Source organism: Hyaena hyaena, unplaced genomic scaffold (genome assembly GCF_003009895.1).
Source record: "Hyaena hyaena isolate Hyena2069 unplaced genomic scaffold, ASM300989v1 scaffold_44, whole genome shotgun sequence".
NCBI classification, from domain to species: Eukaryota; Metazoa; Chordata; class Mammalia; order Carnivora; family Hyaenidae; genus Hyaena; species Hyaena hyaena.
In genome coordinates, this window is record NW_024080676.1 from 334,515 (window position 1) to 435,583 (window position 101,069).

Below are 101,069 nucleotides of genomic sequence, written 5' to 3' on the forward strand. Positions count from 1 at the left end.
AAACAAAAAGCCAAACCTCTGATTGTTTCTCAGCTTGCACCCACACATTCCCTAAAGCACTTCATTTTAAAACAAAATTTTTGACAAAGCAAAAGCCAAATTCATATTCCCTCTACCCCCGTGCCAGTGACAAGTCACTCTGAATTTTACTTTTCTTTTTGGCCTATTTTCTTTCCCTTCTCCATTAAAAGAGTTTTTGTCACCAGTAACTACTGCATTTCTTAGTTGCCTTTTTCTGTTTCCCTGGCCTCATTTTTTCCTTTCCTCTAGCTGAACAACAGAAATCTTTAAAACTAACCTGAATTTTGAGTAATATAAAGCTGAGATTTTAAGATCAGTATATTAAAAACTGGATATGAATAGGACTTGACTCAATAGATCATTTATTTCCTTATAAATCTAAATACAGATGCATTTAATATTTATTATAAAGTACTTCTAAAGAGAAATGTAAAAATTTTCTCAGGCAACTTTTCTTTTGGAAAGTTGCATGTTCACATTATGGCTATATTGCATTTTGATAAGATAATAAAATTGAACTATTAATAAACTTTTTCTTTTTAAAAAATGTTTATGGGGCGCCTGGGTGGCTTAGTCAGTTACGCGTCCGACTTTCGCTTAGGTCATGATCTCGCAGTTCGTGGGTTCAGGCCCCCCATCGGGCTCTGTGCTGACTGCCAGCTCAGAGCCTGGAGCCTGTTTCAGTCTGTGACTCCCTCTCTCTCTGACCCTCCCCTGCTAACGCTCTCTCTCTCTCTCTCTCTCCTAGAAATAAATAAAACATTAAAAAAATTTTAAAAATATATATTAATTTTTGAGAGAGAGAGAGGCAGAGAGAGAGGGAGACAGGATCTGAAGCGGGCTCTGTGCTGACAGCAGAGAGCCCAATATGGGGCTTGAACTCACGAACTGTGAGATCATGACCTGAGCTTAAGTCAGAAGCTTAACCACCTGAGCCACCCAGGCACCCCTAAACTCTTTTCTACTGGATTCAGTGACAGGAGTTTTAGTACGCAATCTGCAGTGCCAACTTCAACTTTAATCAATTCCAATGTCAAATATCTGATTATCATATGCTCCACTTAATGAGTAACTAGCTGGAGAGTAAGACCTCTCTCACTGCAGCATGATATGTACAAACCAGACCACTGTTTCTTTCTATTTTTAACACAGTTAAAGAGTAACAAATATGTTTTTAAAAGGCTCTGGAAAAATACCACATAAGCTAGGAAAATTGAAAAAATAAATGCTTCTAATTACAGGTTAAGTTACCCCCCTTCTGGGCTTGATTTTTCCTTAGAGTCTTAGATATAATATGAGTATCAAGCTGCAGAAACAATAAATAACTTCTACCAACAATTATTTAAGGCTTAGTTGTCTAGTGTGAAGACCAGGCCAAAAGTTTCAAGCATACCCCCTATTTTTTATCAATCTTTTCCTAAGAATTAATCAAGATTCGAGTCCCAGTTCTACCACTCCATTGCTGCGACATTAGCTTTTCTGGGTTTCAGTTTTCTTCATTGGTAAAATAGAGATAATAATCCCCTTCACAAGACTGTTGTGAGGATTAAATGAGAGAATATATGTGAAACATCCAGTTCAGTGCCTAGAATTTAGTGAATTTCCTTCAAACCCCTCTTCATCTTCAAACTTCCATTCTTACTATTATGAGCCGAAAGAGATGTATGTGCATATCCTTTCCACTCCTGTATAGCAATGAGTTAAATGGGTATCTTTGTTTATCGGTGTTCTTGCATAAGATATTGTTTTGCATGCATGTAATTCTAATTTATATAAATAGTATTATATAGCATATTTCACTATTTCTTATTCTGTTTATTTTTTGGTTTGGGGCTTGGAGGATTTCTTCGTTTCTTATTAGTGTAGTTTGGGAAAGATAGAAAACTTATGAAGTAGTCCTTCACAGTTCCTATTCAAAAGCGAGACTTTCTAGATCAGGTATGCCCCAACTTGCTTGGAACAACTTTATCTGAAGAGATTAGATATACATGCAAAGCAAATACATGATGAAAGGGTGCAGGAGGGTTTTTTTAATCTGTGGAGGTGGGAGGGTGTGGTAGATGCTCCAAGGTTGAGTTAATCATACTCTTCACTTCATAGTCTATTATCATCATATGTCTGTGCAAGGCCTCACCCTTATTTATTTATTCCCTTTAATCCCTATTCTTCATGTCTTTCTCCTTCATCCTCTGATAGGCATCCATGCCAATGAGTTGAATGCATATCTTTTTGTTTATTAAATGTACTTGCGAAATACATTGTATTGTGTAAAGATGATTTTAATTTATTTAAATACTATTACTCTGTATATTTTCATTTCTTTTTAAAATTTTTTTTAATGTGTTTATTTATTTCTAGGAGAGAGAGAGACAGCATGAGCAGGGGAGGGTCAGAGAGAGATGGAGTCACAGCCTGAAACAGGCTCCAGGCTCTGAGCTGGCAGTCAGCACAGAGTCCGATGCGGGGCCTAAACCCACGAACCGCGAGATCATGACCTAAGTGAAAGTCGGACGCTTAACCAACTAAGCCACCCAGGCGCCCCATTTTTTAATTTTTTTATATTTATTTATTATTGAGGCAGAGAGAAACAGAGCATGAGTGGGAGAGGGGCAGAGAGAGAGGGAGACCCAGAATCAGAAGCAGGCTCCAGTGTCTGAGCTGTCCGCACAGAGCCTGATGTGGGGCCCAAACCCACAAACCGTGAATCCATCCACCTATCGCTACAAATAATGCTGAAATGAAGGTTTTTATATGAGTTCCCACATTTACCTGTGTGAAATCTCTTTCACATATATACCCAAGAGCAGAACTGCCTATACTGGCAATATGACTATATACCGTGTACTAGTCTAGTATCCAGGTACAATATCCTTGCCGTAATTCTATCAGGCACTGCTGGGTAACAACTGTCTGACAGTACCTAGGAGCTCCTGTAACCTCACCTCAGCATGACATAGCTTTCTAATTAATGAAAATTGATATCTCATTGTTTTCACTTGCATTTCTCAGGTCCTGATGCATTTCTTCATTTGCTTCTTGGAGTTTCTTGTACTGTATGTAATGCAATTTGTGTTCATATCCTTTGCACACTTTCCTGTTAGAATTATTATCTTTTTATTGTTGATTTGTAGGAGTTCTTTGGACATATTAAATATAATTTTCCTTGTCAATTTTAAATTTTGAAAATATAATACTATGTCACCTGTTAATTTTGTCCTCAATATCCTTGGTGGGACTCCTTAATTTTGATGTCCTACGTTTGTCTTATGATTTGTGCTTTTGGAGTTTTGTTAAGTCTTTCTTTGCCTCTGGGTTACAAAAAATATTCTCTTCAAGTTTTCTTCTATTAGCTTTGTAACTTACCTTTCTCATTTAGGTCTTTTAACCATCTGGAATCCAAATGTGTATATGAGCTTAGGCAAGGATCCAGTTTTATTTTTCTTCATGTACTGAGCTAATTTTCCCAATACCACTGTTAACTAAATCCATTTTTTCACCATTGTCTATAGTGTCACTTTCATTACATATTAAATATTTGCTATACATGGATCTGACTGTGATCTCTCAGTTATGTTCTTTTGGTCTGTTTATTCTTGTGCCAGTACTGCACTGTTTTTATTATTATAGCTTGTGATGTGTCTTTATATCTCAAAGGAAGAGTTTTTCTACTTTTTTTTTTTAATTCTTATCTTAGCTACCTCTGGATCTTTATTCTCCCATATAACTTCAAACATTGATCAAATTCCTCAAAATATCCAACTGGAATTTTCATTGGGATGACATTGAATTTACGTATGAAGTTTTGGATTATTGACATCACTATAATACTAAATTATCCAGTCAAGAAAAACTACGCATGACAACTTTACCTAAAGAAGATTATAGATGTCCATGGAAAGCAAGTAGTCAAAGAAAGGGACCAGAAGTAAAGTCTTTTTTTTAATCCAAGTTTTCTCTAACAGCTGAAAAACCATTTCTCAATTAAAAAAAATCAAAACACTAGAAATGCTTTATAGCACTAGGAGCTCTTTTTTAGTTTCTACCTCCAGAGGGAAGCTAAGAGCTGGCTGGTCTTTGAGAATGAGACCCATCTCAGAAATCCCTTTATAGTTGCAAAGGAGAAGAGTTTTTTTTTTTAAATGTGATTTACAGGCAAAGAGTTATGAGGAAAGATATATAAACATGGGGCCATGGCATGAGACTATGGACACAGCCATGAGCAAACCTGAAGATTCCACAGTAGCTGGTACTTGAATTAGTTAGGGAAATGAGCCTATGGATCATAATAATTTTGTTTCCTTATTTTTTTTTAAGAACAGAAGTGGTAAAGACTTTAAATGTTACATTAAAAAAATATTTGGGGGCACCTGGGTGGCTCAGTCAGTTAAGCATCCAACTTTGACTCAAGTCATGATCTCACGATTCGTGAGTTCAAGGTCAGTGTCGGGCTCTTCACTGAGAGTACAGAGCCTACTTGGGATTCTCTCTCTTCCTCTCTCTTTGGCCATCCCTCACCTGCACGTGCTCTCTCTCTCTATCACAAAATAAATTTAAAAACTTAAAAAAAAATTGGCTGCATCATAGGAAAATGGTGTTTGGAAAGAATTCCACTTACCTATTTTAATAAAGCTACTTGGTTTTTTTAAGCAAAAACTACTACATCAAAAGGCAGCTTTAATGTAAAACTAACAAACCAAAACTTAGTGATTCAGAATAAAAACTTTTAAAAATTAATTTTTGGGGGCGCCTGGGTGGCTTAGTCGATTAAGCGTCCGACTTTAGCTGAGGTCATGATCTCGCGGTTCGTGGGTTCGAGCCCCGCGTCGGGCTCTGTGCTGACTGCCAGCACAGACTGTTTCAGTCTGTGACTCCCTCTCCCTCTGACCCTCCCCTGCTCATGCTGTCTCTCTCTCTCTCCTAGAAATAAATAAAACATTTAAAAAGAATTAATTTTTGAAAAGTAAAAGTTACCACCCAAAAAGTACTAACAGTTTATATTTCTGCCACATACGGTTTGTCCGTAATGAAAAGGGAATTCATTTTTAAAATAAAGATGGAGTAAATGAACTTCTAGACTCATTTCTAAGTAAATAAATAAGATTCTATCAAAATTCATAATCTTATAAAATCAAAGAAATCATGTGGTATTATAAATAACTTTTCCTTGCAAACTGGTGCAGCCGTCATGGAAAACACTGTGGAGTTTCCTCAAAAAGTCAAAAATAGAACTACCCCATGATGGAGCAATTGCACTACTGGCTATTTACCCAAAGAATACAAAAATACTAATTCAAAGGGAAACATGCAGGGATGCCTGGGTGGCTCAGTCAGTTGATTTCACCTCAGGTCATAATCTCACAGTTTGTGGGTTTGAGCTTCAAGTCAGGCTCTGCTCTGACAGCACAGACACCCAGAGCCTACTTGGGATTCTCTCTCCCTCCCTCTCTCTCTGCTCCTCCCCCACTCACACTATCTATCTCTATCTATCTATCTCTCTCCCTCAAAATAAATAAATTAATTAAAACAAAAACAAAGAGATACACAAACCCCAATGTTAGTAAGCAGCATTATTTACAATAGCCAAACTATGCAAACAAACCAAGTATCCATCAACTGATGAATGGATAAAGAAGATGTGGTGTATATATACAATGGAATATTACTAAGCCATAAAAAAGAATGAAATCTGGCCATTCCAATGACATGGTTGGAGGTAGCAAGTATTATGCTTAGCGAAATAATTTAGTCAGAGAAAGGCAAATGCCATATGATTTCACTCATAGGTGGAATTTTAGAAACAAAACAAACAAGCAAAGAGAAAAAAAGAGAGACAAAGCAAGAAACAGACTCTTAATTATAGCAAACAAACTGATGGTTACCAGAAAGGGGATGGGAGGTTGAGCTAAGTAGGTGATGGGGCTCAAGGAGTGTGCTTGCCATGATGAGCATCGGGTGACCTATGGAAGTGTTGCATCACTATATTGTACACCTGAACTAATATTACACTGTTAAGTAACTAGAATTCAAATAAAAACTTAAAAGCATTACACCACAAGTCTACAGTGTGAATACAGAACTAGACTTGGTTCCGAGACATCCCTGAGTATTATTTCATATGAGAACTGCAAAAGGAAATCACAATTAAGTATGATTGGTATCTGAATATAAGAGTTTTGAAAGCCGACAATCCATTTGCTCTTAATTTCCAGAGCACTGTCTGTTATGGAAATTTGTCAAATAGTTCATGCCATTCAAATATCAGGGCTGTTTTCAATTAAAGCACCCAGGTGACTGCAGTAAGCTAAATGTGGATAAAATAATGCTTAAATTGTCTTAAAATGAGGAATTTTTTTTGCTAAAGGCAAAAAAAAAGAGGCTAACATTACAGAGGCATTGTCCAAGTTTCATGTCTTGTAGTAAAAACAGGTATAAGTTTTACTATTGGTAGAAACTTTGTAACAAGAACCATGATCAGTAAAATTGGTGTTTTTCTCTTAGAAAGAAGCATAACAACCTACTGCAAAAATTCTTTATCAAATAAGCCTACTGAATCCTGAATATCCAGAACATGGTTGTGGAAGGTCATTACCATCACATATCTATGCTAGAGGATATTTTTTTTTTTTTACAAATAGTTTATTGTCAAATTAGTTACCACATAACACTCAGTGCTCATTCCCACAAGTGTCCTCCTCCATGCCCATCCCCCCCCCACATCCATCAGTCCTCAGTTTTTGTCAGCATTCAAGAGTCTCTCATGGTTTGCCTCTCTCCCTTTCCCCCACCATTTCCCCCCTTCTTCTCCCGGTTGGTCCTCCGTCAAGTTCCTCCTAATCCTCCTATACGTGCAAACATGATATTTGTCCTTCTCTGCCTGACTTATTTCGCTCAGCATAACACCCTCAAGGTCCATCCATGTTGCTACACATGGCCAGATTTCATTGTTTCTCATTGCCATGTAGTATTCCATCGTATAGATAAACCACATCTTCTTGATCCATTCATCTGTTGATGGACACTTAGGCTCTTTCCATGTTTTGGCTATTGTTGAGAGTGCTGCTATCAACATTGGGGTACATGTGCTCCTATGCATCAGCATTTCTGTATCCCTTGGGTAAATTCCTAGCAGTGCTATTGCTGGGTCATAGGGGAGTTCTATTGTTAGTTTCCTGAGGAACCTCCACACTGTTTTCCAGAGGGGCTGTACCAGTTTACATTCCCACCAACAGTGTAGGAGGGTGCCCGTTTCTCCACATCCTCGCCAGCATCTAGAGTTCTCTGATTTGCTCATTTTAGCCACTCTGACTGGTGTGAGGTGGTATCTCAGTATCATTTTGATTTGTATTTCCCTGATGAGGAGGGATGCTGAGCATCGTTTCATGTGTCTGTTGGTCATCTGGATGTCCTCTTTGGAGAAGTTATGCTAGAGGATATTTCATGCTGTAGTTGCTCAATTCCAGGACACCTGGGTGGCTCTGTCAGTTAAACGTCTGACTTCAGCATAGCTCATGATCTCATGATTTGTGAGCTCGAGCCCCACTTTGGGTGAGCATGAGCCCCATTCAGGTGAGCCCTGCTTCTCTCTTCCTCTCTCTCTCTCTCTGCCCCTCATGGGATTCTCTCTCCCTCTCTTTCTGCCCTTCGTTCACTTATACCCTCTCTTTCTCAAAAAAAAAAAAAATTATAGTTGCTCAAAATCACTGAAATTCTGAATCACCTTAAACATTATATACATTATATAACATGATTGTATACATTATGATTGGATAGATAGATAGATAGATAGATAGATAGATAGATATTAGATAGATATTAGCTAATGGAGAGGCACTTGGTGGCTCCATGGGTTTATCACAGCAAATGCATGCTACACGGAAAGAGGACTGTGGTTAACAATTATTTTGTGAGTCTGTGGTGTGAAATGGAAAATGTATAATGGATTTAGTAGTGACGGAGTAGCAGCTATATATTAGAGCAAGGGATGTGCTTCTATGCAAATAAAAGAGGTGGCAAGCCTAGATGCCAATCCACAGGCTGCCGCAGTCAGTCACAGAGCACAGCCAGCAATGTACTGATGCCTACCAGTCTTCATTCGGCATAAAGGAAATGGTGACAAGTGTGACAATAATCAAGGTGCAGCTAATATTAAGTTTATTTATCTGTTTTGAGAGAGAGAGAGAGCATGAGCAGCGGAGGGACAGAAAGAAAGGGAAAGAGAATCCTAAGCAGACCCTGCACTGTCAGCAGAGCCCAGCACAGGGCTTGAACCCACAAACCATGAATGAAATCATGACCTAAGTCAAAACGGAGAGTTGGATGCATAACCAACTGAGTCACCCAGGCACCCCAAGGTGCAGCTAGTATTTTACGTTTGTGATGAGGGGAAACTTTAAAAAAGTAAAATTGGGACAGCTGAGTAGCTTAGTCAGTTAAACATCTGACTTTGGCTCAGGTCATGGTCTCACCACTTGTGGGTTCGAGCCCTGCGTCGGGCTCTGTGCTGACAGCTCAGAGCCTGGAGCCTGCTTCAGATTCTGTGTCTCCCTCTCTCTCTGTCCCTCCCCAACTCACACTCTGTCTCTCTGTCAAAAATAAATAAATGTTAAAAAAATTTTTTTTAAAGAGTAAAATTGTTTTTTCATGCCAAAGTAGCCAGTTAGTTGATCACACAGTGTTTAAAATAAAGACTGAGTGGGGCGCCTGGGTGGCTTAGTCGGTTAAGCGTCCGACTTTCGCTTGGGTCATGATCTCGCGGTTCGTGGGTTCGAGCCCCGCATCGGGCTGTGTGCTGACTGCCAGCTCAGAGCCTGGAGCCTGTTTCAGTCTGTGACTCCCTCTCTCTCTGACCCTCCCCTGCTAACGCTCTCTCTCTCTCTCTCTCTCCTAGAAATAAATAAAAATAAATAAACTAAATAAAATTTAAAAAATAAATAAAAATTAAAAAATAAAGACTGAGAATAAAATATTATTCTAGATTCTCATCATGCTTGTGAAGACCCTTTTTAAGATTTCAAATGGCTTCCTTAAGCTGCACATCTCAGAAATATACCTAGGATTTTGACTAGCCAGAACCTCTTATTTTAAGGTTAAAAATATCATGATGTTTATAATGCTGAAATTAAAATACTAAGATTTCATAAGAAAAACGAATTGCAGTGAAAATGATTCAATAGTCAAGAATTTCACTCTGCCAGCCCTTGATTCTCTTTGTTCTTCGAAGAAAAAAATCTAAGGTATATTAATGGGCATATTTTTTTTTAGTTTTAGGAGGAATATCTATTCTGTTTTCTTTTCTTTTTTTTTAATGTTTTTTTTTTAAATTTATTTCTAGGAGAGAGAGAGAGAGACAGCGTGAACAGGGGAGGGTCAGAGAGAGAGGGAGTCACAGACTGAAACAGGCTCCAGGCTCTGAGCTGGCAGTCAGCACAGAGCCCGACGCGGGGCTCAAACCCACAAACCGCGAGATCATGACCTAAGCGAAAGTCGGACGCTTAGCCGACTAAGCCACCCAAGCAAATGGGCATATTTTTTAACTGCAACCAGATACTGTAACAGAATATCAAGAAATATTTCTTAGAGCCATACACAACCGAAGAGTGTTATTAGATATTCAAATGTTTGAAACCCTTGAAACATCAGCATCTGACTGAGAACCAAATGTGCTGTTCAGAGAAAAATCTCCCCACATTTTTGGATCTGTATTCAGCCCAAAATCCAAAACTATCTGACAAAGTCTACAAACATTTGTTCCCACTTCTGATAACTTATAATTGTGAGTTAGTATGTTCTAACTTAGAGGAAAATAAAGAGTAAGAAAGCAACTACATAAAACCTGACCTACAGCTCAGGTCATCTGTGACCAAACCTGTCAATAGAGTATTAAATTTAATATGCTTTACCTTTTTAAATGCTAATAGATTTTAAGCCTAAATTGACTATTTGTATATGCTCCAAAAATCCATTAAGTTGTCCACGGACATTAAAAGTTAGAGAGGGACGCCCGGGTGGCTCAGACAGTTAAGTATCCGACTCTCGATTTCAGCTCAGGTCATGATCTCATAGTCATGAGATCAAGCCCCACATCAGGCTCCCAGCCTGCTTAAGATTCTCTATCTCCGTCTTCCCTTCCTCTCCCCCCCAAAAAGAGAAACACAGACTGACAATAAGTTATGATGAGAGAGGGGTTTACTCTGAGCTTCTGAATACCACTCATCCACAGCTAGCATCCAAGGTTCCAGGCAAGAACCAGAAGCAGAGAGTCATTATCTTCCTACTTACAAGTCATGGGAGTAGATATTATTACTATGCCATATTATTTTTATAGATAAGAAAACTGCAATTTAGATAAGTAAAATGAGCAGAGTCATATAGATTAGATACACAAGAGGCAGACCTAACACAGGCCTTCTCACCCCTAATTCAGAGTCTGATTTACCCCATTCTTTCTCAGAATTGGAGACTTTGGGTGCATTTGGCATAGTATAATGCTTTTTGGTTTGGTTTGGTTTCCAAACATTTTTTAATTTTTCTTTTATTTTTTGAGAGAGAGAGAAAGAGAGAGAGAGCATGAGCCGCGGAGGGGCAGAGAGAACGGGAGACAGAGAATCAAAAGCAGGCTCCAGCCTCTGAGCTGTCAGCACAGAGCCTGACACGGGCCTTAAACTCACCAACCAGTGAGATCATGACCTGAGCCGAAATCTGACACTTAACCCACTGAGCCACCAGGTGCCTCTGGTTTTGTTTTTTGTTTTTGTTTTTGTTTTCTTATTCGGTATTCTCCCTCTCTCTCTCTGTGTGTGTGTGTGTGTGTGTTTTAGTATAATTGACACATTGCTCTAGTTATTTAAACCATCAACTTAAAGGAATGCTTATCCTAGACCTCAGAGTTGATGACTACTAGCTAACTGAACTTCCTACATCACAACTAGCTGCAAAGCACTTATTCTCTCTTTTGTACGTTTTAGTGCAAAGCACCAGTCTCTCTCTACTCCACAGTCTGCTTCCTACTTCACTTCCAGACTTGCTCGTAAAACAAGGAAGCAGCTGAAAACTGGATACTTTTTTCTTTTTATGCCTTGAACCAACATTGTGGATTGCAGTTGGGCTGAAGGTTCAATTTTGTCCTATTTACCAGTCTTTAAAAATCAGTAGAACTATTTCCACTAGATGGCGGTCTTTACCAAGAACTGTAAGAGCTATGCCCGCTTGTGGCAATACACAAGTTTTAAAGCCTGCCTTTCACAAAGGGGAGTATCTTACTCATACAAAGCTTTTGTCTGTGATTCCATTTTTTTAGCCGCCACTATGGAAAAAAATAAATAAATGCAAATATAATGTAATTTTTAAAAATAGAAGAGAAATTGTGTTCCGAGTTGAAATTTTTTTTCTCTTTTTGGTAGAAACATATTTGACCTATAACTGTGTCAATTTAAGGTGTCAACATGTTAATTTGTTACGTTCATATGCTGTAATATGGCTGTAATGATAATAAGCACCTCTATCATGTTACATATTTGTCATTTAACTGGGATAGTTACGTTCTATTCTCATAGCGAGTTTGATGATGATAAAAATATATTGCTGTTTCTATTCACTGTACTGTGCATTAGACCTTTGGGCCTTGTTTACCATTCTCTGGTTTGCTGCCTTAAACAACATCTGAAAGTTTTCTTGAAGAAATAAGGACTTTCACCCAGAAGAAAGACTGAAAGACATATTAAGAAATTATCTCTTATAATTGTTCATAGTCTCAGATCAAAGACTACCTGTTAGGCACCTGCATGGCTCAGTCGATTAAGCATTTGACTCTTGATTTCAGATCAGGTCATGATCTCACAGTGGGATTGAGCCCTACATCCAGTTCTGTGCATGGAGCCTGCTTGGAATTCTCTCTCTCTCTCTCTCTCTCTCTCTCTCTCTCAAAATAAATGAATTAAACATTAATTTTTTTTTCTTTTTTTTTTTTTTTTTTTTTAGAAGCGCCTGGGTGGCTCAGTCAGTTGAGCACCTTACTTAGGCTCAAGTCATAATCTCGTGGTTTGTGAGTTCAAGCCACTCATCAGGCTCTATGCTGACAGCTCAGAGCCTGGAGCCTGCTTTGGATCCTGTGTCTCCCTCTCTCTCTCTCTCTGCCCCTCCCCCAACTCATGCTCTGTCTCTCTCTCTCTCTCTCAAAAATAAAAACATTAAAAAATAAATAAAATAAATAAAATAAAAATATTTTAATACTTAAAGTACTTGTTGATTTTAAAAATTGTGCACAACATTTGGGAGAAGCAATTGGCTATTGCTATTTGTAGTTGGTATTTGTTTTACATCTTTTCTTCAGGCAGTAGAAGTATTTTTCAGTTAAAATATAATCTACTGAGTAAAATTTATCATGTGCTACAGTTTCTTCTCTGGTTATCAATGAGATTGTTTCTTCCCTTTAAATGCTTTGTTATGTATTAGTATTTAATGACTTGTTATTTGATTAGTAGAAATAACTGAGCACCTTGTTTGAGGAAAATTGGTTGGTTGATGGTTTTTCAGTAAACGTTTTATTGAAGTATAACGTAACTAAAAAAATTACACAAATTGTAGCATACAGTTCATAAGTTTTCACAAACTGAAATGAACGTAACTGTTTTTGTGCAATTGTAGTTTTTATCATTGTAAATTTTATTTGCTTTTTGTTTCATTATACCCAAGTAATCAGCACCCAGGTCAAGAATTAAAACACTACTGGGGTGTGTTTTAGTCAGTTAAGCATCCGACTTCGGCTCAGGTCATGATCTCACTGCTCGTGAATTCGAGCTCACACCAGGCTCTGTGCTGACAGCTCAGAGCCCAGAACCGACTTTGGATTCTGTGTCTCCCTCTCTCTTTGCCACCCTTCTGCTCATGCTCTGTCTTTCTCTCTCTCTTTCAAAAATAAATAAACATAAAAAATAATTTTTTTAATTAGAAAAAAAAAGAATTAGAACACTACCAGGCATTCAGAAGCCTATCCATGCTCCTTCCTGGTCACTTATCTACAATGGTGACCATTATCCTGACTTCTAATACCATAGATGACTTTTACCTCTTTTTGAAGCTTCTGTGAATCTTCTCACTTCTGTTACTTCCCATTGTGTTTATGACTCATTCATGTTGTTTTCAATGCTGTATATCACAACTTTTTATTCATTCTCTTAATGGGCACTTGTGTGCTTTCCAGTTTGGAACTATCATGAATACTGCTTCTATGAAGCTCATATATATGCCTTGGATCAAAATGTGAATGCATTTATTGGGGTGGGTATAAACCTAGAAGTGGGATTGCTGGGTCATGGGATTTGCATATGTTCAGCTTTGGTAAGTACTACCAGTTTTCTGAAATGGTTGTACCAATCTGCACTCCCATCGGAATGACGTGAGCTCCATTGTTCTACTTCCTCCTCAGCATCTGGTATTGTCAGTCCTTTTATACTGTAGCCTTTCCCTTTTTTTAAGTTTGTTTCTTTATTTTGAGAGAAAGCGAGAGAAAGCACATATGGGAGCAGGGGAGGGACAGAGAAAGAGGGAGAGAGAGAATCCTAAGCAAGCTCCATTCTGTCAGCTCAGAACCCAAAACAGGGCTCGATCCAGTTACTGTAAGATCATGACCATGAGATCATGACCTGAGCCAAGATCAAGAGTCAGACACTTAACCAACTGAACCACCCAGACTCCCCTATATGTAGCCTTTCTGATGATTAAGTAGTGACATCTCACTGTGGGTTTTTTTTTTTAATGTTTTATTTATTTCTAGGAGAGAGAGAGAGACAGCATGAACGGGGAGGGTCAGAGAGAGAGGGAGACACAGAATTGGAAACAGGCTCCAGGCTCTGAGCCGGCTCTCAGCACAGAGCCCGACGCGGGGCTCGAACACACGAACCGTGAGATCATGACCTAAGCGAAAGTCGGACGCTTAACCAACTAAGCCACCCAGGTGTCCCATCTCACTGTGGTTTTAAATGCATTTCCTTGAAGAGTAATGAAATTGCTTATATGCTTACTGATTAAGAATGTTCCAGTCTTTTGGTCATTTTTTAAATCATTTTTTGTGTCATTTTTTTAAATTAATCTATAGGAGTTCTTTATATATCTGATGCTTTTCAAGTCAGTGGTCAGACATAAATGTACTATAATTATCTTTTCCCACTGTGGGGCTTAACTTTTTACTCTCTTAATGGTATTTTTGATGAACAAAATATAATTTACCAATTTTTCCTTTATGTTAGCTCATTCCTTAGGTCCTTTTCTAAAAAAAATTTTTTTAATGTTTATTTATCTTTGAGAGAGAGAGACAGAGACAGAGTGGGGGGTGATGGGCAGAGAGAGGGAGACACAGAATCCAAAGCAGCCTCAGGCTCTGAGCTGTCAGCACAGTGCCAGACATGGGGCTTGAACTCACAAACCATGAGATCATGACCAGAGCTGAAGTCGGACGCCACCAACTGAGCCACCCAGGCATCCCAGTTAGGTCCTCTTTTGAAAACTTTGCTTATTCCAAGCTCATGAATATATCATTACTCTATGCTTTCTTCTTAGAGCTTTATTAGTTAATCATTTATATTTAAATCGAATGCATCTACAATTTTGTGTGTGTGTGTGTATATGTGTGTGTGTGTGTGTGTGTGTGTGTGTGGTATGAGGCAAGGGCAAAAACTCATTTTTTTTATAACACCAACACCATTTATTAAAAAGACCATCCTTGGGGTGCCTGGATGCCTCAGTCGGTGGAATGAGCAACTCGATCTCGTGGTTGTAAGTTCAAGCACCACATTGGGTGTAGAGCTTACTTAAAAATAATAAAGATTCTTTTAAAAAATAAATTAAAAGACTGTCATTTCACCACTGTACTACAGTTTTATCTTTGTCATAAATGAGGTAATTATATAAATGTGAGTTTGTTTCTGGAATTCTGTTCTCTTTCATTGATCTATCTGCCTGTCCTTGGATCCATTGCCTTCACTATTATAACAATATAACAAATCTCGATTAACTGGTAGTCTAAATACCTAGCCTGTCCTTCTTCAAAATTATATTGACCATTCCTGGTCCTTTCCATTTTCAGATAAATTTTAGAATCAATTTATCAATTTCTTTAAAAAATTTTTTTAATGTTTATTTATTTGAGAGAGAGAGACAGAGAAACAGATCCGAGGTAAGCTCCAGGCTCTGAGCTGTCAGCACAGAGCCCGACACAGGGCTCGAACTCCCAAACTGTGAGATCATGACCTGAGCTGAAGTTGGATGCTTAACCAACTGAGCCCCCAGACACCCCCTTATCAATGCCTATGGGGGAATAAAAACAACTGCTAGGACGCTTATTGGAACTGAATTAAATCAATAGGTCAATTAGGGAGAAATTGAAATCTCTGGTAGCTTTATAATGTGTCAATTTAGGTAGGCAGAACCGTATCTCCCAGAATTCCCTTCCCTGATGGCTTTGGTTAGAGTGGGCCATGGGAGACTTTTCTTTTTTTAACGTTTATTCATTTTTGAGAGAGAGAACAGAATGTGAGCGGGGGAGGGGCAGAGAGAGAGGGAGACATGGAATCTGAAGCAGGTTCCATGCTCTGAGCTGTCAACACAGAGTCCGACGTGGGCTTCAACTCACAAGCTCCAAGATCATGACCTGAGCCGAAGTGGAAGCTTAACCAAGAGAGCCACCCAGGGGCCCCTGCTTTTTTCTCCCCCATGAGATTGGAAGAGCAGAAATGATGCAGCAGCCATAATTTTCATGTTTAGAATTCCGGAGCAGGTGCACATTGTTGCTCATCTCTCTTATCTCGTGGCTCACCTTGTTGGCGTGGGAACAGCAGTTGAAGTTGCTGCAACTGCCTGTGACTCCTCTTTCAACTTCTCTGACTTCTATTAATTTGATCATCTTTAATTTCTCTCAATAATGATTTGTAGTTTTTTGATGTGATGGTCTTGCCCACCTTTTATTGTATTAATTGCCAGATATGTGATGTTTTTGATGCAATTGTAGATTTTACCTTTTTAAATTTTATTTGCTATTGTTTGTGACTGGTAGATAAAAATACCAGTTGATTTTTACATTTTGATCATGTTCCTACAACCTTGCTTACATTTAGTTTTAATAGCTCATGAACAGTTTTGGATTTTCTACGTATACAATCATGTCATCTGAGATAAATGTGTTTCCTTCTTCCTTTTCTTGCCCTTTTTGGACTGCCTGGGACCTCACTACAGTACTGAGTAGAAGTGGGATAAAAAGTAACCTTGTCTCATTGCCCATCTCAAGGGGGTGTTTTTAAATAACTCACTCTTAAGTATTATATTTTCCATAGATTTTTTTTGCAGATATTCCTTATTAGATAAAAGAAATTCCTTCTACTCTAAATTTGCTAAGAGTTTTTAGGAAATAGTTGTAGACCACCTAGGTGGCTCAGTTAGTTAAGCATCTGACTTCGGTTCAGGTCATGATCCAGCCTGGCATTAGGCTGTGTGCTGGCAGCTCAGAGCCTGAAATCTGCCTAGGATTCTCTCTCTCTCTCTCTCTCTCTCTCTCTCCCTCTCTCTCTCTCCCTCTCTCTCTCCCTTTTTCTCTCTCCCTCTCTCTCCCCTCCTCCCCTGCCCTCCCTCTGTCTCTCTCTTTCAAAAATAAAAAGAAAGAAGAAGAGAGCGTATGACTGTGCATGAGCAGGGAAGGGCAGAGGGAGAGGGAGAGAGAATCTTAAGCAGGCTCCATGCCCAGCACAGGGCTGGACTTGGGGCCCAAGCCCAGGATTGTAATGTCATGACCTGAGCCAAAATCAAGAGTTGGAGCTTAACCGAGTGAGCCATGCAGGTGCCCCTGCATATCTCTTCTTGTAAGAGATTGGCCTATTTTTTTTTCATTTTTTAATATCCTTTTCAAGCTTTGGTACCAGAGGTTATGCTTAAAATGAATTAGAAGTGTTTCATCTTTTTCTATTCTCTGGAGGAGTTGTATAAAATTAATGTTATTTCTTCCTGAAATATTTGGAAGGATTTACCCATAAGACCATGTGGGACTGAAGACTTCTTAATGAGAAAGTTTTTAATTTGATATGGGACTGACTATACAGTCTGTGTTGTATGTATGTATCATCTTACTGTATTTAATACCTATACGATCTATAGAAATGGCCTCTCTTTATTGCTGGTATTGGAATTTTGTGCTTTATCTTTTTTCCTTGACTTTCTTTGCTAAAGGTCTCTCAAATTTACTAGTCTTTTTGGAAGACCCAGCTTTTGGGCTTGTCATTTTTCTCTACTATGCATTTGTTCTCTATTGAATTAACTTCTGCTCACATCTTTAATTACTTCTTCTTACTTTCATAGATATATCTTGCTGTTGTTTTTCTAAATTTTCAAGGTGAATATTTAAATACTTCATTTCCAGTCTTTCTTCATTTTCAGTCACAGATTTCTGGGGCACCTGAATGGCTCAGTCGGTTCAGCGGCCAACTCTTGGTTTCTGCTCAGGTCATGATCTCACAGTTCGTGGGTTCAAGACCCATGTCCCACATCCAGCTACTGGCTGGTGGCGCAGAGCCTAGTTGGGATTCTCTTTCTATCTTTCTCTCTCTTTTTCTGCCCTTCTCCCAAGCTTGCACTCTCTCGTTCTCTCTCTCAAAATAAGTTAAAAAAAATAATAAAGCTACGAATTCCCCTGTATCTTTTTGGAAGAACACAATTTAAGCCACTACACAGCCTTAAATTAACTATTACTTTTAGTACTTCCCTGACAATGCTAGGACTTTAGAACACTTTAGCTCCATTTAGCATTTCCTGCCTTTTGTGTTATTGTTATTGTACATTAATTCTACATATTTTAAATTGTAGAGAGCATGATTATTATTTTGTACAGTCAAAATCCATTCATATTTACCCATATTTTTAGCTTTTTCATTCCCCTTCATTATCTTTCTGCATTTCCTTTTTCCACCTTGGAGCATTTACTCTTTTCCCACTTTTTAAAAAAAAATTTTTTTAATGTGTATTTTTTGAGAGAGAGAGAGAGAGAGAGCACAATTGGGGAGGGGCAGAGAGACAGGGAGACACAGAATTCAAACCAGGCACCAGGCTCTGAGCTGTCAGCACAAAGCTTGACATGGGGGGTGGGGGGAGGCTGAACTCACTAACTGTGAGATCATGACCTGAGCTGAAGTCAGACACTAAGCCGATGAGCCACCCAGGTGCCCCTATTTTCCCTTTTTCTCTTAGTCTGCTGGATCCTCAATTACATGTATGTCAGACCTGTTCACTATGTCCCATTTGTGTCTGCTGAGATTCTTTTTCTTAATCTATTTTCTCCGTCATCTCTATTTTCATATATATATTCATCAAAGTTATATTTAAAATTTGGCTGATATCTATAATTCTGAATCACCTATGTGATCTTTCTCTTCTTTTTTGGTCACTTCGTACTATTTCTTGGTATGCTTGATACTTTTTTGATTGACAGTCAGATATTGTTTGAAAATTTACAGAAGCTCTGGGTGATGAGAGAATCTCCAAGAAATGTTCTCCATTTACTCTTCTAGGCAGGTAGAGTTAGGGCCCATCACCTTAATCTACTCAGGAATGAGATGACTCAGTATCAGGCTGCAGTTTTCCTAAAGGCTTTTTCTACCTCTTCATCATCCTCACAGGTCATGGGGGGGAGGGGACAGCGGGGGGGCCTCGGGGAACCACCCAGACTGTAGGTTGGGACTCTACACACCTTGAACTGTAATCCTTGATTCTTTAGTAGTCGGGGTTGGCCAAAAACTCCACTCTGCTTTTCAGAAAGCTTCTCCCAGCTTCTTGCCCTCTACACTTTGCAGCTTCAGAATTCATCAAAATGGCTTGGAAAAAACCTAACCAATGGGGCTTGGTTTTCTGCCTGGCCAGCCTTCAGTCTCTGTAGATCCACAGAATTACGAAAAGCTCTGATGGTTTCTCTGCCTTCCAGCTGCAGCCCTTCCCCCAAGACTCTTAGGGGTTTTCAGCCACATTCCTTGAGACTGTAATTGTGAAATTCCCCCATGGAAAAATGTAACAGCAGGATGTTAGTTCAGCCCTCCATGGTTTTCCCCTGATCAGAATTTTGACCTGTCAAGTTCTAAGTTGCCTTATCAGCATCCCTATACCCAACGTTTTTTTAAATTTAACTTCTCTAGTTATTCTTAAAGGATGCATTATTCTGCCATAAGTTACTCTATCATACTAAATAGAAGTAGAAGTTTTAACCACAGAGTTTTAGACCTCCCCCTTCAGTAAAGCTATTGATTATCATTCGGGAAGTTTGACTGCTGAATAAGAGAGTTTATCTTTTTTCTAAATTATTATTTACTGAGAAAGAGAGAGAGAGAGAGAGAAATTGAGCACGTGCATGAGCAGGAGCAGGGGAGGGGCAGAGAGAAGGTGAGAATCCCAAGCAGGGTCCAAGCTGTCAGCACAGAGCCCAATGTGGAGTTCAATCTTATCAACCCTGAGATCATGACCTGAGCAGAGATCAAGAGTCAGACGCTTAATTGACTGAGCCACCTAGGCATCCCAATTTTTTTAAATCAAGCATATGATGGTCTCTAAATCCCAACTGTAATTAGTGTGTCCTATGATAAAATATACATTTAAAATATAGCACTTTTCATTGGACTATTTTGTCCAGAAATGAATGAGAAAAATAAATATGTGAAACAAGAAACAAATATTTCTCATAGTTCTGGATGCAGATTCATGTCCGATGAAAGCCCTATTTTTGGTTTGCAGATGGCCACCTTCTTGCTGGATCTTCACATGGTGGAGAGATCACCTTTCTCGTATTTCTTCTGAGGGCACAAATCCCATTGTGAGGACTCCATCCTCATGGCCTGGTTATGTCCCAAAGGCTCCACATCCAAAAACCTTTACACTGGGGATTAGGGCTTCAACATATGAGTTTTGGTGGAGACCCATTCAGTCCATAGCACCCATGAACTGTTATATGATTAGCTCAATTTTCTGTAGCTACGTGTGGTAGATGATGCATCTGCTACCAAGATCCCTCTCTAGAAATGGAGGGCTTAGTCCCTCAGCTGCTGCAAGTGCTGCAGGAAGACAGCCGTCGGCTCTCAGCTTTCTTTGGGGATTGTTTTGCCTGAAGAACATTGGCCCAAGATCATACCTCCTTCCAAAGGTAGCTCATATCCTGTAACTGATCAGTGCAGGAGGCAGACATATCTGTTCCCCTTGCCCAAACTTGAGACAGTTTTGAAGGGCAATCCCAGATACAGAGTTTGTCATCACGTTGGTTGATTGGGACTGCATCTCAGTTCAACTTTCTCCCTCTACCCAATTCTGTTTCATTTGCCTCCCCAACAAAGACCACTCCCTAATAAATGTCTTGCACACTAATCTCCATCTCAGAGTCAGCTTCCCAAGGAACTCAAATTGTGACACAAACATTAACATAAGTACATGTGTGTTAACCTTTGTTAACATATTTTTCCCTTTTGCTAGCCTCCATTTTTCAAACTTTCAGTAACAAACTTTGGGAAAAAATATAAAAGGTTTTTGTGTGTTTGTTTTGGTTTTTGTTTTTACAAAATATGATGAGGATATATTTCTATTGGTTTAGCAATAACAAAATGTGATGGATATTTTTGTCTTGAACATAAAATAGCTGAAAATACCGTAGACATTGAAAACTCAAAATACCATCCCTATTTATCCAGAGAAATTCAAAGGAATACACAGATGAAAAGTAAATGGGCATATAATCAGTTCCCGTTAGGTAGCAAGTTAAATGCCAAGCCAAAGCTTTCTCACTAAATCATTCTGCGGTGGCTATCTCGTTCCCAAGCTCCTGCAACGTCAGACTTGAGCAGAGGTCACTTAGGAACTCTTTTTAGTTCCCTCACCACTTGTTCATTTGACCAACCTACTGCCCAGTCTACCATGATCTTGTGAACTTCCAATCCTACACACACCTATGTCTGACAAGGATTTCTTACAACCATCAGTGGCTCTCTGTGTTAATTTCCCAGGACTGCTGTAACTAAGTACCACAAACTAGGTGGCTTATAATAACGGAAATTTATTGTCTCATAATCCTGGAAGCAGGAAGTTTGAAGTCAAGGTCTCAGCAGGGCCATGCTTTCTCTGAAACATTCTAGGGAAGAAATTTCCGTGCTTCTTCTAGCTACTGACGATCGCCAGCAATCCTCATATGACTTTGTCCCTGCGTGTCTGTACCTATGTGTCCTCATCTTTCTTGCAAGGGCTCTAGTGATTGTAGTTATGGCCCATCTTAATCCGGTCTGACCTCAACTTAATTACATCAGCAAAGACCCTATTTCCAAATAAGGTCACGTACTGAGGTTCAAATTGCACGTGAGTTTAGAGGCGATACTATTCAACTCAGTGTGTATGGTCTGCCCTCGGGCTCCCCTAAACTCACATCCATCCCATGTGCAAAATACATTTTACCCTATCCCCCAACCCCCCCAAACCTTAACGCATTGCAGCATTAAATCTAAATATCAACAATCAATTTGCTGTTCTATGAAAAAAATAAAAGGTATTGAATACCTGTCTTATACCATACTCCAAAATCAAGCCCAGAAAGATTAAGGACATAAGTGTAAAAGGCGAAAATTTTCACTTTTAGAAGAAAATAAAGGATATGTTTTCCATCCTGAGATAAGCAAAATTTTCTTAAACACACACAAGGACCCAAAGTAGATGAAAATATTCATAATTCAACTATATTAAAATTGAGACATCTTTTCTTACGGAAAGTAAACTAGCAAACTATGAACTGGGAGAAGATAGCTTCAACACTGACAAATGTTTAGTATCCAGAATGTATAAAGAATGCCCACAACTCAATAGTAAAAGGCAAACAACCCAATAGAAAATGGGCTAAAGATATAAATAAGCATTTAATGAAGAGTAAATACAAATAGGCTGTAAACATATGAAAAGATACACAACTTTATTTGCATTTTTAAATCATCTTCATCATTTTTAAATGTATAGTTCATTAGTGTTAAGTATATTCGCATTGTCCTGTCACCATTTATTAAGAACTCCCTCCTTTCAGATGAGAGCTGCAGCACCACTTCAAGCCTTCATATATTCGTGAGTCTATTTCTGGACTATATTTCATTCCATTGATTGATTTAAATATTCCTCCTCCATTACATCATAACACATCCTACAATACTATCTTAGTACAACTTGGTAGTAAACTTTGATATCAGGTAGGCAAATCTCCCACCTAACTCTTCTTTGTTTTTATTTTATTTTATTTTATTTTTGAGATTTGATCTCCCATTTATACATTTTGGAATCCATCTTGAGTTCCTTGAAAACCCCAGTGGGATTTTGATGAGACTTGCTTTGAATTTATACATCAATTTGGGAAGAATTACTATGTTGAGGATATTGAATCTTCCCATCCTTGAACATGGCATATCTCTCCATTTATTTAGGTCTTCTTTAATGAATTTCAGTAAAGTTTTATAGTCTCCTTCATATAGGTCTTGCACATTCTAGTTTTATTGCTATCATAAGTGCCTTTTTTAAAAATATGGCTTATCAAACTACTGTAAAAAAAACATTTTTAAAGCACCTGAAGACATTTTAATATGGGCTGAATATTAGATGACACTAAGGTATTGATGTTAATTTGGTTAGGTTAATATGTTTAAATGGTGTTCATTATGGTAAAAAAAAAAATAAGACCTTTATGTATTAGAAACATTTAAATATTTACTGGTAAAGTGACATGATGTTTTGCTTGTTTAGAAATTAATAAAAATCATTTTAAATAGTTTATTTTACAAATGAGGGAAGAGATGAAAGAAGAATGGCAAAACAGTGACAATTGTTGAAGCTGGGTAATGGATACATGGGAGTGCATTATTCTCCTTATTTTTGTGTATATTTGAAATTGTCCACAACAGACTTTAAAATTATGTTTTCTACTGATTTTCTCTAAGGTATAGAAACATACACCCTCCTTCTGTGGCATTTTAATATAGCAGCCCTGTAAACTAGTACATTTCATATAAATGGAATCATACAGTATTTGTCCTTTTTGTAACCAGCTTATTCCATTTGTCCTCAAGCTTCATCCATGTTACAGCAGAGGACAGGAATTCCTTCTTTTTTTAAAAAAAAACGGAGTAATATTCTATTATACATTTATACCCATTTTGTTTATCCATTCCTCTGTTTGTGAACACACAAGTTGTTTCCACCTCCTGGCTATTGTGAATAAAGCTGCTGTGAACATGGGTGTGCAAATATCTCTTAGTGAGCCTGCTTTCAATTCTTGTCTATATATGCAAGAAGGATTACTGGATCACAGGGGAGTGTGATTTTAAATTTTTTGAGGAAACACCATACTGTTTTCCACGGTAGTTGTACCATTTTATAGTCCCACCAACAGTGCACAAGAATTATAAAATCTCTTGGGGCGCCTGGGTGGCGTAGTCGGTTAAACGTCCGACTTTCTCGTGGGTCATGATCTCGCGGTTCGTGGGTTCGAGCCCCGCGTCGGGCTCTGTGCTGACTGCCAGCTCAGAGCCTGGAGCCTGTTTCAGTCTGTGACTCCCTCTCTCTCTGACACTCCCCTGCTCACGCTGTCTCTCTCTCTCTCTCTCTCCTAGAAATAAATAAAAAATATTAAAAAAAAAAAAAGAATTATAAAATCTCGGGGCGCCTGGGTGGCTTAGTCGGTTAAGCGTCCGACTTTCGCTCAGGTCATGACCTCGCGGTTCGTGGGTTCGAGCCCCGCGTCGGGCTCTGTAGTGACTGCCAGCTCGGAGCCTGGAGCCTGTTTCAGTCTGTGACTCCCTCTCTCTCTGACTCTCCCCTGCTCACGCTGTCTCTCTCTCTCTATCCTAGAAATAAATAAAAATATTTAAAAAAAAAAGAATTATAAAATCTCTCCACGTCTTCACCAGCACTTATTATTTTCTGGGTTTTCGATAGGAGTCATCCTAACTGTGGTTTTGATTTGCATTTTCCTAATGAACATTCGGTTTTTTTAAAATGTAGACTAAGACCTTTTTGAGATACCATATACATCCACTACATTTATTGGAAAAGTTAATCTGACAATACCAAGAATTGATGCGAACAGAGATTTTAAAAAACACATGCTGCTGGTGGGCGTGTAAATTATTAACAATCTCTTTTGAAAAACAATCTGGAATTACCTTGTGAAGTGAATATTCATTTTCCCTAAGACTCAGTAATTCCATTCCTAGGTAGTCGGTTCCTGCAGTGCTTTTTAAACCTTGAGTCCACACTCATTTGTGAGTTCTGTAATCCATTTACTGAAAGTCACAATTAGCACTGGAGAAGTGAATGTTGTTTTATTATTTTGTGAAACTTTTGTTTTATATATGTGAGTTTACTGGTTGAAGACACCAACTGCATTTCTTACGCTGAGTAATGGTGAAAGCGTTTGGAAACCTTTCATTAATTCTTGCACATGCATACCAAGAGAATGTGTAAGAATGTTCATAATAACAAAAATTGGAAGCAAACTTAGTGGCCCATAAAATTGTAAATTTGTGATGTATTCCTACAAGGCAACTCTATAAAGCAATGAAAATGAATGTGTGAGACTTACAAACATATCCTTAAGTGAAAAAAAGACCACAAAGACTGACATTTTAAATTTTTTCTTTAAAAAATTTTTTAAGTTTATTTATTTTGAGAAAGAGAGCATAAGCAGGGGAGGGGCAGAGAGAAGGAGAGAAAGAATCCCAAGCAGGCTCCCAGCCATCAGTGCAGAGCCCCATCAACAGTGAGATGATGACCTGAGCCGAGATCAGTGTCGGCTGATTAAGCAACCCAGGTGCCCCAAGACTGACATTTTTATAAAGCTCCAAAACAAGTAAAACTGAACAATATGTTGTTGAGAGATACAAACAATGTGTTGTTGAGAGATGGGATTAATAAGAACAAATCAGTAAGTAGGGAATAATAAAATTAGGAATACATTTGGCAGATGGATGAAAAGGGGGTAAAAAGATAGATGCAATAGTATTGGTGTCATTGTTCTTAGATGCATTCATGGACATTCATTTTATTAATATGCAACATAATTTAAACTTATACTAAATATATTCTTTATATAGAACTATGTAACTTATACATGTATAAAAATGTTTCTTCCTAAAAATGCATATCTTCTATCTTCTTGCACAGTAGTGAGTCAACATTCCCTAACAGAAATTGAATTTCCTGAAAAACTAGTTAAGAAGTTAAAGACCGCAGGGGGAAAAATGCTTGTTAGCATGCCAAAGGTCAACATGTATCATTTCATGTAAGCCTATCTTACTTTCAGAAGTTCCCAGAGGCCAGGGCACGGAGTAGGGAAAGATAAATAGCTAGATCACTGCCTTTTTTTTTTTTTTAATTTTGAGAGAGACAGAGAGCGAGAGAGAATCCCAAGCAGGCTCTGTGCTATCAGCAAAGAACCCCTAGGCAGAGCTCCATCCTAAGACCGTGGGATCATGAATGACCCCAACCAAACTCAGTGTCAGAGCCTCAACCGATTGAACTCCCAGTCATGTAGCTAGATCACTACTGTGACAATTATCAATGCGCTTTTCTTGCCTCGGTGGCATATATATACATATATATATAATATATTGCAAATCATTAAATTTTGTCAGCCGTGCAAATATCCAGTGTATCCACAACTCCTTCAAATAAGTGCAATATTGATTTACGTATGGGCCCGTTAGTTAGTTCTGAGCTAATAATTATGGAACTGTAATTAACTAGAGCCCTCCCTCTCAATAATTAATTTAAAAAGGAACAAACTTTCATCGCTTTCCTAATTTCCTTTAAATGAACTTGGGGCAGCTCCTCCAAACTTCCCATGAAGTGGAAAGCAACTCATTCGTTTTTGAAAAATGACTTACAATAAGCAACAAAATAGCAGTTGTAGGGAAAGGGAACAGACAGTAAACAGAAAAGAAATTCCCCCGCAGGAGAAAGGGATTGTGGAAACTGAAAACTGGAGACTAAGAATTCAAAAAAAAAAATGCAAGATCGGGGGAAAGCTTTCAAGAGCTCTTTTCAGTGTAATAATATTAGGAAATTCAGCTCAGGAAAACCATGCCTACAAAAAAAAAAAAAAGCAAGAAGAAGAACCATTCGATTTCAGCAAAACCCATCGCAAAGATGGCGGTGGGACGAAGCCCCTTCTCCTCCCGCCGCCAGAAGTTCTCGACTCAGATTTCCCACAAACCCCTCCGCGCCGTCCCGCTCGCAGAAACCTGCCGGGCCGGTCTCGGACCACTGCGCACGCGCGGCAGCAGGTCACGTGCCCTCCCAGGGCTCCGCGGAGCTGGCAGGAGGGGCCTTGCCAGCTTCCGCCGCCGCGTCGCTTCGGGGCTCGAACGGCGGGTTCGCGCTGCCTCCGCCGCCGCGGGGCAGCCGGGGGTCGCCGGGCCGAGCGAGGGGCGCGCGGCAGCGCGGCCATGGGACTGCGCCGACCCCGGTGACAGCAGGGAGCCGAGCGGCCCGGGCCCTGAGCGCGTCTCCTCCGGGGGGCCTCGCCCTCTTGCTCGCAGGGCCGGGGCTCCTGCTGCCGTTGCTGGCGCTGCTGCTGGCGGCGGCGGCGGCCAGGATCATGTCGGGCCGCCGCTGTGCCGGCGGGGGCGCGGCCTGCGCGGGCGCGGCGGCCGAGGCTGTGGAGCCGGCTGCCCGCGAGCTGTTCGAGGCGTGCCGCAACGGGGACGTGGAGCGAGTCAAAAGGCTAGTGACCCCCGAGAAGGTGAACAGCCGCGACACGGCGGGCAGGAAATCCACCCCGCTCCACTTCGCCGCAGGTAACCGGGACCTCCTCGCCTCGCCCCACCTGCGCACCCGGGCTCTCAGGCCTGAAACCAGACACTCCGGTCCTCTGCTCCCGGTTTTTCCCCCGTAGGACTCCGGTGCTAGTCTCGCTCTCATCGATTGGGGACCGAGGCGAGGACTTGGGGCTAGGGGGCGAGCGTGCCCCGCTCCCCGGATTTTTTTTTTTTTTGTTTTGCTTTGTTTTGTATCAACAATACCTGTACCAACTTCCGGTCTTGCTACTCTGGAAGGCTTCCAGGCGCAGGAAAGAGTAGGGGACCTAGTAGACTTTGCGTTCTGAAAGGCCAGTTACTCTCCAAAATCTGTGGTTCTTGCAAGTTCCACTATAACTCTTACAAATCCTTTGGATTAAGGTCTTAAAGGCCTTTGTAAAATGCAAGGGTGTAATTCGGGAGGAGTAGTGTAATTAACCATTGATATATTAGTGTTAGGGGGTTTATCAGGATAGTACCTCATTAGCAAGTTTCTGGAGAGGCTCGAACTGGACATAGTCAAGTTTGGGAAACCTGAGATCTGACTTGGGCTGGGTGCGGGTGGGTAGTGGCTGCTACATACGCACACACGTTGGGGTGGAAAGTGGTAGGATGAGGGGAAAGATGGTACAGGTACTTTTAGCTTGCATCTAAAATCGAAGTTGGGACTAACTAACGTCGCCTCATTCTGATTTTAGATCGTTTGAATCACTTTTCTTTAATATTTACTAAATTGCCTTTATAAGTGCATTAGGTTTAATTGAAGAATTTAAAAGAACCAGAGATGAGACACGCAGTTTATTTCCATAAAGCATTTAAACTTTTCACTTCAAGGAGAGGTCATAACTGTATATCCTCAAGTGAGCCATGCTTGACTGAAAATGGGAGTGGGTTCTCATACTTAGGATAATATTGGTGTTTTTATTTTGGATCACGTGGTTTAAAATAATTTCTTGAAAAAGCCGAAGGGTAAGTTTTAAAGCATTCTCTTGTAGAGTAGGCATGATGAGCGAGGAGTGTAAGGAAAATTTCCTTGTTCACAGACATTGCTTTTACCTGATGTGTTTGCTTTAACTTGTCCCTGTTTTAAAATTGAAATACTACTAGGAGGTATGCTTTCTTTATCAGTTATAACTTTGTTGGGTTCCTTTTGGGGAGTCTTTTTAAGAGGAAGGTTTGGTGGGAGAACTAGAAACTGCCTGTGGGCAGCAGAAAGGAAAAGGAGAAAGCTACTGAAGTCAGATCTCACCTGTTTGCCATTTTGCCTAAAATTTTAGGCTTTTCTCAGCTAATTAGGATTGTCCTGTTTGGCCCTGTAGTCAGCATTTAAACTGATTTGGCAAACTCGTAACCAACTGATAAGTAATCCAAAGAGTAGTGTTACTTAGATTCTGTTCACTTGATCTATGGGATAAAAATAACCAAGCAAGATCTTAGTTGCTACCTTTCAAGAATTTGGTGTATTAGTGAGTTCATATCTGAAAATAGTAATATTTAGAGGTTATGGGATTAGCTTTTCTTATTGATTCTGTTCCTCCCCCACCATCCCACCCTCGGTTCTGTCTCAACATTTCAAAGTACTTTTTTACATTGATTTCTTGTGGCTCAGACTGAAATAAAAAACTTTTTAGGAACTAACCTATCTCACTATTTACTCAAATTATCTGGTGCAAGTTACATGACTAAGAATTTAAGGTACAAAAGGACAAAAATAGAATAAAAATTGTGGTGTACATTAAACCAGGGCGCGAAAAGCCCTGTATTTAAACCCAGGCATGTAAGAAACTTTTTTTCAAAAATTAGCTTTGTAAATTCAGTCTGAGTTATTAATGAGAGAATTTGTTTTATGTTTATTTGTTTTTAATTTGTATTTATTTTGAGAGAGAAAGAGAGCGTAAACAGGGTAGGGACAGAGAGAATCTCAAGCAGGTTCCCTGCTGGATCCCACCAACCGTGAGATTGTGACTTCTGCCAGACATCGAGAGTCAGACACTTAACTGACTGAGCTGCCCAGGCAACCCAGAACCCATTTTAATTTTTAAGTAAATGTATCCAGCTGCACTTACTCTTACATGTGGAAAATACATTTAATAATCTTTTGTAGACAGGAGCTGTCAGTCATGTTGATGGGCATGTACACATGCCTTCGGAAGCTCATTATAGGTATGGGGACTATAACTGCCTGACCAAGTAGTTTCTTGTGTTTGTACATTAGAGAGTAAGGTACAAGGGGAGAAAAAAAGAATTTTTTTTTTAAGTAGGCTTCATCCCCAGCACAGAGCCCAATGAGGGACTTGAACTCACAACTCTGAGATCAAGACCTGAGCTGAGATTATGAGCTGGACTTATGTGTAGTTTAACCAACGGAGCTATCCAGCAGCCCAGGGGAAAAAAATTTTTTTAGCCACGTAAAGGGGGAAGGGGACACATTTTTATCTTTTTTTTCTTCCTTATGTCCAGGGAATAAGAATGAGAGATCTCTGTAGACCAAGGAAATGAATCATGATAGAAGAACAGTTTAGAAAAAAGTTCATATGGCTCAGTCGGTTTAGCGTCCAACTTCAACTCAGGTCATGATCTCACCACTTAGGGGTTTGAGCCCTGTATTGGGCTCTGTGCTGACAGCTTGGGGCCTGGAGCCTGCTTCAGATTCTATATCTCCCTCTCTCTCTGTTCTCCACTACCTGCATTCTGTCTCTCTCACCAAAAAAAAAAAAAAAAAATTTCTTTTTAAAGAAAAATTTTGATGTATCATTTCATCTTAAATATGTAGTTATAAAGAATTTCCAACCACAAAGGAGTTAAGTTTTTCTTTTAATGAAAAATAACATAAATAGGAACTTTTCTTCTATTAGGTGATTTTTTTATTAAACAAGGTTGCATTTCTTCTAGATAAATATGCTTTAAGAAGCCATTTCTTATGAGAAAAATTGTTTCCTCTTCAATCCCCCACCACGCACAAAGGATATGAATGACTTTTTTGTACTACATCAGAAAACTTGTAGAGGCAAGTTGATGTTAGGGAGACTGCAGCTCTGATTTTGCTAAAAGCAATAACATCTGAAATTCTTGACACTGTAATCCCCTAGAAAACAGATTTCAGTACAGGAGATTGGTTCTCTGAATTTATTTCTGAAAAATGAAGAGAGACAAACTTTCAGAAAAAGTCATGTTGTTTGTCATAGCCAAAGAAGTACATAGCATGCTGTAGCATCTTAGAATGGGGTTGGGGGTGGGGATAGCATCCCATGGCTTGGGTCTTTGGGGTGTGCAGAGAGGTATCATTCAGTAGAGAAATATGTAAAATCATTTATTAGGTTTAAATATATATATATTTTTTAATGTTTTATTTATTTCTAGGAGACAGAGAGAGAGACAGTGTGAGCAGGGGAGGGTCAGAGAGAGAGGGAGTCACAGACTGAAACAGGCTCCAGGCTCTGAGCTGGCAGTCAGCACAGAGCCCGACGCGGGGCTCGAACCCACGAACCGCGAGATCATGACCTAAGCGAAAGTCGGACGCTTAACCGACTAAGCCACCCAGGCGCCCCCATTTATTAGGTTTAAAGAATTCAGGAATAGAGATGGTGGAAAGAGATGAGGTACATATTTATATGTTATTGGGGAATGACAAGTGGAAAAGAGCGTGCATTATAGAGCTTTAGCTAAACAAGGTATCACTTTGTGTGCTACTCAGCCATCTGCAGTGGACTAGTCAGACTCAATTTCAGTTCTTATATTCAGTTTTGTGAATTGCATCTTAAAGGGTTGTTTGTTTTATTTTATTATTTTTTGGTTCAGTTTGGTTTTTTTATTCAGAGGACAGTAGTGGAATTAGAGCATCTGGAAATTATTATAAAAGTAACATACGAAAACTAGAGTTACTTTAGGGATGAAAGAAGACTAAGGTTAGACAATGTTACTGTTCTCACGTAATGTAGAAGACAAGTAGAAAAGTGAAATGGATATTGGATATGACTTCTGTGACTTGGGCAATCAAAACCAAGGCCAGTAGGTGAAAGGTTACAAGGAGTCAGACTGACTTTAACAATCTGTTTAACTGTGGAATTGGCTGGAAGTGTCCAAACAGTGGTTGGGTTGGCATCTTTCGGAAATGTAGAAAGGATTCCTGCATAGGGTGGGCAACTGGACCAACAGGTCAGAATCTGAAGAAAGTGGAATGTTTACCCCAATTGAAGGTTTTAACAACTCAGCTACCAAGATAATAGCCTTTGTGATTGCCATTCATATCCTTTCCCAAAATGGTGCTGTTGAAGACCCCCCAAAACATTTTAATAACATTTCCCATTCTTGGCTGTAGGCTAATGTCACAATTATGGGAGATACACCCTTGAACTCACAAACCATGAGATCATGACCTGAGCCAATGTCGGATGCTCAGCTGCCTGAGCCACCCAGGTGCCCCTAGAACTAGAATTATAGATTGTTTCTAGGATTGTTTTTTTTGTTTTTTTTTGTTTTTTTTTTTTTGCCGTGGGAGATGATTAAATCCTACATCAGTAAAAATCTCGAATCTGAAATAAAGACCAGTCTATTTAAGAATTCAGAGGACCCCTGGGTGACTCAGTCGGTTGTGTCCAGCTCTTGATTTGAGCTCCAGTCATGATCTCGCAGCTCATGCGATCAAGCCCCGCATTGAGTTCCTCAATGGCAGTATGGAGACTGCTTGGGATTCTCTCTCTCCCTCTCTCTGCTCCTCTGCTCACCCTGTCTCTCTCCCTCGAAATTACTAAATAAACATTTTTTAAAAAGAAAACAAACAAAACTTAGAATCTTTTTTGACTTACCAGATCTCCCAGTTTATTATCAAGACTTGAGCTATACTTCTTTCTTCAGATCTTGCTGGACTTAGAGATCAACTTCAATAACTAGTTTGGAGTACTTGTTTCAGTACTTGCCCATTCAGATTATCAGGATTTGATCAACCCAATGGCTATGGCATTCTTTTCCAAGTTTCTCCTAGTCTGACCAGAGAAGTAGTAGATCTATCCCAAGTTGAGCTGGGCAGAGCCTTTTTCCTTGTATTCCTCATTCTAAAATATATGTGAAAAATACGTTTTCTGGATCTTAATAAACTAAAGTCAGTAGTAAATGAGAGATTTAAAATGACATCCCTCAGAAAAATTTGGTAAGAGTCCTGGCTATGTAAGTCAAAGCTGAAAGCTGCTTGATTATACATTCCCAACTCCCAGACCACAAGAGCCTTCTCTCTTTCATAGCCTTGTTGACGTTTTCTGTTTCTGAGCTTTTCCTTCTGGCAAAGCCCTACAGGAGACCAGCCTACCTTTAGACTAGCAGGACAGAGGGATATCACTGTCATTTTGTATTGGACCAGTTATATCAATGGCCCATCCCACCTTTGGACCGTAAAAAAAGGAGAAGGGGTAGCCCTTGGTGAATTTGCCTAAGCATCCAAACTGATTTTTCTGTTGTGACTTCCACAATACCGTGGAATGCCATTCCAAAAACTTTGGAAGCCATTCTCTGAAAGCATGTTTTAGTATGGTAGCAAAATAAGGTACTGTTAACAATACAGTAGTATTGACAATACTACTCTGATAATAGTTCTGACAGTACTACTTTGGCAATAGTTCTGGAACTGATGGCACCTAGATAGTAGTGCAGTTTGACAAGAAAGAAATTGAATAGACTTCTTAATAGTCACAAATCATCAACTCCATACTCTCTGTGAGGGTCATTTACTTACCGTTGCAACAAAGTATTAGACAATGCACTAAACATGTTTATTAAGTCCTGTTATATGCCAGATACTGGCTTTGGTCAGTAAACAGAAATGAACAGGATACAATACCTATGATTAAGTGACACAGTTTATTGATCAGCAGATTTACTCTCCAAGTAAGTCTGCAGTGTTTCACTGTCAATACTTTTTAGTGAATTCAAACTCAAGTATAATTTCATTAGTATTTTCTTTCTTTTGTTTGTAATGTTTATTTTAAGAGGGAGGGGGTGGAGAGAGAATCCCAAACACAGGGCTGGAACTCATGAACCATGAGATGGTGACCTGAGCCAACATCAAGAGTTGGACGCTTAACCAGTTGAGCCATCCAGGCACCCCTGATTTCATCAGTATCTCAAATGTAGAGCAGTGTTTGAAGATGAGTGCTGTTCCATAATTATAAAATAGACAGTGTATATAATAGAGAACTGAGTCTTGAGGAATGCTGCCATTTAGAAATTGGGTGAAAGAAGCAAGAAGGCCTTAGGGTAGATAGGACCATCCAAGACTTGAACTCCTCTTCTACCACAGACCTGTTTTGTCTTCAGCCTTCCTCATCTGAATTGGTGCCAGCTCCATACCTCTGTTTCTCAGTTCAGAAACCTTAACATCATCTATGACTTCTCTCTCGTTCACCTTTTTACCCCTGCCTTCACCCCACATCCGATCCATGAAGAAACTATACTTCCTCTGTCTTCAGAGTACTCAGAATCAGCCCTAATTACTCTGACAGTTGCCATCAGATTCTTAGAGTGGTCCTTAAGCCTGTCTTTCTGGCCCTTGTTAATTCTAACCTCATCTCCTACCCTGCTACTGCTTTCTCACTCAGCTCCAGTCACTCTGGCCTTACTGTTAGCAGTAAGGCTAATTGCCTCTTTTTCAAGTCTTTGATCAAATGCCACCATCACAACAATACCTATGGTTATAGCAGCACTATTGATAATAGCCAAATTATGAAAAGAGCCCATCAGCTGACGAATGGATAAAGAAGATGTGGTATATACATATAATGAAATATTACTCGGCGATCAAAAAGAATGAAATCTTGTCATTTGCAACAATGTGGATGAAACTAGCATGTATTATGCTAACCAAAATGAGTCAGAGACAAATACATGATTTCACTCATATGTGGAATTTAAGAAACAAAACAGATGAACATAGGGGAAGGAGAGCAAAAATAAGATAAAAACAGAGAGAGAGAGAGAAATCATAAGAGACTGTTAAATACAGAGAACACACTGAGGGTTGCTGGAGAGGTGTTGGGTGGAGAGATGAGCTAAATGGGTGATGGTCATTAAGCAGGGCAATTGTTGGGGCACCGGGGTCCCCCATTTGGGTAAGCATCTGACTTTGGCTCAGGTCATGATCTCACGGTTCGTGAGTTTGAGCCCCGTGTCAGACTCTATGCTGAAAGCTAGGAGCCTGCTTTGGATTCTGTGTCTCCCTCTCTCTCTGCCCCTCTGCTGTGTGTGCTCTCTCTCTCTCTCTCTCTCTCTCTCTCTCTCTTTCTAAACATTTTTTAAAAAAATTTTCAGTAAAAGGAGGACACTTGTTGGAATGAGCACTTGGTGTTATAGGTAAGTGATGAATCACTAAATTTTATTCCTGAAATCATTATTACACTATATGTTAACTAACTTGGATTTAAATTACAACAACAAAGGGACACCTGTGTGGCTCAGTTGATTAAGCATCCAGTTTCGGCTCAGGTCGTAATCTCACAGTTGAAGAGTTCGAGCCCCCCATCAAGGTCTGTGCTGACTGCCAGGAGCCTACTAGAGTCTGCTTCAGATGCCTTGTCCCCCTCTCTATGCCCCCCCCCCAAAATAAATGTTAAGAAAATTTTTCTAAAAATCCAGACCACTACCACCTGTGGTGACCTTATTCAGCTTTACAACCCACCTCCATACACATGCCCTGGTCACTCCTTATTCTGCTCTTTTTCTTTTTCTTTTTTTTTTTTTTTTTGATGGCAAATAGTGTTTTATTTATTTATTTATTTTTTTTTTTTACAAATAGTTTATTGTCAAATTAGTTTCCACATAACACCCAGTGCTCATCCCCACAAGTGCCCTCCTCCATGCCCATCCCCCCTCCCCCCCACATCCATCAGTCCTCAGTTTTTGTCAGCATTCAAGAGTCTCTCATGGTTTGCCTCTCTCCCTTTCCCCCACCATTTCCCCCCTTCTTCTCCCGGTTGGTCCTCTGTTAAGTTCCTCCTAGTCCTCCTATACGTGCACACATATGATATTTGTCCTTCTCTGCCTGACTTATTTCGCTCAGCATAACACCCTCAAGGTCCATCCATGTTGCTACACATGGCCAGATTTCATTGTTTCTCATTGCCATGTAGTATTCCATCGTATAGATAAACCACATCTTCTTGATCCATTCATCTGTTGATGGACACTTAGGCTCTTTCCATGTTTTAGCTATTGTGGAGAGTGCTGCTATGAACACTGGGGTACATGTGCTCCTATGCCTCAGCATTTCTGTATCCCTTGGGTAAATTCCTAGCAGTGCTATTGCTGGGTCATAGGGGAGTTCTATTGTTAGTTTCCTGAGGAACCTCCACACTGTTTTCCAGAGGGGCTGTACCAGTTTACATTCCCACCAACAGTGTAGGAGGGTGCCCGTTTCTCCACATCCTCACCAGCATTTAGAGTCCTCTGATTTGCTCATTTTAGCCACTCTGACTGGCGTGAGGTGGTATCTCAGTGTGGTTTTGATTTGTATTTCCCTGATGAGGAGCAATGCTGTCTGCTCTTTTTCTAATTACCTTTTTTGTTTTATTTTAATTTTACCTTTTAATGTTTTATTTATTTCTGAGAGAGAGACGTCGTGAGCAGGGGAGGGCCAGAGAGAGAGGGAGGCACAGAATCTGAAGCAGGCTCCAGGCTCTGAGCTGGCTGTCAGCACAGAGCCCGATGAGGGGCTCGAACCCACAAACCGTGAGATCATGACCTGAGCTGAAGTCAAGTGCTTAACCAACTGAGCCATCCAGGTGCCCCTCTAATTACCTTTTAACATAATTATTTTTTTGCATGTATTGCTCATCTGCCTCACCTCCACAGTATAGAAGTTCCTCACAGGCATGGATTTGGTCTCTCATTCACTAGCAAGTCCCAGGCACCAACAAAGTGTCTTCATGTAGTAGATATTCCGTAATCATTTGTTGAATGAATGGATGAGACAGGAGGAAAACCAGTAGTATGTGATGAAATGGAAGTTTTGGAGAGACTGTTTCAGAAAGGAAGGGAGTAATCAGTTGCCAAAAGTTGTTGAGAGGTCCAGTCAAATAAATACGGACATATATCCCTTGGATTTGGCAACATGGAGATTTTAAGTAACCTTGATGAAAGGAGTTGTAAAGAAGAAGCAGAATCCAGATTGGATTTGGAAGAGGAGTGAATGAGAGACAAAATTGGTAGCAGCCTTTAGAGATTTGATTATGAAGTGGAGCAGAAAAATGGAAATTTGAATTTAGGGAGAATATTTTTTGTAAAATGGAAGGTACAGAACGTGTTTATATACGATCAGGAATGATCTAGTAGAGATGGAGAGATTGTTGGGAGTGGGGAGAAAACATGGACTTTGAGAAGGGACTAAAGTATAAGGTGAAAAGGAATTAATTTTTGACAGAAAGTACACTTCATCAAAACAGGTAGAAAACTAGCTTCAAACGCCATTTTGATGGTCACAGCTCCAGCTCATACCAGTTTCCTGAGTTCAAGATCTTCAGAGCTTTCTACTTGGCATTTGTTCCAAAAGCGAAGCATTTCCGAATCCAAATGACCTTATCCCACGAAACCTGTTTTGTTTTCTCAGAGATATGATAATCACCCCCTTCCTTCTACTCTTTCCCCAGATTAAAGGAGTTACCAGGTGCTCTCCTGTCTCTTTACTTATTCCTGGCAATGTCGTGCCCAGTAGAAAAAATTAGAGCCAACTTAACCAGCCATGAGAAAGGAACTACAGGTGTCCCAACTGTTGATGGTTTGACTTCAGATTGCACAGTTTTACAATGGTGCGAAAGTATTATGCGTTCAGTAGAATCCATACATCAAATTTTGAATTTTGATCGTGTGCTGAGCTGGCAGAGGCATTGAGCTGCAGCTCCCAGTCAGCCTACTGTAATCCTGTGATCGCCAGCATAAACAACCCATACACATAAAACCATTCTGTTACTCACTCTCCCTATTAGTATCCGATAAATTATGTGAGACACCCAACACTTTATTATAAAATAGGCTTTGTGTTAGATGATTCTGCCCAACTTTAAGTTAATATGTAAATATCCTAAGCATGTTTAAGGTGGGCTAGGCTAAGCTGTGATTGATGTTCAGTGGGCTAAATGTGTCAAGTGCATTTTGGACATACAGTATTTTCAATTAAATGGGTTTATCAGGATATAACCCCATCATAAGTTGGGAAAGATTTGTAGTTAAATTATTATTCTGCTTTCAACGAATAAAATAAGTACTGATAGGAGTTGATTTCTGGGATATTAGTAGATTTTTTAAAAGGAAAATGCAAAACTGGTTTTTTGTTGTTTTTAAACTCTGGAAGGTACTTGCTTATCCTTCAATAACCACTCTTAATGTAGCAGTATTTTTCATACTGTTTCTAAGAGGAAGCTTAGTAATACAGAGATAATTTCCTTTGGGTCTTTGTAAGGGCTTTTCAAGAAGGAGGACTCAACCTGAATTGTATTATTAAATTGAATTCAGTTAATTTGCAACTCTGTGAGTGCCAATTATTTACCAGGCGTTGGGATATTTTTGCAATGATCATGCCATATATTGGAATTTTGTAAGATTTCGTTAGGAATTGTAAGCCCAAAAAGATACATGCACCCTCTTCTCCTTTCTGTTGTTTGCAGCATAATTTATAATAGTCAAGACCTGAAGCAACCTAAGTGTCAATGGATGAAGGAAATGTGGTATATGTATATTTAATGGAATATTATTCAACCATAAGAATGAAATCTTGCCATTTGTAACATGGGTTGACCTTGAGGGCATTATGCTAAGTAAAAGAAAGAAATTCTGTGTGATCTCTCACTTATGTGTGAAATCTTACCAAAAAAAAACAAAAAACACTCATAGAACAGATTGGTAGTTGTCAAAAGTGGGAGGTGAAGGGGCGGGTGAATCAGTGAAGGTGGTCCAAAGATAAAAGCTTCCAGTTACATAATAAATAAGTACTGGGGATGTAATGTACAGTATGCTGACTATTTAAATCACTGTATATTTGAAAGTTGCTAAGAGAGTAGATCTTAAAAGAAAATTTGTATTTATGTGTGGTGATGGATGTTAACTAGACTTAATGTGGTGTTCATTTGACAATATATAAAAATACTGGATTGCTGTGTTATACACCTAAAACATATTATTTGTCAGTGTTGTATCTCAATTTTTTTAAGGGCCAAAGATTCCATTAAAACCCACCGTAAAACAGTTTTGAAAACACCATTCCATAAGACAAAGTCCAGATGCCACCTTAGCAGAACATAAAAGACTTTTCCTCATCTGGCATCTGCCTAATTGGTATTCTGTATCCTATTCTGAATGATTTGCTCTTTCTTTTTTTTTTTTATTTTTTTTATTTTTTTATTTTTAAGGTTTTTTTTAATTTATTTATTTCTAGGAGAGAGAGAGAGAGACAGCGTGAGCAGGGGAGGGTCAGAGAGAGAGGGAGTCACAGACTGAAACAGGCTCCAGGCTCTGAGCCGGCAGTCAGCACAGAGCCCGACGCGGGGCTCGAACCCACGAACCGCGAGATCATGACCTAAGCGAAAGTCGGACGCTTAACCGACTAAGCCACCCAGGCGCCCCAATGATTTGCTCTTTCATGCAGCCATATCTGTGTACATTTTGTCTCTTCTGCTTGGACTGCAATGCTCTTCCCTTGCTTAGATCCTTCCCCACCCACCTCTCCTCTCCTCCTTTTCTTCATGATCTCTGTATTGTTATATTGGATTGAAATTATTGCCTCTTTTAGTTTCTTCACATCTTAAATTGTGAGCTCTTTGAGAATAGGGAGAATCAGAGATACACAGATACTTATCTTTGTGACATGGAGCCTAGCAATATTGAAACAAAACAAAACAAAGAATCCAGTTAATCTTTCCAGCCATCTAATTCTTACATCAGCTGCAACTAGGCCAGCCTCAGGCATACACCTTAAAAAGATTCTACTGCTGCTTTTTTTTTTTTTAAGTTTACTTATTTATTTTGAGAGAGAGTGCAACCAGGGGAAGGGCAAAGAAATAAGGAGAATCTCAGGCAGAATTCACACTGTCAGCTCAGAGCCCACGCAGGGCTCAAACTCCTGAAACTGTGAGACCATGACCTGAGCAGAAATTAAGAGTCGGACCGACTACTGAGACACCCAGACACCCTACTACTGCTCCTCCCACCCTGGTTTTAGAAAGACTGTATTCAGGGTTGGTGGTTTTAAGAATATTTGGGTAAGGGTCACCTGGGTGGCTGAGTCAGTTGAGTGTCTGACTTCGAAAGCTCAGGTCATGATCTTGTGGTTCGTGAGTTCGAGCCCCATGTTGGGCTTACTGCTAGCAGCCTTTCAGCGTTGAGCCTGCTTTGGATACTCTGTCCCCCCTCCATCTGCCCCTCTCCTACTTGCATTCTCACAAAAACAAATTTTAAAATTTTTTTTAGAAAAAAGAATTTTGGGGTAAATCTTTAGATGAGTGAGAAGGGGCTTCTCTCCGTCTCCCAGGACTCATGTGTAACCTCTCCATCTTCTTTAACATATGCCTGAAATTCTTTTCCTTTTTTTTTTTTTTTAAGCTGTAAAAAGGTTTTAAGTGCTGTTATGTGAGAATGGTGAGATTGAAATTGATTGATACTGAATCTGTAAACCAGTACAAATGAGTTACCAGACTTTTTTGTTTTGTTTGATATGGGGCCAGTTATAGCAGAACTGTGGGACATAGTTTTCTGAAGGAGGTCTCCTACCTAGAAAGAGGTTGCTTGTGTTGTGCAGGTGACAAAGTAGGGGCTCCTTTGAAGACACCTGACGTCATACTTTTGCCTAGGATCACTTCCATTTTCACAAATATAAACTGTAAGCAGGTATTTTGTGTTGCTATCTCATAGTCCCCCAATTTAGTGTAACCATTTTATGAGATAGATATGGGAAAGAGGTTCTAGCCAGAGTTATATACTTTGAATATCTGAAAATATATGCACACTAAATATGCAGAACTCCATATTTGCAATTAGAAATGGTTTTATAGAGTAGGAAACATTTGAACTTCAAGCTTTCAGTCACTTACTTCATAACCTTTCTCTGAAATCAGCAGTACACTTGACCCTTGAACAACATGGGGGTTGGGGTGTTGATCTCTCTGCAGTCAGAAATCCACATATAACTTTGGACTCCCCCAAAACTTAATTACTAACAGCCTACTGTTGCCCACAGAAACCTTATTGATAACATAGTCAAGTAATAATATTTTGCGTGTTATATGTATTATATACTATATGCTTAATAACAAGGAGAAAATACAGTTTACAGTACTGTAAAATATCTGCTTATAAGTGGATCCGTGCAGTTCAAATCCATGTTCAAGGGTCAGCTGTACTACCTAAAGCATTGGAGAGTCCTTCAGCTTTCTCTAAGATTAGTAAGTGATATATTTCAGACCCTATTTTCATTAATTATTCATTAATTCGTTAATTACTTTTTGAATTGTTGAATCCTTTGTTAGTCTTCGTCCAAAGACATTATAGCGTGGCTCATATTTATTGATACTGTTGATGTATTTTCTTTGGCAAACTTAAATGTGGATAATTTGTTTTCTTCTAGGTTTTGGGCGGAAAGATGTAGTTGAATATTTGCTTCAGAATGGTGCAAATGTCCAAGCACGTGATGATGGAGGGCTTATACCTCTTCATAACGCATGTTCTTTTGGTCATGCTGAAGTAGTCAGTCTCCTTTTGCGACATGGCGCAGACCCAAATGCTCGTGATAATTGGAATTATACTCCCCTCCATGAAGCTGCAATTAAAGGAAAGATTGATGTTTGCATTGGTAAGTCTACTTACTTTCCAGAATTTTCTTGAAATAGTAACTCTTCTGAATCTAAATTAAATTCATTTGTTAATATGATCAAATTCTGCCAGGCTTTATTTAAATACTAGAGAATACTTTGATTTAATCTAGCCATCATTGTCTCTTTTTGTATGGTATTGAGCTTAAGTTCTTTAAAGAAGAGAGTACAAAATTCCCGTTCTCTAGAAATTTAGATAAGATACATGAAGAAGGAGGTAAAGTCATGGCAGAAGTGAACAGAGAGTGTTAGAGGAGGATACTGGGTACCATGACTGCGTTGGAGTCAAGCGTCTCCTTCCTAGAGTCTTCCCAGGAGGAAGATTGAAAAGATAGGTAGACTTCTTTGTAAAGAGCTGTAAATTCTGGGTTAAGGAGCTTGATACTGTTATGTAGGTTGTGTGAGTGAAATCATTGAAGACTTTAGAGGAGACAGTCTGGTGAGAGTAGTATATTTGTGAAAGAACGACCTGGGAGGGTACTAGGTTGAATGGATGGCATGGGGGAGACTAGCTTAGAAGCTGTAGAATAACCCCAATGAGGAATGAGGGCATAAAGAAGGGCTGTTGTAGAATAGAAATGGCAGGACAAGTAAAGAAGCATTTGAAGGACAAACGATCAGTTATTGAGAATGCTTTAACAAATAATACAGGATTGGCCTGACACGTTGGTTGATCACTGACAGAAAAGTATTAATTGAAAAGATTGCTTATTTGAGAGTTTTCATTAACCTGCTATTGATTTTTCTGAGCCTTAAAGTCAAGGATTTCAGACTCTGCTTATCTTAGCTCTATTTCCTTTTTTTTTTTTTCTTTTTAACATTTATTTATTTTTAAGAGACAGAGACAGAGCGTGAGCAGGGGAGGGCAGGGAGAGAGGGAGACACAGAATCTGAAGCAGGCTTCAGGCTCTGAGCTAGCTGTCAGCCCAGAGCCTGACACGGGGCTCGAACTCACGAACCGCAAGATCATGACCTGAGCCGAAGTCAGCCACTTAACCAACTGAGCCACCCAGGCATCGCACCTTAACTCTGTTTCCTGATGCAAAATAAGGACAGTTGAAATCCTTGAGACAGCTAGAAAACCAGTTCTTTGCACTAGGAAAAGTCCAGGTGCTCTGTGCTGGATTTAAAAGTTGCACTCTGGGGGCACCTGGATGGCTCAGTCGGTGAAGCATCTGACTTCAGCTCAAGTCATGATCTCATGGTTCATGAGTTTGACCCCATGCTGGGCTCTGTATGCTGACATCTCGCCTGCAGCTTGCTTCAGATTCTGTCTCCTGCTGTCTGCCCACCCCACCCCCCCAACCTGCACTCTGTCTGTCTCAAAAATAAATAAACATTAAAAAAAAAAAAAAAAGGTTTCTCTCCCCTCACTCCAAAACCCCAATCACTATTTATACCAATCCCAGCCTAGCTCACGTTAGGTCATTTATAAAGATACACATCACCTAGTAACCTCTGCCCTGTTCTCCTTTCCTGTGTATCATCTGAAATTGCTGCTGCCCTCTACTTACAGCCCTTTACTAGTTCCTGAGTCACAGACATATAAATAATCAGCTTTAGTAATGTAGCATTTTCCAGATATAGTTATAGATCTGCACTGGCCAGTATGGTAATAAGCACTTGTAATGCAGCTAGTCTGAATGGAGATGTGCTTTTTACATACCAAATTTCAAAAACTATGAAAAAAGGAAATGCAAAAGTCTCAATTTTGTATTGATCACAATATAAATATTGAAATGATGGTATTTTTTAATGTGAGTACCAGAAACTTTTAAATTACATGTGTGTGCACATTGTATTTCTATCAGACAGCACTATTACAGTTAAGAGTGGAATGAATATAACTCTGTCAAAGAGCAGGAGGTAGGCTTACTGTCTGCATGTATTATTTGACTCTCTTTTAAAGAGTATGCTAGAATTTTTTTTTTCCATGTTTGTTTGTTTATTTCGAGAGAGACAAAAGGAAAGAATCCCAAGCAGACTCCACACTGTTGACACAGAGCCCAGTGCAGGGCTGGATCTCACAACTGTGAGATCAAGACCTGAGCCGAAATCAAGCATCAGCTGAACCAACTGAGCCGCTCAGGCACCCCTAGAATATCTTTATATAACAAGTAACAGAGAATATAGCTCAAGTCTGTTCTTTTTGTGTACTCTAGGATGTAACATAGCAGTTTTGATATGGGGCTTGTTAGCCCTACAGAGAGTATTTTTCTTTTCTTTTTTTAAAGAATTTATCTGTGTGATTTTTTTTTTTTTCTTTTTCAATTCCACAGATCCCTAGCTTTGGATACTTCCATTAGCTTCCATAGCTTTGGAACTTCATTTTTGTTATGGTAGGACAGTCTTTCTAACACAGGCAGTGTTCATTTGGAATGAGAAAACAAGCTTTTAAGCAAACTAACCTTTTATTTCTTTACATACTCTGATCATCTTTAGTCACAAAGCAAAAGAAACCTGACATTAAGCTTAGGAGACATTGATTTAATGTGCTTTACACATAAAATAATGCAATATTTTATATATTCTTATCTTTAAAATATGACATTTACCATACTATCAGGATGTGAAAGGTCTTTAAATAACTCTAAGATTTCTGGACCAGAGGTTTTGAGAAAATGATTTACTAAAAGAAGATCGTCATGATTACCATTTTGAAAGGTAGTGTTTCTATGTTGCAGTGCTCTTACAGCATGGAGCTGAGCCAACCATCCGAAATACAGATGGAAGGACAGCGTTGGATTTAGCAGACCCGTCTGCTAAAGCAGTGCTGACTGGTAAGCCTATGTACTCTCTTTGGGTATTCCAGAAAGAATATAAAGAATTGCGCTCTCTAGGTAGTCTGCTTCCTGCGGTTAATGATGTCAACTAGATTTTCAAAATACTGTCAGTTCAATTGTTATTCTTTTCTCTATCTAGACAGTGATATTTGACTCTTGTCTTTAAAAAGTAAAGCTTTTATTTTTTCTTTTTAAATTGGTTTTTAAATTTGTGATTCCTGCCTTTTTTTGGGTCAGAGGTGATAGATAATTGTGTGTTACTATCACGTATTCAGGATGTTTTTTAAATGTCCCTGAATTTTTCCAAGCAAAAATAAACAATTGGGACTACAGCAAAATAAAAGGCTTTTACACAGAGAGGAAAACAATCAACAAAACTAAAAGGCACCGTATGAAACGGGAGCAGATACTTGCAAATGACATATCTGATAAAGGATTAGTATTCAAAATATATATAAAGAACTTACAAAACTCAATACCCGAAAAACAAATAATCCGATTAAAACATGAGCGGAAGACATGAACAGACATTTTTCCAAAGAAGACATACCCATTGACTAACAAATACATGCAAAGATGCTCAACATTACTGATAAGTCAGAGAAATGCAAATCACAGCTACAATGAGCTATCACCTCACACCTTGCAGAATGGCTAAAATCAGCAATACAAGAAAAACAGGCATTGGTGAGGATGTAGAGGAGAAGGAACCCTCATACACCGTTGGTGAGAATGCAAACTGGTGTAGCCACTGTGGAAACCAGTATGGAGGTTCCTCAAAAAGTTAAAAATAGAGCTACCCTACAACACAGCAATCGCACTACTGGTTATTTACCCAAAGAATACAAAAACACTAATTCAAAGGGATAGGTACACCCTGATTTTTATAGCCATATTATTTACAATAGCCAAGATACAGAAGCAACCCAAGTGTCTTATCAGTAGATAAATGGATAAAGAAAATGTGGTGTATAGATGTATACACACACACATTGGAATATTACAGAGCCATAAAACAATGAAATCTTGCCATTTACAACAACATGGATGGAGCTAGAGAGTATAATGCTAAGCAGAGTAAGTCAGGGAAAAACAAATACCATATGATTTCATTCATATGAGAGAACTTAAGAAACAAACAAAAAAATGAGCAAAGGGGGGAAAAAGAGCAAGAAACCAAGAAACAGACTCTTAACTATAGAGAGCAAGCTGATGGTTACCAGAGGGGAGTGTGGTGGGGAGATAGATTAAATAGGTGATGAGGATTAAGGAGTGCACTTGTTGTGATGACACCAGGTGATGAAAGTTTCAATTAAAAAAGGGTAGCTTACGATCATTGAAATCTCAGAAATTTTTATTAACCAATGAATAGGTTTATGAAACATCTCAATTTGAAATCAGATGTCTACTTCCAAGCTGAAGCTGCCTAAAAATGCTCTTTTCCAGGCATTGTAGTTATGATAAAAATTTTTTGTGATGTATATGGTTTTATGATAAGGTTCTATATAGGCTTCTCAGTTTATAAGAAGTAAAATATTTAAAAATCTAAAAAATAAATGTCCTGATTTTTCCAGATAACATATTATTTGCTCTATTATATACTACTTTAAGATATTTTTTAAATGTTTATTTTTGAGAGAGAGAAAGACATAGCATGAGCTGAAGAGGGGCAGAGAGAGAGGATGACACAGAATTCCAGCAGGCTTCAGGCTCCGAGCTGTCAGTACAGAACTTGACACAGGGCTTGAACTCACAAACCATGAGATCATAACCTGAGCCAAAGTTGGACACTTAACTGACTGAGCTACCTAGTCGCCCCTATATACTGTTTTATTAATGTGTCTTAATTTTTTCTCTCTTTTTATGAAACCCTTTCAAAAAGCTCTAAAAGCTTTTCATTCTCTTTCATTCATTCTCTTTTCTAGACAGGATTCTGGGCATACCAATTTCATTACCATGAAGAGTGTCAATTATTGTTCTTTCATAACATATTCTTGTCTTTGGAACTTACTAGGATGTATAAGGCTTAGTCTCTAGATTCATTTAGACTGTCAAGCCTTTTCAAGTGGTAGTATCCACTTCAAATGTTTCTCCTTCATCAGACTGTTTCCTTTTAAACAGCTCTCTGCCATATTATTTTCTGAATTCTTCTCCACTGTATGATCACCATTAGAATCACATCTAATCCAGTAGTCAAGAGCCTAAAGTCTTCTGCTGTGAGCTCTTGTGCTTGGAATTTGTGATATTTCTTCTGGTACTACTGAGAAAATTTAGAAAATTCAGTCCCCCAAAGGGATTCTAGAAAACTGAGCTGCTGTAACTATCAATCCAGTGTTTATTTCCCTCTTCACTATTGCATGCTATTCCCTGTTTTTTTCTTTTTAAAAAACCTTGGGGCTCAAAGAAGCCTTGCACTAGTAATCAGTATATAATTTGCATTGTGGGCAGCAGCTTGAATTTTATTTCAGCAAATCAGTAAACACTGTCCATTATGTTAAATTGGGTTAATTTTATATTTATTTTAAAGTTTTGTTTGTATTCATTTGTAAATATGAAAGCTATAGGCATCAGTAGTTTATATTTGATCCTCTTTTTATTTGCGTATATTTAAGTAGCGTTATAATAAATATAATTTTAGTGTTAAAATCTTCTGGATTCATAAAAATATTAATGATTAATTCAGTTGATAATACCATAGATTATCTTTTGTTATCTCTATAATGTTGACATACTGAATTTTGTTTTGTTTTACCTTTGAGTGAAGTTGTGGGTACGTTTTGTCTGTTGAACAAATAACATAATTGGTCTTAGGAAATTTGAGGAGTAAAAAGAAAAGGAAAAAGCTCACCAATAACCTACCACCTAAGACAAACTTTTGGTATATTTTCTTTTTGGCTTTCCTTTTTAGTGCATATTGTTTAAACTGTACAATATTCTGTTAACCATTTTCCATTTATTGGAAATTTATATCCAAATTTATCTACTTTAAATATAGTTCATGAGGATCTTTATGTGTGAAACTGTTACTACTTTTGTGATTTTTTTTTTTTTTTTAATCTTTTTTCCCCCTATTTCACAGGTGAATATAAGAAAGATGAACTTTTGGAAAGTGCCAGGTATGTACTGGTGTAATGATTATGTATCATGAACAACTTCATCTTCGATTTTTGTTTTTAACAAAAAGCAAACCTTAAAAGAGAATGATTTGTTTTTAATAGTCACATATATGCCTCCACATAGGATCTGATAAAGAATATAAATTGCTAATACGTTTTTTTGTGTGCTAGGAGCGGCAATGAAGAAAAAATGATGGCTCTGCTTACACCATTAAATGTCAACTGCCATGCAAGTGATGGCAGAAAGGTATTTCATTTTGTAACTAAATTTGTGTTCGTCCTCCTGGTAACATGAAAATGCATTTGTCTCACTAAAAATTAAAACATTGGATGAGGGGGCACCTGGATGGCTCAGTCAGTTAAGCTTTCAACTTTGGCCCAGGTCATGATCTCATGGTTTGTGAGATCAAGCCCCGCAGAATAGAGCATCAGGCTCTATTCTGACAGTGCAGAGCCTGCTTGAGATTCTCTCTCCCTCTCTATCTGCCGCCCTCCTGTTCACTTGCACGCTTTCACGCTTTCACTCTGTTTCAAAATAAATAAACTTGAAAAAAAAAAGTTTGATGAGAATGCTAATATTCCTTTTCAGCAATAGTTTAGATTAATTCTTAAATTTAGTAATACTTTATTGATAATAAATATATAGTTGTTTGCTTCTAACTTACAATAATGAACTTACAAACTTTTATGACTTTGATGTGTATGTTGGATTCTATAAAACCAAATTGATAACTTTATGAAGTATAAGGTTTTTTTCTGGATTTCTGGTATTATATTTGGATTTTTCCTTTTTCATACATTTTTTAGCTATTTTAATTTCATTAATTTGTCTGATTAATATTTCAGTCAACTCCATTGCATTTGGCCGCAGGATACAACAGAGTAAAAATTGTTCAACTGTTACTGCAACATGGAGCTGATGTCCATGCTAAAGATAAAGGGTAAGTAAGTATTTGGAAAAAATGAGGTTTTCTTAAATGTTACTGTCCTTGCAGTAATATCTATAATCTTATAAAAGTTATTGTTTGCTAAACAGCAGAAACATTATTGAGCTTTTACAATGTGCATATTGCTCTAAGGACACATGATATTATGGAATCTTAAAGCTCCCACTCACAGGGCTTACACTGCATTTAGGGAGCATGGAAAGATACTTAACAATATAAGATCCTCTACTAAGTGTGAGGTGATAATAGAGATAGTACTCTAGGAGTTCCCAGGAGAGAACTCTCAGTGATGCCTGCAGTGGCTGGAAAATCCTTCAGGAGGAGGATACTTGACCTGGATTCAGTTCAAGAGAACAGAGAGCTTAGAAAACATCTTTGTGCAAGAGAATCTGTGAGAGGAGGTGCTGAAACATATTACAGCATCCCTAAGAAACAATGACTAGACCAGAATGGCTGAAACAGTTGATTTACACAGAGGAGAAATGAAGTTTAGGGTTGGAGAAATAGGTAAGAAGCAAGTTTTAGAGGACTTGGTATTCTAGCCTAAAGAATTCAAACTGTGAGCCATGAGTCATTGAAGGATCTTAAGCAAAGGGAAAGATTTTTCTAAAACAAGAGTTTCAGGGGACACATTCTGGCAGGAATGTGTAAAGTAGTTTGGAGAGAAAGAGCCAGAGGTAAAAGAGCAGCCAGAGTAATCATTGTAGGGGTTCAGGCATAATTAGGATCTATAATAATGTTGCAAAGGAATGCAAATGAGGACATAGGTGCAGAAGATACTACAAGGTAATCATGGCTAAGATTTGTTAAATATCTGAATGTGATGAGTGAGAAAGGAATAAAAAGATAACTACATTTCAAATTCTGAAGCTGAATGACTGAGACCCAGTGACACACATGCTAAAATCCAGGAAGGAAATCTTGGACGAAAGCATCGAGTTCACTTTTTTTTTTTTTAAGTGTTTATTTGTTTTTGAGAGAGAGACGGTGAGCATGCATGAACAGGGTGGGGGGCTGGGGGCAGAGAGAGAATCCCAAGCAGGCTCCATGCTGTCAGGACAGAGCCCGACACACAGCTCAAACTCACAAACTGACGTGACCTGAGCCATAACCATGAATCTGGACACTTAACCAACTGAGTCACCCACGCTCCCCTGAGTACACTTTTAGAACTCTTGGTTTTATGGGATGATGATGGGAGCTCAAGTAGAGATAACCAGTAGATAGTTGGGAATAAAATCGGTGCTCAGGAAAGAAATCTTACAATAAAAAATGAGGAAAGTCACGAGCCTTTAAAGGGAGGACAGGTAGAATTAAAGACTAAACCGTGAGTGGCTATTCTTCACCAGAAGCCGTCATGATAGTGTCTGTGGTAATTAATGAGGGAGTGATTCCCAAGAAAGAGCGGCTTAGGGATACAAGTCAGGATTTTAAGGTTCCACTCTACCTTCCTATATAAAAGTTGTATCATGAAGGAATTGGGTTTTAGTTCATTAAGTAACTTACCCTACAGAATCTGACCAAAAAAAAAAAAAAAGTCTCAGAGTATCAAAGAAGAGCCAGTGTTTGAGCTCTGAGTCTGGAAAAGATTGTAGAAGTAAGCCAGGAGGGAGGGAGATCTGTTCTACACCAAGAGGGCAGTGTGTGCAGAGGCATGGCGGGGACTGCAAATGCCTGAGCATACTATCATTGAAGGGGAAGGCTCCAGAGCGTCAGACTCCAGAGCATGCCAGGCTAAGCAGTGGGAACCAGCTTTCAAAAGCAAGGAAGAGCCAGTGAAGGTCATTAAAACGAGGAATAACTACATCAGATTTACCTTTTAGAAAAATCTGGCAACAGTTTGGAGGATAAATTGAAGTGGGGCTATTTCAATAGTACAGGAAAAAATCATAAAGGCAATGATGTAAGCCATGGAAGGGGAAAAAAAGATAGATTTGGAAGAGACTTGGCAGAATTGTTAGAATTTAGTGTTCAAATGGATGTTAGATTCTGTGCATTCTATTTGAAGGTCACAAAAGACACTTGCTATTTAAATCTAAGTGTAAATTTAAGTTAATTAAAATTAAATAAACTAAATCTAGGGAATCTGTAATAACACAGACTTCTTTTCACCCCCCCTCTCATATTGTAGTGATCTGGTGCCCTTACACAATGCCTGTTCTTATGGTCATTATGAAGTAACTGAACTTCTGGTCAAGGTTAGTTCTCTTCTCTTTTTCATAGAATTATAAAATCAACTTGAAATACATTGTATACCTGTTCGCTATGTGTTTTCAGTGCCTGGGGGATATAGAAGGAATATATATAATCCTTACAAGATACAGATGATTTATAGGTCAGCATTTGACCACTTTGAGATTTTTGAGGTATTATATTTATTTTTTCTAAAAAATTTTTTTAATGTTTGGGTTTTTTTGGTTTTTGGGTTTGTTTTTTTTTGAGAGAGAGAGAGAGAGACAGCACGAGCAAGAAAGACAGAGAGGAGAAAGGCCAAGAGAGAGGGAGACAGAGAATCTGAAGCAAGTTCCAGGCTCTAAGCTGTCAGAACAGAGCCTGACATGGGCCTCGAACTCATGAACTGTGAGGTCATGACGTAGGGCAAAGTCAAGAGCCGGAGGCTTAATCAAGTGAGCCACCCTGGCTCTCAATATTTTTTTTAATGAAGTATGTATGTATGTATGTATGTGTTTTATTTAAGTAATTTCAACATTCCACATGGGGCTCGGACTCACAACCCCAAGATGAAGAGTTGCATTGTATTCCACCTCAGCCAGCCAGGCACCCCCAGGTGCTCCTTTTTAATGAAGTTCTTAAACTGAAGTATATTTAGCTAAGGGCAGCTAGGGTGAAGAGAAGTCTAGAAACCATCTGATAAGAAAGATGAGTGAAGGAGCTGAAGGTGTTTAGATTCAAAAAGAAAAACGTAAGAGTTGCTTTCAAATACCACAAAGAATTTTGATTGTGAGAGAGGAGATTCAACTAGAATGACTTCTGTGCTCCGTCTAACTCCATCAGTTGGAAATGACTGAAATTTAAAAAAGACTAACAAGGATGGGGGAGCTCTAGAACTCAAACATGCTGATAGCAGTGCAAAAATAATACAGCCACTTTAGAAGACTACTTGGCAGTTTCTAATAAAAGTAAACCTATATCTGCCATATCATCCAGTAATTCCGTTCCTAGGGACATAGCATGTGTCCATAAAGAGACTTGTACATGAATGTTCCTAACAGTTTATTCATAATAGTCAAAAAACTAGAAATAGTCCAAATGCCCATCAACAGGGTAATGGATAAGTAAATTATGGTATATCTATACGATGGAATGCTACTCAGCAATAAGAACAAGCTATTGATAACAACAGCATGAATGAATCTCAGAAACTTTGTGTGTGAAAGAAGCTAGACACAAAAGTACATGCTGTGTTACTCTATTTTTATGAAGTTCAAGAACAGGTAAATCTAACATGCTAACAGTCAGAATAGGGGCAGGAATTCTCTATAAAAGGAGCATGAGAGAACATTCTGGGGTAATGAAAAGTATCCTAAATCCTGAGTTGGTTGATGGTATCATGGATGTATGTATTTGTCAAAACTTGTCAAACTATTCACTTAAGAACTGTGTTTTACCATATGTAAATTATGCTGCAGAAAAAAAAAAAAACCTTAGAAATGGAAAAGATGCAAGTTAAAGCTTCATTCTTAACTTTTTAACAATAAGAGTTAAATAAGGCCCTTATGCATAGGCCTAGCAACAAGTTACTGGTTTTCAGTGGGGAGAGGGGTTTTTTCTGAAACAATTAGTTTGAAAAATGAACTTTGAGAGTATAATCTATTTAAGCTTGCATGATGTTAAATTACACAGTACTAATAATTCTAAATTCTCTTAAAGATCGAACATTAAATACATGCTTAACCCTCCCCCCAACCCATCAGCACGGTGCCTGTGTAAATGCAATGGACCTGTGGCAGTTCACTCCTCTTCACGAGGCAGCATCAAAGAACAGGGTTGAAGTGTGTTCTCTTCTCCTAAGTTACGGTGCCGATCCAACGTTGCTGAATTGTCATAATAAAAGTGCTATAGACTTGGCTCCCACACCACAATTAAAAGAAAGATTAGCATGTGAGTATAAAATGATGGATGTTCAACCTCGAATAGTAAGATACCAATAAACTAAAAATTTGTTCTTATTTGTTTTTAGAAATTTTTAAATAATAGCCATGATACCCTTAGCCATGAGTATCTGTTCTTGTTCAAACCAGCATATTTCATCATTTGGAGGTTTCTACTCTTAAGATGCTATGAAAAGAAAATACGTTTGTATTTGTTTTTTCAAGTCAAATTCAATGTTTTTTATATGTATTAGTCTAAGTAGATGGTATGGATTTGAAAAGAAAGAATTTGGGTTTTGTTCCTATCTTTGGTGTGAGTTTCTGATTAATCTGCCATGAAGTTAAAGTGTTATTTCTAGGATTGCTGTCTTGTAAACATAGTTCCCAGATCTTACTATCTAATATTCTTTAGTATCTAGGCAGTTCTGTGGTTTCCTGACTATAACTGAAATAGATGTGAGAAACAGCCACCTATTTCAGACCCAGTATTACTATACAGAAGTAGGAAACTTGTGTTACATTTGTATTATTCTGAAACAATAAAGGCTAATGGGTGGTTTCACAAATCTGATGAATAAAAGGAATCTTGAGAAAATACTCTTTCATTTGTTCATCAGTAGGTGGCTCTTGGAAATACTTGACTTTCTGGTTACCAGTTCTCTGATGTGTGAGCAAAATTATCTGCTACTGCCATAATGTTAGTGTAGGGACCATGATCACTCTTTGTTTTCTTTACTGGGAAAAATTCTCTGCTTTCAAAACTTCTTAGGACACTCAGGCCTGGGAATATATTGCAGTACTCCAGATCCCTGCAGACCAAAATAGATCCTGTGTTGGCCGTGGGCTAAATCTGTGTATACATTTGAGGATGAATTGGGTCATAACCGAGGGAAGCTGATATAGCACTGTCTCCCTTTTGGGGGGTTGTATTTGGAGAATATCTTTAGAGCCTCCATCTATTTTGGTAGATAATTTTGAGAATACTTTGAAGAAAAGTACTAAATGTCTTTTACTAGGTAAGTCCCGTCAATTTGATAATTCTCATGCATATTTACATGCTTTTTATTCATCTAGATGAATTTAAAGGCCACTCGTTGCTGCAGGCCGCACGGGAAGCTGATGTTACACGAATCAAAAAACATCTCTCTCTGGAAATGGTGAATTTTAAGCATCCTCAAACACATGAAACAGCATTGGTAATGTTTCTGATTAAAGTTTTTAAGATGCAATAACCAGAAACATGCTAAACTAACTTCTTTTGATGAGACAGAATAACAATGTCCTACTTTTACTAATAGAATTGTTTTAAAAATCTGTTTTTTTTTAATTAGTGCCTGAACATATATAAAGAAAAAAATTCAAACAGTACAGAAAAATAGACAACCTCACCCCTCTAAAAGGCAATACTATTCATCATTTGAGTATCCTTCCAGAAAAAAAAAAAACTATTCATATACTGGCATATATCATATGTAGCCTTTTTATTAACATAATAGTACATGTCATTGTCTTTTTTATTACAAAAATTGTAAATGCTTCTGATGGAGAATTTTGAACCCACTCAGAGTAATGAAACAGAAAATAATTCTGCCATCCATATAAAAACCACTTGATTTTCCTCCCAATATTATGATTTTTTTTTTTTTTTTTTTTTTTCAGAATTAGCCGAAGGCCTATATATATCCCCTCTGTACTGTGTGCATAATGTATCTCTGTGAGTAGAGACTGCTTCCCTTGATAGAGCTAATAACACTTCTGTGGAGCTATAACAAAGTAGATGAGAATTGGGCGGTCTCTGGAAAAGCAGAAAAGAATGGGAGCTAATAGGGATAAAGTGATGGCAGACAGGAAGAGAATGGTGTAATCAGAGACTACTTTAGAAGTAACAGTTTAAAAGGAACAAAGTCAGTCCTGCTGTATGAATTGCAGAATGTGCTTTGGGTGAGGGAAGGGGGCCCTCAGTAAACAGATATGTTTAGGGACAAGTATAACTCAGAGTCTTACTTACCTAATAGTTTGTAGATCATTAATTTTCTTGGTTATTGGTTAATTTTCTTCCTTGTGTCATGATGTAAACTATGTGGAGGTCATGTAGGAACATGTCTATAACACATTTTAAGTCTTTCTGCCACTTGAGTTGTAAAAAATATCCAAGCAAAAACATAGTAAAGCTGCAGACCAATAAGAAATACTAGTGCAAATTATCAAGATGGTGCAGAGAAATCTGGAAAGACTGACAGGAAAATTTTCTGGTCTGAAAAACTAATTCTATATATTATTTACCCTGTAAGGAGTCTACTGTTAAACAACATATTTTTGTTACTAATGTTAACACATAATAGGAGTTAAGTATTGGTGGATAGTTGTGATGCAGGGAGGGACAGTATCTTCCAGGCTTCCAGAGATTACAGGCTCTGCCCCACGATGGGGCTGAAGAAGAGGAGTGCAATTTTTTTTTTTAATTTTTTAAATGTTTATTTTTGAGAGAGAGAAAGAAAGAGGGAGTGTGAGCAGGGGAGGGGCAGAGAGAGGGAGACACACAGTACGAAGCAGGCTCTAGGCTTTGAGCTGTCAGCACAGAGCCCAATGCAGGGCTCAAACCCATGAACCGTGAGATTATGACCTGAGCCAAAATTGGACACTTAATGGACTAAGCCACCCTGGTGCCCCAGGAGTGGTTTTGAAATGGATGTGATCAAGAATTCTTGGGAAAAAACTGTTTCCATTCTGTGTGCTATCCTGATAGATGTCCTGGGGTGACAACTCAAAACATACCAAAAGAGCTGTGTTTACCAATTAGAAGTGGTTTTATTGAGGGTAAAGGTATAGTTTTGGTGACAGCAACTACACAGAATGAATCTGAAGCAAAGTCATGAAGATCAGATAAGCTTTATAATTAATAACAGGTTAAAATAAGAGAACAAGTTTCATACGTACTTTGTATTTAGATGTATAGAACAACTTAGCTTAACAGTTATCCAGCACTTTTATTTCATGAATTCTTAGGCTTCAATTTAACTTAATATCTTTCCATTGATCTTGTCTTTCACACATTCATACACTTACTGAACACCTATAATATATGCATATCATCCCAGATATTAGGGATTCGCTTGGGGACATGACCCTGAGATATACAGTAGGTTTATAACTGGCAAATCCCCACTTCCTATCTCCTTTCCTCTTTGACATATCATAGATCTAGATGCTACAGCCTTTAGTGTAGAGCGTATCATCTTCTCCCATAGATTTTGCCTAACCCAAGTTCCTTACTCTGCTTAAGCAACTAGTTGAGAAAGGAAGTAAATACTAACCTTGGCTATTTGATCTGTGCTGTTACCGAGCAGCATCCACAGCTGATGAGTGTCTTTTATTTCTTCATGTAAAGAAACTCCAACCTTTGAGGTGTTTTATTAATTAAACTTTTAAAAAAATAACATGAACACCATGTTATGTGGGAATAGTTTTAAAAGGAGTATTGGTCACCGTAATATAAATTTTCATCACGGCACTAGTGGCTTTTTCCAAGATGTAAGACAACTATAAAACTTGACCAGAATATTTAGTAACAGATACTCTCTGGTAAATAGGATTTGCAGGCCCTGCCAGAATTTGGTAATTGCTTACATTCTATCCAATAGAAAGGCTTTGAGTAGCAAAGTTAGGTCAAAAATAAAACAAAGAAATCAAATAACTTCTTGGTTGTACTTGAATGGAAACACAAATGTTCTTAAATAAAAATCAGTTTTATATAGTCCTTGATTAATGCTGCAATTTAAATTATCTAGCATTGTGCTGCCGCATCTCCATACCCCAAAAGAAAGCAAATATGTGAACTCTTGCTAAGAAAAGGAGCAAACATCAATGAAAAGACTAAAGAGTAAGTTTACTTTTAGTAATTAAAAATTATTGACATTTTATTTTTTGGGTAATATATTCACTGGCTGACTTTTTCTTTTTTAAGATTCTTGACTCCTCTACACGTGGCATCTGAGAAAGCTCATAATGATGTTGTCGAAGTAGTGGTGAAACATGAAGCAAAGGTATACTTCCTTTTTGGTAATCTTTGGTAATCCGGTGAATCATTATCTGTTTAGCAGATGTAATACCTGTCTTCCTAAACTGTTTACTCTCTCGCAAGTACTACTTTTTTCCTGTTAATCTATACTTAAAAATAGATTAGCAGGTACTTTTCTTTATCTGATTTTTTGCTAGAAGACCTAAGGATTTATTCAAAAGTACATGTCTCCAGTATATCCTTCCCTCTCCATTCTCTTTACCACACCCCACTGGTCAAGTTATCTTTGGGGTCTTTTTTTAACAATACTCTTGAGAATATCCTCAGCTGGAGACACACTGATTCTCACCCATCATCTCCAGTCTTCTCTCACTCGTGTCTTCTGTTCCTTGGTTGCCATGATAACTCTTGTTGTTTACCCCAGCCACAGTCTTTCTTACTCTCTGTTATTTCTGTGACTAAGCTAGAGGATTTGGAACAGAAGGAAGTAAATGATTTAAATAATTTGGCTGAAAACTCCCCCATATTGGGAAGTTAGTGTTCTTTAGTTGACATTTGTATACAAAGCATTTTATTCTTAGAATAATTATGTTTTCATCAGGCTAGAGATCATCATTTATCACCCAGGAACTTTAAAAAATACCAATCAGTAAAAGACACACATGGTATCCCAGATTGGAAGAGATGACAGTCACCTAATTCAACAGTCTTCACAGTTTAGCCACAGAGCCTTGCCTTTTCCAAACAAAATCTTTAGTAGAAGCCCATTACATAACAGAAAGAATGGAGCTGCTCTGAATGAAGGGAAAAGAAAGGGGTAGAGATTCCTTATCCCTTGGGTGATCCCAAGACTCTTCCCTAAATGTGCTTTGCAGAATAGTTTTCTGATCTGTCCTTCCTTGGGATCCCACTCAAGGAACCACTTAGAATTCTTTCTACAATTTCTTGTTTGTGTTTCCTCTCAGTGTCCTTTTCTCTTTGATTTGGGGGAATTCTTGATCATGTATAATCTCAGTCTTTCCTGTTGTAAATTATCAAATAAAATAAAGTTTATTTCTGCTTGACTGCTTGGCATATCTCGTCTGTTCTATAACTTTTCATAGATTGCTTTTTCATACATGTGGTGCATTACTAGAAAAATAACTGAATACATACTAAATTTTGAGTTGTGAAACTCAATGAAACAATCTTGATGAGGGTGACAAACCTGGTTTGTTCAGGAACTGAGGGATTTCCAGAAACAAGACTTTCCGTGCTAAAACCAGAGAAGATCCAGGCAAACCAAGACAAGTTTGTCATCCTGATCTTCACGCAAAGTGGTACCCAAATAAAGTTTTTAAAAGTTTTTAAGTGGATGTACTTCACATTTCAGTGAGTTTTGTTAAGGGAATAAGTAGATTAATTGTCCTGAGCATTTTAAATCAGTTTTCAGTTTCCATAAGCATGGACACTGGCTATTTATAATCTAGCCTGGGATTCATTGAGAAAGTCTTAATATATTCCTGTTTAAATATTCCCTGATTCTATGAATATGAATTGCATTGTCTCAATTCGCACTAGTGGCCATAGGATTGATAACTGAGGAACTTAATTTCTCCCTTATGTTTTAAAGAATTATTTCTCTGGTAGGGAGGAGTGCAGGTAGGGATGAGATGGAATTAGCATTTTACTATGTTGTTTTATTACATACCCATCAATTTCTCCCTCTGTCCATGTGTATATATACATATTACACATTTCAAAGTAATTTGCAGATTGCTATACGCTTCTCCCTAATATTTGCATATAGGCATTATCTAGAGGTCAGTATTTATTTAGAGGTTTTGGGGGGGATATAAAACTTACATACACTGAAATGCACAAATCTTAAATGTATGCTTGCTGAATTTTGACTAATGCATATACCTGTGTAACCAAAACTTACCAAGATATAAAATGTTCTTTCATGGCAGAGGCAGGATCCCATCCAAGCAATCTCCACCCTTAAGGGAACAGCCATTTTGATTATTTCCTATATAGATTAGATTTACCTGTTCTAAGCCTTCATGTCTATGGAATCATATAATATATACTCAGTGTAAGGCTTTCTCCTCAGTATATTTTGGAGATTCATCCATTTACCAATAATTTGTTCCTTTTTATTGCTTGGAATTATTCTGTTGTGTATATGTAATGTATTTGTTTATCTAAACAAATTATATTTGTGTGATTAAAAAGGTAGAAGATTAAGCCAATAGGAATAAATGTTTTAATGCTGACTTAGTCTCTGGCTTTGTTACTGTTGTGTATCTTGGGGTTAGTATCTGCATTTCTGGACCTCAGAGAGCCTTAAAAACATACGGATTAAACTTTTTTAGGCAATGTCTACCTCAGAATGCACTAAATTTACTAATACTTTAATGTCAAACACAACTGTTATTCAACATTTCCTGCTTTTAACCCAAAAAGGTCTTTTCTGATATCAGCCTTCATGAATTGGTGAATTTATGCTCTAGATGTGAGCAAAAACACTTGTTTTGGCCCTGGATAATAGGCTTCATAAGAGAATAATAGAGATTTTTAAAGTAGTAGCAAGTGTTCAATTCATGATTGGATGGTTTTAAGTTTTGCATTGCAGGCTAATTTTAGCTTTCTCTGCATTGTTAAGGTTAATGCTCTGGATAATCTTGGTCAGACTTCTCTGCACAGAGCCGCACATTGTGGTCATCTGCAAACCTGCCGCCTACTCCTGAGCTATGGGTGTGATCCTAACATCATATCCCTTCAGGGCTTTACTGCCTTACAGATGGGGAATGAAAACGTGCAGCAACTTCTTCAAGGTATTAAATGCTTTCATAAAATCAACTTTTTAAAATTAACCTTTAAGGGGCGCCTGGGTGGCTTAGTCGGTTAAGCGTCCGACTTTCACTTAGGTCATGATCTCGCGGTTCGTGGGTGCATCGGGCTCTGTGCTGACTGCCAGCTCGGAGCCTAGAGCCTGTTTCGGTCTGTGACTCCCTCTCTCTGACCCTCCCCTGCTCACGCTGTCTCTCTCTCTCTCTCTCCTGGAAATAAATAAAAACATTAAAAAAAAATTAACCTTTAAATTTTTTCATATATTACATAGGAGTTGGTAGTAAAAAGAAAATGTAGAATATTTAGCAGTTATTTCATAACTTTTTATACTTACTCCTCCAGATGTCATGAAGTCTTAATTATGATTTTGTTCCAGTAGCGTTTTCTGCCCAGTTTCTTCTAAAAGCTGGCTCTTAAGTTATTATCTAGAAAATGTTTAAGAGTGAAGTATAATAGTTGCTATTTCTTTAAAAAAAGGAAAACATAAAAAGATAGGTATCTCTTAGTGGAGCATCCATAATGCTAATACTCTGAAGACTGTCCCTATGTCCTCTTTTTTTACATCCCTCATATAGGAAGCATGTAGAATTTGTACCAGGTAACCAACTATTTGACTTAATAAACCATTTAACTATTGAATACATGCATAGTCATTGCATTTTTAAATACTTAGATCAAATATCTATTTTGCATAGGTTATATGCTTCAGCCTAGAAATCTGGTAAATAGTTAATTGTCAAGTTGGTTTCCATATAACACCCAGTGCTCATCCCCACAAGTGCCCTCCTCCATGCCCGTCTCCCCCCATACCCATCAGTCCTCAGTTCTCAGCATTCAAGAGTCTCTCAGGGTTTGCCTCTCTCCCTCTCCCCTATTCCCCCCTTCTTTTCCCCATGGTCCTCTGTTAAGTTCCTCCTAATCCTCCGATACGTGCAAACATATGATATTTGTCCTTCTCTGCCTGACTTATTTCGCTCAGCATAACACCCTCAAGGTCCATCCATGTTGCTCTCTACATGCTTTAAAAGAGAGGAACACAGGTCTGTAACTTTGAATGTAATGTCTCACTGACGTCCCTGGGTCTGGTCTGTTAGGAACTGAGTGTCAGACAAAAGGGGCTCCAGGGACCTCTGCGTTCCCGACGGCCACGAGTCAGCGCTTCTCTGCTCAAACCTCAGTTAGTCCATATTCACTACACTCTAAGTTAGATGGACATTTTTCATCAGAAAAAGTACACACATTTGCATGAATAAGGATTTTCATGAAAACTTTTAAAAAGGTACCTGTCATTTTTAACATTTCCATAAATAAGCATATATTCAACCAGTNTCCATGTTGCTACACATGGCCAGATTTCATTGTTTCTCATTGCCATGTAGTATTCCATGGTATAGATAAACCACATCTTCTTAATCCATTCATCCATTGATGGACACTTAGGCTCTTTCCATGTTTTAGCTATGGTCCAATAAATTTTAAAGTGACTTTGACATCTCAGAGCTCAGATGAGAAGAAATCTAGCAGATCAAGCCTCCTGTATCTTTAACACTTTTGATGATCCTTATGCCTGTGGTCTAGAAACCGCCTTCTGAGAAAAACACTGAATAGATGAAGGCGGGTTGGTAAAGCCTCCTGGAAACTGCCAGAACTTAACTAACTACAAGATGCTTTCAAGATTCTCTTTAGTTCCCCTTGTACGACACGACAGGTTTGTCTCAGTGTCAGTTTTGGTGTTTTAACACTAATCCTATTCATTTGTGTAGTGATGGACATTTATAGTCTTGCTAATTTTATGCTAAGCGATTTCTTACCTTTACAGCGAGTTTCTTAAATTGTCAAAGTAGAATTCCCAGGTGAAAGGATCACATATAATTGTTAAATCATCTTCTAGAAAGGTTTTTAAGACCATTTTATACTCCTGCCGACAGTATATGACAAGACTTGTTTGTCAGTGCTAGTATTATTCCTAGTCTTTCAGTTGGGTGAATGTGTGTGAACTTTATAAGTAAGGATGCTTTTTTAAATGAAAAGTATAGAAATATTGTCAGTGTAACCTCCCCCTTTTCCATTTTGCCCACTAATGGATAAAAAAGAAAAATCTTGTATCTCATTTTAATTTGCATTTCTGAGACACATGTTGCAGTATTTTTTCCTTTTTTTTTAATTTGCCTTAATAAGTTTAATGTTATGTTATTGCCTGACATTTTTCCAAATTGAATTTGGTCCTGCCTTCGTGTACTACTCTAAGAGCTTTTTTACTCTAGGTATAAAAATACTCACATTGTCTTTCAATATTTTTAAGGTTTAATTTTTTTATCCTGCAGTGTTTAATCCATTGGAATTTATTTTGTTCTAAGATACAAAAGTACATGTTTTCTTCCTTTTCTGTGGTATTTTAAATGAGCTATAAAACAAAATTTCAGACCGGAAAATGACTTTAGTTATCTTCTAGTCCATCTTTTTTCTTTGTAGAACTGAGAAAATCTGAGGCCCTTTGCCCCAGTTCAGATAACTAGTTAAAGACAGAACTATGGTTAGATCTCTGGCCATTGCTCTCCTAATTTAAAGCTTTTCCACTATCCAGTGGCCTTGGTTGTAGAACATGCCATCTTTCATCTATTTTATATTCCATTATATTGTTTAAATCACCGTTTATAGTTGTTATTTACATTTACGTAAGTTTTGTGTATTTATATGCGTGTATATGAAATGTTTCCCAGATTTTTTTGTGTGTCAAAAAAATTTTTAACAATGTCTTACTGGTTTTTCCCTACCACCATGGAGATTTACCTAATCTACCAAACTGCAAAAGAACTTTACTTTGATCTCCCTTAAAGCTTGGTCCTCCCTTCTAAATAAGAGTTAATCACTCTTTCCTTTCTGTTTTTAGAGGGTATCCCATTAGGCAATTCAGAGGCAGACAGACAATTGCTGGAAGCTGCAAAGGCTGGCGACGTAGAGACTGTAAAAGTAAGATATGATCTTACGTTTTTGTTAACTTTGGGTTTTTATTTTCACAGTGTTTAATGAATCTGTACTGTTGTAATGAAGAGCCTAGTTATGTATATGTGCCTTGTTTTAAAAGGTAAATAATGAGGGGTGTCTGGGTGGCTCATTTGGTTAAGCATCCGACTCAAGATTTCAGCTCAGGTCATGCTTTCATGGTTCAGAAAATTGAGCTGACAGCACGGACATTCTCTCTCTCCATCTCTCTCTTTGCTCCTTCCCCACTCACAGTCTCTCTCAAAATAAATAAACAAAAAAAGACAAAACCCTTTAAAAAAAAAAAAAGGGTAAATAATGATCTAGTTCTTTGCAAGTAAGGATCATTGTGCAATGAAAGAAACTTTTTAGTTTCCCATGCATCTCTGTAAATACCTCACAATTACAAATTTATGTAAACTGCATGTTTATGGAACTACATTTTGTTTAAAGCACCTATTCCTTTGTCCCTTTAAAAGAATAAGATAACAAATTATTATCCATTGTGTACATTAGACACATAAAACAGAAATGGGGAAAAGAACTCAACAGTGTGTCGCTGTATTTACATATTTCTTCTGGATTCATTTCTTTTCCCTTTCTACCACTGTGTTGTCACTTTTCAGAGCCTCAGTCTCCTAGTAATCATCAGTTCATCTAGCCAACTTCAGCTCTTACATGGCCCGTCTCCTCTGGTGATCCTCTGTAGAAGAACCCTTCTTCAGATTTTGCTTTACTTTTTACTGTAGAGTCATATGTAATGTCTGAATGCCTGTACCAGATATTTCTGTTACCTACAGAAATTGTATATCCCAGTAAATAACTGAGAGCCTAACATTTTGAAAAGGCAAGACTATTTTTTAGTTCACCTAATATAGATTAATATGTTTTATGAATTAAATCTTCAGTAATGCAATGGGTTTTTGTTTTTTTTTTTCACTGTTGCCCTCAGACTTTTTTAAAACAGTGGTGCTAGTCCTATTTGAGGGAACAGTGACATGTAATAAGTTTTATAAACTAAATTTACTGATGTGTGACAGAAGTAGCTACATGAGACAACTTCACTGTATTTCTTTGGTGTCCTCAATCCTGCACAGACTCACCACACAAAGTCAGTTTCAAATTTCCTGAGACTGAAATGCATTGGTGTCATCTGAACTTGAGCTTTAGGGAAACTTATTACTGTCCTTTTAAATATAAAAGAGATTTCTGAAGTTGATTTAAAAGTCCATGTAATCTTTTCCTACTGCTTTATGTGGGTAAATAGTAGTACAATCATCTTTAAGTAACTTTAGATTTTATTTTCTATATAATTTCATTTTTCAAAGAAAAAACATTATAATGCAGTCTTATTGTTTGATAGTTTTTATATTTACAGTTTCATTTGCTTAAGTAGGAGGTTAAATAAGACACTGAAAGGAGGATTTGGTTTTTATTATTGAATACTGCTGACTTGTGGAAAAACAAGTCACTTGAGGTAGAAGTAGTGAGTTGGTTCTTTTTTTTTTTTTCTTCTTTTTTTTTCCCCCATAGAAAAGTGCTTCAGAAATTAAAGGCAAGGTACTAGGTGGCTAGTCAGTTAAGCATCCAACTCTTGGTTTTGGCTCGGGTTGTGATCTTGCAGTTTGTGAGTTTAAGCCCCACATCAGGCTCTGCAGTGGCAGCACAGAGCCTGGTTGGAATTCTCTCTCCTCCTCTCTGCCCTTCTGCTTGCACTGGCTCTATCTCTTAAAATAAATAAACGTTTAAAAAAAGGTAGGGCTCCTGGGTGGCTCAGTCAGCTAAGCAGTAACTCTTAATTCTGGCTCAGGTCATGATCTCATAGGTTTGTGGTACCAAGACCTGCATCGGGCTCTGTCCTGACAGTATGGGGCCTGCTTGGGATTCTCTGTCTCCCTTTCTCTCTGCCCCTCCCCTGTGCATGTGCTCTTGCTCTCTCAAAATAAATAAACTTTAAAAAAATGAAAGGCATGTAGTTAAAGGACTACTAGCTGATTTGAGTGCAAAGGGCTGGTGCTGGATTAATTTTAAACCCTTGAGGCACCTGGGTGGTTCAGTAAATTAACTGTCCGGCTTTAGCTTAGGTCACGACCTCACAGTTTGTGAATTCAGGTCCCACGTTGGGCTCTGTGCGGATAGCTTGGAGCCTAAAGCCTGCTTCGGATTCTGCATATTCCTCTCTAAACGCCCCCCCGCCCCATGCTCACTCGCTCTCTCTCAAAAATAAACATTAAAAATTTTTAAGTATTCATTCACTTACGTATATTAAAGAACACAAAGCTATATTCAGTATATATAACAGTGAAGACTAGACTTTGTTTTTGTGAAGATAAAAGGAGTCCAGAGGAAGAAAGATAAAGAGAAGAGATGCAGACAGGAATTGGACTTAGGGAACAAAATAATACCATTGGATTAAGGAAAGCCCTTTCTTTCTCATTCTCTGGGAATAAGCATTAGGCCATCTTCACTTACTCTCTGCTTTTAAAATCACTTGATGATACTTTATTTCCACAGCCTTCCTAGTCCTTATTTGTCTATAGACGGGGGACTTGGTGTGAATCACTAGGACAGTGACATCTACATATTATTACCTGTATTACACATTATTATGTGTTCATTTGTGTTTGTTTAGATACATCAGGCTAGATGTTTCTTCCTAAGTATTAGAAAACTTGTCTCAGAGCACACAAAACTAAACCGACGGCGTAAAATGGCTGGTGATAACTATCCCACCTAGCAGCACATGGCACATGTATTAAAAATACTCATTTTTCAAAGCCATGAAAACCTGTCTCAAATGCAACACTGAATCTGTATATCTAACAATCTCTTGTTTGGAAAGTATAAAAAAGGTTTATCAGTCCTCTGATTAAACCCCCTGAAATTAAACCCACGGATAGCTCCCCACTTTGGTTTATTAGGTTTAAGTTATCCCTACTTTTAAGGCAAGATAGTAAAAAGTAAGAGTTTTTACTAATATTGATATTCTTTTGACCTTTTTTGAGCACCACAATTTATTATTTGTTTCTTTTCTCCCCCCAAACATTTGTACTTTGCATACAAACATGAATAAAAGTGTTATTCTTGCAGCTTTTCTCATTTAGGCTTCCTCATGTAAATCAAAGAACACAAAAAACTATTTGACTCTTAATTTTCCCAAGAATCATAAGTGGAGTTCCTTGACTACAAACATCACCTAGAAACTTGTTAGAAACACAAGTTCTCAGGCCTCACCCCAGACACACTGAATTAGAAAATCTAGAGATAGGATCCAGTGCACATGAAAATTTGAGAACCACTGGCATAGAGTGGTACTTCTCAAACTTTAGTGTGCTTACAGATCCTCTAGGGATTTTGTTAAAATGCAGACTCTGACTCCTTAGATGGGGGTCTGAGATTCTGCATTTGTAACAAACCCCAGGTGATGCCAGTGCTCCTGTGATGCAGTGTACCTTTATGTATATTTGCCATGAATGATTGCTGATGATTGGTAGTTTAGCTTACCTTTATGTAACTAGTAGTAGTGATAATGATAAAATTTACCCACTAGCTTTAGCCAGAGATGGTACAGGCATAGAGAGGACCAGAGGGATTCCCAATATATGACAAGGTAAAATAAGAGTAAATAGTTTCTGGGGTACCTGGGTGGCTCAGTCGGTTTGGTGTCCCAACTCTAAATGTCGACTCAGGTTATGATCCCAGGGTCATGAGATTGAGCCCTGTGTGGGGCTCTGCGCTGACAGTTCAGAGCTTGGGATTCTCTCTCTACCTTTCTAACTCGCCCTCCCCTGTTCTCTCTCAAAATAAGTAAATAAATTATAAAAAAGAAAATAGTTTCTGAGAATACTGACTTAATGCAACAAGAAAGTAAACCAGACATTTGAAATTTCTACTAAACAAATGAAAACAAGAAGTCAGGATATTCAGCATCATGTGTGTACTATGTTCCATCCTACAGAAATTGTGTACTGTTCAGAGTGTCAACTGCAGAGACATTGAAGGGCGTCAGTCCACACCGCTCCATTTTGCAGCTGGCTACAATAGGGTGTCTGTGGTGGAGTACCTGCTGCAGCACGGCGCTGATGTGCACGCTAAAGATAAAGGGCAAGTACCAACAGCTCCTGGGCCTCTTCTCCTTTATCTGCCCTTTCTAGGAAAATACAGAAAAAACAAATTGAAAATCTTTTTGATAGTTGGGTTGGTAGCTCTTTTATTTTCAGAGAAGTTTGTTACCTAACACTGGCTTAAAGGTAGCTTCTTAATTTCAGTTAAGATTTTATGATGGTTCTGGAGTGCCTCGGTGGCTCAGTTGGTTGAGCGTCCATCTCCTGATTTGGGCTCGGGTCATGGTCCTAGGATCAAGCATAGAGCCTGCTTGAGATTCTCTCTCCCTCTGCCCCTCCCCTCCTTGCACACTTTTCTCTCTCTCTCCCTAAAAATAATAAATAGGGGCACCTGGGTGGCTTAGTCGGTTAAGCTTCCAACTTTCGCTTAGGTCATGATCTCGTGGTTCGTGGGTTCGAGCCCCACGTCGGGCTCTGTGCTGACTGCCAGCTCAGAGCCTGGAGCCTGTTTCAGAGTCTGTGACTCCCTCTCTCTCTGACCCTCCCCTGCTCACGCTGTCTCTCTCTCTCTCTCTCCTAGAAATAAATTAAATAAAACATTTTTTAAAAATAAATAAATAAAATAAAAATAATAGATTTTATAATGGTTAGCATTTATATAAAGACTTCTTTGTATAATGCTTTGTAATCTTAAAATGACCAAGGAGATTAGTGTGTTTGATTTTTAATATAGTGAGTTTTTCCATTTGCATTGAGGATATTTGAATTCTTTATTTTTCTTTAAAAATACACAGTTCTCATTTCTAGGTAGTCTATAGTGTTTGTTATATTCTCTGCAGTTTAAAATATTTTTCAGATCTCCTCCCCAGACCCTCCGAAAGTAATTCCATTTCTGTTTTCAAAAAATTTAAGTTCTATTAAATACAAGCAGTGTAATCTTTTAAATTAAATCTTTGTGGGGGCACCTGGGTGGCTCCATCAGTTGAGTGTCTTGACTTCAGCTTAGGTCATGATCTCAACATTCATGGGTTTGAGCCCCACATCAGGCTTTGCGCCGACAACAAGGAGCCTGCTTTGGATTTTTTGTCCCTCCTCTGCTTGTGCTGTGTCTGTCTCTCTCTCAAAAATAAATAAGCATTGAAAAATAAATAGGAGCACCTGAGTGGTTCAGTCAGTTGAATGTCTGACTTCAGCCTAGGTCATAATTTCGTGGTTCACAAGCTCGAGCCCTGCATTGGGCTCTGTGCTGACAGCTTGGAGCCTGGAGCCTGCTTTGGATTCTGTGTCTCCCTTCCTCTCTGCCTTTCCCCTGTGTGTGCATACATGCTTGCTCGCTCTCTTTCTCTCTCTCTCTCTCAAAAATAAACATTTAAAAAGAATTTTTTTAATAAATAAAAATTTTACAAATACATATTTTTGTGTTGCATTGCTTATGTAATTTTTCATTTCAGAGGCCTTGTACCTTTGCACAATGCATGTTCTTATGGACATTATGAAGTTGCAGAACTTCTTGTTAAGCATGGAGCAGTGGTTAATGTAGCTGATTTATGGAAATTTACACCTTTACATGAAGCTGCAGCAAAAGGAAAATATGAAATTTGCAAACTCCTACTTCAGGTATATTTACTTATTGTGGACTGGGTTTATTACATAGAATATGTTTATATTTCTAATAACTTTTAATATAAACTTAAACTTGTAAAGGGGTATGAAACAAAGCTAATTCTCCACCTCAATTTCAGAATAAATGTCATGAGCAGTTGTATATCTTAATCTATGAGGATGTTTACCACACACAGATTTATTATATATAAAAGTCAGCTATCTTCATGTTACAGTTCTCTGACTATTGTCTTAGTTTTCCTATAGTCCTTTAACCTCAAGACATTTGATGGATTATGTAATTTATAAGCCAGATTTTTTGGCACTAATAAAAGTGATAGTACTGGTTTAATACAGGTACCAGCGTAGATATTTTACAGTTAAAACAAACATTAGGGCATTTGGCTGCCTCAGTCAGTAGAGCATATGACTAAGTTAAATTTATACTTTATGTCAGTGTAAAAACTGAAAATAGCATACATCAAAGTAAACTGTTAATGAAATACTACCTTATTTTGAACATAGTTTAAAATTTTTACTACTTATAGGGGTACCATGTAATTCTTGATCTCAGGGTCATGAGTTCAAGCCCCATGTTGGGTATGGAGCCTATTTTAATAATAATAATAATAATAATAATAATAAAATTAACTGCATCATAAAAGCCCAATAATATTTAACTGCCTCTGTATTCTTATTATAATTTTCTATGTACTAAATCAGATATAACAACCATGTTAATCTTTAAGGTAGAGTCTCTCCATATAAAATAGGTGTTTTTGGTGTGGTTACATTGACTATTTTCTCATTGACTAAAGGCAAACTTAAGCCAGTACCTCTTTGTTTTTCACATGCCCAGCATGGTGCAGACCCTACAAAGAAAAACAGGGATGGAAATACTCCTTTGGATCTTGTTAAAGACGGAGATACAGACATCCAGGATCTCCTTCGGGGAGATGCAGCCTTGTTAGATGCTGCCAAGAAGGGCTGTTTAGCCAGAGTAAAGAAGTTGTCCTCTCCTGATAACGTAAATTGTCGTGATACCCAAGGCCGACATTCGACACCTTTACATTTAGCCGGTAAGTTGAATGAAGTTATACACATTTAAGCTGGTGACATCTGAGGTTCATTTTACCAGAGTAAAATATTTCCTGCAAGTAAATTTAAAAGACGCAAATCATATATCTTCTTATACCACTGTCACCTGAGTATATTTGTACAGGGCAACTATATTTCATGTTCACACATGCTAATGTGTTACATTCAGTAAGAACAATTGAAAGAGGCTCTACCAGTCTCTCTAATTTTTAATTGGTGATTGAATTTTGGCCATATAAACTTCAAAAAATAAGCCTGCTTGAGCCAGCCTTCCTCCTCATGCTAAAACTTTCCATTCTTAGGATAGCTATTAAGCACAAGCAGAAAAAAAATCTTAAGACTTTAAATAAAGTTACATAAACTGGGACACCGGGGTGGCTCAGTTGGTTGAGCGTCCAACTTTGGCTCAAGTCATGGTCTCATGGTTTGTGTGTTTGAGTCCCACATTCGAGCTGTCAGCACATAGCCTGGAGCCTGCTTCAGATTCTGTCTCTCCCTCTCTCTGCCTCTCCCCCACTCACATTGTGTCTCTCTCTCTCTCAAAAATATTTAAAAATTTTTTTTTGTTTTTTAAATAAAAATTTACATAAACCTATTGCCAAAGTAAATTGTTATATTTGTTAGGCCTGCCATAGGAAGGTACTGCATAGTGGGTACTTCAACAACAGACTTATTTTCTCACAGTTCTGGATATGAACGTGTTGGCAGGATTAATCTCTCCTTGGGCTGCAGATGGCCACATTGTGTCATCACATGCCTGTTGTCTGTTGTGTGCACATGCCTGATGTCTCTCACTATGTGTCCTAATCTCCTTTTATAAGGACACCAGCCAAGCTGGATTAGGGCTTTCCCTACCAGCCTCGTTTTAACTTAATTACCTCTTTCAAGACCTCATCTCTAAATACAGTCCCATTCTAAAGTATTGATGGTTAGAGCTTCAACATAGGAATTTGGGAGACAGTTGAGCACATAACATTTTTATAAGTTTTTACTCATGAAATGGCACGATGCAGTTGTTTCTTTTTTAATATTTTTTATTTATTTCTAGGAGAGAGAGAGACACCACGTGAGCAGGGGAAGGTCAGAGAGAGAGGGGGATACAGACTCTGAAATTGGCTCCAGGCTCTGAGCTGGCAGTCAGCACAGAGCCCGACGCAGGGCTCGAACCCACGAAGCGCGAGATCATGACCTAAGCGAAAGTCGGACGCTTAGCCGACTAAGCCACCGAGGCGCCCCACAGTGCAATTGTTTTTAGTGCAGGTGACAGCATGGTTTCAGTGCAGCTTCTTCAGCTACATGGAAAATACTAGGGAATGGGCCATTAAGATCCCTGAACTTACAGCTATTTTTTTTTATTTTATTTTTTTACAAATAGTTTATTGTCAAATTGGTTTCCATATAACACCCAGTGCTCATCCCCGCAAGTGCCCTCCTCCATGCCCATTTCCCCCTCCCCCCCACATCCATCAGTCCTCAGTTTGTTTCTCAGCATTCAAGAGTCTCTCATGGTTTGCCTCTCTCCCTTTTCCCCACCATTTCCCCCCTTCTTCTCCCCGTGGTCCTCCGTTAAGTTCCTCCTAATCCTCCTATACATGCAAACATATGGTATTTGTCCTTCTCTGCCTGACTTATTTCGCTAAGCATAACACCCTCAAGGTCCATCCATGTTGCTACACATGGACAGATTTCATTGTTTCTCATTGCCATGTATTCCATAGTATAGATCAACCACATCTTCTTGATCCATTCGTCCGTTGATGGACACTTAGGCTCTTTCCATGTTTTAGCTCTTGTTGAGAGTGCTGTATGAACTTACAGCTATTATTTCATTGGTGTCACATTATAGGCATAATTTGACTCATACAAGTTTATCTAAATACACATAGGTTAAAGGGAAAAAAGTAATGTAGGTGTTTCTGCTACTTTGTGTAATATGGGAGACAGATGTCTACTCTTAGTTTTTTTTTTTCTCTCAGTTTATGTTAGTCTCATAATGTGAATAACTGAGTGTGTTCCTAGTATTAAAAAGACAATTTTGGGGACTCCTGGGTGGCTCCAACTGGGTTAAGCATCAGGTCATGATTTCATAATTCATGAGTTCGAACCCCATGTTGGGCTCTGTGTTGACAGCTCAGAGCCTGGAGCCTGCTTCAGATTCTGTGTCTCCCTCTCTCTCTGCCCCTTCCCCGCTTGTACTCTGTCTCTCAAAAAATAAATAGTTAAAAAAAATTTTTTTAAGACAATTTTGGTTATATGTGATTTTTACCTTTAAATTTTCACCCCCCTCTAAGTTGGGACCCCACTGTCCAAGGAAGAGAATTACACAGTATGTCTTCTAGAGAATTTTGGAAGTGATAATCACAGGTGCTAACATGGTGACAAAAAACTTTTATACTTCCACTGGTAATCAGGAGTTTTTCATCCATGCAAGACAGGATGTGATGTGATCTCTGATTTGAATTATACTGTGTATATTTATTTATATTAACTCTTCTATATCTTTATGGCAGGTTATCTAGAACATTTAACAATAACTATTTAAATCCGTGTTGTCTTTATAAGTGGTAAATAGGTTGTATATCCAAAACATTTCTTACACTTCTGCAGTATACTACCTTGAGACCTGAAAGGACTTTTGGATTCATTGTAATACTTAGTTTATGGTAGTTCTGTGATTTTGTTTTTCCCTTCTTGATCTTACCAAATGTTTTGACTTAAAATCCTTTAGCAAAAAATAAAAGCCACAGGAAAAATAAATGTGAATAAAATAATGTATGATTGTGTGTCAAATAAAATACACATTATCATAAGACTATATACTAAGATAGCTGACAGTTCCTAGGATGACAGCTAAGAAGTTATGATATATTAATAAAATACTGTGTTTCACTTCCTGGCTTTAGCAACACTAGGTTCTACTATCAGACTTGCAGAGATGTATATCCCTAATACCTCTCTCGACAAAAAGCATGTCTTTGCAGCCTTCCAGGAAAATGGAGTCTTGAGACCCATGCTGGTGTGCTGTCTCCTGTTTTGCTGGCCACTTGTGCTTCTAACTTGGCTTTTATTTGCTTAAATGCCTTTTATTTGTAGCCCTTGAAACCATGTACCTGAGTTCAGAAAGTTGTATATAACAACCTTAAAGGCAGGAACTTGGGTAGAAGGTTTTAAAAGGAAAGATACAGGCAAATCAATCAGTATAACTTTTAAGAGTCTGTGGAATGAGCATTATCACTGAAGGCTTCCAACTTGAGACCAGTGGGCAAATTTTTCCATAAGATAAATTTTTAATATACTCTAGTGGGGAATTTTAGATTTCTGTAAACTTGCTTTATTTTTTAGACTATCTATGTTTTTTGTATAGATATATAAAGATATATAGATGTAATTTTTTATATTAACAAGTGGAAGTAATTTTACTTCTTTTCTAAATTAGCTGGTTATAATAATTTAGAAGTTGCAGAGTATTTGTTGCAACATGGAGCTGATGTGAATGCCCAAGACAAAGGAGGACTTATTCCTTTACATAACGCAGCATCTTATGGGGTAAGTTCTTTCATATTATCTTTAAAAATCTCTAAAATTTTCGGGGCTCATGGATGGATCAATTAAGTGACTGACTTTGGCTCAGGTCATGATCTCACAGTTCATGGGTTTGAGCCCCGAGTTGGGTTCTGTGCTGACAGCTTACTAGCCTGGAGTCTGCTTCAAATTCTGTGTGTGTGTGTGTGTGTGTGTGTGTGTGTGTGTGTGTGTGTCTCTCTCCCCCTCTCAAAAATGTTAAAAAAAAGTTTCTTTTTAAATCTCTAATTTTTTTAAGTGAAAATCAATATTGCAATTTTCTAAGGGCATTTAGTTTGACTTTTTCATTTTATAGAGGAATAAATATGAGGGCTAAAGAAATTAAATATTGTCCAGGTTTCAGTTCTGAACCTGTTGTAAGCTTGCGGTGGGACATACAACACATTTGTCATTCATAGTACTTTCCTTAGCACCTCTTATTTTCAGTGAGATGTTGATGATTCAGATGCATTATTCCTGACTTTATAAATGCCCTAGATGTTACAATTAGTATTGGCCACCTTCAGTAGTGTAGTTTGAATAATTGGGGAAGGTTGCTGGTTTATAAACTGATGCTCAGCAGTTACAACACTTGAATAAATGAGAAATTGTTTAAGCCACGTTCATTTATTTAGTTCCTGTCCTGTGTAGAATTCTTAAATGTTTTCTGATTTCTCAAGTTATTAAAATGTCTCCTGTAATTTTTAATCAACTGCCCATAAACAATGATGTTGGAGAGAAACACGGCTTTTCATTTCCAGAGTAAGTTTGAAAATATGGAAAAATATAGCTAGTTTCTTCTTAGGAACTAAAATGTGGTAATATTTCTGACTGTAACAGGAGTTTTCTTTTACAGCATGTAGATGTAGCAGCTTTACTAATAAAGTATAATGCGTGTGTCAATGCTACGGACAAGTGGGCTTTCACACCTTTGCATGAAGCAGCCCAAAAGGGACGAACACAGCTTTGTGCTTTATTATTGGCCCACGGAGCTGACCCTACTCTAAAAAATCAGGAAGGACAAACACCTTTAGACTTAGTTTCAGTAAGTGATGAACTCTTTGAAAAATCTCAGTGCTTTTCTAACTTTTTAAAGTTCACTTGGTACATATAGAATGTCTTTATGGTACATGTGGCAAAATCTGTTTTTTAGCCCAATTTAAATATAGGATTTCTTTGGTGTTAAAATGTAATACATAAATAATAGGACTGTTAATGAGCTATTCTGAGTGCGTTTGGAAATGGGAAAAAGAAGTATGAGGTAGAGCTGCTTACGTTAATTTGGAAGTAAAACAGGTGCAGGCCCTCAGTGAAGACTGTTACAGGACATACTGTGCAAGGTCATATAGGATACTGGTCTTGATGAATTTCCCAGCTGGGGACATTGCCCTCAGGGTGCAGCCACAAAGCCTGCTTCTTGTTAGGATTCCGTTTCCTCCCACACTGCCTATTCCCAAAGTTTCTGTTGCATGCTTACCTCCCCAAATGTGTTCATGAAACAAGCTTGTTCCTCCAGTCTTCTAGGAGGTTTTTTTGGGTTTGTTTGTTTTTTTCCCCTCTCCTGGGAACTCATGTGGAAGTCTCCATTGTAGCCTCCACTTCCACTTTGGCCACTGTGACACAAGCTCCTCTCTCGCCTCGACCACTGAGGAAATTGGCCAGGGCAGTGGAGGGAAAGAGAGAAGAAATTCTCGTTGAGATAGGAAGGAAGGGCAGTCCCTTCTACATATTGCTTTCTACTGAGAGAGATTTCACTGTTACAAGTTAAACTGAGAAGCTGATTCAGTTCAGCTTCATTGGGAGTTAAGTAGATTTTTCTCAGCAGGCTTACAGCCCAACCATATTTGCAACATTTCCTCAGGGAAGTGTCTTTCCAATCCCAAACTACCTAGGGAACGCATTTTTCTATTCATTCCACCCATCTGTTAGCCCACCAGACATAATTGACGTGAAGCAAAGTGCTTTAGAGAATACATGTGGGCTTTAGAGTCTAACAGACTTGCCGTAGAATTCTGGCTACCACTTGTAGTTGTACAGTCTTTCAACTTGCCTAATCTGGAAGCCTCACTCACATCATCTATAATGGGGTAAAATGTCTGGTTAAGGTATGCCTGACCAGCTCAGTCAGGAGAGCATGCAACTTTAATCTGAAGGTTGTAAATTCGAGCTCCACATTGGATGTAGTGATTACTTAAAAATAAAATCTTTTAAAAGTGTGTGTGTGTACTGAGATACTACCTCATGCCAGTCAGAGTGGCTAAAATAAACAAATCAGGAGACTCTAGATGCTGACAAGGATGTGGAGAAATGGGCACCCTCCTACACTGTTGGTGGGAATGTAAGCTTGTGCAACCCCTCTGGAAAACAGTATGGAGGTTCTTCAAAAAGTTAACAGAACTCCCCTGTGACCCAGCAGTAGCACTGCTAGGAATTTACCCAAGGGATTCAAGAGTGCTGATGCATAGGGGCACATGGACCCCAATGTTCATAGCAGCACTCTCAACAATAGCCAAATCATGGAAAGAAACTAAGTGTCCATCAACTGACAAATGGATCAAGATGTGGTATATTTATACAGTGGAATGTATAAATGGCAATGAGAAAGAATGAAATCTTGCCATTTGTAGCAACATGGATGGAACTAGAGGGTGTTATGCTGAGCGAAATAAGTCAGGCAGAGAAGGACAGATACCGTATGTTTGCACGTATAGGTGGATTAGGAGGAACTTAATGGAGGACCATGGGGAGAAGAAGGGGAAAAATAGTTGGGGAGAGGAAGGGAGGCAAACCATGAGAGACTCTTGAATGCTGAAAACAAACTGAGGGTTCATGGGGGTGGGTAATGGGGGAAGGGGGGTGATGGGCATGGGAGAGGGCACTTGTTGGGATGAACACTGGGTGTTATATCTAAACCAACTTGACAGTAAACTTAAAAAAAATTGGAAGAAAACTGTATGTTTGTGTGTCTGGTTAATATGAGAATTAAGGTAATGTTCTTAAAGTCCCAGGCATGATAGCAGGTACATAAGGCACCCAATAGATGATGCTAATATTATTTTAAAATGTTACATACAAACTCTGGGTGCTGTGGAAGTCCTCAGACTTGGGAAGAAAAAAAAAGGATTAGAATAGATAGTATAAATGTGACTAACCATGAAAACAAGTACTGATTTACTTCTTGCTGACTGTTAGTGTCTTAATTAAGCATTGTGAAAAAGAATATATGTCACTAATTAAGCAAATTAATAAACTAGTAGATTTAATTGAAATGATTATCTTTGTTTTCTCCCCCAAATAATATTCAATTTTAAGGACATATCACTGAATATTCTCCAGGAAATAAAAACAAACCATTGCTAAAGCTCCGTGTAGATTGAATTACAGTAAAACCTTGGTTTGGGAGCATAATTCATTCCAGAAACATGCTTGTAATCCAAAGCATTTGTATATTAAAGTAAATTTCAAGAACCATCAGTTCAGTTTGATCATGTGACATTCAGGGTCACGTACTACTCATACTGCAAGACTTTGCTCGCTTTTCAAGTTAAAATTTATTAGAAATGTTTGCTTATCTTGAGGAACACTCACAGAACAAGTTACTCACAGTTCAAGGTTTTACTGCTTTCAGAATAATTGCGATAGTGTTATAAAGTTCATACCTTTTAAAATTGCTGTTACTATAATTCATGTCAGTCCTTTTCAGAAAATCATAGTATCAAAGTTAGGGTTTTTTGTGCTTAGCCACATTTCACAGGTTTGTTTTTATTCTCTATCTTGGAAGAGATGTTCTGAATTATGTTTTATATTTAATAGTTTAGCTGGATATCACTTATTTGCTTTACTTTTTAAAATAATCATTTTATATTCTGTGCAATTCTTAATGCAAATCTGAGTTTTTGTCATTTTTAAATGCATTCTGTTGGGTATAGGAGAAGTCTAAAACTTGCTTATCACGGATTTAATCTCTCTCTGACACACACACTAGGCAGATGATGTTAGCGCTCTCCTGACAGCAGCCATGCCCCCTTCTGCTCTGCCTTCATGTTATAAACCTCAAGTGCTCAACGGTGTGAGAAGCTCCGGAGCTACCGGAGATGCTCTGTCTTCAGGTCCATCCAGCCCATCAAGTCTTTCTGCAGCCAGCAGTCTTGACAACTTGTCTGGGAGTTTTTCTGAACTGTCTTCAGTAGTTAGTTCAAGTGGAACAGAGGGTGCCTCTAGTTTGGAGAAAAAGGAGGGTGAGAATAACTTTCTAACTTGTATTATAGTCACACATTTGTCATTTAGCATGCAGACAAGTCACTTTTTAATGTTAAATACAACTGTTACTAGATTAATTAGCACAGTCTAGTCTTTTATTGTTTTCTTTATATTACACTTTTCAAAAGGTTTACAAGTTGTGTGGTTGAGCAGTTATCACTTTACCTCCTGTACTATATTATTACAGAGTTATGAGATGTCTTTACTCCATGTCAGAATACCCAATTGTGGTGATCATTTTTTTAAAAAGGAAAGAAAAAGACACATACTTGCAGTCTTTATAAGCTGTTCTCTTTACCTTTTACCTGTCAAAATTCATCTCACCTTATGTAACATTGTGGAACTTGTTTTCCTAACATTTTTGTGAGGTAGTTTCTATCCTCAAAGATAAGGAAACTTTTTGAGTAGAAATATAATTGATATACTAGTTTCGGTATGGAAACTTATTTTAAAGATACAGTTAAAAATAATTTTTTTAATGAAAAGATTTTATTTTTTTAGCCTGAGAGTGCCCCATTGGCTGTTTCTTCTATGATGCTGAGATTTTGTAGCTTTCTCTTTTTGCAATTTCTGATGCAAATTTTTGCTTCATCTTTGCATTCTTGATGTATATAGTAATACCACATAACCTTGTTGTTATAATGTTGATATACATTATTCTGTTTGTTTGTTCTGGATTTTTTATTTTCCAGTTCCAGCAGTAGATTTTAGCATAACTCAATTTGTGAGGAATCTTGGGCTTGAGCACCTAATGGATATATTTGAGAGAGAACAGGTGAGTAGATGAATTGTTTTCCTTGGTTTGGTGTTCTGTGAGCCCTCAAGAAAAAATTAAGACATCCTTGAAATTCCTTAAACCATTCAACCTATTTGTGAGGAGAGAAGAATGTTTTTTTAAGAGACTAGAAATCAGTTACTCTTCCAGTTGGGCTTGATCTTAGAATTTCTGCTTAGTTTATTAGCACATAAAAATGGACTCTTATGAAATAAAAAGTACATTGAAACAAACAAAAATACACATTCTTTTAAGTGCACATGGGACATGGTCCAGAACAGGTCACATATTATGTCACAAAATCAGGTTTCAATAAATGCAAAAAGATTGAGATCATACCATGCATATTTTCTGACCGCAGTGCTGTGAAACTTCAAGTCAACCATAAGAAGAATTTCAGAAAGACCATAAATACATGGAGGTTAAACAACATGCTATTAAACAATGAATGGGTCAACCAGGAAATCAAAGAAGAAATTTAAAAATATATGGAAAAATGGACTGTTACGTAGTAGTAGTAAAACAGTTTTCCCAAATGTAAATCTTAGCTTATTTAGCCCTTAAAGTAAGTTATCTTGGAGCTTGGTTTGTTCATTTCTGTTGTGTCAGTCACTGCCTGCTCTAAGTCTGACACTTCACTAGCGACTATGGGAAGGTATATAGGTATGCTACGTATGTATCTGGGCTTTTCCAGAATAGTACACATCAGAATTTAAAGTACACCGTCAGAATACTTTACTGATGTTTCTTCTTTTTTGTTGTTGTTGTTCAGAAAATACAGTGAGTATAGAGTTGTACTCCCAAGGAACTTAGGGAGCTCTAACAACATATGAAGAAATAAGTTTTAGACATAGATTTTAGAAATTCAAAGAAAAAAGGTTACTGTAAGCTGGACTGTTCAGGAAAAGTTTTATGGAAGATGTATAAATAAAACAGGATCTTAAGAATGTCTTCAGTTTCACAAAGTGGGAATAAAATATCTGAGGGTAAAGCAACAGTTGAACCCTGAGGCAGAAGTACCAGTTAGCATAGTCTGGAGTCTGGAGAAACCATTGAAGGCATTGTATAAATGGGTGGGTTGTGGAGCAGTGGTGGAAAAGACACAATACAGCACCTGAATGAGGTTAACTTGAAAGTGCATTTTTGTTTTATGGCTTAATTTGGTTCAGATTCTTATGTTAAATGAAAATAATGCTATTTTTTGGTAGTTGATGACTGAAGTTTAATTAGCTGCAACTTTTCAGTTTAAGTGGTTTGCTTTCATTTCTAAGCTGTTCAAAACAACTAAAGTAAATGTGTGAATCTAATACATTGTGAGAACACCAGTATGTGAAGGTCTCCCAAATAGAAGGCTTCTAAACAGTTTCATCCTCTTTTTTAAGATCACCTTGGATGTGTTAGTTGAGATGGGGCACAAGGAGCTGAAGGAGATTGGAATCAATGCTTACGGACATAGACACAAACTAATTAAAGGAGTTGAAAGACTTATCTCTGGACAACAAGGTATTTCATTTTAAATCAGTACTAACAGTTTAACAGTTGGCATAAAAGCAGCCCTCAGCTTATTAAACGGTAATTTAAAAATCGATGAGAGAGTCCATTTAATAGAAAGAACAATAATTCGAATTTGCAAAACCTGGTATAAGGTCTTAATGCTGCTACTGTTAAGTTCCTCAGCTTCTGCTGTTAGTGTGTGATGTAAGTAAAATTTCTGGGCCACTCAGAAGTTTGGGAGTTGGTTTTAGCTCTTAAGTATTTCTCTTAAGTCTATTCAGTTGTTTCTAAAGTCATTCTAGCTCTAAAATGTTATGATTCTAAAAGATCAGAAACGTGAATATCTTCTATCTTGTGATAATATAATAGGCATTGTCTACACATTGAGGTCTGCCCATAAAATAATGTTGTAAATCTCTATTTTTCGTTGTATGTAAATGGCTAAATTCTTAACATTTGTTGTGAAACTCCTGGGAAACAGTGTTGTAACTGAGAACATTTGGCAAAACAGCATTGAATATCTTTATTTCTCTTGAATATTACTTAAAGAAAACTCAAATTGCATTTGTTCAACAAATGTTAACATTTCCTATGTACCAAGTCCCAGGTATGAAAAGGTGAATTGTTCTAAGTATCAAGACCAATATTTAACTTAATTGTTAAACTGAGGCTGTGATTTACCCTGTCTGGGGTCAGACACATCGTGTCACTGAAGTCCTGACTGTACAACTGGAGTTGAGGAAAAACCTAGACTAGCAAAAATGAAGACCTTTTCAAGGAAGGATGTACAATAGGCAGGATACTGTCCACCTCTTGAAAAAGAAAAACTACGTCTAAAAATTGGATGACTGAAGCTAAGAAGTACTTTAAACTGGAATTCTGGAATAGAATCAATTAAAAGTAGATGCACTTTACTTTCCTGGTGGGGACTAGGGCAAAATGTTTAAAAGGGGAGGTAGCCTGGGATATGTCTAGTGTAGATGATAAAATTGTATACTATAAAGAGGAGGGAAAACCCATGACTCCTGGGAAGGTTGGTATGCAATATAAAAAGTATAAAAATGAAGAGAAACTAGAACCCTCAGTTGCAGACAGCTGTCATGCCTCTAGTAGAATTAATAGTGATCTGGTAGGATTGAAATTACAGTGGAGTACTGGAATAACAAGGTCACTGGAAAGAGGCAGGTTGAAAAGGAAACCAGGCTGTGTTTGTTCATTAAACGTATAGTGTCTGGGACAGTTATTAAGACTGCATTGAAAGGCTCAGGAAACAATGACGGAGACCAGCACACTGCCTCCAAGTGGCAGAGGTGTGTAACTCCATGCCCCCGCTGGTCTCCAGTCATTCTGATACATCCAGCTGCAGTCCTGACGGATCATTCACTCCCACCTGGACGAGAAATGTCATGACACAGAATGACTGTGTCTGCTCTAGCACATCAGGGCCTCTTGGCTCCATAAAGTTAGCACCTTCCTCGTCTTCATTTGCTGCCAGGACTCTCCCTATACCTGTGTTCTCCCTAACTTGCAGAGTGGAACCAGTGGCAGTCTTCTGACAGTCTCTCATGTTGCTGGCTTAGCCTTAGCTGTCACTCAGTGCACCGAGTCAGTCAGTTACTTGTCCTGGTCTATTAGCGTGGGTACGACATCTTGGGGTGGTCCGGAGGCGGTTTTGTCAAACGTGTGTCATGCTCTTTATTCTCTGAAACACTCTTCTCTGTAAAGTCTCCGTACTTCCTGTGTCTGATGTCATTCAGCCATACCTATACATCTTTATGAGAGTTTAGCATGCTGGTGGTAGTCGTCTTATTCAGACCAGACTCACGACTAGAATAGTGCTCTTACTCTCCAAACGCAAACTGCCATGCAGTGACCCAGCAGTAATGGATTCGATCCCTACCAGGGAAAACAGCAGAGCTGTACAAATCCTGCAGAGGCTGAGGAAAGGTTTGTTACAAATGCATGGAAGAAATTAGAAAATTTTGTTTAAAATTCCACTTAAAAAGTTTTTGTGAGGGGCACCTGGGTGGCTTAGTCGGTTAAGCGTCCGACTTTCGCTTAGGTCATGATCCCGCGGTTCGTGGGTTCGAGCCCCGCGTCGGCCTCTGTGCTGACTGCCAGCTCAGAGCCTGGAGCGTGTTTCAGAGTCTGTGTCTGCCTGTCTCTCTGACCCTCCCCTGCTCCCGCTGTCTCTCTCTCTCCTAGAAATAAAAATATTAAAAAAAAAAAAAAAAAGTTTTTGTGAGAGTGAAGGTACAAAATACAGTTACCTTGACCATTGACGTTCAGAAAACAAAGCATTCATTGCTGAATTAGAGACTGTGAAGAGTTAGAATAAGCATTCAGGGAGCGCCTGGGTTGTTCAGTTGGTTAAGCATCCAACTCTTGTTTTTGACTCCCATCATGATTTCCCAATTCATGAATTCAGCCCCGCATCGGGTTTTGTGATGACAGTACAGAGCCTACTCAGGATTCTTTCTCTCTCTGTCCCTCCCCCACTTGAATGTACATTCTCTCTCTCTCTCTCAAGTAAACTTTTAAATAAATAAATTCAAAAAAATTAAAAGAATAAGCTTTCAGTAATTAGTAAACTTTATGGAGTGTCATTTTAGGGTGATTTAAAATTACCTGAAGCTATACAAGTTTCTGTCATAATTCTTCCTTATATTTACCTCATATTTATAGAAACTAAAGAGACTAAATGCTGAAAGTGCTGAATAGTTAGTAAAGGAAATAATCTGAAGAAGAAAATGTGTGACAAACTCCTGAAGAGTAAAAGATAAAGAATAGAAACATTTTCTGAACTATTCCCACAAAACCCTTATAACTTGTTGCATCAAAATTAGTAATCTAAATGCAGTATGGTGTTCTGGTTTGGGTTCTAGAACAGAAAAAGAACATTAATCGGAAAATCTAGTGAAATCCACATAAATTCTGTAATTCACTTATCAAGTGTAACAAATGTTGTACTGTGGCAGTATAAAATGGTAACATTGGAAGAACACTAAAGTTCCTAATGGTGACATCGGGAAGTTGAGTAAAATGTACACAGGGACTCTATACATGATGTCAATCTTTCTGAAAATGCAAAATAGTCCAAAATTAAAAGTTCTTAAGAAGAGGCAGTAAGCAAAAAAAAAAAAGGTTGTAAGCATCAGGTAAACTAGGTGACCATTTTTAGTTGATGTTAATTGGGGGGTTTTTCGGCATTTTTTTTTAAACCTTCAAATTTCATTTCCTAGGTCTTAACCCGTACTTAACTCTGAACACCTCTGGAAGTGGAACAATTCTCATAGATCTGTCTCCTGATGATAAAGAATTTCAGTCTGTGGAGGAAGAGGTATGCTCATACACCTTAAATAAATGTTGGTTCAGTAGCTAAACTTCCTAGAGGTTTCCAGATCTTGAAAATGTAATAGGATTTTTGAGGCCTCTGGGTGGCTCTGTCAGTTAAGCATCTGACTTCTGCTCAGGTCATGATCTCACAGTGAGTTCCAGCCCCACCTCGGGCTCTGTGCTAACCCAGAGACTGGAGCCTGCTTTGGACTCTGTGTCTCCCTCTCTCTCTGCCCCTCTCCTGCTCAATCTCTGTCTCTCAAAAATAAATAAACATTAAAAAAATATTTTTTAGGGACGCCTGGGTGGCTCATTCGGTTAAGTGTCCGACTTTGGCTCAGGCCATGATCTCACGGTTTGTGGATTCGAGCCCCACATTGGCTCTGTGCTGACAGCTAGCTCAGAGCCTGGAGACGGTTTTGGATTCTGTGTCTCCCTCTCTCTCTGACTCTCCCCTGCTCACACTGTCTCTCTCTCTTTCTCAGAAATAAATAAAACAATCAAAAACAAAATATTAAATGGTTTTTTTTTTAAGAAAATGTAATAGGATTTTAATTGTCCCTAACTCTGCCTCCTAGATAAATGTTCAAAATCAGCATTTAAGGTACACTCCCTCAGTAAACCTTAAATCCAGTAACTTGGTTCAGTATTACAATTAAATACTAAAACAGAATTCTTTTGGAGAAGACCTTACTGTCATGGGAGGGGTGGGAGATGCTAAATTCCCTCCCTTCATGAAGGCAATTGCAAACCCCAGTATCTCAGATGAGACCCAGAATATGTGGATGCTACTTTTCCAGGAAATTTTTCTTCTGGTTTTTTTTTTTTTTTTCACATATCTCTTGGCTCCACTGAAATCTTTGAATAGTGCTTTATACTTTGAAGAACATGTATCCTATATATGTGAGGGGCACAGAGATGTAAAATTGAGTGAGATGGATTTCTAAAACTCAAGAAACTCCAGTTCTCAGTGGAGTACATGTTGTGCTTTACTAGGGCAAAATGAATGGGAACAAATAAATTATTGTTTTCTTTTTTAGCATGTGAGGTGATTAGCTTTGTGTGTTTAACTCACACGTGAATCTGTTCCTTTTTCTTCCTTTAGTTTCCATTGTATATAATTTTCACCTAAAAGTACTGTTTTCAGGGGCGCCTGGGTGGCACAGTTGGTTAAGCGTCCGACTTTGGCTCAGGTCATGATCTCACAGTTCGTGAGTTCAAGCCCTGCATTGGGCTTTGTGCTGTTAGTTCAGAGCCTGGAGCCTGCTTTGGATTCTGTTTTTCTTTCTCTCTCTGCCCCTCTCCAACTTATGCATTGTCTCTCTGTCTCTCAAAAATAAATAATACTTTTTTTTATTTTTTTAACATTTGTTTTCAAATCGACTAGCTAACAACTATCTCTAGAAAATAGTACTTGTGAAGTTATAGAACTCTCATATTCCTTAAACAATAAAAATATTAAAATCTCTTTTTCTGTTCTCAAAAATAGAATCATAGAAGTCAAGAACCATGTTCCCCAAATCAGAAAAAACAAAAGTAGGGGGTTCTTGGGTGGGTTACTCAATTGAGCATACAACTTCAACTCAGGTCATGATCTCGCACTTCCTGGGTTCCTGAGTTTGAGCCCTATAGGGGGCTCTGTGCTGACAGCTCAGAGCCTGGAGCCTGCTTCAGATTGTGTGTGTCTCTCTCTGTCCCTCCCCTGTTTGCTTGCTCGCTCTCTCAAAAAGTTTTTTAAAAAAAAATTTTTTTAAGAAAAAACAAAAGCTAACACACATATATTTGACATATTTTTCCATCAGATGCAAAGTACAGTCCGAGAGCACAGAGATGGAGGTCACGCAGGTGGAATCTTCAACAGATACAATATTCTCAAGGTAATAAACTAGTGAAAATAAAGTTTTCTGAGACCATAGTTTTCAAAGCCTGAAACAAGAATTAACTTTCATAAGAATATAATGGTCTGTCTAGTAAGCCTTTCACATGGCATCAGGGGATATTTCGGGAAAGGCTATATCCTTAGAAGGTTAAGATTCTCAAAATCCCTATACTGTTTTTCATTTTCCCTTCCTTCCTTCCTTCCTTCCTTCCTTCCTTCCTTCCTTCCTTCCTTCCTTCCTTCCTTCCTTCCTTTATTTTTTTTTCTGGTGCTGTCTTCATAACAAATAATGTAGCCTTTGTTGAATTATCTCGAGAGAGTGATAAATCCATTAGGTTTAGGACTTTAAACATATGAACTACTATTCAAGTATTCTGTTGTAGCAAAGCTGAATTTTTTTTGTAGCTCCAGAAAGGACTCCATTTTTCTATTTATACTTATTTGTCCTGCGACTACTCCAGGTTTCTGTGAGTCCCCATGCATATTACTTTTTTTGTGATTTTAATAGTATTCCCTCTATACCTTCTTCTTTTCCAAAATCAGCCTAAAGTTTTAAGTCATTCAAATGAGAGTCCTGTCTTTTCTTGATACCAGGTACTCTTCTCAGGGCCTTTGCCAACTTTGCTGTGTTTTTCCTGAACTACAGCAAGCAAAAATGTACACTCTACTTGAGATGCATAAATATTTTTATTAACTACATCGATATATTCTTAATAACTATGAATAAGACAATTAAAATGTGGGAAATGTCTTTTTAATACCTAAATTTTAAACTGAAAAGTGAATGGTATCAAATCTTTCAGCTGTTGTATATTATGCTTGTGTATATACTGTTATGAGTGTCATACTAGATATTATATTTTAGAGTTAGTGAATATTAAAACTATTTGAGATTCCTGTGTTCCTCCTATTAGATGATTTAAGGGGAAAAGAATCCTATTGAGAGCTCCTTTTTATTAGTTCATATCATAATATGACAAGAATGACATCTCAAGATTTCCATTCACGAACATACATATTTTTAATCAGACAAATAATTATGCCTTTTTTTTTTTAATATAAATGAGATCTCTTTGTGTCAGTTGTGTTCCTTGATTACAACTGTGGCAATATTTGAGTGTTTTTAAGCCAACACTAAATCCACCAGCTCCCAGATGTGCTCTAGGACCAGCAGGGGGCTGTAACAGCTTTAAACACAGCCAGGAAACAGCTCTAGCGTTGTGAATTTTGATCCCAGAAATACTCCCAGTGAGACCGGCATCCATCTTTAACTCTTCTCCAGACAAAAATGTTAAGAACTGGAAGGATAGGGAAGGGTAGAAGGAGTCGTAGAGGCGTGTCTGTATGTGTGTTTTAAGAATGGTTTTTGCTGGGGGTTATTTCAAATATTTTTCATTAAAAGCAGATAAAGATGATACTTTGAGCCTGGTAATACAGGGTGAGGTGAAAGATACTATTCTCTTTCTAATACTTACATACAGAACTCAATATACCTGATTTGGAGCTGTGTTAGTAGTAATTCTAAATAAATGAGAATGGAAGTATTTTAGTCAATTTATGGTATTCTTGAGCTTTTTTACCTTTGAAGTTTTTTATTTCCAAAATGTAGCTCTATTTCTTTTTTATAGATTCAGAAAGTTTGTAACAAGAAACTATGGGAAAGATATACCCACAGAAGAAAAGAAGTTTCTGAAGAAAACCACAACCATGCAAATGAAAGAATGCTATTTCATGGTAAGATTCCTCTGAGCGAGGGATGCAGCACTGGTGGGCTCAGTATGTAGAGCGTGTAACTCTTGATCTCAGCATCATGAGTCCAAGCCTGACTTTAAGGGTGGAGATTACTTAAAATTAAAATCTTCAAAATAAAGAGTTATTGGGGTGCCTGGGTGGCCCAGTCAGTTGGGCATCTGACTTTGGCTCAGGTCATGATCTCACAGTTAGTGGGTTTGAGCCCCACCTCGGGCTCTGTGCTGACAGCTAGCTCAGAGCCTGGAGCCTGTCTTCAGATTTTGTATCGCCCTCTCTGTCTCTCTCTGACCCTCCCCTGCTCAAACTCTCTCTCTCTCTCTCTCTCTCTCTCTCCTCTCTCTCTCTCAAAAAGAAATAAAACATTAAAAAAAAAAAAAGTCCAGCTCTTCTTTAAAAAACAAAAAAGTATTGTGTTTGAACTTAGGGAATTTTCTGAGAACTTCTGTTGGATTGATAGCACCATTGTGTATTCTTGAAATTTCCTGTTTTCTTTTATGCTGCAAATTGACAGGTGTTGCTTGGTCTTTCAGATTTATAACAAAGATGAATATAGATATTAACATAATGTTTATCAAGTCTTCAAGCACATAGTAACTCCAGTCTGTTTCTTCATTTGGCCTTGATTGCAGAAAGTTTTTAGAGACCTGTAAAGTTCTGTAAAACACAGCATTTAAGTTTCACAGTCCCCTGAAAGAATGGCTATAGTGATTCAGAAATACCATTTAGAAAAGAAAAAAAAAAAGAAATACCATTTAGGTGGTATCACAGTTCAATCTGCCGTACCATCTAAATGGTATTTCTCATTCTAAAACCCTAAAAATCATCATGATAATCTCTTGTCAAAAAGTATAATATTCATTTCAGTACTGACTTGATGGTTATAATGAATCATTTTTCTGTTTTATAATAGAAGTGATTTTGATTTGATTTTTTCCAAATAATTTGATTTTTCCAAATTAATTCAAATAAGTGATTCTAGTCTTCTGTATTTCTGCAAAGTGGAATTCAGTGTATTTTCTGGTCCCTTTATGAACAGGGATGCTAATTTAAATGAATCAGTCAACTGTTATATTGGCTTTTCTCAACGCCCACCCCTCACCCTACTCTTTGGCCTGGTTCCCATGACTACCTCCTTCCCTTTGGCTAAGCTCTCCTTGGCACGCATGCACGGAAGGGAGCAAGAGTAGTCAGTATGCTGACAGTGAAGGAACACACACATTTGCAATTAGAGTAGTGTAACAGGATGAAAGGCAGCAAAGTGGAGAGATGAGAAAGAAGTATAAAGAAGAGAATAAACCTGAAAAGACCACTTTGGCCACTTGATGTCTAGGAAAAGTACACAGATATGGGTGTCACTGTAAGACTTAATTGCATTCAGCCTTGGTGTAGGAGATGAATTATGAGCCTCTTCATTCTGGATTTGGGGTCTGTAATTTGGTAACTTTAGCATTGGTATTTTAAGTGACCTTTTTTTCTACTTGAATCTTTGTGTGTCCTTCTTTTTGACATCTGATCCACCCCCTTATTAGAAACATCAATCAATGTTAGCAATTCTTTTAAAGTAGTTATTTATTGGGACACATGGGTGGCTCAGACACTTAAGTGTCCTACTTCAGCTTACCAGGTCATGATCTTGCAGTCTGTGAGTTCAGGCCCCATGTTGAGATCTGTGCCGACAACTCAGAGCCTGGAGCCTGCTTCGGATTCTGTGTGTCCCTCTCTCTCTGCCCCTCCCCTACTCACGCTCAGTATCTCTCTGTCTCAAACATGAATAGATGTTAAAAAATTAAAATAATGTAGTCATTTACTATAAAGGAATAAACTAGGTGACACTTGTTATCCTTGTTTTTTTATATTTATTTTGGTGGTCAGTATGTATGTTTAGGAATTTAACTTCAAAGAAGATTTCATTTTATTCTAAGATAATTTTAAGTTGTTATCCATCTACATCTATTTTAGGGTCTCCATTTGTGAATGCAATTATCCATAAAGGTTTCGATGAAAGGCATGCCTACATAGGTGGCATGTTTGGAGCTGGGATTTATTTTGCTGAAAACTCTTCCAAAAGCAATCAGTATGTATATGGAATTGGAGGAGGTACTGGGTGTCCAGTCCACAAAGACAGATCTTGTTACATTTGCCACAGGTAAGAGATCACTTGTTCTCTTTCAGTTTGATAAGAATTTTAATAACTAGTTTCATTTTTGAGAAATTTGGGGAGCAAGGACATCTTGGACAACTTTAGGACTCCAAGATAGGTATATTTCAGGTCACTTTTGGCCCTTTCACTGGTTGTACTCATAGCTAGTGTTTATTAAATGATCTGTGTGAAAAAAAGAAAAAAAAAAATCTGTGTGAGCCAAGCACAGTTCAAAGTACTTGACCTATTTAACTCATTTAATCATTAGAGCACCTAGTGCTTTAAAGAATATGAAGCAGAATATCATTGGATATGAGAGATTTTATTGTGGCCCTTAAGTATTATAGGACTGTGGGTTCTTTAAAACTTCGTATTCAAATGCTAAAATGCCATTACTTTGCCAAGCCTAATATTTCATAGCAGTGCCTGTAGTAGTCTCTCTTCCACTGCAATACGATCCTAATCCTCAATTTGTGACATTACTACTTAAACTTATAATGAAATGCATCCCTTTTAAAAAGCACATTATTATCAAATAACTACTTTGCACTTTTTTCCCCCCAGTTTTAGTTACTCTGGTCTTAGTTAAAATCATTCAAATAACTTGCCCCTAATTAATCCTCATAGGTAAATATAAATTATCTCTTTTGTCATTTGAAAAATTGAGTAAGGTTAATTATTGAAATTTATTCAGCAGCTAGGGTACTGCGTATAGAAATCTGGAGCAATCTTCATCAACTAGTAGCAAGCATGAAAATCACCTAAAGGGCTCACTAAAACACAGATTCCTAAGCCCTGCCTGGTGAGTTGATGATTCAGTACGTCTGAGACGAGGCCCCAGAATTTTAATTTCTACCAATGCTGACATTTCTGATCACTGATCTAGGAGAAAATCCTAGAGCAGTAGTTCTCAGCCTTGGCAACACACTGGAATCACCTGAGAAGCTTTAACAACTACTGATGCCTGTGTCCCACCTTCAGAGATGCTCATTAATTGGCCTGGGCATTAGGATTTTTAAAAGCTTCCTCACTGATTTTGAAAGGTTGCTGAGGTAAAGAACTCTAGTCCTGCGGAGAAACAAGGTCTGTTTTTGTATTACTCTTGTTTTCCCCCTAAGTTTAGACTTGTGTAGGTGCCTGAAGTCAGCCCTTTTGGGTATGAACGCCCATCCACTTCTGATTTAGATGATAAATTGGACAGGTTCAAAAGCTTGTAGTTGTTGAGATTCTGTAAATTCAACTCTGCTGTCATATTATCTGGAGGTAAAATAGTTCTGATTATAATAACCAGTGTTCTAGTACCTCTCGTTACTCTTTGGAACAGAATGGTTGGTTGTCTGGAAATAAGTTTATTAAACTTAAGATTTTCAGGGGCACCTGGGTGGCTCAGTCAGTTAAGCATCTGCCTTCAGCTCGTGTCATCATCTTATAGTTTGTGGGTTCGAACCCTATGTTGGGCTCTATCCTGACAGCTCAGAACCTAGAGCCTGCTTCAGATTCTGACTCCCTCTCTCTGCCCCTCCCCCACTCATGTTTCTCTTTTTCTCTCCTCAAAAATAAATAAACATTAAAGAAAAAAGGTTTTGTTTTTTTTTCTTAAGACTTTTGTGTTTGGATTATCACAGGGCTGATTTTTACTATAATAAAAATCGATTAGTAATCCTAAGGTTTCCAGCAGGCATATTTAGAATAAAAACTGTAGATAGCCTCTTTGGAGAATAGAATCAACTCATTCACCAAACTCTCCTTCTGTCCTCGGAAAAGAAGAGAAGCTATGAAGAAATTTTAAAAAGGCTTACTAGAAATAAAGTCAGTCATATATACGCCTGAGGGGATTGGGAGAGTAATCTACTTAAACTTCTGGTAAGGGAAAACCTGTTTGAGGAGCTAACATTGCAGATGAAACCTAAAAAAAAACAAGTGTTAGCTGGTTTGAAGAGTAGTAGAATAGATACCATTTTCTATAGTAAAGGAAACAGTGTGTATGATGGTCACAGGGTAAGAGAGTTGGGCCTGTGTGAAGAAAGAAAATTAAGGTTCCTGGTGCACAGTGAACACAAGGTAAGATTAGAAAATTTGGAGCCATTATAAGGAATTTGGATTTTCTTGCAAATTCTGAGTAGCCTCTACAAGGTTTTAAGAAGAAAAATGATTGGTTTAATTGTTTCTTCCTAAATAATTTGTTGCTTGGTTGGAAAATAGTTAAGCTAGGAATTAGAGTAGAAATAGAGTAGTTCAGAGGTCATTGTTTTCAGTCCAAAATCATGGAAAATGTTGGTGACTTGAATTTAATAGTAGCAATAGAATTAAGAGAATGAGTTTCAAATATAGTTTGAAGGCGGAATCAACTAGACTTAGTTGGATAAATGTCCCACTTTGCAAGCTGCTTCATTGGGTTCCTTAAACTCACCTCTCCTTCTCACTTGGCTGTGGTTTATGCTTTTGCTGGGATACAAACAAGATAGTCTCCATCTCTATAAGGTTATCCCATTCTCGGTTCTTATAGTTAAAATAAGGATTTTTTTTTTTTTTTTTTTTTTTTTTACAAATAGTTTATTGTCAAATTAGTTTCCACATAACACTCAGTGCTCATCCCCAAAGTGCCCTCCTCCATGCCCATCCCCCCTCCCCCCCACATCCATCAGTCCTCAGTTTTTGTCAGCATTCAAGAGTCTCTCATGGTTTGCCTCTCTCCCTTTCCCCCACCATTTCCGCCCTTCTTCTCCCCCTTGTTCCTCCATCAAGTTCCTCCTAATCCTCCTATACGTGCAAACATATGATATTTGTCCTTCTCTGCCTGACTTATTTCGCTCAGCATAACACCCTCAAGGTCCATCCATGTTGCTACACATGGCCAGATTTCATTGTTTCTCATTGCCATGTAGTATTCCATGGTATAGATAAACCACATCTTCTTGATCCATTCATCTGTTGATGGACACTTAGGCTCTTTCCATGTTTTAGCTATTGTGGAGAGTGCTGCTATGAACATTGGGGTACATGTGCTCCTATGCCTCAGCATTTCTGTATCCCTTGGGTAAATTCCTAGCAGTGCTATTGCTGGGTCATAGGGGAGTTCTATTGTTAGTTTCCTGAGGAACCTCCACACTGTTTTCCAGAGGGGCTGTACCAGTTTACATTCCCACCAACAGTGTAGGAGGGTGCCCGTTTCTCCACATCCTCGCCAGCATCTAGAGTTCTCTGATTTGCTCATAAAATAAGGATTAAAGTGACAAATCATTAATGAGAATAGAAGACATCCTTACAGAGTTATTTTAAGGATTAAATGACAAAAACAACTTGTGTTTATGTATAAATACATTAAAAAGCATATGCAGGGTACACAAATAAAATTGTCTTATACTGCCATGTCTTCAGAGAGATCTTTTCCTTTCCATGTTATAGGCAGCTGCTCTTTTGCCGGGTGACCCTGGGAAAGTCTTTCCTGCAGTTCAGTGCAATGAAAATGGCACATTCTCCCCCAGGACATCACTCAGTCACTGGGCGACCCAGTGTAAATGGTCTAGCATTAGCTGAATATGTTATTTACAGAGGAGAACAGGTAATTCAGTTTTATTTGTTCATATTCAGAAATTATTTAAAGCCATACTAGAACCTTTCCGTACTAATCTCTTAAATTGACAAGGCATATTGCCTTGAGAACTGGGTTGTTGTGTTGGAGTTTTTTTTAACTTTTATTTGGAAATAATTTCTCATTTACAGAAAAGTTGCAAAAATAATCAAGAGGTCCCTCATTTTCCCATTGGCAGCATTTTATCATTCTCTCCCGAGTGTGTGTGAATACAGATTTGTTTTTCCTGAACTGCTGGAGAGGAAGTTGTAGGCTTGTTGCTTTACCTTTAAATGCTTTAGTGTGTATTTCCTAAAAACAAGGACATTCTCTTAAAATTATCAAAATCGGGAAAATGCCATTGTTACAATATTGCATCTGACTTACAGACTTTATTCCGATTTTGCCAGGTACAGTAGATCTTTTTTGTTTTTTACCTTCTGTAAAATATAATTAATCAGAATCCTGTATTTAGTTATGTAGTATTTAGTACAGAACCCTGTATTTAGTACAGTAACCTATCTGTAGCAGAGAAGCATACAATTCCCTCTGGCTCTTAGTGACACAGACCCAGTCAAAAGCACCCCTAGAGCCGTGTTCTGAACTGAGGATATGTAGCAGGGTCACCTCAGTTATTAAAAACAAACACATACTTAGTATTCATCCTAGACCCACTGATTCAGACCCTAAAGGATTGGAATCAAGGTAAGGAAGTTTTGAGAAAATGCCCTTAGATAATTGTGATGCATAGCACTAATTTGTACTCTTCTATCTTCTAAAGATTAGAAATTCTTATAGTAAAATCTTTCCCCAAAAAATTGGTTTACCAGTATTTAAATTGATTTTTCTCTTCCAGGCTTATCCTGAATATTTAATTACTTACCAGATTGTGAGGCCCGAAGGTCTGGTTGATGGATAAATAGTTGTTTTAGGAAACTAAATCCACTGAACCTAAAGTCGTCTAAGCAGCTGGTGGCCTCTTAAGTCTTACTCCTTTGCTGAGAAGTATCATCTTGTCCGCAAGCCGGGGGCAAAAGGATAAAAAATGTGAAAGAAGTTTAACATTCTGACTTGATAAAGCTTTAATAATGTACAGTGTTTTCTAAATATTTCCTGTTTTTCAGCACTTTAACAGATGCCATTCCAGGTTAAACTGGGTTTGTCTGTACTAAATTATAAACAAAGTTAACTTGAATCTTTTATATGTTATGCATTGATTCTAACAGAAACTGTAATCCCCTCAACAGGACTCATTTTACTAATACAGTACTGTGTTCTTTAAAACACAGCATTTACACTGAAGACAATTTCATTTGTAAAACTGTAAATAAGAGCTTTTGTACTAGCCCAATATTTATTTACATTGCTTTGTATTATAAATCTGTTTTAGAACTGCAGCGGTTTACAAATGGTTTTTCATATGTACTGCCCATCTGTACTTCATCGTGCATCATCATGATTGAGTGGTCTTTACATTTGATTCCAGAGGCTATGTTGGGCTATTATTAGCAAAGACTTTGTCGGTTGGGAAAGATTGATGTAACAGATTTAATTTGCTGATGGAAGCATTTATCTCTCATTAGAAATCTTTCCCATTTTAGAACTTGTTTCATAAATGCTCTGGGGATTTAATTTGTGATACCTTTGTATGTATAAGACACATTCCAAAGAGCTCGAATTATGAACGTCCTGATAATTAAAGACACTTCTTTACTGGCCTCAAACTCCAGGTTTCACGTCGGAGAATTTTGTTGTTTCGTTTTGTAAAAATTAGAGCAAGTGCTTCTGTGTTTTAGAGGCTAACTCCTGCCAGTGAACAGTTATGGTGTTCTTTTCGTGGAATGTAAATAGGAAGTTACATTTCAGAGGTAGGAAAGGTGATCCTGAATAATTTTCCAATATGTTCTAGTTACCCTAAATCTAAAAGGGTGGGGGGAGCGAAAGGGAGTAGGTTGTTTTTTGAACTGAGTAATTTTTTCTTGTTCTTTCTCCTTGCCCTTACTGTTAGAGCCAATCCTCACACCGTAGGGAAACAACCCAGAACCATGAAATGCAGGTGTCCCAGTTCTCTCCAGGCCGCCTGAATGGGCGGGTGCTGCGAGACAGGGCTTCCTGGCCCTGGGTTGCCGCATCAGGACACTTGAGAGTCCATTGGAAATAACACTTTGTGTGTGCGCCACAGGCTGGCCCGGCTTGTCGGGCAGTTGTGGAAGGGAATGCTATTCCGTAACATGTCATTCCTGTTTGCTAATGTAAAACTGTCTTTTCCATGAAATAGGCTAACGTATCTTGGTACAGAGACATGAATTATAGCTTGACAGTCTAGTTGCTGACTCCAGCTCCCTCCGAAAGCAAGGCAGGATTTTTACCAACTTGCGTCTCTGTGAGAATGTCCCCCTTCAGTCTCTGTACCAGTTCACTTTTTACATTTTACTCCATCTCTAAATTATCTGGCCCTTTGCAGTAACTTGTACATAAAATGCTAGAAAATCATGTTTCTTGTCCTAAGTGAGACTTAATCAGAGAAAATGCATATCTGGAGTTGTTTCTATGATGTAAATTGTGATCATTATTTAGGAGGTCAGTTCCTGACCTGGAAGTGCTTTTATACAGCTCTCTAATAATTGCAGTTACGATCCTAAAGTAATTTCTTGAAACACAAATGGAGTATGCCTAATTTTATATAATTTTTCAGATTCTGGAAGCTTCCAGATTTTATAATTAGAAGATAATGAGATGAGTTAATGGAGTTTATATTTACCTACCTTATCTCTCAACATTGAGCCCATTAGTCACCCTGTAAGTGAATCTGGAATTGCTTATCATGGAAAATCATCGAGATCTATGAGTTTATGATATTGCAGCCTGTTTTGTTTCATCTAATCCATTGCTTAAGTAGTGTGTTGTTTTTTCTATGAATGATTATATTGTGGTTAGTATGTTAGCATGACAATACTTTCAGATAGCTTTTTGTTGACAGTTTGAGGGATTGGGGGGGTGGTTGGGATTTTTTTGGAGTTTTTGCATGAAATATCTTACTTTATAATGATGGAATTGCTTTTTATTTTGTCTTGTGATTTTTTTTTTGAAGTGAGATTTAACTTGTGTGAGTAGTACTGTTATATCCATCTTGGGTGTCTTTCTTGTACTGTATCACATTCCATATACCTTCATTTAATTCTTAATAAAGTGTTCATTTGTTTTTCTGGGTAGCATGGTAATTACTGGAATAGTATAAATGTTTTGAATGGTCTTTGAGAAAATGGATTAAGATTACAATAAACCACAGTTGCAGGAAAACAATGTAGTTCTGAGTTTAACAGTGATAGAATGCAGTTTAAAGTTTGAAATTTTGAGTGTTGTGACCATAACCTACTCAGATGCTTTAAGATGTGATGCTTTTAGACATTTAATCCATCCAGTACAACTTTTAGCCAACCTTAAAGCTCGTTCCTAGGAAATGTATCTTCTTCTAAAGAGGAATATATATCTACATTTTTTTTAAGTAAGCTCTAGGCCCAACATGGGGTTGGTTTGTACTCAGAACCCCGAGATCAAGAGTTGCATGCTGTACTGACTGAGCCAGCCAGGTGCCCCTAAAAATTTTTTTGTAAGTTTTAAAATCATAAAGTTAGTGGTATTTATCACTCTTAAGAGAAAGTATAGGTACATCTTTGTGGCTCAGTCCGTTAAGCGTCTAACTTTAGCTCAGGTCATGATTTCATGGTTCATGAGTTCAAGCCCCACATCAGGCTCTCTGCCGTCAGGACAGAGCCTGCCTTGGATCCTCTGTCTCTCTGTCTCTCTGCCCCTTCCCTGCTTGTACGTGCACTCTCTTTCTTTCAAAAATAATAAAACATTGAAAAAAAAAGTATAGTAGTGTATGTATTTTAGATTTAAGTATAAGTGTTCAGGTGTGTGTGTGATCAATTCTTTGCTTTCCATAATAAGAGAATAATGGTGCAAATAACCCGAGTCATTTGGCTTTGAAAGATTTTTCAGCACCTTAGTCAGTTAAGATAATATGTTTGCTTGCTAGTTGCTAAGCATCCCAGTATTTGATATGATCCATTTCTTCCCAGGGTGGTGAGGAAAGAAAACAGGTAAATAAATTCCCATAAGCTTTTGTAATTAGTATTCCTGACTGGCCCTCCTACCCTGTCCTCAGAGGAAGCAAATAGTGGTACCCATTCTTCACCAGGAGAACAGTCAGATTCTTGCTCCCGGTTTGGTTTGGTTTTTAATATTTGACTTTATGGGTTATTAAACTTCTCAAACCATGCACTGGAGACGTCCTGGCTTGGGGTGCAGAGTGGACATGTCTCGGAAGCCCAGGTCACTTGCGCCGAGCTCCCCACCTACCCTCGGCATCCTCGGCATCCGCTTCTTCCTTCGGAGGGCAGAAGACCTGTCAGTTTTGTATAAAGTTAGACTATCGTGTGACCTTTTCACTGCTCACTCTCCCCACCCCCCACCTCCTTTTCATGCTTACTAGCTTAGGCAGACAGTGACCTAAAATACTTAACTACACCCTTTTCGAAGATTCGTGCTCCTCACATAACAGCCACCACCGTCAGAACTGTCTCCCAAGTTCTTCATCCGCCCACAGTTGCCCTCCCCGTCACCCAGATAGACACAGAGCCCCGACGTGGTCGGCCACAAAGAAGTGGAGAGAATTGGCAAACTACAAGCTAAGTCAGGAAAATACCCACGTTATAAAAGAGGAAGAGATGGGAAATAGAAGAGGGCTGAGAGAGATGGAGTATAGAAGATCCAACTTAAGAGAGAAGGAAGAGATTTGAAGATTTTTCTACAATGTATTAAAAGATATGAAGAAACATGGCAAATACCTAGCAGAATGCGTGAAAACAAATCTTCTAGACATGTAGTGGAATCACAAAAGACAAAACTCAGGGGTCCTGGGTAGCTCAGTGGTTTGGGTGTCTGACTTCAGCTCAGGTCATGATCTCAGTTTGTGGGTTTGAGCCCCATGTTGGGCCCTGCTGGCCGCTCAGAGCCTGGAGCCTGCTTCAGATTCTGTGTCTCCCTCTCTCTGACCCTCCCCTGCTCGTGTTCTCTCTCCTCCTTCTCTTTCTGTCTCTCAAAAATAAACATTTTAAAAAGTTTTTTTAATGTTAAAAAAAAAAAGAAAAATACAAAAGTAACCAAAAAGAAAAGACATTAGCTGCAAAGGAATAATACTAAGTGCAGGCTTTTCAGTGGCACCAATATAGACTAGGAGACAATAAAATAAGTGCTGAGTGGGGGGTACAGTGGTTGCTATGAATTCTACGCATAGATAAATGAGTATTTAAAAGGGAGGATATGGGCCACCTGGGTGGCTCAGTCTGTTAATTGTCTGACTCTTGGTTCCGGCTCAGGTCATGATCTCATGGTTTCCTGAGATCCAGGCCCCGCCTAGGGCTCTGCGCTAACAGTATGGAGCCTGCTTGGGATCCTCACTCCCCCTCCCTCTCTGCCCCTTCCCCACTTGTGCTGTCTCTGTTTCTCTCAAAATAAATAACTTTTTAAAAAATTAACAGCTGCAAGATGAGTAGTAGACATTCAAAAGGTTGGGGGGGGTAAAAAAAAACATTTTCAAATTTTGCCAAAATAACTCATAGGTTTGTTCTTTAGGAAAGAAGGCAGTTAAGTCCAGAAGGAAGGAGTTAAATGCAAGAAGCAGAGTGAACAAAAAATTTGGTAGGGCCACCTGGGTGGTTCAGTTCATTGACTATCTGACTTCAGCTCAGGTCATGATCTGTTTGTGGGTTTGAGCCCCACGTCCAGCTCTGTGCTGACAACCCAGAGCCTGGATCCTGCTTCAGATTCTCTCTCTCTCTCTGTCCCTCCACTGCTCATGGTCTCTGTCTCTCTCTAAAAAATAAACATTGAAGGGGCGCCTGGGTGGCTCAGTCCTTTGAGAGTCTGACTTCGGCTCAGGTCATGATCCCACAGCTTGTGGGTTCAGGCCCCGCGTCAGGCTTTGTGCTGACAGGCCTGGAGCCTGCTTCGGATTCTGTGTCTCCCTCTCTCTCTGCTCACACTCTGTCTCTCAAAAATGAATAAACATTAAAAAAAAATTTTTTTTAAGAAAAAAGAAACATTGAAAAAAAGATTGGTATAAACAGACTGAAATACTTATGAAAAAAAGACTTTTATTAACTGATAGGGAATAATCTTCAAGACATAACAAATGAAAGCAAACCAAAAAAGCAAGAGGTTAACCAATATATATGATTTACTATTATTTACTGCTATTTCCATAAAAGGAAAAAATGCAATATACATTTGCTGCTTTATGCCTAAAATACTTCCATGATACACACAAACTTGAGGACACCGGAGATGTTAAAGACTTCACTACATATCTGTTTATTCCTTTTGAATTTTGTTATCAGGGCTGTTTTATCTATTTAAGTGAAATGCTATAATCAAAATAAGTATTGTCTATAAAAATACTGTAGAAGTAAAGAAAAATTTGAGGTTTAAACTACTACTTGACAATGATACAGAAGATAAGAGAAGCTTTAAAATGTTGAACTTCAGTGTGCACGTTACATTTTTAAGGATAATCATTAAAAGAGTGGAAATAGAATTATAAAGGTGAAAAAGGGGTAGAAAAAATAGAATAGTCCAATAGAAATGGAGATAACAGGCAACGCATGCACTTTTTCTCCCCAAAGGTATAAAAGAATCTAGGGTAGATCAGAAATACCTGTAAAGGGCTAAGAATATGCTTAGACACACCTGCAGGGGTGTGGGAGGAGAGGACCAGAGATCAAGAATAGAATGAATGCTCTAGCAACTAAATGTAATATTGGTGCAGGGATAGGCTCATTTGACCAACAGAGTACATATGGGATTTGTATCCATACCAGAGATAGCATTACAGCATTATAATGCAGAAAGAAGGGCCTTTTCAACAAACTGTTATGGGTCACCATATGAAAAAATAAAGTATGTTAAATGTTTAGAAGAAACTGGAAGACTTTCTGATTTGGAGACAAAAGAGAACTTTTAACTGAGCTTTAATGAATGCTAGCCCTAAAAGAAAAAATTTATATTAAAATTAAGAACATCTGTTCTTCTAATAACCTCTGTGAAGAAAGTAAAAAGGTTAAGTCACAAAATGGGAAAAGATATGTGCAGCACATGTAAAGGAGCAGGGGACTCAGACTGTGCTAAAAACTGTATATTATAAATCAACATATATTTAAATCAATTTTATGTATAAGTCAAAAGCCAGTCTCCTGCTTATGGGAGAAACAGAAGTCAAGAATCAGCTGAGGGCTGTCCAGTATCCCTATTTAGCACTCTTCTGTAAAATGATACAGGGGACAGTCAAACTATTTTTTCTTATAGTTGATATACTGAAAAATTCAAAATCTGCTGAAAAACTTAGAATAAGAGAATTCAATAAGATGAATAGGTACAAAATTAATAAGCAGAAAGCAGTAGACTTCCTATTTACATAAAAACCAGTTGTAAGACAAAATGGAAGGAAAGATCCCATTTATAATAAAAAAATATATATAATACCTAAAAAATATTTAGTGCTACTTAGAGACAGAAAGTAATATGGCCCAAAGATAGTACCATATGCTATTCTTGGACAGAAAGATTCAATATTCTCCCTTAATACATAATTTTCCCATGACCTAATAACATACCAACCCTTTTTTTTTTTTTAATGAAATATAGTTGACATACATTGTTCACAGTTTCAGGTGTACAGCATAGGGATTCCACAAGTCTCCTCTGGCACAAGTGTAGCCGCCATCTGTCACCATCCCATACAATTGTATGGTGCACGTTTAATCCTGCTGACTTATTCATTCCATAACTGGAAGCCTGCGCCTCCCACTGCGCTTGTTTTTTAAATTTCACATGTAAGTGAAATCATACGGTATTTGTGTCTCCATGTCAACCTTATTGAGGGAAGGAATAGAAAACCATACAAATCGATTCTAAAACTACCATGGAAAAATGTACAGGATTTTTCTCAAGAAATATTTAAGGAAAGAGTGCTAAAGGGCTACTGGCCATATCACATATTAAGAATATTTTTAAACTATTATTAAAACAGTAATTCTGACACATAAGATAATCAGTGGAATGGAAGAGAACGCGCAGAAATGGTCTCACATCCACAGTAGGTGATAAAGGTAGTTTATTATGAAATTGTGGGAAAGGTAATGGTCTTACAACAACTGAGGAGCTGTCTGGGAAAAAACAAAGTTGGACCCAAGCCTTATTCCTGAAATCAGAATATTTCAGGTGAGTCACATGTGTCATGATAGAAATGAAACTACAAAATTACAAGAAAAAAAAGCACAATATTGCTAATCTAGGGGTAGCAAAGATCTTTCTGATGTAACACAAAACCCAGAAGCTGTGAACAAAAGGATTGATAAATCCAACTTCAGGAAAATGTTATGTCTGCAAACAAAAAGATAAATGCCAAACTGACAAATATCTGCCGTATGTACAGCAGATAAGGAACTGGTTCTCTTTAACATAAAAAGCTCCTGTGAATCAAGAAGCAAAACAATAACCCAACAGAAAATGAATATACAGAAAAGGCAAGGATAATGCCATTTAAAGGAGAGAGACTCAGCTTACCCATACACTCCAACACCATTTTCCACCTCTAGTAGCAAAGATCAGGGAGTGGTATTCAAAATAATTACACCCTGACACTGGTCAATCAGAAAGGACTCCAGACTCCCTCTTCTGCCTGGTGTCAATCCTTAAGATGGTGGATTGTGGGAGGGGGTGGGGGGGACTGGAGCTGCTGATGGGGAGCATTTAGGGGGCGTGGGACAGAGCTTGTTGCTAGTGGGTATGGAAGTATGCTGATAGTTAACAGCCAGTACAGTCCCACTGGTGCAGTATAGCTACTCATTGACCTGGTGGAGAGTACGCCTCTTGCGTTGTTGAGAAACCACCTGGGAAAACTGAGCAGTATTTGCCCAAATTGTAAATGGACGTGGCCTTTGAGTGAAAGGACCCATGATAAGGAAATACATTGCAGCCTTATTTGAAATGATGAAGTTGTAAGTGGCACATCTACCAGTAGGAACTGGTTCAATAAACGACAGTGCCTTCATACACCAAAAAGTCTGGAGTCATGGAAAGAATGAGTTAGTCCTATGTGTGCTGATGAACATAAATTATTGGCGAAGGGTGTGGGGAGTGAAGCAAGATTCAGAGCAGCGTGTATGGTCAGTTACCATTGTTAAAATATAGAAGAGAAATATCAACGTAGGCAGAGAAATATCAACGTAGGCATGTTTGTCCATAGGCCATCTCTCCGAGGTTGGGGGGAATGACAAACACATGGTAACAATAATCAGAGGAGATCTGGGTGGCAGGATACCTACCGATGGAAATGAAAGCTAACTTTTCATGCTGTATTCATTGGACTTGAAATGTTGAACTACGAGGACTCATTTAAAAATAATTTCTTCAGGGGCGCCTGGGTGGCTTAGTCGGTTAAGCGTCCGACTTTCGCTTAGGTCATTATCTCGCAGTTCGTGGGTTCGAGCCCCGCGTCGGGCTCTGTGCTGACTGCCAGCTCAGAGCCTGGAGCCTGTTTCAGCCTGTGACTCCCTCTCTCTCTGACCCTCCCCTGCTCGCGCTGTCTCTCTCTCACGCTCCTAGAAATAAATAAAAATTAAAAATAAAAATTAAAAAAATAATAATTTCTTCAGGGCCGACTGGCTGGCTCAGTCGGTAGAGCAGGAGACTCTTGACCTCAGGGTTTTAAGTTCAAGCCCCATGTTGGATGTAGAGATTAATTAAAAATACAATTTAAGAATAATAAAGCTACAGGTAAGTTTTGTTTAAAGATGAGATTTAAGGGGCGCCTGGGTGGCTTAGTCGGTTAAGCGTCTGACTTTCGCTTAGGTCATGATCTCGCGGTTTGTGGGTTCGAGCCCCGCGTCGGGCTCTGTGCTGACTGCCAGCTCAGAGCCTGGAGCCAATTTCAGAGTCTGTATCTCCCTCTCTCTCTGACCCTCCCGTGCTCACACTGTCTCTCTCTCTCTCCTAGAAA

General features: G+C 38.3%; 1 protein-coding gene across 1 annotated transcript; it reads left to right on the forward strand.

The window, feature by feature from the left end:
• The first annotated feature begins 26,407 nt into the window (after positions 1-26,407).
• Positions 26,408-94,217, forward strand: TNKS2 (tankyrase 2). Its single transcript, XM_039230219.1, has 27 exons — positions 26,408-26,846; positions 40,441-40,665; positions 43,369-43,464; positions 46,547-46,583; positions 46,755-46,830; positions 47,430-47,524; positions 49,662-49,728; positions 51,466-51,652; positions 52,717-52,838; positions 55,431-55,522; positions 55,607-55,685; positions 58,308-58,479; positions 61,386-61,465; positions 65,436-65,581; positions 66,993-67,158; positions 68,003-68,222; positions 71,678-71,787; positions 72,659-72,847; positions 75,788-76,040; positions 76,755-76,837; positions 78,220-78,340; positions 81,574-81,671; positions 83,470-83,544; positions 85,175-85,280; positions 87,258-87,444; positions 90,844-91,000; positions 91,866-94,217. Exons 1-27 carry the CDS (start codon positions 26,648-26,650, stop codon positions 91,926-91,928), a joined length of 3,501 nt encoding a protein of 1,166 aa, XP_039086150.1. The 5' UTR covers positions 26,408-26,647; the 3' UTR covers positions 91,929-94,217.
• Positions 94,218-101,069: the final 6,852 nt, after the last annotated feature.

Excerpts from the sequence above, each read along its gene's own strand:
- TNKS2 (XM_039230219.1), top strand. The coding sequence starts at position 26,648 with ATGTCGGGCCGCCGCTGTGCCGGCGGGGGCGCGGCCTGCGCGGGCGCG. Across the intron at positions 26,847-40,440 it reads CCCGCTCCACTTCGCCGCAG|GTTTTGGGCGGAAAGATGTA; the intron begins GTAACCGGGACC and ends GTTTTCTTCTAG. Across the intron at positions 67,159-68,002 it reads TTTGCAAACTCCTACTTCAG|CATGGTGCAGACCCTACAAA; the intron begins GTATATTTACTT and ends TCACATGCCCAG.